This window comes from Pelecanus crispus, chromosome 2 (genome assembly GCF_030463565.1).
Source record: "Pelecanus crispus isolate bPelCri1 chromosome 2, bPelCri1.pri, whole genome shotgun sequence".
In the NCBI taxonomy this organism is placed as follows: domain Eukaryota; kingdom Metazoa; phylum Chordata; class Aves; order Pelecaniformes; family Pelecanidae; genus Pelecanus; species Pelecanus crispus.
Genome location: NC_134644.1, coordinates 117650312 through 117794490, shown reverse-complemented (window position 1 = coordinate 117794490; position 144179 = coordinate 117650312). Strand labels below are relative to the sequence as shown.

The following is a 144179-nucleotide window of genomic DNA, read 5'->3' as shown; positions in this document are numbered from 1 at the left end:
GGGTTGTTTAGCCTGGAGAAGAGGAGGCTGAGGGGAGACCTTATCGTTCTCTACAACTACCTGAAAGGAGGTTGTAGTGAGGTGGGTGTTGGTCTCTTCTCCCAAGTAGTTAGCGATAGGACAAGAGGAAATGGGCTCAAGCTGCGCCAGGGGAGATTTAGGTTGGATATTCGGAAAAATTTCTTCACGGAAAGAGTAGTCAAGCATTGGAACAGGCTGCCCAGAGAGATGGTGGAGTCACCATCCCTGGAAGCATTCAAAAAATGGGTAGACGTGGCACTCTGGGACATGGTTTAGTCTAGTCTACCCATGATTGGTTTAGTGTGGACTTGGTAGTGTAGGTTAATGGTTGGACTGGATGATCTTAAAGGTCTTTTCCAACCTAAACGATTCTATGATTCTAATGCTAACCACTTGCTTAGGATTTGCCAGATCTCATGCTAATCATCTTGAGCGAACTTTACTCTGTTTTGTTCGTTATGGAAATCCATCTACTTAGATTGAAAAAGTTGTAGGTTTATATAAGGCTCTAGTTAAACATGATTTCTGAAGCTGGAATCTAATGTATCTGCAGGGCGGGAGATAATTCTCTGGTTTTGTGAGGCAGGTAGACTTTGAACATTTATGTCCCACGTTGCTTTGATACTTTAAGGATTGGTGTGCTCTGCAGCTGTAGCTGTCTAAAACTGTGTCTGTGAAACTACCCAAAACAATATCCAGATGTACGTGAGGAAAATGGATTCGTCTGTGTCTTGCCAGGTGACTTCTAATAGTGTTTTATGGCTTCTGAGTTTAAATACCTATGCAGATACAACTTTTCTTTTTAATCTTGGTTGTTTCAGTGTTCGGGTTAAATCAAGACACCCTTCAGTTTCATTGCTAGTAATAAATGTTAGTGTTTAAATGGTTAATGAAAAACTGGCACCTGCATTGCACCTCCAAAAAAACCCCATTTTGTAGGAAGCAGCAAAGAGAAAAAATTACAAGGTTTCAAAAAAGGTGCCACAAAAGACTTTGAAAATAAGGAAGAGGTAACCTGGAAATAAGCATTTTGCCTGTAGTGACCCCTCCAACTAAGTAGCAAAACAAGGTTCATCTCAGCTGTCTCTAAGCAGATAAAGTAATTCAGACTCTTGCTCCCTCCTGATAGTGATCTTTGCATCTCTGGCAGACGACTAAAAAGATGTAGTGCACTGCAGCAGCGGATGAGATTGAATACTTGAATTGTGATCAAAAGTTTCATGTACCTCAGGACTTGTCAAGATACTATCTTGGTTCAGTTGTAAGCTTTCATTCCAGATTTATGCTAGTGTCGATTATACTGTGCTTTGTCTCTTTTCCCAGGGGAAACACACCTTCCATTGAACTCTTCATATTCTAAACTGTAATGATAGCATGAAAAGGGAAGCAAAGTGCTGTTTAGATGAGGTTTTTCTTTTCACTTGGGTCTCACAAGTCACAGGTGTGTTTTGTGGAAGTCTGCAGAGATCTGAAACCTGCTGTTGCGGAAAGCTCGTCCTGCTGTATTTGGTGGCATTTCTGCTGTTGAGCTCAGAGTGAGATATATATGAAAGGGCTCTGTTCTACTGAGCAAAAAAAGGTGGTTTTAATTTTCTAAGTATTCCTGCCTGTTTCAAGGAGGAGAGTTTAGGGAGTTTCATGTAACTGTTTCATTCCTCTGCAGGTATGTGCAATCCTCGCAATTACAGTGACACCCCTCCAACATCCAAGAGCACTGTTGAGGAATTGCATGAACCCATTCCTTCCCTTTTCCGGGCACTGACAGAAGGGGATACTCAGCTGAACTGGAATATCGTTTCCTTCCCTGTGGCAGAAGAACTGTCGCACCATGAGAACCTCGTTTCCTTTTTAGAAACAGTGAACCAGCCACAGCATCAGAACGTCTCTGTTCCAAGCAACAATGTCCACGCACCTTACTCTAGTGACAAAGGTAATGAGTATAGTGTCTAATTTCCTAGTGTTTCCTCTCGTCTCTTCCAGGAGCCTTCTCGGTGCATCTTCTGTGCTTGTCTGTGCTCGCTTCTTCTTTTCCCATAAAAAAGTCTGAAAAGTTCAGTCTAATTTTGAGCATGACATAACAAAAGGACGTGGAAGATGGTGTTAAAGCGTCTGATGATCTTAGGAGATGCTGAACCACACGAGTTTGTTATCTCTATAATTCCTTCTGTGGCATGAGGCAGTTTCTTCACATTATTTCATGTGCATTGGCACGGTATGTTCTTTGGCTTTGAAGCAGTTAGCTGTAGCTTAGGAGACAGGACAGACCAAAAACTGAATCCAAATTATGTATCAGTGCAGAGGTAGGCAACTGAAACACATAGCTTCAGAGGTTTGAGAAAGCCACATGCCATAAACCATTGTACCTGAAGCAGATGTTTATTTCTTTCGTCTGAGCTGGCATAACTTGAACTCTTTAGAAGGCTGGTTTGTAGGAAATCCAGGATTAATAGTAAACCTGAGTAAGATTAGCAAGATCATTCTTTATGTTGAGGAGGAATATGTGACAGACAATCTTAAAAATAAGCAATTTGGGGGTGGGGGTTCAACTTACAGACTTGTTCCTGTTATATCAAATTTTTTATATTCTCACCTTCAGTTTTAGAGGACAGACCTCAGAATATTGTTTGCTGGGGGTGGGGGAAGATGAGAAGTTTGAGGCAGTGACAACAGTGGCATAAGAAAAATACTCTCTGCTTCTTGGTTTCCGTATTAAACCGGAAATACTTTTCCCTGCAAATCATTACATCAGACTTAAAAGAATCTCATAAACAGTTCATAGTGAAGTTGCTGCTTAACAGGAAAAAAAGAGCATCTGATTTGTTTTATTAGTGTAATTAATGCTTTGCTTCCTTCCCAACACACACTTTAAATATTCATAACCCCATATGTTGCTGTTGTGATGTCTCTTTTATCTTATCAATGGAAGATACCCTAATTGATGGACATGCTGCTTTTCCATACCATTGTGAACCTTTGACCTAGTTATGTTTCTGAGTAGGACTGCTGTTGATTAAATGGGACCGTAATGGCAACTTTTCTAATTTCCTTTGGTTAAGGCATGTTAGAAAAATAAATTAATTCCAGAACTGGGAAACCAGATGGTCAGAAAGCATCTCATTCGTATGTCTTTGACGTTATTAAAACACTTGCTCGCCATTGCGAGAATGATGCAGAAAGCCATGTTAAATGGCAAGCCACAAAAAGCCCTGTGTGCAAACTCTATGGTATTTAAAGATGTAAATTATACTTGGGGAAAAAAAATTAGGTTTGGAACAATCTTGAATATATCCCACTGTACTTGGGTACTGCAGCCCAGATGGCTGTTCCTTGACAGTGCTTTGCTACCATACCAACAGGGTGGGCTAATGATAGTTTTGAATTAAACCTGGAATTTGCATTGCATCTCAAGGGTGTGGAGGGTTTTTGAGTTTAACAACACAGATGAATACATAACACTGCAATTTTTTCTTAGTCTCCTTCATTTAATTTACTAAGAACATAGTAGAGATTAGGTTGAGAGAGCTTTCACTGGAATGATGACAGTCCAAAAACAATAGTTATATTTGGAAATAGTTACCAAATGCCACTGGTTTTCGGACTTTAGTAGACACTTAGAACAGAAATGAATGTCAGAGCTGTTCTTATAATCATTGGCTATGCTTCCTCCATCTTAGTGATCTGGAAAAGAACTGGAAGAGGTAGAAAATGGCTTTCAACATCCTAAACTTTTAAGTATCTAGATATGTAAGCCTGTTGAGGAGTCTGTCATTTCTTGGTCACAATGTAGATAACTTTGCTCTGCTTTTTCAGAAGTCATATTCAAGTTTGCTTATAAAAACACATATGATTCAAGCAATGAGAAGAGGAGAAGGTGGAAAGAAAAGCTGGTTGCTGGCCTTGATCAGCTGATGTTTATTATGGTGGAAGCAAGGACAACTGGGGAAGACAACCAGTTGGGGTGGATGTTGTGTGACCCATGGGGCAGCATTGGTTTTAATACTTTCTTTGATTAATTCATTGGGGATGCAGTAACCAAAAGGTGGAGGGGTAGTAGGTCAAGCGCCAAGGAGCCTAGCGAGCATGAGCACAGAGAGGGAGCCCAGCAAGTTGCTGGAGTCTGATGGCTCCTGCCCTTGCAAAGTTCAGTCGCACATTCGAGTCACTGTGGTTTAACAAGCTAGCATGTGTTAGAAGAACCACTGTAGCAGAGGGTGGGTCTGTGCGTGTGTATGTGTGCATGCTCAGTTGCAGTAAATACAAGCGTAGCCTGCAGTGGAAGAAACTGAAGACCATCTCTTTACCCTTTCCTTCTCCCTAAACGTGCTGCTAGGCTTAAGGACAGATCTTGCAAATGGAGACGTCCTTAGGGTGACTTGCTAAGCAGTTGTCTTCAAAGCCTTGACATTCAGGGATTTGAAAGAATATTCCTGTGAGCAGGAACGCAAATGCTTTCTGTTTTATTTAGAGTGCTGTGCCTCCTCCATTTTGTGGTTCTTCTGTGGCTCCTTGCATGCTTCGCTCCAACACGGTGTGCTGGCAGGAGCCTGTTGCGTTGCCTGCAAAGGGAGAGGGGCTAATGAGAGGTTGATTTTGGTAAGGAGACTAGTGTCTGTGCTGTCTTCTGGGATACGTCCCAAAATTTGGAAAGGCTCTGCCTACAAGTACCCCTTGTCACATCATGTAACGCAGTTCTGATTTTAATTTCAACGCGCATTCATGCAGGGATTGCTGTTAAGCTGGTCCAGGGTGCCAGATTTGCTCGATGCAGTTCTGGGTGAGTGCCAGGAAAAGCAGCACCAGCCACAGGAACCCGCGAGCTTTGTGCCTGAGTGGCGTGAAGCCACCGGCCCCGGGAGGGCCGCTGTAGATCCGGGAGGAGGTGGGGTGCGGTGGGATATAAAGCATTCCTTTCTCGCCCCAGCCTACTGTGAGCCCAGCCGCCAGACCTTGAACTTCCCCGTTATTATCTTAATGAGTGTCTTCCCTTTTGTCCTGTGAATTGACTTTTAACGTTTTAGCTGCCAAAGTATGCGTGCGCTGCTGGAGCTGCTGTAGTTCATATCAGTAGTTTCTGGCATTTGAACCACTACTTCAGAGAGGATTGCAATGATTATTAATCTAGAGCTACATTTATACTTTATTCTTTTTGCTTTACTTTTAGCTGATACCCTCAGAGCTCTGAACTGTGAGTTCAGATGTTTAAATATGCTTAATTGTTTCAGATGATGACAGGATGTTGGCAAGAGAAAGAGGGAAACTAGATAATCTTTTGGCAACTGATGAAACAAAATCTGTGTTGTAGTTAAGGGTTTCTGACTTACACTGCTTGGTGACACAGGGGATGGCATGTGCTCTGCGCTTCTGTTCCCTTCCAGTGCCAGCCAGGTAGAGGAGAGCTAGAAATCCAGTAAAGTGGCATCTACCTCTGTAGGTACTCTAGGAAGATTTTATTTTTATTTAAATGTTTCTTTTTATAAATTCTGATTGGCATAAAATGGTATGGCTGCTGGCTGGACAGTTACCTTTTTAAAGTACTTTCAGAGCTACCTATAAACAGCCCAGCAGACAACAGAACTTACATAGCACCTTTAGCTTCAAAGGTGGCATACGGGGAATTGTCATTAACTGGGAAAGTTTTTCCATCTTGTAGATAGGCATTTTTCCTTAACTTACAAGAACTGAATTGTTTTATCTGCTCTGAGCTGCTAAATTCCTCCATAGTGCACCAATACAGACCTCACTTGCAGCACAGACAGCATCATAGCAAAGCCTGATAGGAATGTGAGTCCATTTCTTCTGGTCATTTTGAATTTAGACTTGATTGTTGTTTCTCCTACACAGCCTTTGTTGAGTATGAATTGGGAGGGTAAAAAGGTGAGAAACTCATGTTCTGGAAAAAAAGAACGCATCCTTCTCCCTCCCCGCACCTGTAGTCTGTAGTCCTTGCTGTGTGAAAATTAGCAAAATGCAAATGAAAGAGCTGTTACTGCTCTAAGTAACATCCTTTTTATCTACACTGAGGGAGCCAAGTGATGACTGTGTAATTAGGTTTGTGAAACAATTTAAATACTCTCCCAGATCCCAGCTGAGCCTGTAGGTATGTATTTTTTTCCCCTGTGTAACTCTGTTTCTGCAGCCTATAAAGATGCATTTAATGCTTGATGTGAGGAACTCTGCTGCTTTCAGTAATTCAGTATCTATACGGGCACACAGACGCTGCTGAGGAGGGGACCAGGAGTGTCCCATGACGAACAAAGTGCTCTCTGGCCAGTCGGACTCATTTAGACCTGGCAAGTGTCTGAGCGAGCGAGACTTCAGAAACAGTTTGGTAGCATATACAATGGAGCGTGTCTTCCAGCTGCTTACAAGAGCTACTGGGAACCAGCCAGGTCTACTGCTGGCTCTGGCCTGCCGTGTACAGTCTGTCCTCTCCCCTTTGCAGCATTTTTGGACTGGTCCGCTAGGACCTAATCCTCTTGGCTTGTGTGCAGGTGTTCTGCACTCTCCAGTCAGTCAAGATGAATGTCCTTGGCTGTTGCTGCCACCTTAATAAGGTTGAGGTCTGGCTTTGGTTCCCATTTTGGTCCTGGGAGAGTGGTTGAGGAGACCAGTCTCTCCAGTTTCACAGGGCCTGACTGCTGTCATCTGGTTCTGCCAGGGTTATGGGCCTGGTGCTGCCCATTTTCCAGCCTCCTTCCCCCTGGAGATAACTTCACTCATGCAAAAGCGCACCTCAGTGTTAGTGCTGAAGAAAGGCTTACATGCTTCCAGCTGGGGCACGATGCACTGCGGGAACATGCCAGGCTGAGTGGGTCCTCACTGGGAGGGAGCCACTCTGGGCATTTCAGTCCTCTGAGGAGATGGTCCTTGAAAAGAGGGCCAAGCAGAAGCTGTCTTTGTAGTGAAGAGCTACATGGTACCTCTGTGTGGGTCAGAACTACCATAGGGACTCTCAGCGGTGCATTAAAAACTGGGTGCTGCTGCTCTGAAAACAAGAGCAACAGCTGGGACTAGCCATCTCCTGCTATGAAGAGGAGTAAAAGGGGAAGGACAGCCTTCAGGTAGACCAAGCCCGGACAGCGAGCCCTGCTGTCGGAGGAATAGCAGAGGCGAGACTGCTGGGAGGGGGTGCCAGTAAGAGCCACCAGCTGCTTTATACATCCTGCTGCTGCAGGAGGACCAGAGCTTGGTTTTCTAGGGATGGTACCGCCCGTTGTGCCCATCTGCTGCCGTACATGTGCTCCGCTCTTTGTGTTACAGCCTGCTTTTCTACAGGCTGGAAAAGGCTGTGCCTGTGTCCTGAGCCACCAACATAGTGTGTATGTTGGTTGGATTCCACTGAGCAGCAGACAGGAACTTCAGGCATAGGTAGTTCAGTGTCACTGATCTTTGCCTCCTAGAAATCACATGCTCTTCTTCCACAAGAGGTTTCTTTCAAGTTTCAGCAGGCGTAAGCTGATGAATTGGGCTTCTGCAGAACTTCTGAACTGGTACTGTCACAGATGAGGCTAACACGAAGGTGAACATAGGTGTTCCCTAACGCAGATGGGACTGGTCATTCTCTGGTGTGAAGACAGACTGCAAATGCTGGGAGCAGCTAACCCACCGCAGAGTGTGCACAACCTTCCTGACAATCTTTGCTGACCTACTGGCTTTCCTTTGCATGTCGCAAGTAGGAGCGCAGTGATCAACATGATAGCAGTGAGCGCTTCTAGCCACCCTTTGGAGAGGACTCTGGTCTCTTTAAAGAGTTGTTCCACTACTATCTAGAGAGAGCCATGAATCGTTTTGCCTTCTCAAGCTGATCCGGAGACTAGGTCAGTCAGGTGGAGATGGCATCTCAAAAGCTGATTTTGCAGCAAGAAATCTTTCTGGATTAGCCAGGATTGCCTGTTTTGGGGCAGAGGCTGTGTGCCTCCAGCTGACACTTTCTAAGACTGACCTTACTTATGGCATTTAAGGTCAAACTTGACAACAAAACTACTAAAAAGGGATCAAAGGAGTGAATTCGGATTAAGCAAGAGGGTATAAAGAGTATGAATACTTCTATGAATACTGTAAGGTTCCTGTGCTTGCACACCAGCACTGAACTGGATGACTGATGGGACACCACTGGTGCTTAGACCTCGTGACGAACACTGCCTGGAGACTCACCTCTACTTTTTCACACACTGCTCTTCCACTGAAAACCTCCTGTTTGAGGTTTGAGGGGGACAGATACCTGGCAATGCCTGGGCTTCCTGAGAATAGAGGCTGTATGCTCCTTCTTTGGACCCAGGCAGTCTTAGTCTTTTGTTGCTGGTGATGAAATGTTGTCAAGTCCTTGTGCGTTCTCTGTAACAAGATGGAGCTGCTGTGTGGCATCTAGGTGGATTATTGCCTACGAGGCTGTGGTAGCTGCATCTCCCTACTGCTTTTCAGCTTTGGCTGAGCACTTCAGGTGTCTACCTAGCTGATCGCTCTTTGCTCGTACTACCATAGCAATGTGCTTCTGTTCTGCTCTTTTCCCCTCTGTGAATAAAGTATCCTTACTGAAGCTGTAGATATGTTGGTTGGTTTTAGGCAGAGGTTTTGTTCTCCCAGAACTCTTCCTCTGGTTGCTGTGCCTCAGGTTTTATTATAAAGGGTCATAGAAATAGAAGTGCCAAGAATGGGACCAGACTTACACCGCGAGAGTGTATTTTGTTGACATTCCCAGCAGTACTTCAGGTACTCCCAAGGTTTCTTGGACAACTGCAGCTTTACTCACATGTTGTGGTTTAACCCCAGCCAGTAACTAAGCACCACGCAGCTGCTTGCTCACTCCCCCTACAGTGGGATGGGAGAGAGAATCGGAAGGCTAAAAGTGTGACGACTCCTGGGTTGAGATAAAGACAGTTTAATAGGTAAAGCAAAAGCCGCGCGTGCAAGCAAAGCAAAAAAAAATAAGGAATTCATTCCCTACTTCCCATCGGCAGGCAGGTGTTCAGCCATCCCCAGGAAAGCAGGGCTCCATCGTGTGTACCAGTTACTTGTGAAGACAAAACGCCATAACTCTGAATGTTCCCCTCCCTTCCTTCTTCTTCCCCCAGCTTTATATGCTGAGCATGACATCATATGGCATGGAATATCCTTTTCCTCAGTTGGGGTCAGCCTGAACAAGGTCATTAATTCTCTCTTGCTTTCAGTGGGCTGGCAGCATGTCCTGTGACCCTCTTGCAGCTGTTTAGTTAGTAGTGTAAAATAGTTTGACAGCGATCAGGGTTCCCTCATACACATTTTGACAAATGATAATTTGTAAAAGGGTAGGCATGGTTTCCAGGTGTCAAGGAGGAGGATGCATTCCACAGAAAAGCTGGCAGGTGCATTGTGCTCTTCTCTGTGTTGTGCTGTTCCTTGCCACATGCCCACAGAGATCATCTATCGTTGGTGCTGGGGAAACTGACTGCGCAGATCTGATGGCCTGTAGGGTGATGGAGACCCTTGCTGGCCTCAACTCATCTTTGGACTTCACCTTAGGAGCCTGCCATGAGATATGCATACTACTGAGGTTGCTAATCTATGGGGCACCAGTGTTGTGAAGGGGAGGTGCTGGTGCACTTCAGCCTTCCAGGACTTACAGATAAGAGACTGAATAAACGCTATGGTTAACAACTACACTGCTCCGAGAGTCCTTTGGTTACCCACCCTTTTCCATATCTCCATTCAAAAAAAACCCCACCGTCTTGATTTACCGTTTACGTTTGGATGACATTTTTCTAATCCACGTTGGAATGTAGGTCAGTATGTTTCTCCTGGATCCACGTGCCATAAGCAGTTAATAGGCTAGAAAGCCCCTTGACATCTCCCGCTCGCAAATCTGTCTGATGTATGCAAGTGAGACATTTATGTTTGCAGACAGCTTTTGGCTGTGCTTTTCCCCAAAGTGTGCCAAGTTACGCTGGGGGTAAATGCGGTGCAATCAAGATCCTTTGGAGGATGAACAAAGTTACGGTGTAATCACGTGGTCAGCACAGAAGAAAGTTGGTAGAATCTGTCAGCTTGGAGAATTGGAAGTAGACTGGGGAGGAATGTTTTTCTTTTATAGTTGTGGTGAATGCCTCAGCTCCAGTTTGAGGTTGCAACACCAAACTTCATGGCATTTCAACTAATTGCATGGATGTTAGCAGAATAAAGTTGATGCTTAGGCGGAAGGGGTTTCTTAATCTTAGTAGCAAAGCTGGTGGTGTTGCTATAAAAAGAAGAAAAAAGTGTGCAGTTTCAAATTGAGGAAAACGGGATTCTCTAGCTCTGTGATTTAATGTAGTTTAAGAATATTGTTGAGTTGGGGGGGAGGAAAAGTTTACACTTATTTAAGTGGGTTTTGGTGTTTTTTAAATAACTTCTCTAAAACTGAACTTTTTAATGATAGCATGTAGTAAGTGCTGGCAACTGTGAAAGCGGTGTCTTGGTGATAAAGATACTACCTTCAGAGGACACATGCTTACTTCTTATTTTGGCGTAGCCCATTCTTACGCTTTAAAAGGTATCCCTTGTAACTGGGACACAAAAACCCCACAACAGAAACATTCTTGCCCATGACTATAGAAATAAATTAATCCAGAGGCAGAACAGACAACAGGGTGAGTTGTAGACACCGAAAACTTGGAGTTGATATATTGCACCTTGGGTCTCTGTCTCTTCTCTCTGCTTTCACTATCACCTCTTTTTTCTTTATGCCTCATAGTCATGATGATTTGCAATCCTACTTCAAAAGCTGCACATTTAATTATTTTTGAACTAACCTTTAAAAATATTTTAAGACATTTTAAACCAAATTTTTTCCCCCTCGGTCTAGAACACATGTGTACTGTGGTGTATTTTGATGACTGCATGTCAATACATCAGTGCAAGATTTCTTGCGAGTCCATGGGAGCATCCAAATACCGATGGTTTCACAACGCCTGCTGTGAGTGTATTGGGCCAGAATGCATCGACTATGGCAGTAAAACTGTAAAATGTATGAACTGCATGTTTTGAAGCAGGAAAATTGTAATATAGTAATACTGAGGCCAAAGTAATCTCTCTCAGTTAAAGAGATGGGGATTGCAAATACTGTGTTTTGGTGGAGTGCCTACTGGCTGCAGTTAAATGTACCTGGTTGAAAAAAGATGTATAAAATCTGAAAACTTTTTTCTTTTTTTTTTTTTGTTTTTAAATCATGTAAACAAGGCTAACTAGTAGAAGTTTCAACACTATGTTTTAAGTTTATTTTTCTTTATTTCTGCTCGAATGGTACAGCCATGCTCATCCTTGCCGTTCTGATTGTTTTCCTTTGATTTGAAAGTATCAACTATACTGGTTTTCAAAATGTAGTACTATATCTTGTAGTTTAGAGTAGGGAAACCTTAAGAATATGGTAATGAGATTCCCATCATCTAAGTTCAACAAATAATTAAATGGCTGCTAGGTTGGAGGGGGGGTGGTTGTTCTTTAGGGGCTGGGTTTTTTTGTTTTAGTTTCTGGTTTTGTTTTATTTTATTTTATTTCCTTCCAGTTTTTGAGCTTAGCCTTCTATTGTGAAAAAGGTATTTGGGGAAAAAGAAAAATGCATGCTTTCTCTTCAAGTTCAATGCATGGGCTGTCATGGATAAAATCCTAACTTCTTAGAAGGACTGCCCAACAAAACACTACACATGGGACACTTTTCTTCCAAGCTTCATTTGCCCTGCTCTCATAAGTACATTGGAGCCTGTGTTGTGTAATTTATATATTAAAAAAAAAAAAAAGTCTTTTCAGTCTTCTCTTAGATACCAAAATAAAGCTGCTAAGTGCAGTTGTATCTCCCTCCTTTTGCACTGTTCTCTAGGGTTGCTTACTCCCTGAATGTTCAGTCCAGTAAAGGAAACATGAAATTTATGATGGATTTAATGACTAAGTGAATAAAGAAGAATGAAATGACATGAACTAGCAAGTGATACAGGGTTGCCAGTTGAGCAGTTGGTAGTAGGCATGTTCCCATTTAGTAGTTTGCTCTGAATATTTATTCCAAAATCTAATTCTTTTTTTTTTCCCCATGAAATGTTGTCACTGAAGAAGGGAAGATGTGTCCGCAAAGGCAAAATGAGGATGTTCTGAGTCTAGAACATTCTGTCCATTTTTCTAAGTAAGAGTTTTAATATGTTGAGTTACATAGCAGTTACTATGACAGTTAGGTCTCCATTGATAATGGTACTAAGTACAAAAATAAGTGTATGAGTAGTTAATGATCAGCTTTTGGTATTTATAATGATGTGGGTTTTAACTCCTTGAATTTTTTTTTAATGCATATATGCATATGCACACACAAAAAAGAATTTGACTATTCATGTTTGTCTCACTAACCTCAGTCTAGAGGGATTAAACTGTTTTCTAGTCGCACCTGTCTATCTGTACCGTGTACAAATGAAAGCAGTCATTTTAAATTTATTTTGTTGAAAAGTTTGCCTGAATGGTTTTTTCATTTTTTTCTCATGATACAGTTCTTTCAATATGATGAAATAATAAAAAAACTACTCTTGTGAAATAACATTACTTTCTTCAGTTTCTTTTTCAGCTACAAAGAAGTACTTGAAAGATTAATGTTTATTGTTTTGAACTAGTGGATAATGGAATACCTTCATACTTTAAACTTGCAATTAAGTGATAAAAAAATCATAGATGTGAATAGAAAAACTTAGCTTATCATGAAGGTGTTGTTCTTCCTATATTTGACAACTGACATTATCTTTTCTTCTGCTTGAGTTTCTTAAAATGAATGGAGAGAAAGAATATGTTAGAGTAGCTGTGAGTGTTTTTAGCTAGAGGGTGATGCATCATCATTCTTGACCAAGACAGGAGACACATAGTAAGCATTGCTACAGGTCATTAGCATGCTTTGGGTTCTTGCAATATTAAATTATTGGAAATGTTATGGTAGTTCAGAATCTTCTTGGGGGGAAAAAACAGGGCTGATGTTTCTGGTCAGGCACCTGCTGCCCCATGGATCTGTGACACTGTCTCCATTTACATCATCAGAATTTCACTGTGAGGTGAAGTCAAGGGAACAGCAAGGGTGGGGAGCGGGAGGGAAGGGGGGACTGGCCTGACAGGTGTCCAGAAAACGCTGTGGGGAACGGCATAGACATGTAAATACAGTTGGCTGTGTAATGGCCTGAGAGTAGGTAGTGAGGACGCACAATTCCCGGAGCTTGCCTTATTTTTTGTAATTCCTGATGCTGTCTGGAGGTTGCTGTAAGCATTGTGTGTATGCAAATGTCATAGGGCAACATCCAGTGTATTTTATTATGATGAGTGTTTTAAGAGGTATTTTAATAAAAAGACATTACTGGTTCATGTGTTTTCTTTCTCGTGATTTTCTCAGGGCAAATGTTACAAGGAAGCATAGTATAAACATTACTGATCTAGACGGATGGAATAATACAGAGAATTATTAAAGCTTCAGCAGTTTTTTCCAAAACTAAAATTGTAGTTGCCTTTTAAGTTTTTTCATTACATAAATCAATAAAATAAAATATTAATAATAGTCAAAATGTTCTTTCTGACAGAGGTCTAATAGTTTTGGAATGTGGTTTATTTAGTCTTACTCCATTTTGCAAGAAAAATAATAATTTATTTTGGGGGCTCTAATTTCACCTAGGTCTGGATACCAGCAAACCATCACCTACCTAAGTGCTTTTGAATGCTTAAGAACATGCCTTGAAAACTTTTCTAGCTAGGAATCTTCTCCATCTCCAACTGGCATCAGCTAGTTTTATCACTGTCCTTTAGGACAGATTTGTAAATCACTGAACTTAAAGGGAATGCATGTAGTAAGGAATTGTACAATTCCCTAGCCTGTTGGGGTTCTGACTGAGAAGGTGTTGAAGGCCTTTTGTTATTCTTTCTCTAAAAATAGAGAAGGTTATTGTTCAGTTGCTTTGTTTCAGGGGTTTGTTTTTTGTGTTTGTTTTTTTGTTTTGTGTTGTTTCTCCCCACAGGCACTTGTTGCTCCTAAATTTCAGAAGCATTGACACTGTGCAGAGAGAGTGAGTACAATAGCCATAACATGTCATTGCTTTCCTGTAATTTCTGAGGATTCCTGCCTTGCTTTTAGGACATTTAATGGATTTCACATCTCGTACTTAGAAAATGAACATAAGAACACCTGCTTGTCTCTCTAATAATGTATCTATGGTCTCTCCAATATCCATCCGAAAATTACGGCTGATTTGACACCCGGCTCCCAAGCCACTCATCCTGCTGGCTGGCTGGTCTGGCTTGATGTTTGCTGGTGATCGCACGCTGACATGCAGACCCACACAACACGCGCGTGCTCCGGTCTCTCCAGCCACAGGCACCCGAGACGCACAGGCCCCTGTGGCTCGTGGTCCCCTCTCCAGTGGCTGGCACTTACACCTCCATGCACAGAGCACAGACACCCCCTCACCCAGGAGAAGAGTTTCATGAGAAGACCGTGGTGATGAGGTACCTGCAGGGCATGGCCACACAAGTGTACTGACCAGCAACCTGTTTGCAGCTGACCGGCCCCTTTTGTCGTCTTACCCCTCTTTTTCCCCTTCTTTGTTCCTCCCCAGACAACCCTGATTCCCCTCCCTTTCCCTGCCTTTGGTCCTTCTGCTACAAATCCTGTAGTAAGCCTTGTGTGATTCCAAAGCGCTCTTCCCCTACGTCCCAGGAGTCCCCTACTCCTGTAGGCAGTAACCCCAGCTTTTTCGGTGCTCTGGAGAGCTTCTCCCATCATGCACAGTGATGGGTGTCACCCCTGGCCCGTGGGCTGATGGCAGTCATGGGACAGCCCTGGGAGGGGCTCATTTCTTTGGGTACCATATTGGGGTTCCCCCACCTGCTGTTGTGCCACTGCGCTCCTTCGTGCTCATGGAGAGGAGCGTTGATCACGTTAACCTAACATTTTTGCTGATTATAATGTCTGTTGGGTTTTGCAAAAGAAACACTTGCACCAAGATTTGCCATGTGCTCTTGCATGACATCTCACCAAGCAGTACATCGTTAAAGTTTATGCTACTCAGATAGCAAAACATACTTAGGTACAAGATGTCGCAAGGAACAAAGCAGATCCCTTTCAAACAAATCTAAGATGTAAAGCTGCCAAAATGCAAGGTTTTAATATACTCTTCATTGATTAAGTATTTTTAAATTTTCTTATTGCAATTAGAATGGTGCGACTCCATAGTGCTCATGGGAGGTGTACAGGCAGAGTTCTGTGTCATACAGCTCTTAGCTCTCTTTTCTCCTACTGTGTGGTGGTACTTACAAAGAACTGCTATTTTTTTCCCAAAAATGCGATCTATTTCTTCTAGCTTTTCCTTTGTATATTCAGGCTGTCATTGTTTCACGTGTGTTTCTGTATGTGGCCAACCAGCTTCTCATAAGCTACACCTCTTTATGACTGCTGTGTATTCCTTTATTGGTAATGAGAATTACGTAGTGTGTCTAAAGCTATCCCAGAGTAGTACAGCCCATGTAGACTCCCATCTCTCCAAGACAAACTCACCCCCAAAACCGGCTTTCTTGAAGTAGCAGTATAACTGAGAGGGAATAGGAAGGAATTATTCATTAACACAGCTCTGCCTTTTTGCTTTTTTTTTTTCTGACAAAATGCTTCGTAAAGCTCCCCTCCATTATTATTTTATTACATTTATGAGGCTCAGGTAAGCAAGACTGAATTTCAAAGCAGAGAGCTTGCCACCTCAGCATCCTTGCTTGACTTTGTAAATGCTTACTGCTTTAAGGACAGAGTGAATGTGGGGCACGAAGAGGGTGTAAAAAAAGTGCCTCAGTCCATGTAAGTGGGCCTCAGACCACAATGAGCTTTGTCAGTCAGAAGTCATCCAAATGTGTTTCACATGGCAGTAAATTGGTATAGCTAGCACTGCACACAATCGCTTGTTTGTCTCCAAAAAATGGGAGAAGATTCATTCTGGGTTCATTAGCTGATGGGCCTATTGTGCGTGAACTTGCGTTGGCAACAGCCTCTGATAATACTTATTCTTCAGAGTTGAGAGCCTCTGGCGACTGTCACTTCAAGTGGAGATCCTCACAGGCAATCCTCTCAAATTACTACGGGATGTTACCGAAGTGACCCTTCTCTCTTCTTTTGCCAGAAGTAACACAGCCTTTGTATAACAAAAAAACATTAGCTGCAACGTGAAGTTAAATAAACCCGTAAGCCCTTGCTGCTAAGCTGTTTCTTCTGGAGGGGAGGAGGTAAATTGGAAGTTGTGTGGTTATGTAATACATTGTGGAGACAATATCTGTGTGCTCCAACACTAATCGGAGTGTTTACAACTCTCCCTTTTGTATTTTCTACTGAATAGCACAAATTCCTGTGGGGGACCTTTTACATTACCGCAGGAGGTTGCACAAAGAGCCCATTTGACAGGGACTAAGCAGCATTGAATCTCAAGTGAATAAATGAAGCAGGTGGCACGCTGCCACAGTATTAGTGTGTCCAATAGCCCAGGGATTATGTTGGAGACTGTGGGAATGAATCGGCCTGCTTCTGACTGAAACAAATTCCCTTGTTGATGAGGAATCCTGAAAAGGATTCAAATTACGCAGGTGCTTAACATAACAGAAACTTGCATTGTAAGAGACAAAGAATACAAAATTCCTTTTAACATCACTGTAAACAGGATGCACGTTGAGATGGGAGATGTGTTTCTTGGCACAGGTCGCCTCGAGTCGCATCCAGAGCGTTTCTCCGTTTTCTGGTATTCCAGAGAGTGGCAGAGGCGGGCGGGTAACGATTCAAGGTCAGATTTCGTTACGCAAGACGAAGCCGAAGCCGACGGCTGCTCCCGTGCGAGCTGCAAACGTCGAAGTCGGGAGCGACGTTATGCGGCGAGCGGGCTGGAAGTGAACGCCTGCAGAGCTCTGGCAGCTCTTGCATGTGGATTAACGCCTTTGTTTTTGACGCTTGCCGCTTTCCCACCGCTACAAATGTTATCTCACGACGGGTGCAGTCGTACGCTGCTAAGGCCTGCGTTTCCTCGGGAATCTGCCCAGAGGAGCCGTCGGGCCGCTGCCCGTCTGCCCTCCGCGGCTTGAGCGGACTTTACAAAGTTACGCTACCGGGTTTTCCCCGCCGGGAGGTCGCTCACGGAGGCAGGAGGGGCGCAGGCCGCCCTACGCCGCGGTCCCCTCAGGCAACCCCTCGCCGCCCAGCTCTCCTCACACCCTGCCTCCCGCACCGACCGACCTCCGCCCGGCGCCGCCCGCCGCCGGCATGGGGGCTTTAAAAACCGGGGGACTAAGGAACCAGCGGGCGACGGCTCCGGCCGTCCCCCTCGGGGCGCGCCCGTCGCTGGGAGTTGTAGTCCGGCGGCCGGAAGCCGGCCCGCCCCCCAGCCGGCGGGCCTTCCCGCGGGAACTACAGCTCCCGTCATGCCCTGCGCGGGGGTGCGCCCTCCTCCCCGCCCTCGCGGCATTGCGCATGCCCAGAGCCCCTCTGCCGGCGGGGGCGGTGCCGCGGAGCGAGGCGGCGGCGCCTGCGCGGTGGCCGGCTCGCGCCGCTCCCCGGCCGTCCTTGCCAGGCGGGCGGCGGAGGCGGTAATGGGGCGCGAGGCGGGGCCCCGCGCCTGAGGAGGCCGAGGCGGAGGCCGAAGGCGGAGCCGCTGCGCCGGTCGAGCGGGACCCCGACGGTTAGTGCCCGCCGGCGGGGGGCTGCGGCCCGGCCCCCCCTGCCGTGACCGGCCAGGGGCGCGGAAGCCGTGTCCGGGCTGGCGGGGAGGGGGGGGGGGTGAGGTGCCCCCGCCCCCCGGGCGCAGCTGCCGGGTGGGGGAGGGGCCGGCCCGGGCTGCCCGGAGGCTGGGGGAGGGGAGGGGCCGTCGGGGGCTCCGCCCCGCTTTTCCCCCGCACCCGGCCCGGGGCCGCTGGCGGCGCCGGCTCCGCAGGCCCGGGGCGCTGCTGGGGGCCGCGCCGGGGACGGGCCCTGCGTCCCAGCGGCGGCTTCTGCGGCGGGCCCGGACCGTCTGCTTTACTTCCCGGCAGCCATGCCCCCCCTCTCCTTAAGGGAACGGGCGCCCTGTGCGCCCGGTTTTCTTAAGCGTTTATGCGCTTGGAACCGTGCGGGGCTCGCTGCAGCTCCGGCTCGGGTGAGAGGGCTGTGGGCTGGCTTTCTGTGAGGTTGTTTTGGGGTTGTTTTTTCGGGGAGAGGTCGCGGTTTTTTTACTCACCTTCGCCTAGAAGTCCTATCTTAAAACGCAGAAAACTTGCCGTTGTTGTCATTTTTCTGCGTCTAGTATGTTTAACAGGTTCTAAAGGTGCTGTGTTTTCTACCTAATAATGTTGTTTAGAAAGCGTGTGTTACCATACATCATATGTCAGTGTGTGATGCGTGAGTAAAAGAGCATATCTTGCTTTTAAGTGCTTATGTATGTTAAAACAAGCCACAAAGAAGATGCTAGCAATCCACACTGAAAGTATCTGTTCACGAGAACGGTGTGGTATGGATTCCCTCCCCCGCCACCGGTGTCCCCGAGGTTATTGGTCATCCTTAATGAGGAATAATAAACATAATAGGCTAAGGCCTTTTTACCAGTTGAATAAAACAGATGGATTTATGCAAGTCCTTTGTTCCAGCACTGCAAAACAGCCATAATTGCATTCTTATACCTATTTCTCATCTGGAAAGCACTTGAAGCACTTACCGTGCATGTTCAGCATTGCTATAATGCACCCGTTCAAGGGTGATGGTAAGGCTCTTTTGGATAGGATGCAGGATTGTAATGGATGTGAATTTATTAGTGAGCTTAAAGAAGAATGGGAGAGAGATCCCTTAGATTTGGATTTTGATGTCATTTGAGGTGTTGCAGACAGCTGCTGATGAATAGAATGTTCTGTTGCATACAGCTTCTGATGAAGCCATATGGCTTCTTCAGTTCATTTTAGTACAGTCCATATATAGTTTAATTATGCAGTCAGCGTGACACATGCTCTTGAGGGGCTCTTTTCTACAGAGAAGTAAAATAGAAATGAAAAAAGCTTCCAAACTGTTGCGGTTGTGAGTGTTTACTATTTCTGAGTGTTTGAAATTTGCTAAACCCCCTGCTGTAATGTTCTAGGGAGCTAGGTCAAAAATAGGGTGTTTAGTACAGAGCAGCAGGGAACTTTTAAGTTCCCTGTTCTAGGGATCTCATTTCCAACTTTGAGAAAAGAAGTTGTGTTCTTCAGTCTTCCCACATCTGAAACAGAAGGTAGGAATAGCTGCCTCAAAATTTTAATACTCCAGGTGCAACTCTGTCATTATTCTGTCTCAGTTAAGCTGTATTCAAGCGTTCGTGCTTCAGAGCTGCCTGGCTTAATTCTGTAGATGTAGTTAAAGCAAAACTGATGTGCATATGCACTGTGTCTAACACTTCGGGGTTCTGATCTCAGCTGTACCCTTTAGGCACTTCCTAATACGTTTTAGCTGTATTTTCTTACAGAAAAGGTTTGCATATTTTCTGAGTAAACACTGCTGTTTCTTACAAGCTGTTTTTAGGCTAATACAGAGGATGCTGCTGTTTAGCAATAAATACCAACAAATGCAAATCTGCTTTCCTTCTGTAAATCTTGGTGTCATGTAGCTGGCCTCAAAATGCCAAAATATAGTAGGACATTTATCTTCAGTTTATTGTATGTCTAATATAATCTATTAAGCTTTTCTCTGAACTAATGCGTCTGATTATTATGAATCAGTGAATGATTCACTACCCTTAAAACTAGTCATAGTTTGCCATGTGCCCGCTTCAGATTTTCACCTAAAGGATTCATCAGCTCTTTCTGCTGTTCACCTGAGCCTCATGGACCATAGGTTTCAAATTGTTGCTCAAAAAAAAAAAAAAAAAAAAATCAAATGAGCCCATCGTCAGGCTGGAAGTAGCCTGTGGGAGGCTTGCACATAGGCTGCATCCCCAGACATGGTGTTGTTGAGAGGAGGGGTGATTGCTGTCCAAATGACAATTATGTCTTCTGCCTGCCATGGCTGAAACTGGAAAGGTAAGGATGCCGGTTGATTATAGAAGGGTGTGACTCCTTTCCTGTCCCTGCTTATCCTTCCCATCCCAGCCATCCCTCACCTTTTGCGCTTGACATTGGCAAATACAAACTGGGTTGAAGCTGTGAAGGTATAGGAGAGCGAAAGAGCCTTTGATGTTGGCAGCAGCAACAGCAAGCCTTCGTCTCTGAAGCTGAGTAACTGCAGGGATCCCATGCCCCCTGCTTCCAGTTTTCTTCAGGCTGCGGTAGAAAATGGGGGACGACTGCGTACTTGGGGCAGCTGCTGGAAGTGGGATGGGGAGGGATATATATATATAATTACCCAAGTAAGGAGTGGTGATCCAGTAAATAGGTTCACACACAACACTCAGCTCAAATATATCCAAAGAGATTATAGTTTATTCTGCCCTGTTACTAGAAGATAGCGTACTAGGAGAAATTATTTTATTTAGATCTCATCAATAAAGTGCTGCGACAGTTTTGAACTAGTAGGGAAGAATTTGTGAAAAAGATAAATACAAAGTACAGTGGCTTCAGTGGATAAAGTAATTTATTAAGAAGGTAAAAACCAAAGTTAATATCTAAATAAAATATGTCTGACCAAAAATAGTTGGGAAATATAACTAGGGTTCTTAGTGTTGTTTATTACTAGTTGTGCATCAAAAAAGCAGAGGGCATCTTTTTTTCTTGTCTAATCCATGAATTCCAAGTATGCGTGGGAAACTGAGATCTACCAATTCAAAAACATGAGATCACAGTGTTTAGGAGTGATCAGTTCACTACCTACAAGTAGTATTCCTTTGGTAAGTAAATGAGATGTATTTAAGCAGAGAACATGGCTTGGTATTTTTTTCTTCTGTAGCTTCTGTAATACTAAGTGAGCCAAAGTACAGATAATGAACGTTTCCCAGTTTCTTCCAGAAGCAGCTTGGCATAACATCCTGACTAAAAAAACAGCAACAGATTATTTAATAAACACAGAATTTTTTAGTAATAAAGAAATAAATAAAGTGCTCACCAGTTGCTAAAACAATACTGATGTAAATCTGAATAAGTCTAGTGGGCCGTTTAATAGCATGAATTAATGTGGTATGTAGCACAGTTTAAAAAAATATTACTAGAGAAAAATGTTTCATTTTAAATAATCAAATTTAGTATTGTCTTCTATGTGCAGAATTAAATCATGCAGTTGTTCTTATATAATAGTTACTGAAGGGGGTGATGCAAGTTACTTCATCCTCATTGGTGTGCCCTTAGTTGTTAATACTTTGTCATCTGTCCATTTGTTTTAATTGCTGGGAAGATATGTAGAAATACAAACCTTAAGTTTGTATGCAACTGTAAAATTTCTTTAGAAGAAGGTGTATGAACCTTGGTGTTACAGATTAATTTACAGTATGACCTTGTAGGCAATCCCTGGCTTGCTTCCATCCAGGCTACTTTCTTTCCTGGAGGAAGCAGGGAATGGTTTAATGATTCTTGCCAGCTACAGCCCAATACGAAGCACGGCACTGGGGAAGACCTTGCATAAATGTGCAGAGATGCACTATTTTAGCTACTGGGGGATACGCTTTTTCACAGGAGTAGGTGCTGCCCTTTACTTCAGTGCAATGGAAGGGGCAGCTTTGCAACTAGTAGGAACAGATTTCTCATTCGCACACTGCCTTCTTTATTCTTCTTGCACACAAGGAACTGAGCTTTTTTAGGCTGGCTATTTTGGTCTCTGGAGGCACACAAGGAAAGAAAGGGATGAGTGATGGCTGCTTGCGTCAGGTGGGAAGGGGCCAGATGGCTGCAGTAGAGGAAGAGTGAGGAGCGAGTGCTTGATGGTAAGGTTTGACGTTCCAAATCAGAATGCAAGTTTGGACCAAACTGAAAATTATTTTAAGGAAAATAAATTTAGCTTCAGGTTGGTTGTTTTGTACCTTTGCTAGCAGTGAATAACTCTTCACTTGAGTCAATTTATATAGTTGAGTATAGATAAAATGTGTTTTTGTTTCATTTTTGTCCTCTGTAGTATGAAAATTTTTCATGTTTCTACGGTCTATCTTCAGTCAGTGCATGAAGTTTAATTCCTGTTTTACAGTTTCAGTAGGATCCCTGGGCTCCTGTATTACGAGTAACTGAGCTTTGTGCTAGAAAACAGACAGCTGGCAGGAAGGAACTCTTGGGACTGAACATGGATCTCTGGTACTACCAGAGCTTGAGCTGGATACATGTTTTTTAAAACCACAGTGTATGATGATAATACTGTTACCTTGACACTCGTGGAAAAAGAGCTATCACAGTGACAAAAATCGCAGCTTCTCTTTTTCACAAGGAATTTAGTAAGAATTCTGCAAGGGTATCACTTCTCTTCAAAACCATACTTTTTAAAATAGGAGTTACACCTAAGAGTTAAAGCTATAATTTTAATTTTTTTCTATAATAACTTTTGTGAAATTTAACATTTAACTTACCCTGGTAATTAGGTTTATTGCTACTTTAACATTTCTAGTCTGTCCATGTGTGTTTTTTAAATGTAAGCATCACCAGTCAAGGTGCAGAATTTTTTTTGATGTTGCAGTGAAAATAAGTTTTCACTAATTTTTATTAGCATGAGTTACATTGAATGCTAAATGTAAATTCTAATGCTAAACATGCCAGCAATGAAACTATCTCATTTCACAGTATTAATAGTGTTTTTCTATCATGTTACTATGGAAGTCCCTAATTCTTGGTTATTGTTTTCCTCTGTCCAATATGCTGCTTTCACATACTTAATATTGAGTGCATTAATTTAATATTGGCTGATGTAAGATAATTAAATTGGCAGATATTTTACTGTATTTGTAATAATGTAACTCAAGTAGATTTTAATATTGTGAACCAAATGCTATATAAAAATACAATGCTGATCTGTACAGAACCTGAAATACCTTTTTTTTTTTTTTTTTTTTTTTAATTGAAGAAAAGTATCTGACACCCTCCTCTTTTAATTTTCAATTGTGGTGGCTTCAAAGGAGATGCTGTTCTTTTAAGACAGCCTGAGGAGCTTTTCATATTTGATGGGCTTTTTTTAATTGAATGGACTAAAAATGTAAGAGCTTGGGAGGAAAAAAAAAAACAAAGCCCAACCGATTGAATAGATTTACCCAGAAACTCCTTGGATTATTTCAGTCTGGTGGTTTTAGCATTTCTTGTTCTTTAGATGTTTTAATCTTTACAAATCCTGTAAGTTTTCTTTGTGCTGGCCACTTGCAAGCTAATCTTAGATGCAGAGGTCTTTCACAGGTCACGCTTCTGAAGTTTTAATCCTGAAATTTGGGGTTGCAGTTCTCCAAAATTTATACAGCTTGTACCACTGGTGATCAGTCATGTTTTGAAAAGGATTTTAAAAGTTGTTGGAGGAAATGAAATGCAGCTTTACAGCTGAAAGAGGAAGGGATGAATATATGGAGTTCTTACTTTGTTGTCTAGATGGTTCAGTAAATTAATGTGACTGACATACCAAGATGTAGATTCAAATCCAAGTTCCTACAATGAAGATAATTAAGAAGAACTAATTTTCTGGCAATGACTATCACAAATGTATCTTGGAATATGCCAAAATGTGTATACTCTACTAAAAAACAGTGGAGGAGTTGCATTGGTTGTTACCTCCAGCACTCCTTTTGTGTGCTACAATTTTATGATATTTTATTTATTTTATGGTAAAACTGACTTACGGTTTTCTATTATGGTTTGGATTCTTTTGGTTGCTAGTTCTTTATAAATCCTTCTTTTGTAAGTAAGTTTTTAATATGCTTTTTCGGTCAGACTGAAGACATCTAAAAGATACACAAACGTACATCACGGAAGTTTGCAGTCAGTGCATATCATTAGAACAGTCAGTTACAGATGGATATTTTTGATGGGTAATTAGATTTGGTGTTTTTTTAGTACTTAAGAGTGGTGAAGTCCTTGCTCTTCAAAGTGCCTTATACCAACAGAGGCAGTTTATTTTCTTTTTGGGGTGGGGGGAGGACAATGGCACTATTTTCTCTTATGTATACTAGGGCTTCCATTAAACTGCCTACACTAATTTTATTTAAAGCAGCATGATTTTTCTTGTGTAGACAAGGCTACACAACAGATTTGGAAATGGCAGTCAGAACTTGTTTGGTCCTGTGCTATCAGATGCTGAACCTTTTTGCCAGCTATGAAGCATACATATTTTTAGTGTCTTTATTATCCAGTTCGTTTTTATTATATTTGGCAAGTAAACTGATAACAGCAATCATTGTGTATTTCATAAGGTATGGGTTTTTATGATATTCTGAAGCCATGGGATTGCTGAAAATTACTGTATTAGGTGCTTCAGACTGAGCTGGAGCTTGTTTTAGAAAATACATGTGAATTTAATTTTAAACTCTATGGGTGTTTATACATTTTTCTAGAAAGCTGGTATTTCATCTAAGTTTTCTTGTAAGGCTGTTTGGCTACGTAAATTGGCATAGAAGACAAATATTGCAAACTTGTGGGTCCTGCTGCTGTTTCAGTAATTGGTAATTTAACTGATCAGTCTTCCCCATAGTTGCCTCTGAAGAAACCTTTGGTGGCTGTGGAGGCAGATTCCTGCTTCCCAGCCATTTGCCACAGAGAGGAACCCTGGAGACCAGCTGCTGCCCCAAGCTGGGTGGTGCCCCACCTTGCCTTGAACGTATTTGTGAATGTTTTTTTCAGTGTTCACATGCATGACATTTTGCAACATCTCAGCCCTGGAGGTGGTGATGTTAATCATAATTAATAATCTACTGAGCTTATAAATATTTAAATTGACTTTCCCCTTGGCTATTGAGTGAATCTGGGGCAGAGGTGGAAAACAGAACTTGTTAATCCCAACTCTAACTAAAAAATTTAGAAATTTACAGAAAGACTAAATACTTCATGTGGTCTTGATGAAGAGTTGTCATTGGCATTGATGGGAATATGTCTAAAAAGAGGAGATGATATAGTCCTCTTCTTGTGTGGAAACTTATATACAGTGGTAAAAAAAAAATTTTTTTTCTTTTACATATAGCATGAGTTTGACAGACATCAGCATCTATTCCAGCAGGTTGCACTGCTATAGACGTAACATGGATCAATAAAACTCTTACTTTGTTGGCATGGCTCAGAACAGATTTCCAAATGAAATAAGCTACCTCAGAACTGCATCTACAATAAGGCTTTGCTAAAAACTGCTGTGCTGGGAGCATGGAAACGCTATACTCCTATCCATTGTAGTTAAGTTGGGAAAACGTTTGCATGTGACCCAATCTCTAGTTGATTTTGCTCACTGTGGGCCTAAAAATGACCGATAAAGGCAGAAGGGGAGACTTTCCTTTTACTTTAGTTTCTAGGTCAATAGCCACTGATGTTAGCTTGATAATATACAGGACTCTTTAAGCTAAAACCAAAGATGCTTCAGATAGACATAGTTATCAAATAATCACTAAAAATAATCAGAGAAACTGTTATATAAACAGTTTTTCTAGATCAAAGTCTTTCTTTCCTTTCCTTTCTCTTTCCTTCCTCCTCTCCTTTACTCCGTTACAGTAGAATGGGTTTTATCTCAACCACCATAGTTCTGTTTTAATTCAGTATTCACTAAAAGCTGGATATGATTTGCCTGTGTTACATCGGAACATGAAGGGTTTTAAACATGAAAAAAAGATCATACATGGAAACTGATCATCTGTGTCGTGTATCACACTATGAAGAGATCCAAGCAAAGCTGTTCTTAGTTTCTCCTTACGTTATGGAGTTGTCAGTTCAAGTGACAGTCTGTAATTTACACATCTCTTCGTCTGTGTTCAATACATGGTGGCAAAAATTCAATGTAAAGCGCAAGAAACTTAATTTTCACAGTTTTAACCCTAAAGGTTTGTGTGTCATTAATATACTTTCAGAAAATGCTTATTTTGGGGAGTGAAAAGGGCTAATATTCTTTGTGTTTGGTAAGGTAAACTAGACTGTTCATACCGACCTCCCAGTTAAAGGATTATGAAGTGACTTCTGTAAAATGAACATAACGCTGTTTGAAAACTCTATGAATAAAACAATGATCACTATTCAGCCGATTCAGTGAAGAAGCATGGTACTTCTGATTTTTCTGCATCTGGTCTAAAAGATAATATCTCAATAATGGATTAAAAAGCAACACTGTCTGGATTCAGTATGCAGTACGTCGTGCAGCATGTGCGCTCTTTGTCGTTTCGTCTGCGTATTAAGCAGGTTTATGCAGTTGACAAAGTGTAGCTAGGCTTCGTCTGCGCTAAACTCACTGTGCTCGTAGGTGGTAGCAAGTGGCTTTTAAAGGACAAACCAGCAGATGCGAGTTAAGCGATGTTTGTAGGGGCGCATACCCGTTCCGGTTTTGTTGTAAGTGGCATGAATAAGAAAGATGATGATAATGCAGCGGCATTGGCGTCTGCCTGTACACGTCAACTGAGTATGTTCCCAAAAGTTCCGCAGAGCTTGAACTCTACCTGCTGGCAGGAGCCTCATGGTGCGTTACTGCATCGCTACCGCTGGTGTTGCTTTTACCAGGTGAACTATTGCCGTTACAGAATGCCAGTGTGTTATATTACACATTTCTGGTGTTGCCAGTCTTAAATCCAAAGCAAAGTGTCTTTAATACTTGCTGTTTACCCTTGTCATTTCTAGTATTTTAGCATGTGTTAGCTAATGCACTCTTAAAAAATTTAACTCCAAAACAAACACAAAAACGAAAAGTAAGCTGTATGTAGCCTTAGAATTCTTTTTTTTTTTTTGATTGGGAAATGGAATTGAGTGTGCAGAGCTCTGGCCTCTCTGGAAAACTAGATTCTGTTCTCTGTTGTGTGATCTGTCACGGTCTGTAGATGCTCTTGAAAGAATAGCAGAAATGCTTCAAACACCAGTAAAATATTTCATGCCAAATCCGTTGACTTCTCTTCTGTTTCGTTGTGGTTTTTTTCGCTCTGATGATTAGCACTCGCTTTTTTAACAGCATTTGTAGTACATTCAGCAAAACTGGTCAGGGTTTTGTGGTGTTTTTTTTAACTGACTCCACTAAATGGACAGCTATTCTCAAGCTGGCTGAGTTCAGATTACTGGAGTGTGACTGAACAGTGCCATAGTTGAAAACTCTGGTATGGGGAATTTGTTATTAAATAAACCCAGCCCAGGAACTGATAAAAGTATAAAAATTAGTCTTAATTTGCTAGATCATCAATTGCTGTATGACTTGCTGCAGACATTTGGTGACTAGGGATTAGACAATTCTTTGAAAGACCTATCAGAAAACATGAATTATATAAAACTTGTATATAGTCCTGAGGTCAAACAAAACCTGAGGTGATACTATGTTTATAGCGATTGTTAAAAAAGTAAACTGCACACCTTTTATTGCATTTTTCTTCCTGCCTCTGTTAAGTGGTAAAAGTAAAACTTTCTTTTCTATTTTACAAGCCTTAGTGCTGGCACAAGTGGGAATTTGGAGAGGTGGACAGGAGAAAAGGGACAGGGTTGTCACACCAGGAATAATTCTGAGGTCAATCTAAGCAACGGTGGGTGTTATATATGATGTACAATGTGGCATTTTTCAGTAGTACAGGAGGGTTTGATACATTTGCAGGACAGTTTGTGTTATTCAATTCAGCTCTCAATAGTTTAGGCCTTATCAAAAGTTACCACGTTTTCATTTGAGCTGAAAATTGGTTGGTTGGGTTTTTTAGGCAGGTATTTAAAAATTTAAACAAAATGCTCTAACCAAATTCTTCCAAACTATTTCTGAGAATTAAGCTAGCAGGAAAGAAAATCTCTTCACTGTAATTAAAAATATTTTGGTAATTAGGCAAACCTTTTTAATGCTATTTGCATTTCAGAGTGGAAACCTAAATTTGGCTGGAGATGACCTCCCAAGTTTCCTTGCTTATGTGTGAACCTTAGTTTTCAGAAGCCTTAATTAGAATTGAATGTGGGAGAAATAGAAGGTGGCAAGGGAGAACCTGGGAAACAGTGAGCAGCCAAAAGGAGAGGTTAGGTGAGGCACTGGGTGTGGAGAAGAGAAATGGTGAAACTGAAGTTGCATGTGTCGAGGTGCTGAACACCTGCATGGTGGTGAGGAGGTTGCGAGAGAGAAGAGGTAGAGTCCTGACAGTGGAGGAATTGGACTGCAGGAGAGGGGAGTGAAGAAACTGATGGAGGGAGACTAAGCCTGGGAAGCGGTGGGACTAGACCACAGAATAAGAAACTAGTGTACTGGGCTTGAGTATAATTAGGGGAGGAATTGGTATTGGGTTACTTTGCGGCGAGAAGACCATGGGAATGAGGAGCAGGATTCACAGGGGGTAAGACTAGAGAATCCTGAACAGTGGACCAACACTTTCCCAAGAAGTTTGAAGAATGAGAAGTTATTCTCTGGGTGGGCAGTAGCAGTTGTGATGCAGGTAGCTGATTAGTCAGGACACGCCTGCAAAAGTCAGGCCTGGTTACATTGCCCATCTGCCTCATGATGCGGAGTCCGGACCTTCTGCTTGTTACTTCAGAAACGTGCAATGTAAAGCAATTAAACAGCAGTCCTTCCAGTTGTTAGCTGGCCAGTTATTTCCAAGAATGCCCCTATGTGGTTGTGATCAGAATATAATGCACCACTTCGAAGCTGCTTCTGTGGCAGTTGATTCAGCTGGGGAAAGATGTGGTGGGGCTGAGGTATTCCTGAAGGATAGGAATGAGCATGGGAGCTGCGTGTGGCATAGTTCATGTAACCTCTGTTATACGGCTTTGGTCGTTATCCTGTAACAAAGATTTATGCCTAGGCTTTTCTCCTAGATTGCCTGCTTTACACTGCTCTGGAATATGCAGCGGGATGTAAACTGTCACAGCGTGCCTCACCAGGGAAGTAAGATGTTATGGCAATACTGGCAGTGTGACAGCATAGCCCCGGTGCAGAAGGACGAGACGTGGGGCAGGGGCTTTTCCTGTGTGGTTATGGTCGGTCTCTTTTCAGGTGTGCTCTCTCTGGAGCAAACCACTTAAGTGTCCCCAGGGGATCCAAGTTTTGTTTTTCCCCAAGATGTTTCTTGGAAACAGCCTGTGAATTGCATCCTGATGAAGCTCTACAGAATTTGTAGACTACAGGCTGTCATACTTTCCCTGAAGTCAAGCATTGGAACAGGCTGCCCAGAGAGGTGGTGGAGTCCCCATCCCTGGAAGCGTTCAAAAAACGGGTAGATGTGGCACTTGGGGACATGGTTTAGTCTAGTCTACCCTTGATTGGCTTAGAGTAGACTTGGTAGTGTAGGTTAATGGTTGGACTGGATGATCTTAAAGGTCTTTTCCAACCTAAACGATTCTATGATTCTAAGTGAACCAAACTGGAAACCATATACTGCCATGTATCTGGAGATTTTATCTTCATGTGATTAGGAGACTTTATCATAATGTTATCAGAAACAAGGTTTCTGATATTTCTAAAATGTCTAGGATATTATTTAATTATTTATTTTAAGGTTGGCTCTCTGCTGAATGGATTAATGAAGAGCTGGAATACCCTCAGTAATAGGGAATAACCTGTGTACTGCTACATATTCAGAATGTGAGCTGCGTCCTGCAACAGTCCACTCAAATATGGATGTGGTCTATAGCGCTCTGATTGTTGACAGCTAAGTAGTTTTGTGTATTTGTATATCGCTACTTCTGAGTTGGTATGGACTCTCAGAGCAGAACTGGAAATAATTTGCATGGTACTGTAATTGCGGCAGACTTTATCCACCTACAGGTAAATGAGAGAACACACGAACCTGTTTATGTTACTTCTAGAGCTGCTCTGATGCTGGCATTATTTTTGAAAAATGTACGGCTTGCTCCTTTGTGACTTGAGTTATGCGATTACACACTTTCCTTTAAAGTAGGTTTTCTAACATTCTCATAGCATCATGTATCCCGTAAAGTCATCTTAGGTTTAGGAGCTGAATGCTGCTATGCAGTTTTTATTTTATTCTCTTTACCCAAAAAATCTTGTGAAGGCCCTTCCTGAGGCTTTAATTATTGCCAGTTAGGGAGAGTGCATGACTCACGAAGGAGTTACTTCATGCTCTGTTTATGTCATTAGTCGTGACTTGTGAAATTTTAAACTTGCTTTACCTGTCTACATGAAGCACTTCCCTTTGCTTTCTCCTTTCATGCCCATGTTGCCATATGAAAGAAAGGGCACCGTTTATGTACCTGAGTACTGCTTGTTAAAATAAAATGGATGGCCTCTGATGTCATTTTGCTATTTGACTGCACAGCAACATTTCAGTCTAAGAAATGTTTGAGTGAAAGCAGTGTTTTGTATTAAGCTTTTCAGTATGTTGTAAAAAATGCATCTTTTTATTTCAAAATACAACTTAAACTGTTTTTTATTGCAGTAATAAAACCTCAGAGCAATTTGAGTAAAACATAAATGGTTTATTAGCTTTAAGCTAGTAAAAACTTTGTTCTTTGCCTAAGCTGTTGCTGTAGCTGACAACCATCAGTTACAAGATGATTAATTTGAGGTGTGCTTAACAATATCCTCTACTCTTGGAAGGACCATAGTTTTAATGACCTCCCACACTTTGCTATAGTCTGAGCAAGATAAGAACTTAGATGTGTTTCAGACATTGTATAGTCTTGGTAAATAATTCTAACTGTGTCTTCTCATCTCCAAGTCATCTTCTTCGACCATCTCAGCAGTTGTATGAATACCACTCATAGTTTCTGAAGTGCTTTGACATGCTTGGACCACAAGTGATAGTTTTTGTTCTTTCCTCTTATGGTTTGTTACTTTCCAAAATGGAGCTATGCTTATTACTAGGATAATTTTTGTCCAAAAGCAGTGTGCCTCATTTCTTTGAGTAATATCAGTTTCTTCACAGAGCTTCCAGATCTTCTGGACTGAAGGCCTACAATGATGAGGCACTGCTGTGTTCTAGGTCTTGCTTTTGGGTAGTTATGATAGAGCAGGTCCTGGTAGCTGAGTGAGTGTACCCACTCTGCCTCTGTCCTTTCATTACTGACTTCTTGGGACTATTTTTGATGTAACACCCAGATTTTCAGAGTATGCCTGTTTGTGGCAAAATGGGATGAACTGTGGACACCCACCATGCTTCAGATGTGGTCTTGCATAATGCTTGTTGCAGAAAAATTCCCTATGTCCTTTATGCCGCCCAAGAGCTTTACAAAATAACATCTGTGCATGCAATCACCTGCTCTAATTTGCTTTTGCTGTTGCAATTGGTTAGAAGGCACAGAGTCACAGTACAGACCCGGTGCAAAATAGAAATAATGGAGCCTTCTGTACTGAATGAAAGAGCTGTGAATTTGGTCTTTCAAACTGTGCCTCTCTTTAATGTGCTCGTGCCAATTTAGATGACGCACTGTAATAAGTGAGATCTATTAAAGTTGGTTGTCATGTCTTTCTGTCTTTACTTTTCTATGGTTTTCCCAAAGCTCAGCTGCTTAATATTAATTTTTACTTACTAGATACGTAGCTCAGGTTGAATTTTTTAGGAAAGAGTTCAGTTATTTTCAAAAATGAGGCTAGGAAAAACATACTATTTTGCCCGTGCAGGCATCTTCCTTCCTCTCCGCAACCCACGTTCTTCTGCTTGGTGTATGGTCTTGAAAGATGGTGGTGACGTGATGGCTAGGAGTTTTTGTGTTAAAGACATACCTTCTGCTTTCCATGTTTAAAATACCTTTTAATTTAGTCTTTCCTTGGGGGGTAGAGGAAAGGTCACAATCATAGAATCATAGAATCGTTTAGGTTGGAAAAGACCTTTAAGATCATCCAGTCCAACCATTAACCTACACTACCAAGTCCACGCTAAACCAATCAAGGGTAGACTAGACTAAACCATATCCCCAAGTGCCAGGTCTACCTGTTTTTTGAACACTTCCAGGGATGGTGACTCCACCATCTCTCTGGGCAGCCTGTTCCAATGCTTGACCACCCTTTCCGTGAAGAAATTTTTCCTAATATCCAATCTAAACCTCCCCTGGCACAGCTTGAGGCCATTTCCTCTCGTCCTATCGCTAGCTACTTGGGAGAAGAGACCAAGACCCACCTCACTACACCCTCCTTTCAGGTAGTTGTAGAGAGCGATAAGGTCTCCCCTCAGCCTCCTCTTCTCCAGACTAAACAACCCCAGTTCCCTCAGCTGCTCCTCATAAGGCCTCTGCTCCAGACCACACATGTTCAGCGAAGGCTGTTTATTTTTCACACTCAGTTATTCTGAAGTTTTGACTCCATGTTGCGCAAGAAGATGGTTCAAGAAACTGCATTTTGGGAGTACTGAAAAGAGTAGGTAGGTCTGAAGAGGTGCTTGAACTGCGAGAAGCTCTCTGACGCTGTCACTTAACAATATTCGTGGCTCTTGTGGAAGAAGAATCAAATGTCAGGTGGAGAAGAACTGGTGGGAGTTCAGGAGCCTGCTGTTGGCAGGGAGGTAAGAAAGAAGATGACTTCTTGTAATACTAGGGAGAGACTGAGAGCCAGTGGGAGAAATGGGGACAAGGTGAGGAGATGAGGTAGATAATCATGAGGAAACAAAAGACTTCAGCAGAGAAGAACATCCAGGAAGAAACAGGAACTGATAATTAATCAGATACGAGAAACAGAGGAAGAAGAGGGAGAACTTTACCTGCAAGGAAGCTGCATGCAGCAAGAAAGTAGGAACCAGCTGAATAAAGAACAAGGGGAGGGGAAAGTGGGAGACTGAGCAAGGAGCTTGGATCACAGAGACCAAAGCAGATGAAGAACGTGTTGTGTGTGATACACTGAGGGTGAAAAAGAGAAATCAGTCAAGACAGGAACTGTGGGAGTACTGGAACTGGGTGGTAAAGAAATCAAAGCCTGAAGTTATGGCAAAAATACTAAGAATGAAGTGAAGTCTGGGGAGATTAAGCTGTGTGTGCAGCATCACAAAACAGAGCTGCCCAAAGAGGGAGGTTGCACTCCTGTCATCATGGTTCTGCCACTCCTCTGCTTTCCATCTTTAGTGCTTGTGGAGCTCTTCCACGAGCCAGCTCAGCAGCAGAAGCCTGTTGGAGCAGCTAGCAAATTGAATGATCTCACAAAGGGGTCTTGGGAGAGCAAACTACTAGAATTGGGGGGGTGTGTTAATGGGGGAGGTAGTATGACCTTCCCCATGTGGCAGTAGTGAGCTGTTAAATCTCCTGACAGATGAGAACTGCATAGGTGAAGAGAAGCAATTTGAAGCAAAGAGCCTGCTACAGAGAACAGGCAGGACTGAAGCAGTGACAGATTGGGAAGAAAGAGATGAAGAAGTTGGCAGAAGAATCAGCCTGTTAGAAATGTTCCTTCTCAGAATGCTGAGAGGATCCATGATTTTTTCAGTCTCACCATTTATTGCTGTCAACAAAAATTTCTGAAAGCCAGAGGAAAGGTGCAGATTTGTATGGCAATAGGCCATTAACATCCATTAGTAGAAGTGGAAGAGGTTTTTGCGATAGGGCTAAAGGCTCTGATTCTGCTGATAAGTCTTGATATAATTTGAGCATGGTGGAATTTCTCCCTTATTTAAAGGCCTAGGAAATTACGCATATAGGAAAGTAATGCTTTCTTAAAGTTGTAAAATAAACTAAAGATATGAAACATAAGTGGAGTCTTAATTTGTTGCATTTACAGATATGCACCATTATCTTTATTTTTAGTGTCTCTACTTCACCCAGAATAAAGAATGAACAGTATTAAAAGGCCTCATGAATATGTTGTTTCTCATCATAATTCTGTCTTACTGTGCCCTATTCAAATCCTGATCTGAGTAACTTAGTTTCCATAAGCAATCGGTGAGTGATTCTCTGTAGCGAACTTTGTTTCATACGTACATTAAATTTTCATTCTGTTCTGCGTATTTTCATTCTGTTCCCGCCCCCCCCCCCCCCACCCAACCCCACTTCGGGCTGGACACATTTACGATTATTCACCTGGCAACACATGATTCCGTATTATGTTTTTCTGTACAAATCTGTAAATAAGACCCTAGGAGTTGAGTAACCAAGTAAAACACTGCTGAAGAATGTTGTGGAACGTATGGGCTAAGTCTGGTGTCATCCCAGGAGCTCTGCCGGGGTCCAGGGGCAAAGCATGTGTGTCCTCGTTTTCCAGCGTCATGTTTATGTGCCTTTGCAATGACATTGTGCTTTCCCTCTGTGCACTTGTCCATCTTGCCCGCTCCAGGTGTGGACTGATTTGTAGGTGTGGTCCATCCTGTTCGCTTAAGAAAATTTGTAAGTAGTATTTCTAATTTTATTCCATGAGTTACTGTTGAAATACTGTCTATTGTTTAACGGCTTTTGGTAGATTTTGTTGGGGTGTTTTGGGTTCTGTTTTTTGGGGTAGGGGTTTTTTGGTAGATGAAATGCAAACAGGTGCTGTGCAGGAATTTTACGGATCACTCTGATACTCTGATGAGATACAATAGTATTGCCAGTCTGTGTCACTGGTAATACTGAAAATGCTTGTATAACTGAAAGTTTTGACCTTTTTTGATATCTGTAAGTCTGAAGCTTTAGATAGCTGGACATTTCTCCTAAAATGTCTTATTGGAGCATTCCGTTTAGTTGTTTAAACACAATATCAAATTGGCATAGCAGTGGAATATTTGATATCCATTAAAAATATAACAAAACCCAACAAGCATGACAAAAAAAACCCCTGGCTGTGCTTCATGTTAATGCTGTTGTCTTTTAAAGAGGCTTTCTGCTTTTGCATAAGAAGTTATAGTCCAGTTTGTATGATGTGAGGAGGCTGAGGGGAGACCTTATCGTTCTCTACAACTACCTGAAAGGAGGTTGTAGTGAGGTGGGTGTTGGTCTCTTCTCCCATGTAGTTAGCGATAGGACAAAAGGAAATGGGCTCAAGCTGCGCCAGGGGAGGTTTAGATTGGATATTAGGAAAAATTTCTTCACGGAAAGAGTAGTCAAGCATTGGAACAGGCTGCCCAGAGAGGTGGTGGAGTCCCCATCCCTGGAAGTGTTCAAAAAACGGGTAGATGTGGCACTTTGGGACATGGTTTAGTCTAGTCTACCCTTGATTGGTTTAGTGTGGACTTGGTAGTGTAGGTTAATGGTTGGACTGGATGATCTTAAAGGTCTTTTCCAACCTAAACGATTCTATGATTCTATGTATCAGGAGTTCCTGCTTGATGGGTATGTATTCTTTATTTCTCTGAATGAGGGTTTTATAAAATACTGGGTATCCATGATTGTTTGCCTAACTTAGCAAAGGGTCAACTACTTTCTTCTTAATTGTATTCTATACATCAGCATTAAATAGCAGGAGTGCCAGAGGTGACTGCAGAGTCCAGAGGCTAGTGCAGAAGCCACAGCTATTATATCTGGATATACTCTTGTCATAACTAAAACATTTATGGAAATAGGCTTGATATGGCTTCTGTGTGTAATCTTGTAACATGTTTTAATTCTGTTTTTTTTGAAGCCATGGCTACAGTCACCTTGATCACTTTAAGTCTGCAGTGCAGGGCATCTTCCCCCAACTCTCTCAGCCTTTCTTGTGCTTGCCATGACACTTGTATGGCTGCATAGAGAGCCAGGCTATGGAACTGATGTTGCTTTAAAAAAAAAAATATTTTTTTCTTCTGTTTGTCTTCCAATAGATCAGTTTCCTTTCAGCAGCAGCACAGATTTAAGTTGGATTAAAGTTAGCATCTAACCGTGACTTGACCTCTCATCCAAGTACACCAGTGGGTGTGGGACATAGCTTTTTATTTTTCTGGGGTTTGCTCTATTTCTGTTTTCCTTTCATCCCTTGAAAGAAGGGCTCATATCTGAGGGTGACCATTTAGATACAAAGGGACAAATTCAGCAAAGGAGACTCCGGAGGTACGGTGTCCCATACAGCATATCTGTTCTGTGGAATTTCTGAAATTTATCTGTGCTAGGAAGAGGTTTTTTGCTTACTAGTTCCATTGCTTGGAATTTATATATTAGCTTCCTTCAGCAATTTTGATCTTAGCTTTTATTTGGCCATAACTCTTAAGCAAACAATGTACCAGCATCTGGGTGCAGATGACCTGATATAGCCTCTTCAAATGTGAAGTTGTTGTATACCAGAAAACCTTAATCATTCTTTTTCTACCTTCTTTAATTTGCATTAGCATAATTAGAAGATGAATTTGACTGTAGGAGTGTGGTTTTTTTTTTTTTTCCCTCCCCTTCCTTATTGCAACAGGCCAGGCAAGTTCTTATTTGCATCTTTAAAGTATGCTTGGGAAAGATAAAAATTATCTTTGCCTTAAGCACAGTGCTCACAAATGCTCTGAGCTTACAGACAGATCTATTTTATTGTAAAAAATTACAGTTAGGTAACAATTTATTAATAAATATTACCAATCAGTATGCAAGCTGCCTATGAATTTTGTAAGAATTATTTCAAATGTTCAAATATTCCAATACTTAATATGTAATGTTTTATATAGGATAAAGTGGAGATGGCTAAAATAGCAGCTCTCTTGTTATGTTAATATGGCTTAGGAGTTAATGGACAGATTCTGCAAACACTGAGCTTAGGACCTGATGTTATATTACTGTGTCTTGACCTAAGTTGGAGCATTCATTGTAGAAGGTATTGCTGTTTGTTGTGTTGTCAGGATAGAGCTCTAAACACGGTGTTCTGAAACCCATTGCTTAAAACTGTGTGGGGTTTCTTTTTGTTTTCCCCTGCTGCAGGTGTGATGGACAGGTAGCAGAAGATTTCACTTTGATATCAGGGAATCAGAATGACCGAGTGCTTCCTGCCTCCCACTAGCAGCCCCAGTGAACACCGTCGGGTAGAACACAGTGGGGGTCTTGCTCGTACTCCCAGCTCTGAAGAAATCAGTCCTACAAAATTCCCTGGATTGTACCGCACCGGTGAGCCTTCACCACCTCATGACAGCTTGCATGAGCCTCCAGATATAGTATCCGATGATGAAAAGGAGCATGGGAAGAAGAAAGGAAAATTTAAGAAGAAAGAAAAAAGAAGTGAGTAGGCAACTTCTCTTATTTCATGCTTATAATTCCTCTTTCTCTGTTTCTTTCTCTCTCAAAATTGCTTAATATTCCCAATGGAACTTGTTTAGGTGTGAAGGAAGTTAACTTGTACAAAGAGGCTTTGTGCAATACCTGTTTCTCTTCCAAAAACCCCCACACCTTAACCAAAAAATGGATTTGTTTTTTGTTGCACAGATACAGCTGCCAAGCATGTGCCCAGAATTACTAACAAACATGTTTATCCAAAACCTTTAACAATGCATTGGTAATTGCCTGGAATGGGGTTCTCCTAATCTCAATATCTGTTCACATTCTAAGTGGAGGTTTCCAAGTGTATTTCCAAATAGATGCTTTTAGCTGAGGTGCTAGCTAAAAAGAACTGGAAGTTTGACCTGAATTTTGTACTTTTAAATTTGAAAGAGTCAGTTTCAACAACTTTGATGCTTCTCCCTTTTGTCTCCCGTATTCAGAGTTTGCTGTTGTGTACCATCTCAAGTTTTCATGTGCACACTGCACCATTATTTCAGGAGCAATAAAATCTGTGTCATTTTTTTTCTCTAGCTTCTCAGTTTAGTCTGATGATGCAGTTTCCTCCAGCAGTACCTAAGTATTATTGCAGAGTTCAAAAATGTGCAAGCCAACATCGGGATCTGAATTTATTAGAATGGACAGAGTAAAGGTTAGAAGAAAGTAAAGCTTTGACTACAGAATCCATTCTTTGTCAGTGTATCAGTGTCCAGAGTGGAAGTTTTCATTTAAAAGCGTACCCCTTCTCCAAAACAACAGAAGAGAAATCTCACTTCCTGCCTTTAGATTTGTGCAGAAAATTTTGGAAATATGAAATAGGTTTTATTCAATAGAGTTTTTCTACATATTCTGAAAGAACAAAGCACTTGGAAATACTAAGCTGATACTGAGCACTCTCAGTACCAGAAAGATCCTTACTGTCCAAGTCTCTGAAACCTAAATATCACAGCCCAAATGTTAGTACTTTTTAAGTGACATTTGTTTTAGCAAAATTTCAAAATAATGTTCATCTTCTACAATGCCTGTATCTCTGATGCCTGGAAGTTCTGGATGCCAGTGTACCCTGCCACTTCTTATATGTGAAATTTGGAAGATCAAAACCGATGAGACAGCACACAATATTCTGGCATGTTAGGATGAATATGGTGACTGTTTGTTATATGCATGCACATATTTAAATAATTACTCTAAGAATTTGCTGCCACTGCACTGCTTTTAAATCAAACCTGTTTCCTGGAATGCAGGATTTGTTTCTACCACAGTTTAGAAGGACTACTGTTATTAACTAAAGACTGTGTGCGTAGAAGATACTGTAACTCAAAAATATATTGTCCTCCAGTTAAAACCAACAGTTTAAATTCCTGCAGGCTTTAAGAAAACTGATTCTTTAGGTTTTTTCCTAATGCAAACAACATTAATACAGAATATTGGATTGGTGATGAAAATTTGGTATTGATTGGATGGGTATAAATTCAAGCTATTAGTAGCTGGCTTTTTTCCTCTTTGCAAATCAGCTTTCTGTTATAACTCTGGATTAGACACCTCTAAATTTGGAATTGTTAGAGGTCAGCATTATACATAGTGTGGGTTTCTTTGTGGTGTAATTCTGCATGTCTCATGGTGATAGTCTAACTGAAGGCTGAAGAGGAAAAAATGCTTCTTCAGCAAATACGTGCAGGCCTGTGCACATTAGCACTGTAACAGCTTTCTTCCACAAGTGGTTACAGCACATTTTATAGCTGATGTAAAGCAATTTTTGTTACTTAAAAGAAGCTTTAAAGGTACGAAAAATCCTCAAAAATGCAAAATGTAGGAAGAATCAAACTCTGTCTTGCAGCTGTAATATAAAAAGCATTCAGCATTTCTTAGCCAAAATACAAGTATGTCATATAATTGCCAGTCAGGTATAAGGGTAAGTTACATACAAAGCTTTCAGTATCTCTCATACAATCCAAAAATGGTCATTATTGTAAATACACCCTGAACAGACAGTTTACTTAAGTAAATGACAAGGGCTCTTTACAGTTGCTTAACATGGTTGATTTTAAGAGTTCCCCTTCCAGCTTTGCCTTTTGTTATTCCTTCCATACTTTTGATTCTTCAGTGTCTTCCACCTTTTAAAATCTATTGCATGTGTTCGGATTGTTTCTTTTCACTTTGCTGGCCAGCTGCTTTGATTTTGGACTATATACAAGCTGCAATGCTCCTGTAATTTGGGGTTTAAACACATATAATTGAACGTTTCAATGAGAAATAGACATGTTGGTATTAAATTATGACAGGGTGAATGTTTCTTCAATATTAGTGAATTAATGACGAGGTCATCCAAACTCCTGAAACTGTAGGACGGTATGTGGACAGGGAGGGATACATGTCCCAAGGTTACTCATTTTAGTTTTTCAGGTAAATCCTTTTTGCTGGAGTAATATACTCTTAGCTTCAGCATTATTACGTATTTCAAAAAAGCATTTTCATATGCCAGCAAGGGATGTCTATAGGGGAGGTCTGTTAGAAATTGTAAGGAGGCCATTGTCATCCTACAAAATAACCAAGTAGGTGCTATTGCAAACAAAACATTATTTTTACTGATCTGATGTGTGGAGAAGCTCTGAATGCAATTTCCAGATCTACAGAATAAGAAGTTTCTACCCGTGGAAAATTCTACTAGAATTTTCTACCTGTGATAAACATTAGAGGCCGTTCATATCAAGGTTTATATTTCTGTGTTGCTACATCCTATTCTACTGACAAATTACTATGTATATCTATATACCACTGTGCATTTATTTAGCAAAGTACCACTTGTAAAGAGTTTAAAAGTCTGCCTTTCAGTGCCAATAATTATTCTAAATCAAAATAAAGTAAGGTAAATTTCGTATTTCAACTTCATTTGCTCTCCTTGCATAGCGCTGCACAGTAATCTTGAATGCAGAATTTGGGAGTACTGTGCTCACATCAGTGAGTTGAATGTATATTAGAAGCAAACTGATCTAACTGAAAGTTGGATAGCAAGTGTTGGTAGTGTCTGTGTTGGTAGTGTCTGTAAGTTTGAAGTTCCTGTTAATAATACATCTTGTGGGTGAGGAGAGGAAATAGAAGTCATCTACCCAAGCTCATTAGGCATCCATGTGTATCTTACTGTTTTATTTAGCAATGGTATATAAGTTGATGGCAATCCCTCTGACAAATTGAAATTATATAACTAGCATTGCACATCGGTCCATATAGTCATATTTGACCTACTAATTCTTCCATATGTAAAAACGATCCATGTTTTCTTTCAGTGAATTAATTACAGATGCATGCAAATTTCCCCAGGGAGCCAAAAGCAGATGTAGAGGTATAAATTACTTATAAAATACTGGTGAAAGGGATACAGTAATTTTATTACCGGAAGTATGGTAAAGAAAATTGGACTACTCTGACAGGCATACAAATCCCCTCTTGGTATGGGTGGGAGGTTCTCTGTGAATCTGTAATTAGTATATATTTCTAAACTTTTGTTGACTTTTGTTACTGATACAAATTAAAATAGGCTGGTGTCCTGGTTTTGGCTGGGATAGAGTTAATTTTCTTCCTAGTAGCTGGCATAGTGCTGTGTTTTAGATTTAGGATGAGAATAATGCTGATAACACACTGATATTTTAGTTGTTGCTAAATAGTGCTTACGCTAGTCAAGGACTTTTTCAGCTCCCCATGCTCTGCCAGATGCACAAGAAACTGGGAGGGGGCACAGCCAGAATAGTTGATCCAAATTGCCCAAAGGGCTATTCCATACCATATGACGTCATGCTCCGTTTATAAACTGAGGGGAGGTGGCCGGGGGGCAGCGATCGCTGCTCGGGAACTGTCTGGGTATCAGTCAGCGGATGGTGAGCAATTGTATTGTGTGCCACTTGTTTTGGTTTTTATTATTATTGTTTTCCTTCCTTTTCTGTCCTATTAAACTGTCTTTATCTCAACTCATGAATTTCACTTTTTTTTTCCCCCGAATCTCTTGCCCATCCCACTGGGAGGGGGAGAGTGAGCGAGTGGCTGTGTGGTGTTTAGCTGCCTGCCGGGTTAAACCACAACAGCTGGTTTTGTATTTAACTTGCTCCTTCATGTCTTCCCATGAAGTCAAGAAATACCAGTTTCAGTGATGTGCTGTTGCTGGTGTTACATTACCACAGATCTAGAAAAGCACCAAGGTTTGCGTTGCAACAGGGAGTGTTGAGACACATAAGGCAGGCGCTCTCTTGGTGACACCGACCTCCAAGCTTGGGTCCCCCGTGCTGACCCAGAGGACGTGCTGATGCTATTCCGAGTGTCTGTGTGTGGGAACCCTACGCTGTTCGACTGGGAGCTATTACAACTACCCAGCAGGAAAGATTGAGGGCAGATTGTTCTGGGCTCTGGTGAAGATTTGGCTTTCTGTTTGGAAATGACATCTGTGAGCCCCATCTTGAAACAGTGCCAGCCCCATTTCATTCTCACAGAACACAGTGGTGATGTGTGGTCCTCCTTTGTCCTGTAGCTGGTGCATCAGCAGTTCTTTGTGTATCAGAGATTTGAATCCTTAGTTTATGCACTGCAGGTTTCCTTACCCATTTCTGGGTTTAGTTTACAAAAAGAGTGAATGATGGTATAGCCAGTAAACTGGGAGGATGAGACCTGGTTGCCGGTTGTCCTCCAGTTAACATTTGCATTTTCATATTAAAATTCAATTGGACAGGAACAGTGCTACAGTCTTTCTCCATCTTCTATGAAAATGCATGTTTGGTAGGCCTAGGGAAGAGTCCAGGATGGGAAGGGTCAGCTGGTCAAACAATTGTAATTATTTTATGGCAGTTCCATGCTTTAATACATTTCTTATATTTATTTGACTATTAAAAGCTACCTTCTACAGAGCAGCCAAGGAGGCTTCAAAACACAGCTCCTTGGAGGTGCTGAAATAATGCTGAGAAACTGCAGCTTAATGTAGTTTAGAACTGGAAGAATAAAAGACTGAATGTCCCCTGGTTCTTTTGCACAAGATCTTTCACCTGTGAAAGTTAAAGCCTATAATCTCATCTGTGATGCGCTCCCTTATAATCTAAGGGGGTAATTTTCCATTGCCCAAAACTATTCACACAGGAAGAGCACTTGGCTGTCGGTGTGCTTCCTCACTCGGGCAGAGGCGCTGCCTGTAGGCAGTGGAAGAGCCTCGAAGGGTCTGTGTAACAGGGGCTTCGCACTGGAGCAAGAGCTTGCTGCCCACTGCCTTGGGGGACCTGGCTGGTGCAAATGGCATGTAAAATGTCATCTTTGTTGGCCAGGTTTCAGGCTTACTTTTCTTATACAGGGCACTGTGTACATAAAATCACAGTTAAGTGACTTGGAAGTTGTGTTGGTTTGTACGTTGTTGGGTTTGGTTGTGGGTTGTTTTTCTGTTGGTTGATTGGTTTTTTGTGGTTTCTTTTTTTTTTGTAATCCACCTTTAAAGATTTCCTTCTTCTTGCCTGAAGGATAGGCAGGGCTAGCTGCAGAGGCGTAGTTAGTAAAAGCACTGGTGCGCGTTTTACACGGCAGTTGGTGTTTTGCTGCTGAAACAGTGTACTCCGCCCATGGACTTGTTTGAAGCTCTCGTGTATGCTTTTTAAGGCAAATACACAACTTCACTGACAGGTATTGTGCTGGTGTTACTGGAATTGTTTTATTCGCCTAGTGGAAAAGTAAGTGTACTCGGGCTTTTTTTTTTCTTTTGGAAACTTTTTGGTATTTGAGGCTGAAACGTTATGAACTTCATGCTTATCTTAAAATGCATAATCTGGAAAGGGATTGGGGACTTAAGTGGCTGAAGTTTAGTTTGTTAGACTTATGTGTATGTAGTAGATGATCCTTAACAGTGACTTTTATACTGTTGATTACAGGAACATAGAGAAGTTGCCAGACAGTTGTTTTTATTTTGCATTTCCCTGAATATTAGATGGGAAACTAGCCCATAAGATGGACATTGCCATTATGAGTAAGTATATAAAGTATTAATTGTTTAGATCGTTCAGGAGCTGTGTGGCTTATCTTCAATGTGATTATGCAACCTTGATTTAATCCTTGTCCACTTAATTGCGTAACTAGAGAAAACCTTCTGAAGAGTCAGGCAGGCGCTATTGTTTAATTCATGTTGCTGCTTCTCTCTCCTCCTTGCATATTACTTCTTGTTCTCTCCCTGTTGTAATATGCTATCTAGAAACTAAACAGACTTACAGCTGTCCTTTTGCCTTCTCCTTTGCCTAATAGCGGAAGGTTATGCTGCATTTCAAGAGGACAGTTCCGGTGATGAAGCTGAAAGTCCTTCAAAGTTGAAGCGGTCCAAGGGAATACATGTCTTCAAGAAACCCAGCTTTTCCAAAAAAAAGGAAAAGGATTTTAAAATAAAAGAGAAACCCAAAGATGAAAAGCACAAGGAAGACAAACACAAGGAAGACAAACATAAAGAGAAGAAGTCAAAAGACTTAACTGCAGCAGATGTTGTAAAACAGTGGAAAGAGAAGAAGAAAAAGAAAAAGCCAATTCAGGAGACAGAGATACCTCAAGTGGATGTTCCAAGTCATAGACCCGTGTTTGGCATTCCTTTGTCTGATGCAGTAGACAGGACCATGATGTATGATGGCATCCGCCTGCCAGCAGTTTTCCGTGAATGTATAGATTACGTAGAGAAGTATGGCATGAAATGTGAAGGCATCTACAGAGTTTCAGGTACTCTGGGCACACTGACATGCAGGTTCCTAAGGTCTTTACTTGCAGTTTTCATATTATTTTACCATTTTCAACACCTAGAGACTCTGTTTATAGTGCATTAACTTTAATTGTCAAAAAGATAATCAGGTAGCTGAAGTTAAGCAAACCTATAGGTCTGAGGTACCAGAAAAGTTGCTAATATGGTGGTACTGCTTAATGGCAGTAAAAATACACTTGTTTTGGCCTTTTGTGTTAGGCTGGTAACAATGAATAAATATGTTAGTGTGGCCAGCTTTTTTTTTTTAACTTCTGCATTAGAAATACAATGCTAGTTGATTGCAAAAGCAAAGATAAGATATAACCATTTTATTACTTAAGCTTCCCACTAAGTTGCTTTGTCTGCTTACTTCCATTGTATGATTTTTTTTTTCTTAAAAACTTCTTTTCTTTGAGCAAATACACTAATAAGCAAAAAACGCAAACTTCACGATTTAAGCTTAGCAACTGCAGGCTAATTAACCATGGTAGTTGCGTAACGCCAGCTTACATAAATGAAACATCAGTTTTAGTCACATTAAACAAAACAGTCCCTTTATTTGTGAACTGCCTCTGCAACGTAACTTGTGTAAGTACTTCTGTGGGTCTGTAAGGGAGCAAGAACAAGTGAGAAAAGGAATTTGACGAAAAGCATTTGAAACAAGTTGCCTAGCACTGTAAAACAGTAATCAGTCGATTTTAAAAGCTTCATTAAGCTGTCTTCATGCTGTCGATCTGCGTGTTATTTGGTAGGCATGCATAAATACCGCAGCAGCTTAAGCAGTTTCTTCATCTTGCCTATTGGAACATTCTGGTTGCTTGTTTTTTCAAGACAACAATGTGTTGGGAATTTTCACAGCAGAAGGTGTGTTTTCCGTAAATCAGTTTTGATGTCTGTACTTTGTAGGTGTTCTCCAGTGCAATAGCACCCTCTTGTGTGTGTAAGATTGTTTAAATTGATTGCTCAGAAAGACAATTGCAGTGGCTTAACAACCTACCAGCCGTTGTGATGACTAACTTACTTGGACGTGAAACTGAGCATATTTTACCTGGCAATTACCATGGGCTGAGTGCACCCAGTTTTGCTTGAGCCAAGCCATAGCAGCGCATTTAAGTCGGTGTAACTCAAGTGGGTGTTTGAGCTATAAGAATGAAATTTCCCTGAGTTTGGGAAGATTGGAATGTCACTGAGGTAGAAAAACAACTTGCGGAAAATCTTGGCTGGGTTGAATAATTATGTGAACGCACTTTTATTCACACAGTGCCTCAAATCAAGAATCCTGTGTGAGATTCCTCCGCTGAGGAGGGCCAGCTGGAAATCTGGAAACTAAAAAGTGTGGGTTTTGTTTTGACAGAAGAAAGCTGTTATAGGTAGAACTTGTTGCACAATATTTGAGTTGATGGCATATTTGCTGCTTGGCTTAGGGCTGTACAGTTGAACAGCCTGAAAGACGCTGAATGCAAACACACAATTGATCTTATGTTCCCCTACCCTTCCTCACCCTATTTTATGTTCCTTGATGCAAGGGAATGCTGGTGCCAGTTCTGATTCGGAGCTTCAGCAGTGCTGTGGTTTTGCTTCATAGTAGTAGTCGGTGCTTTTAGAAGCAGTCGTCAGTGATCACATAATTTTGAGTCATGATTTTAACTTTGTTACACGTAGATAACTTTTAAAAGGTATCCCTCAATTAGCTTACATTCTAAGAAGTGAAATAAATGCATCTAAGTTTAAATATAACTATTACATGTTTACAGTTGAAGATTTCTCTTAATTCTTGATCTAAATATTTTAAGGAATAAAATCAAAAGTTGATGAGCTAAAAGCAGCCTATGATCGAGAAGAATCTCCCAACTTGGAAGAATACGAGCCCAATACAGTAGCCAGCTTGCTGAAACAGTACCTACGAGAACTGCCTGAAAATTTGCTTACCAAAGAGCTAATGCCCCGCTTTGAAGATGCTTGTGGAAAGAGCACAGAAGCTGAGAAAGTCCAGGAGTGCCAGAGGTTGCTGAAAGAGTTGCCAGAGTGTAACCATCTCCTAATTTCTTGGCTGATTGTGCATATGGACCATGTTATTGCGAAGGAACTGGAAACAAAAATGAACATCCAGAATATTTCTATAGTGCTCAGCCCTACTGTCCAGGTACGTGCACCACACAGCAAGCGTTAGGGCAGAACTTCAGCCCAAGAAAGACTCCTTTGCAGGAATTCTTTTGCAGGTGGGAAACAGGTATTGTCTGATACACTTAAGCTAAAGTACAACTTGTCTTTATACCTCGGGAACCTAAAATGGTGGGAAGGGGGAACAAGACTTTCTGAGTGTGAGATGGGTCTAGTATGGGTCTGATATTTGTGTTATTAGGAGAGAATGACAAAGACTGCTGTCGGGGTTTTAATTCTGTTGTGAACAGAAGTAATTTAATGTTGAATTTGCCCAATAATTCATGCAGATACACAATTTCTGTGGGCTTGTGACTCAGTGATAATTTAGCAAAGACTGTATTGTTGCTTCATTCCAATATCAAGCCAACAAACCCTGTCCTGCAAAGAGATCTTCCTGGTGCAGTAATGACTTGGGTATAATGGCTTTGGTGTCTGCAGTCACATTGCTGGGGAAAACAACTGACTTAGTTTTCCAGTAAGATTTTGTGGTTTCTGGATTGATTAATTCCTTAATAAACATCTTGGAAGTATTTAATTTAAATATAGCTCAGAATTATCCTATGCATAATGGAACCATGGCATTATTGGGTGTGGGTCTTCTAGAAGAAAACCCACACTTTAGAAGAGCTTGGGTTTATAATTAAGAGTCTAGGTGGAGGCCCAGTAGCAAGGGCTGCGTAGTATTCTGGCTATTTTGCTGTGCCAGACATTTTTTAGCTAGCAAACGAAGTAACAATTAATGTAAAACAATGCAGGCCCAATCATGTTTTGTTGCTAAGTAGATTTTAGCAATTAAAATGCAGGTAGTGACAGAACTCTAATCTTTCTTTTGGGATAAATATTTTAATTTTAATGAAAGATACAGTATCAAAATAAACACTTGCTTCTGTCTCATGTTAAAACAAGTACTGCACTAGCAGCTCCTTTCAAACTACTTTTTCTACTGTATTAAATCATCTGAGAGAAGTTGTAGAAAATACTTACAGGGTGGGGGGGGTGGAAGAAGGTAGCCAGCGACCAGCCGTAGTGCAGTACGGTTGGTGTTCCCTCTTACCTATTGCTATCACTAACTACCTTTATGTGAGTGAAAAGAAAGATTTAATACATTTCTGTACCTACCAGTGATGGAAATCATTGTGGTAGGTTAAAGCGTGTGAAAACTCTTGAGTTTAGCATGAAAATGCCTCAGATAAACAGGTAAGAGAGACAGTGAAGTGATTCCTTGAGGGCAGCACCAGGTCGTTTAAAGTATCAGTTTTAATCCAGTTTTTAATCTCTTAGGACAAGCTAACATGACTGTGATTCACAGAAAGGCATACTAAGGGCTGATCTGTTTCTGGAGGAAGACACTATGCTTCACAGATAAAGATCATGTGAATAAATCATCTTAACCAGTTATTTTGTCTGTCCTTTCTGTGCAGATCAGCAACCGTGTCCTGTATGTATTTTTTACACATGTCCAGGAGTTCTTTGGGAATGTGACCCTAAAGCAGGTGACAAAACCTCTTCGCTGGTCAAATATGGCAACAATGCCAGCACTTCCAGAAACACAAGAAAGCATCAAAGAAGAAATCAGGCGACAGGTTGGCACGCACTTTAGTGTTTTTCTGTTTATCTTTGCCCTGGCTTTTATACATTCAGCAGTAAATTCTCATAAGCTTGTAACATACTCTTTAATTGTATCACAATTGTCCTGTTGCTGGAGACCACTGGAAGGAGATGGATGATATTCTTGCCCATTTCATGTGTGGAAAGTTTCTATGGTCTTGTGATGACTATAGCCATGTCTTTTGTGGATCGCTTTGCTAAGTAGTTCAATACTTTTATGGTGGGAGGAAGGTTGGGAGAACATGCTGAAGAGCAACATTAAAGAAACCACACGTTTTAACTCGTGCTGAATGTATGTTAACACTTGTTGGTCGACATCTTAAGCTTTGAAAACCAGAACTCCAAGCCTGTTGCCATGAAGCCAAACAGATTTTTCTTTTCAGTCTGCCCTGCTATGATACATTAAAGACACTAATTTCTTTGGCAATATTATTTCTAGGAGTTCCTACTGAACTGTTTACACAGAGACTTGCAGGCAGGGATAAAAGACTTATCCAAAGAAGAGAGACTCTGGGAGGTGCAAAGAATCTTAACAGCTCTTAAGAGGAAACTAAGAGAAGCTAAGAGACAGGTGGGTAACTTTTCTATTTATTGGCCAAATGTGTAAATCATAGGTGAAACTTATGTGGGGTATTTTTAACTGTGGCAGTTCTTCCTAAAGTTTCATGACTGTCCTTTCTTCACTGTTTACCCCTGTTTCTTGGGGAACATCATTCAGCCTTATTGTTTAATCTTATAGCTGAAAATACCATAAATGTGAGGTGGGTCCACAATCACGGACTAGGGGGTTCTTCTAACGTTCAGAGGCCGTGACAGGTGTACAGGGTCAGTATTCTCTGGGTTTATAATTTAGATTTAGACAGGATGGGGGCCACTGAGGAATTTTATTACGAGTTCCTGTCTGTGCATTCGACTTTTCATTCTGCTCTGAGTTTTAGCTTGCAAACCCTAAAGAGAAACATAAAAGATACTTTCTAGAATCAACTTTGCATAATTTCTGCTATTATTTTAAGAAACTCCAGTTACAGAGCTCTGAAAGTACGAGAAGAGAAATGCATTTTTAGGGAAAACTGAGCAATTAATGAGTTCATATAGCTGTGTCAGCTAGAAATCTTGAGTTTTGCTCTTCCATGTATTTCCAAGATACATATAGAGAAAGGGACAGATAGACAGGGTGTATGTATTCAACAGTGCTTTGAATGCTTCTGTGGGTTCAGTAGGAAACGGATCACTTGACCACTACTGTTTTGAAGTATAGGTTTAGTGTGTTACACTTGTACCTAGGATGGTGTTCTCTGGGTGGAGCAGATAATCTTTATTCTTAGTATTCATACAACTTGGAACAAAATATCTGAGCATTCCCTAATTTGTGACAATGCAAAAGACATCCAGTTAGATCAAACCACATTTCAATCTTTTTACTGCAGATTTTTTCATCTTAACTTTAGATGGCTGAGGAGCAGTTGCATTTTCTGGTTAGCTGGCTCCCCCCAGGGACAGCAAGATCTTCACACTCCTTCACAGCTGTTTACAACAACAACAACAACAACAAAATTAAAAACTTAGTGTTTGACTGAGCATGTACTCCTTAAATGCTTAAAACAGTGTGTCCTGGAGTACCAAGAAGAATTACTGGAAGACTCAAGGTTAACAAACTTCAGAAGCGTTTTTTTTAGAACTGTCACATGTCCCAGAGACAGACCTTGGTGAAAACTTTCAAAACAACTGAGACGGTGATTCTAAATTTGGAAAATAATTTGTTTGAAAAATATTTCTTACAGTAAATAGAGTGACTGGGGAAGCTGTCCTTTTAAAAGTTGTTCTCTTTCTCTGGCAGGAGTGTGAAACAAAGATTGCACAAGAAATTGCTAGCCTTTCAAAGGAGGATGTCTCCAAAGAAGAAATGAATGAGAACGAAGAAGTTATAAATATTCTGCTTGCACAGGTAGATGGCAGGCACTTACCCATTTGTCTGCTGGTATTTTCTTGTTCCGTATCTTTCAGAAATATTAAAGATTCTCTTGTCCCTTCTAATGCAATGAGAAATGGAAAGCTTAAAGGGGTCTCTCTGTCAATTAAAATACAAGGCTTTGTTTTAATGGTAAATAAAGTAGGAAAGGAAGGCTGACTGCAGGAGGGAACCCAAAGCTGAGTAGACTCTTGTTAACAGTGGAGACACTGTGCAAACAAAAAAAAAAGGTAGCCTTTGGTGTTAATATACTTAGAAAGCACTTCCAAATCCAACCAGATTTAATACCATTAACTACTTTCCTGCTGATCAAAGAAAGGAAGTAAGGCAGCTATTTTGGCTTTTTTGCCTTCCTTTGCTTCCCTCGGAAGCTTTGATCTTCTCTTCACTGTACTTTCTTCCTTCTATTCATCTTCAAAGACATATTTTAGAATTCAGTTTTTCTAGTTATTTTACTAGTTATCCAGAGCTTTCCGCTGTGATTTAAGGAAATAGGCAGCCAAACATGCCAGAATTTGGTGCGTCATCTCCACAACTATTCAGTACAGCAGTCATCCTGAGGATTCAGAACAGACGTTGTTGGTTTTGAACTTTGCTTTGAGGTCTTGATGAATCAGAGTTCAAAGGAGGCATGCTAACTACTTCTACTGAAAGTATTTTACCAGAGAACAGCATCATCTCGTCACTTCCCAGGGCACACTTACTGCATGGTCCTGTAGGACATAGAGTCAAGGCTTTAAGTGAACTAATTGATCATTGCAGGAGAACGAGATTTTAACAGAACAAGAAGAACTGCTGGCCATGGAGCAGTTTCTGCGGAGACAGATTGCCTCGGAGAAGGAAGAAATAGATCGCCTTCGAGCAGAAATAGCTGAAATACAAAGGTAAAAGGGAGACCGCTTACATCAGATCTCCCACCAGGAGAGCACTCTTTGATTAAAAGTACCTGTATGCCCTTCTGAAACAGTCCTCTGAACTATGCTTAAAAGCTTACCCTGTGAACATCACATTTGAAAGCCACCTGTTTTTACTGAAATCTCAGCAACTTTGGACCTTTCAGAATATTTTCTGTTAGTGTAACGATGGCATTACGATCTAAAGGAAACAGACCCTGTGCACTAAAAAAAAAATCCCTCTAGGAAATCACTGGTTTATTAAATTAAGCCTTGAAGGGAAATGCTGATTTTGTTCTTACAACCGTTGCAGATTATTCAGCGGATGTAAGTTAACTCTTTTATGTTGCTGCAGTTCTGGCAAACTTGAGGAATTGTTTAAATCCGAGTCTGTCATTGCTCTTTCAGTCGCCAGCAGCATGGCCGAAGTGAAACTGAGGAATATTCTTCCGAGAGTGAAAGTGAGAGTGAAGATGAGGAGGAACTGCAGGTCATCCTGGAAGACTTGCAGAGGCAGAATGAGGAACTGGAGGTAAGATTTGAGTCAGTATTAACTGGTACTCTTCTCCTTCGTGGTTACTTGATTTAGTCTGTGCAGAGATGTTTGCACGTGTGCAAACTGGTGGCTTTGCAGCTATTTCGCCTAGGCATGAAACCCACGTGCTCCATTGTTTTTAAATCGCTGTTGCGTGCAAGTCCATGCTGCTGTCTGGGGTAGCCGCAAAGCTTCATTGTGCAGTGCTGAAAGGCCCCCCTCGCTACAGCAGTCTTTTGTCAGAAGGAGCCCTGACACTTGTTTTTCCTTCCTTAAAAGATCAAGAACAATCACCTGAACCAAGCGATTCACGAGGAGCGAGAGGCCATCATAGAACTGCGAGTGCAGCTTCGACTACTGCAGCGAGCTAAATCAGAGCAGCAGGTGCAGGAAGAAGAGGAGCCAGAAAAACGCGGGGGTGTTTCTCAGCAGCAAAGAGACAGTGTCCTGGAGACAAAAGCAGCCAAAGAGCAGCCAAAGGCAAGCAAGGAGCAGCAAGTCAAGCCATCGCCAAGCAAAGACAGGAAAGAAACTCCAATTTGATCCGGCTCCTTGGATATGCATCAAATCAACCGAACTGTGCAAATTACTGTAATTTGAGTCAAACTGCACAAATTATTGCTGGCTGTGTACATTCTGTAAAGAAACTTTTCTTTTAAGCCCTGGAGACTTTTGTCTCTAATACTTGTGGCATCTACTCATCAGACTCAGGTGAGTTTGCAGAGGCCAGAAGAGTTTTCCAGTTAGTATCAGATTATTTCAAGACTGGTTTCCTTCAGGTGATTTAAAATAATTCAGTAACAGTTTTATTTTTAAACCAAAATCATTATTTACATTCATTGGCGCAGAATTGGGAGATCTCATTTTCAGTAAATAAACAAACCCCCACCCACACTTATTATTTGCCTTGTGAACCTATTCATCCTCATTCACCATTATTTCTGCTTACTAACCTAGTCACTTCTTGCTTGTGCCTTTGATACCTTTCTGATGCAGATTATATACAAAGGAGCTTTAAACTTATTCTGGGTTGGCTGAGAAGTTGGGAGACTGCGGGGTATCATGTTTACCTGACATGCCCTTAAGCTTCATTTTTTGTTCCGAGATGTACTGAATAAATGTAAAAACTTGAGAGATGTTATTTATGTCCCTGTACGACGGAAATGTTCATCAAGAGCTGTCCGTGTCTTTTAGCGATGTAGGTAACCCACTCACGCATTTGGAAGCCACCATCCTCATACCCGTTTCAGACGGGCTGCGCTCACACTGCTGCCATACAGCCAGCAGCTTTGTCCTCATCCATTTTAAATGTTTCAGTCCCTCGGAGAAAGCCGCTGGCGGACGCTTTGGGCAGCGACGGGGATGGGCTGCGTCACGTCAGAGCGCTCCGCCTGACCGAGCAATACAGCACTGCCCTCTGCGGAAAGGCAGGGCCTTGCACTTTCCAGATGAGCCTGAAGAGCGAGGGCCCTGGGAGGCACTGGGGGCTCAGCAGTAGCCTCCACATCTGTTGTTCCACCTGGGACTTGCTTTTAGTTTGGCTGTTTCATGGCTTCTAACCCATGGAAGCCTCCAGCCACGCTGGCGTTTAAGGGCCATTTAATGTTTCAGATACACTCATGAGACCCATCCATCCACCGACAGACAGCAAACTCCACCGGGTGCACATAGGCTATCTTATTTTTTTAATCTGGATATTTATTTTCAGCACCTGTTGGATGTGGTTGTATTCTTTATCTATTGCACTGTTGCGAATCATTGGCCATGATTTGATTTTGTACAAATAATGCTTTGATATGTTATAGAAAAACAGCATAGTATTTTTTTAAAATTTGGGAAAAAAAAAATTTATAAACACAGAAAATGTGGTCAGATGACAAATGTAAACTAAAGCATTCTCCCTCGCCTTCGTTACATACATTTTATATTTGCTGGCAATATTTAAACTTTTTTGTTTGTTGAATTCACACTAATTCCTATTGAATCGTCATGGATTTTTCTAATGTTCTTCAGACAAATCTCTTAATATTGGTTAACTTTTATTTTGTTAGGATTGTATTTATCAAGCAAATAAATTCAACAGCCATTTGAAAGTAGTTTCTAATTTATCTATTTCATAATGCAAGTGGGGTAGGCTGCCTGCAGTCGAGAAGTTTATATGAAAAATAAATTCAGGCTTTCTTTAATAGCTCTCCTCTGAAAGAACACTGTCTGCAATTGAATGTCAGAGAAAGCTTCCATAACTCAGCTGAAGATCAAGTTTGAGTTGATAAAATGAAAGATTTTAAAGACTTTGCTTCTCGATTACTCCTAGAGATTTCAGTGGCGAAGGTGAAAACCATCCTCTTTGTCACATCCTTACTTCCAACACACGAACAGCGCTCTTTCTCCTGCAGCCTTACAGTGCGCTTGAAGGGTGGCGCTGCTGAAGTCTTAAATGAGGTGGAATTGCTGCTCCGGCCATAATACAGCAACTGTAACTAGAAATTTAGTTTCAAAACGCCTGAAAGGGGTTTCTTTGAACTTTTCTTTCACGTTCTTTCAAATGATATAGCTAATGACAAACGCAGTTATTGATAAAACCCCTGTAAAGCCTGTGGTTAAAGTCATAGGGGTGAGTCATTGCTGGCCAAATCCAGCACGGGCCGGCAGTGCTCAAGCCCAGCAGCCGCAGGGCAGCCCCAGGGCAGGTGGCTGAGGCAGCCCCAGCCTGCGCACCCCGGGTGCCGCGCGGCGAGGGGGCTGCCCCTCCTGCCCCCAGCCACCGCGACGGGGCCCGGCTGCCCCAAGGCCAGCAGCGTTACCCCGACGCCGGTGCTCGTGGTGAAAAAGCCGCGCTAGCAGCAGCAATTTCAGAGAGCCCATGCAGCAGCTGCAAATCACGAGCTAAAAAAGCCAAAGCTCATTTGAAATACAGCAGAAAGTAACTACCATGCGGTAATCTGAGTGTGGGGCTCAGATCACCTCATAAGCTGCCTTATCAATCCAAAGTGCCTTACGATGAAATCCGTGGGCTGCAGAGCTCATGCGATTGCCTCCCATGGCACCAACACCCGCACAGCTGGCTGCCTTCATGAAGTCCACACATGTCTTGAATAACCAATTGATCTAAATCAAAGTACTTTAAACACATTTAAATTGACTTAAAATAAGACTTTTTCCAACACCATACAGCTTGTATGTGCCGAGCGCAGCAAGAGAACCTCTGTCAGACCCTTTGGACAAAGAGCAGCCTTACTTACCTTGACTGAACTGAAGAAATGGGCCTGCAACGTTAATTCTAGTGTTCTGGACTTAACAGCGCTTCTGTGACAGTTTGATGTGGCCCATCTGCTTTGCTCTTGAAAAATCGAAGTGTTCCCACCACAGAGCAATTACTTCAGCGAAGTGGGGGGATGACGGGACAGCTACATTCCTTACCTGGTTTTACAGTCCCTTTCAACACCAGCCTGGACCAGATTTTGTCAAATCAGTCATTCAGGAGGCCGGAGGAGCAAGAAGCACCGTATAAACAAGTCACTGGGACCACAATGCCAACATGAATTGGGACACAAACCTGGGTTTCGCCAGCAGCAGACTCCTTGCATCTAACCGGACACATGACGGGTTTTATACTCGTAACTTACTGAAATACTCCAACTGTAAAACGAGCCAATGTCAGACATCTTGCATACCAAGTAGGTTTTTTTTCCTCCCAATAAAGTCTTTTTAAAGCCTATTTAAAAATAGCAGCCTGAAGTGAACTGTTGCTTACCTGAACAGGGTGGGAGGGTTTTATTTATTGAAAGGGGGGAAAAAAAAAAAAAAAAAAAAAAAGACACAAAACCACGAGCCATATTCCTCTCAGATCACATCCCTACAAGTCTAAAACCACCAGCTTGTGTCCAGCACCTTGCAGGATTCCAGCCGTCCTTCCAGGCTTCCCGGGCTCTGCGTTGTCCACACTAGGTTTCCAACGCTGGCTCGGCTTCATTCTCACGGAAGCAGAAGCCGCCAGTTCTGGTGCGATTCTGAAAGATTTCCTCTCCAGCGCAGGGAGGTACGCCGAAAGCACTGCTGTGCAGCACGGTTCTACAAGGAACCATCAGGGGTTCCAGAAATTCATCGTCCTTTGTGATGAAAGATAAAGGACCGCTGTACAGGAAGCTTCCACCTCCATTCACTCATTCCAATACTAGCACCAGGGGGATTCATTTTTATCTCAGTGTCTCTTCAGATTAATGAGCTAAGTCTAATTTTTAAAGTCTATGTACTAAAGCCAAGAATTTTACACCTGACCATGTAAAACTGTTCTCTTTGAATTAAAAAAAAAAAAAAAAAACAACCCAAAAACCTAAAGCATCAACCTGAATCTCTGCCAAAAAGAGGTTTGACCAAGCTTAGTCCGTCAAGGTTTTCATTTTTCCGCATCCACCTCCGACTCGCACTGCTTCATCTGCAGAGGGAAAAGTGCCTCATCCAGACCAAACATGGCTTCTACCCAACAGCACAAGTTCCCTACAGCGTTCTTTCAAACAGGCTCCGACAGCAGAAGCCAGCAGCACCGTGCTCCGTACCGGAGAACGGCCGTCAGTCCTCACTGTCCCAGGGAGACGAGGCGCAGCCTCAGCAGCAGGGCCTCGGGCCAAGCTCCCGGCTGCTCCTCCGTCCCGTCACAGGCACGGACGCCCAAAGCGACGCCTGTCAGAACGGACCCCTGGGGCGCTCCGTGCCTCCGGCTCAGCGCTGGCACTTCCACTGCTGACCCGCTCGGACTCAATGGACTGGTACCGAGTTTCATCTGGAGCTTCTTGCGTTGCTGACTCTTAACAACGTGCAGGAAGGTCTGCCAAAGGATTACGTTGCGAAGTGTATGATTTTAACCAGACAGCCCCGCTCCCACGCACTAGAATTCCCCATCTGAACTGCAAAACGCAGGAGTTCTCCGTACAGCGAGGTCAGGGCTCAGGGCAGCCAGAGCAGCCCTTGCTGTCTGCGAGCACGCCCCAAGCCCTGCCCCGGCCGTACCCTCTGACTGCCCGAGAGCCGTAACGGTAGCTGACAGCCCTTCGACTTCTACTGACCGTATCCCAAAGGGGAGCCTGTGGGGAAGAGGAGGGCAGACATCAGGAAAGAGGCCAAGACCAAAGGTTGCTGCATCCTAAAACTTGTAAGGGTGTTCCTCAAGTCATTTTTTCCAAGTCATATTTTGTGTTCAAAAGGGTAGATGTGGCACTTGGGGACATGGTTTAGTCTAGTCTACCCTTGATTGGCTTAGAGTAGACTTGGTAGTGTAGGTTAATGGTTGGACTGGATGATCTTAAAGGTCTTTTCCAACCTAAACGATTCTGTGATTCTATGATTTTGATTTGTCAGCTGACTCCTCCCTAGATGCTCCTCCACATCCTCCCATCAGGGCTGCTCCATCCTCCAAAGCAGGAGCGCACCGAGGCCACTGGAGAGAGACCAACCCACTGCGAACTGGGGCTCATCAGCGTGGGCCTCCCCCTTCCCAAATCCCTCGTCTGCTGGAGTCCCCAGGAGAGCCCCTCTCCAGAAGACTGGGGAGGAACCGCAGCGCCGGCCCCCTCACCCACAGCCTGAGGCTCCCCTTCGGAAGGGGAAGGGAGCCGGCAGCACAGCCGTGCTTAGCTACAGCTCAGCAGGTGACTGGGGACATGGGCAGTCGAGCCATTTTGATCCGACAGATGGGAATGCTGCATCCAAGATTCCTGCACCGAGGAACGCCATTTGCCAATAAGCAAGAGGTCTGCCCGGGAGTCCCAATCGGCTCCTGTTGCCGCACCCTCCCTTACACAGAACCTCACCCCCTTACTCTGAGCCGCTGCCCGTTTCATCACAGTGTGGGGCCTCGAGGTAGATGGGGGTAGCACATCTCTGCTTATGGGAAATAACATGGTCAGGCACAAAAAATCCATAAGGTGACAAAAAAAAAAAAAAAAAAAAAAAGAGAGAGAAAGGAAACCAAAACAAACCACAAAACCCCTATGTCAAGAGACCAGGAGAAACAAGTGTGAAATAAATGACCAATACAAGGGAAATGGCCCAGCCCTCACCTGAGCGTTTGCTGTCACCTTACTCAAACCAAGTTTATCCGGGTTCTTGCTTACACAGGAAACCTGCATTGACTGAAAAATAACTGAAATTTCTTTCGATGTTCAAACAGCGCATCTCTCCTCTCAGTAGCCTTGTTAAAAAGAACACGCAGAGAAGCATGCTCAGTACCTTCCCTTTTCAGTCACCATTCAAACCCACCCGTGGGTAATCCTTTTCAAACATTTCCCATACAGAAACATTACTGCACCTCTGCAGAAATGGGTCACGGTATTTCAAGCAGACCATGATCGGCGGGGCTGTAAGATGTTTAAAATCTGTTTACTTGTCTCTGCTCAGTCACAGTGTATTTTAATTGGGTAGATGTAGTCCAACCTCAACAGCAACTGAGCCCTAAAGCATTCCTGTTACCTTGGTCTCTTCATTTATTTATCTGATCTAAGTAAAAAGTAAAGTAAAAGTTAAGTAAAACTAAAAGGCAGAGTCTGAAAGGACTTGGGAGTGAGGAGGGAGGAGATAATGATGCACATTTTAGATTAACTTTCCTGTCACGGCCTTATATTTTTAAGGCAGTCTATCAGTATGTCCTAACTCTGTATATAAAGAAAAGATTAATCACTTTAAATGTGCTCTGGGACATTCAAAGCAGCAAAATCTGATTTCCAAGCGCCAGTCATGTTTTGGTTAAATACAAACTGCCCTCTAGAGGGTTCCAGACATTTGCCAGTTTTATTGGCATGAAATCTGCAAGAAAGCGTGGTGAGGAAATAGCCCTACCAAATCCTCATGGGTCTCTGGGGAGGAACAACCGAAGACAGAGAACCTGCTGTGAAAACCTGCCAGCGTAAGGCAGACAGTGCTATAACCAGGACATGGGAAAAAAAGGGATTTCCCATGAAAAAGCTCCAAGATGAGTAAGCCAAGAGATTAAATGGAAAACAACAAAAATTGCTTGTGAAGGACTGATTTTGTATTCTACCGAGAAGGTGGGGGTAGAGCTATGATGCTGCTTTTGGGAAACCATGGACAAACAGATGACAATTCGGGAGCCACCTCACTTTCTGCTCAAGAAATCCTGACCAAAAGATAAATGAATTGAGATACAAAGCTCGTATCTTTCTTCAGGGGAGACACACATGGAATTCACCAGGATCCTGGGCAGCGTTCCTAGACAATGCCCCACAGAAAAACCTGCTCCTTTTTTCACCACTCAGAACAGCGATGCGCATTTCCCCAAACCCTGTATCCTTATCCTAGGGACAAGCTGAAGCTTGAATTACTAACATTGCTGGCATGAGAAAATTCCCTATCAGAGTTAAGCAATAGAGACCGCATCCCTCAGGCTGTAGATCAAACGCTCTCGGGGCGGTGCTGAGAATAAAGCAAGTCTTTCCTTCCCTTTCACTTCTTGGGAATCACCAAATGAAGCAGAAAAGAGGCAGACAGATCCATGCCAGGTTGGGTGAAGAAAAAAGAAGGAAGACAGCTATTTCTCCTCCTCCCTGAAGATGATCTTTATCTGTTACATGTCAGGGGAATTCAGGCACTCTGCAACTGAAAACACTCAGTCTTTCTTAGGAAAAGCCTCAAACTCTCCCTCAAATTCCCAGGCCTGCACCAGTATTGAACTACAGAACAGAGAGAAATAAAGCATCCAGAAGATCTGTCTCATTTTTCACCATAAAGGTGTCTTACCCTTAAATAACTAGAAAATTCCTAAAGGGATCAAATATAATGCTTCCTTTTACTGGACTAGCGGAACAGTGCATTAGTACAGCAATGGAATTAGGTTGGGACACGTTCATTACGGACTCCAAACACTAGGATTTCTTTTAAGTCTCAGTGCTCCTCCAGTGAATACTGCACTTCATTCACAGGCAGAAGATGACCTGACGCATGCTCTGGCCTGAACAAAGAGCTGATCCCATTCACCTCAGAAATTGCACACGTGACCTAACAATTCAACTGTCACTACACCGAGGTAAAAAACAGACAAAGGGATTTACGTACCCTGAACAAAACGCAGAAATCGACTGGACTTCAATGCGTGTTGCTACAGTGGGAATCACCTGGCCCGGGAGAGGACTGGTTACTTTCCGCTGTTCTCCGTAAGGCAGCAGGGAGAGCTCAGAAACCCTCCTGCCTGAAGAGCTCACTGCTTTCCGACAATCTGCTGTCACCCAGACACGGTGCTGTCACACTGCCTAGCCCTCTGGGGGTTTGCACAGGATTTCTGACCAATTCTGACTAATTATTGGAGAACACGAGGAACAGAAAACCTGATGAGAATATTACCTATACTACAGGAACTTCTGACCTGGGCATATAGTTGCCTTTTCAAATTTTGAGCTGATTTTGAAAAGGGACAAGTAAAGGAAAAACCTAAAAAACCCAAACCAAACCCAAACAACAACAAAAAAACCCCAACAAAAACCAAACACCCCCCCCCCCAAAACAAGCCTAAAAAAATAATAAAAATCAAACAACCCCAAAAAACGCCCAAACCCACCAAGCTTCAAGGCAGACAGAGATGAGACTGTACCTTACCCACCTCCATGACTATGCTCAGGAGTAGAAAAGCAGGCCTTTGGGGAGTAAATAGCAACTTTCCATTTACTAGAGAAGAAACCGCTGAACAATCTGTTTTCCCAAGAAAACAGGGGAGGGCAGAGATACACCTGCCTGAGGCTGAACTGCCAGGGTATGAGGCACCTGACTGATAAATGAAAATGTTCTGCTAAAATACATCAAAGATAAGCTGCCATAACTATTTCTACTTCCTCAGGAAAAGAAGCTTCACACGCTTCAGGTTCGGCAGGCTGGAGGAAAGGTGATTTAAGCAAGTTGCCCCTGGAAGACATAGAAGGAGATGCTGTATCAGTCATTTTAAATGAGAGGAAACAAAAGCAGTCAATGGATGAAGGGCAGTCTGAGCTCAGTTTCCTGTAAATCTGGACTGAGGTGGATATTCAGACTCACTTCGGCAAAGATGCCATTTCACGCTGGAGTGACAGGCTCCCAAGCACAACAAGGATGCTTGAAAGAGAATCTAGCAAAACCTCAATTACACGGCCAGAGTACCTCTGTGCTATAGTATATTCCATCTCAAAATGCAAAATTCTTCACAATCATTAAGCAAACCCCTTCCCCCGTAACAGCCGTCAAAGTGTAAAGAACCAGAAAAAAAAAGGCCACTTAAATTTCAAACTTATTCTTTTAATGTCTTAAAAAGGTCACAAGATTGCTTTCAATCTTATTAATAAATTTTATTTGGACAAGTAGAGAACAACTTGTATCACAACAGCTTTAAACAACATGATTAAAGACTGCAGCACTCCAAGGAGGCTCACAGATATGTACAGTATATGAAGAAAAAAGTTGCACCTCAGAGCCGATCATGATCAAGTTAAAAATACCTGACTTAAAGTACATGTGCTAATAAATTTCCTTTAGGTCATGACCAGCATGAAAATAATTAGGACACAGGTACTCAGTAAAGTTTTCTGCTAATGGGTACAGCAATATGCTGCATTTAAGGATTAAAATCAAATTCTAGTTTAGTGTTAGCACTGAGCCCTTAAGAGAAATCCAAATTTCTACTTTTCCCCACTTACAAACATCAAAGCTATTCCCACTTAAGGGTGTGCCCAGCTGCTCACAAATCAAGTCCTTGAACGATAAAAACTTTTAGCGCTAATACTGGAGGTCTTACATCCCGGTATAAATTTGCCTTCCTGGCCATTTCATCTACCAGTTGCTACGGAAAATACTTGCTAAGTTAACTCCTCAGGAGAAACAATGCAGGTCTCTGGAAATCACATCCCTTCTACAATGAAAATCATCTGCCAATTCAAGTTTCATTTGTTCAGGAAGACAGAAGATTTAAGGCTTCGGTGGCAAGAATAATCCTCTGAGCAGTGTTTTTCTAAAGTCAAGCTGACACAGGTATGTTTACTTTTCCTTGACTTAAAATCCCTGGTATCAGGTTTAGATAACATCCACCTGTTAAGTCTGGCAAGAAACCTCTCCTTCCAAAGAGGTTGTCCTAGATCAACCATTTTAGAAGCATTTGAGGATAGTTTGTTTAAAATTTTTTTAATTATAGCAACATTCAGAACTTTTTAATAGGTTGATGAAGCAGTGCTCATGGCATCATCTGCAATTTTGGTACTGGCAGGGTGTATGCTTGCAAAATATTTGACATCATTGTCATCATCCATTTGAAGAGCCATAATTGTTTGCTCCACAGCTTCTTGATGAGAGTTGGCAGAATTTAGAAAATATTCTGTAAGAGAAAATGCACAAGATTTATAGGAGGAAAAGACTGCAGATACTTCAACGCAAACCTCAGCATACTATCATGAGGTTCAAAATCTCCAGAGACAGTGCACACACATAGTCAAACTGGAATATCTGAGCAGGCATGCAATATGCTTCTGAATAAACCTGTGAATTCACCTTAAAAAAAAAAACAAAACAAACAAAATCATTCCATGTTTCAGAGCACAGTAGCTCTAACAGTGCTGTTAGACTACAGGATTTCTATGGTCCTTCAGTATAAATGTGTGACAGACTCCATGACCAAAGAGGAAGAAAAAACCTGCAAGAGACTCAGGAGTGTGCTTATATTTGTGATGGAGGGAAGGTATCACAAACCTATGGCCATGCCACTCCATTCCACTGTCAGGCTTGCCAAATAATTATCAAACAATAAAACTAAGATAACATGAAGTAAGACTGGAAGAAGTTCCAACATCTGACAGTTTTCATGAACTACACAATACAAATTGCATAACAGCAGCATAACTACAGACAGCTCACAGGAAGGGCAATTTAGATCTGAGGTTTAAACACTTCTGACCTTATTTTTCAAATGTGCCTTTCATAATCTATCCACCATCCCTAATCATACACACATCATCTTTGAGGCTGGGACTACCTGTATTATAAGCTTACACAGTGGCAATGCGGAATGGAGGTGTACCATCCAGGTGGGGAACACAAAAATAATGAGGATAACAACAAAAATACCAATACTACATGGTAACAGGAGGAACAGAGACAGCCTTGGCACAGTTGAGGAGCAATTACTGCACATCAGCTGATCCATCTTAACTGTCTATATATGCCTACTCAAGAGTCTCCAGCATGCACAAGAGAGCTAGCAATAGCCTAGTTCTCACTGTGTTGGCATCCTTTGTGTTGTCCAGTGTTTTGAACATTTTGCATTTTTCTTCACACTTGCTATGCTAGAAACAGCAGTGCTCAAGCCAGTGTATGGTTTCGAGGAAGAAAGTGACCAGAACTGGATGAATTATTCCAAGTGTGGACACTCTGCTGGTTTACAAAATAGCGTAATATTTCTAATGCTATTTTCCTTTACAGTGCTTTGGAATCTGAGCACTGATGACTATGCATCTTCTATGCATTGGGAATGCTCTCCTAAGCAAGGTCTGCAATTTAAAAGTTGCATGTCTAATTTCCCTGAAGAGATTCCAGAGAAACTTTCTCCCCACTGCTACCATAAAATATAAAAAACAAACAGCAGCCATCTCTTCTCTCCCAGTGAGAAAACAGATGGTGGATTTGTATGGATTTTTCTTTTTTATCCTTATTACACAGAACATGAACGGCATTTTTTTTAACCAAATAAAAGGCACTGCTCAACAACTTCACAGTTGCTAGTTGTTCATTCGTGCTTTCTGTGCCCTGATGACACCTCTACAAACTAGCTCATTCAGGGAAAATGGTACAAAAATAACAGGCTGGCATATGAGCAAGAACTCTTATTTCTCCAGCGTTACACAACAGTGGCTCTGATACCACAACAAGGTTCGTGGTTTTATCTCAGCCAAGGTAACATTCTACACCAAGGAGACTGTAAAAGCAAGAGCAACCCACATCTAATGTTGCTTCTTCTTTCCCAGCCGACTATAGGAGAGTGGAGGGACAAAAAGATATGCAGTCAGCCCATTGCAACTCTTTCTGACCACTAACCTTTCTCTAAAAGAGTTTGCTTTAACGTTTTTGCAAGCAGGACTCGAACATTTGGAACCCTGTCAGATGCCAAGTGTAATAAGTGTGGCAACAGATGCACAGCAAACTGGTCCATGGGCAGGCAGTCATCTTCACTGATAGTCTGGCAAGAAGACAGAAGCAATTTCATTAGATTTCAGCACAGTGAGGATAAAATCCCGACACATAATCAGAGCTGACAGATCTTATTACCTTCATAGCACAAACACAGTAGGTAGTATCCACAAAGTTTTAAAATACAGTACAGTACTTTCTAGCACAAAGTCATACACAATGAAGCAAGTTAGAGTTGAGGAAATTCAGGTTCAATTAGAAGCTCACTTTATTTTGTCTGAAGTCTGGCAACTTCCTTATTTTTATTGTGTTTTTTTTTTTTTTTTTAAATCACTCTATCAGTTGAAAACGGGGAAGAAAAGTAAAAGACCTTCCCAACCCTTTTTAAGATTAATTTAGTCTTTGTTTTAACTAGGTACTATACTAAGACAAGAATGGTCCATTTCAATAAACATCCGCTGTTCCCAAACAAGTTTAAATAAGCTCAAAGCTCACATTTCTCCAAATACTTCAAAGAACTGTCCCTTTGGGCAGCAGTCATGTTGGCTCCCAGTCTGCACCTCCGCTACAGCCTCCAAATTTGACCATTTCCTTGGGACCCCTGCTAGTTGCAACTCTTCTGCTTATTTTGCTGAGAATACGTTGGTTTTGACCAAGCCGCACTAGCTGGCTAAGGAGTTATAGGCAACTCCTAGCACTTAATTTCTAAATGGTAACCCAAAGAAGTGGCAGACTGCTGCAGCATACTAGAAAAATCTCACTTCATGCTGAGTAACAAAGCAGCTTCCCAACTCAGGGATTCTTTGCTATGCGTTTGTTTCATATTCAACATCAGATTTGACAACCTGATGTTAATATGCTAAGCTAAAGATGCATTCAAGCTCATCTATGGAGCAACACTGAAGAAAGCAGCCATGAAACCTATTCTCTTGGAAACAAAGTTCTCAAATGTTCATTAAAATAGTGTCAATAGACAGCTAAAGAGTTCCAGCTGCTTATCCCCCCTTCATTCTTACCACCCCCAACCCCCCTGCCAAAACCAAAAAGATGAACAAAAAGACGTTTTACCTGGCAAATAAAGACAAAAGTTTGCCGACCAGACCATTTGCGGCATCTACAGAACTTTTCAACAAGTTCATTCATGAGGTCTACCACGAAGGTTGATGTTGAAGCCATGTACAGCTTTTTTACCATTTCACTAACCTTGAAGAAATGAGAAGAAAAAAAAAATAAAACAACACCCAAAAATTACTTCTGAACACCAACCCTCAGAAGTTTGAGGGTTGCTTTGCCTGAATTTACTTAGATTGCTTTACCAGCTTGTAAGAAATCCAACGGACAGAAGACACTTTGTCTGCACAGAGGCTGAAAGCAATAGGTCGCAAGTAGTCATAAATGTCTCTGGCACTGTACAGATCTAGAAGCAAGATCAGTTGCCTACAAGATGGAAGAAGAACCAAACAGAGTACGTTATAATAAGAAGAAAGGTAGCTTTAACTGTGAATATGGTCATTTATATGACAACACTTGCTAAATATGCAATATGGCCATAAAGTTACTGAAAAGTAAAATCTTCTATTTTTCAATGCTATCAGTTTGACTATGGGTCACCGCTTATTCACAATAATGGCAAAATGCTGCATGAGCTCAAAGAATGAAAAACTAGGGGAGAGGCAAGGGAGCCAAGGCTGCATTTACAAGGCAGGGATCCTAATACCAGCTACAATGTATGTGCAGCACAGCGATCCAGATGTGAATGACACTGCACTGTGCACATGCATCTGAACACCTGGTAAAGACATCTCACACATATAACACATGTACAGCTACAAAGCAACTACTCTGACTTAGCTTGATAAGTATCCTTGGTCACTTAAGAACACTGATTTACCAAATCAATTAACTTCTACTTCAGAGTTTACTGGACAACTAGAGAAATTATCAGTCGTCTTCAATTTGTAATGAGTTGGATTAAGATTTCAGCAGGTTGCAGACACAAGTATGTGTCACGAACGGTAGAAAGCACATCAAAAGTGGCATGACATGTTAGAAACAGCCGATGGAACATCTCCATACCAGCAATAACAGGTAAGTGATTTGTAGTTACTAAATCAAAACAACGCTTAAACATAGCAAAAACACAACATCACAAACAGATGTTAAACTAGGTCTCTTAACATTTAATTCAAAAGATACACTGTAATTGGTCATTACAATATGCTCATTTCATCATTCCCGCTAGAGAAGCCCTGGTCCCACAGTCTCTCCTCACAGGGCACAAGCTGCAGCCTCGATGACCCTGGTGGCCCCCTGCTCAATTTGTGTTTATCAGCACCTTTCCTGTACTGGCATAGATGCATTACTCCAGATGAGATCCAATGAGTGCTGACTAGAGGGGGCTAATCTATTCCCTCAATATACTGACTTTGCTCCTGTTGATACAGACCGGCATTATGCTGCCAGGACACACCGCTGGCTCATGTTCAGCTCGCTGTCCTCCATGATACCCTGGGCCTTTTCAGCAGAGCTGCTCCCAGGGCAGCCAGTCCTCAGTCTGTCTCACTGTCAGAGGCTCTTCCTTCCCATGCACAGGACTTGGCATCTGCCCCTTGTTGAATTTTATAAGGCTCCCGTCAGCCTGTTCCTCCAGCCTGTCTAGGTCCCTTTGGATGGTAGCTCTCCCTTCAAGCACATGGACTGGTCATCCCATTCTGGTGTCACCAGCAACCCTGATGAGAGTGCACTCTCTGTCACCCCTTCCAGGTCACTGATAAAGATGTTAAAGAGGAAAGGTCCCAGAATGCACTCCTGCAGCACTTATAGCTATACTCCGGGTAGAGTCCAACCTATTACCCACAACTTCCTGAACCCAACCATCCAATGACTTCTACTCATCTAGCCTCCACCCATCCAGATCATTATGAACTAACCTGGCTACAAGAATAGTGTGAGATATGGTATTAAAAGCCTTGCTAAAGCGGAGGTAAATTACATTCACCACTCTCTCCACATCCACAGATTCAGTCGTTTAATCACAGAAGGCAGGTTGTCAAGACATGATTTACTCTTGGAAATTCATGCTGTTTTCATGAAGGAGTCCTCCTTCACATGCCCAGAAATGGTTTCCAAGAGGATCTGCTCCATGATTCCCAGGGCCTGATGCAAGGTTGAAAAAATGTTAACTCCCCTGATAGTACCCATCCTCTAAAAGGCCAAAAGCACATCATCTGCCTTTCTCTAGTTCCTGGTAACCTGCCTTCATCTTCACAACATTTCAAAGGTGATGGCTAATGGCCTCACTATGACATGGGCCAGCTCTGTCAGAACCCTCAGCTGCAGCCTGTCTGGTCTGATGGATATACATGGGTTGAGTTCTCAAGTAATCCCTCGGTTGATCCTCAGCCACCACTGAAACCTACTCTAACCATGGAGGCCTGGGAAATCTTGTCAGTACCTCAGCCTTCTTTGTCACCACCAACACTAAACCATCCACCCCATGCAGCAATGGTTCCATATTTTATTTTAATATGTTTATTCTTTTTTTTTTGCTATTTGTAAATATCCACAACAATATAAACAAGCATAAAAACAAGCACCCAGAAAACTACGTACTCAGCCAGCTCTGCACGGAAACGCCAGTTCCTGCTGTTATCAGTCACTAGGAATTCCTGGAGCTGATAAAGATACTCTCGTCTTTTGTCAAGATGAAGAAGCTGTAACAGTAAATATAAACTTACATAAAGAAATGTAGGCTACAATCAGCAGATAGAACAACAGCTGTAAAATACAACTAATAAAACACTTGCTTTTATTTTAAAAAAAAAATCTTTAGCAAGTGTTACTTTTTTGGGCTTAAGTCTATAGAATCACATGGGGCACTACTGAACACAAAATCTGATCTAGTCTCTGCTTTCATTCTAGGAAACAAGAAGGGTAAGCAGTAAAGACAGTATTGATTTTTAAAGGTTTTATGATTTGTGTCTTTCAGCTCAAAAAATGAGGCAGTTACAGAAACACTCCTAATAAAATTTGAGAAGTTGCACAGAGAGGTTAGAGCCATCAAAAATCTTAATACCATCCACCGGCACCTATATATTGAATAAACATGCTACAAAACAGGCTCTTCAGAGAAAATAAAGTATCAGCAACACAGATGTTTGTCGAAATATACTCTAGTATTCAACAGGCATCTGGATTCTGTCCAGATTTGTATGGATTCCCACAAAGAGTTATACCAGTGTTATGTTAAAAAGCAAGTGCATACAAAGAAATGAAGCAAAATACATAATTTCACTTGACCAGAGCTGAACACAGACATACCTTCAGGAAGTCATGCAAGTGTTTAAGCACACCTATCCTGACTTCATCTAGATCTTTTAAAAAGCCATTGAAGACAGGAACTAAATCTCCAGCTGTAAGCTGGTCTCCAAGGATGACAGCAAGTTCATGTATAGAAAATGCTAACGTCCGCCGAACCTTCCACTGTAAAATAAATGAATAAGTTTTATTGATGTATCATCCAAAGTGCTCTATTGTAACTTGAGGGTCAGTATCCAAGCTGGACTCCCAGTGAGCTACAGTACTTACAAATACATTCAACAGCGTCTCGTGTAACAATTGAAAATTGAATTGGAAATATTTTTTTTTTAAAAAAAAAAGGAAAATAATTTCTTCCTCCTGAATATCAAGGAACTAGGCAAATGGAAGTAATGACAATATGTTAATTCTCCAGGTGTTGGGAAGGAAAATAGTATTCCTGACATCCAGTACTCTTCCACATATTACTCTGCTTTAAATTCTTTTGGCTAAATTAGTCCCATAATACTACTCTCTCACTCATTTCATTTATAAAACAAAATAAGATATATATCCCACAATATTTCAGCTGGTGTATTTTAGCTTCCATAATTGGTAAAGTTTCACTCACACTGAGTGCCCAGCAGTCCAAGAACCAGTAGAGCTTTTACTCACCCTAAATTGAGGGGGCACTGTTTTAGTGGAGTAATTATTTCAAGTAAGTCTTTTAAAAAATAAAATGGCATCTATTCTTTAGCCAGTACTTTTCACTTAGCATGGGTATTGTTCTGTTGCCCTGGTTTGGCAATTCAATCTTAATTCAGATTAGACTGGTGATAAACTCTGGATGGTTTTGAACACAGGGGTATTTGTTTTTACTTACGTTTTAAATTTATTAGCTGGTTGTTTTTAATGGCTGCAAAGGAGTTTGGAAAATATGAGCAACAGCCATGTATAAAATTACTCACTATATATCACCGAGAACTGCTGCTCTGACATAGCAAGCAGCAAGTTCAAGAGAGGTGAAGTAGTCTGAGAATGTTTAAAAAAAAGAAAAAGAGCATCTCCGAAAAAGAAAACAAGTGAGGACTGGGAAACATCTGTAAACCAACAGTAAAATGCACAAAGCCACCGCCTTACCACCTGACAACAAAGAAAATGCTGCCATTTCCAGTATTTGTTTTTAAAACAGCAATGCTGCATGGTGACAGTGATGTTATCCCCTTATGACTAACTGGATGCAGCACCAAAAGGCTACCAACAGGCCTGGCGTGAGGCTGACTCACTGAGCTCCAGACATGCCTGCAGGGGCACATGTCTGCTCACGCACGGCAGCACAACCCAAATTCTCATACCTACGAGAATCCCAAGCACTGCCATAAGACCTCAAGCGAGCAGAGGAAATCGGAGACTTCTCCTCACATTCCCACTGGAGATCCACCTCCCACTCAAACTGCCCCATTTCCTTACTACCTGAGCACCACACGCACCCAGCTTCCTCTGAGACAACAGCTACACTTGCATTCATTACACGAGTAACTAATATCAGCAACGGAAAGCTCCATGTAAAAAGCAGAGCAACCCCACACCCTGTAAACAGCAGAAATCATCATAAAAGTTCAGATTATTCATTATCACGTCATAAAAGTTCAGATCATTCATTGACAGAGCTTCTTGAGCTTACCTGCATGTCAGATGCCAGTGTCTCGTAGGTGTCTTTCAAACAGTGCCAATTCTGTCTGCCTAATGTAAGTGCCACACCTGGCAGGCTGTAGGCACAGTGTTTGGCAATCTCGGTATCAACTGTTTGTGCGCGAGATGGATCAGTCATTGATAAATACTGATCCAGCAAGGCTTGAGGTACAACATCCTACAGCAAGAAAAGGGTAGAGTGTTTACACTATTTTCAATAAATCCTCATAAAACTTACTAAAATTCCAGGGCACACTGTCACAAGAACATTTTTCCCCCACAACTATAGAGTATTATTTCATTACAATCTCTTAATAAGGATGCAAAGATTTTGTATTTCTTAAGTTCCACCAAAAAGTTCCAAAGAAATGATGACATGACTACGGGCTATTTGAAAATACGCAGACCAACGCAACAGATGAGTGGGTGTAACACTGTCTACTTAAGCAGACCAGGAAATTGAAAGACTACATTCTACCTTTCTACAAATATTCAGGCTCGCAAGCTTTACAAATCAGCCATTTTAATTCATCCATAAAAATAGGCAGAACAGCAAATGATGAGACTTGCTTAAAAATCTTTTTCCTATTCCTCTCAAAATCTTGGGGAGGTGGGGAGAACAAAACTAAATTAAAATGCCTTGGGGGAGGCAGAGTATAGAGTGTTTGATATTGCTTCCAAACCCCCTAAAGAGTCAGCAGGAAGGAAAAGAATTCTTCAGAGACAGGGATCTCTGGTGAAGACCAGCCCTTCTCTCCACTGAGAAATTAAAGCACCTGAACTAAAATTCTGTGACAACCTCTGTGTTGACTTCAACACTGTCTTTGCTTCAGCTGTTGTCAGTTTATCTCAGGCAGACTCTACCCAAGGGGGTGCACAAGAGCACTTCCCTAACACACAGCTGCCAAAGAGCTCAGCTCATGAAAGCAACAAGAGGGACTGAGATTCCCACTCAAGAAATCATGCTGGTGCAGGGCGGCAAACATAACACTCAACTATGTAACAACAAACATTCTATTCCTTTTGGGAAAAAAAATAACAAAGAGACAGTTCAAGCTTAATGAAACTCTTTCACACCTTTTCTTCAAAAAGCTGTCATGGGGTGCAGGCGGTTCCACTCAAAACATTTAACAAAAAAATCCAGTTTCCTCAATAGTCTCATTTCCATTACAGGACAGTTTCCATAGAAAATGAAATCAAATGAAACCAGAGCCTGGAAGTCTACAACAACTGTTCTTATGTCAAAACATACTGTCATCTCTTATACATAATTAAAACAGAAGCAACTGCTGAATTAAGCCATTATCTCTTGAAACACAGAATATTTTAAAATTACTTATTAAGAGGTTTGCCATATTTTATAGAAACTGCATTACATCAGAAATGACTGAATGAAATGCATAAAAGAAATCCCCATATACATAAAAATATTCCACTTATCTGATACAGAAGCCACTGTCATTTACCTGTACTTTGGACTTTCTTTCTTCTTCAGGGCTGAAACTACTGTTGGTGCTCAAATCTGAATCGTTATGAATATAGTGAAGTGTAGAATCCATATTCTATGGAAAAAGGAAAAAACAAAAAGGTCACACAAAATACACTCAAGGATTAAACACAAAACAAATGTCAACATCAAGAAGTGCTGTCCTCACCTGAGGGCCTTTTTCTTAGATTAAAGGAATATATGTTTTAATATCAAATACAATCTTGCTACAGCCCAAAATCAAAAGGCCTGTAAGATAAATCTTTCTGCTTTAAATTTCAAACACAGGCTCCACTTACTCTGCTCCATTTTGGTTCTTACAGAATGAAAATCACAGGAGAGGAATACCTTTGAGACTACATTAAGGAAAATGTAACTAACATATGGGTCACATTGCTTCTGCCCTGAAGGGAAAATGAGAAAACATCTGTAGCGGATTTTGTTGGATTTGTTGCTTTGGATTTGTGCTAAAAGAGGTCAAAACAAAGCCACCCTCACACTTAAGAATAGAAACTGATGAGATTTATGCTGTTGCTCCTTTCCTAGAGGTGACTATTCTATCATCTTCTCTACAGATGAGCTTCACTTCATACTACAGAGTCCTCACGCCTCTCAGCAGTTCTATTAAAATAAGTTTTAGCAATCATTCAAGCATCCTGGTTACATATCTGGGCCTTGAAGATAAGGACTGAGACTCTGTTTCAGAACTCTACCGAGCAGCAGAGGTTTGATATGCTATGATAAACTGTTCTGCTGAGGGGATGCACTGTGACTTTCTATCATTGGAGTTCCCCAAATACAATGGACTTTGCATAATCAACCATGAATTTCAAGAAGTATGCGATGAATATTTGGAAAGCAGATCAGGCTGCTGCCTCGTAGAACAGGACAAAGGCGTTTTTGCTAGATATGAGCCAAGGTATCTATGCACAGACACTGTGGGGTGAGCTCTCAGGGTCAACACAAGCACCGAGAATATGCCTACTCTACCAGCTGTTCAGATCAGTTTGACAATGAGAATTTTTAAGCAAACTATAAACTTCTTCAAAAAAGCCTCCAGGATACCATCTGTCTTCCTTGGTTTGACATCAGACAGTTGCTTTTTCCTCTTTCATGACCTGCTTTCATCTAAGCATTGGGTTGTAATTTAGTCACTGAGGTATAATTACAGGTGATAAATAAAGAACAGACAGAGCTGTGAGGCAATTGCATATCGCTGGCACAGCAGCCCAAATCACCTGTCAGGCTTATCAAGCAGCAGCAAGGTGTCAAGGAGCCAAGGAAAGAACAGATCTGCAAGTAACTCCACAACTAAATGCATCCAGCAGCATATAACTCCAACTATAAAACCACCAATAAAACCTCCAGAGGCTCTTAAAACCATCTCTGTAGGATTTTAGTTTGCCAGTCAATTCTTCACTCCTTTTTAGCCTTCCCCTGCCCCGAAAGAGAGATCATTTTCAGCATTGCCAGAAAGTCACCGGCTTTCAAGTCAAGAAATTATGAGGCAGCCAGCACAACAGAGCCATAGCACTTTCCATGAGCTGCCGAGGTGCATGAGACTGGAGTCTAGTCATCCATTCTGCTACAATAAAAAATGAAAAGACCCCATCTCGCAATCTCTGCTACCCCAGCTCTAAAAGGTTTTTAAAAAAACAAAACAAACAAACAAAAAAACCCCTTTATTGATTAACTAAGTTGAATGACTAAATATACTGAAGGGTATCACAGATGGGAACATTTTTACCCACCCACTTTTAAAGTCAAATATGCATTCCAGAAAGAAGGAGCTTCAGCACAAAAGAACCACAGCATCAGTCAGTATTTAAGTCAATGCAGTATCTCTATTCCTGCAGATGATGTTCCATCTGTACTTTTTCCATGTAACATGCACACACTGAAATGAGCATTGCAGAGAGCCAGGACATAAAATTCAGCAGCGTTTAGCCTGAAAGCTTCTTGCGTACCAAGCTGGTGAACCACCACCTACAAGATGCAAAATCTGTCGTGGCCTTACAAATCTCTTATGTGAGGTTTTCTTTAGCTGCAGTGTAAGAGCAGTTCTGTGGTTGTGCTCCATAGACCCCCTGCTCTGCAATATGGGTTGCACACAAAGCTCTCAGCACCAGGACAAGTGGTGCTGGTGTTTCCTGACAGGGCAGGCGGCCCAAACACAGAGAGATGAGGCCAGTCTCAGGGGTCCAGTCTCCTCCTGGCATCCACCCTCTTCTTAAAGAGAGGTACTTGTGCCAGACAGGGATGGGCTGATTTCAGTCCAGTTTCCTTTCTCTTTCTTTTCCTTCCCTTCTCCCTCTACCTCCAACCAAAAAAAAAAGAGGACTCCCACACCCACCCACTGGGAATATCACTTGGGGGATTTCCTGAGGCTTACATTCATTTATCAAACCTTATAGAGAGCATACAACCTAAAGAAAATTAAAATGGTGACTCTTGAGGAAAAATAAAACAGCTACCCTTGTCCTCAACAAACAAGCTTCATCTGTGTCCCAAAACATTACCCATTCACTTTATTACAACATTTATTTTTATTTGAATACAGAATCTCTCTAACATGCAGCATTACCTCCTTCAGGAACCTATACAGCTGCAGAAAGACAAGCAAAGTGTGATTTTGCTTTGTGGTATGTGTGCAGAACTGTGAAGGCTGCTTTCTAATATAAAATGTTGTAGCTTGATTTTTCTGAAGTGTCCAGTACCCTATTCACACTTTGCTATGCTGAGACTTAAAAAATAAAAAACAAACCACAAACAAACAAAAAACCCACAAAAAACCCACCTGTGAAAATCAGAGCTCTCTTTGCTGCTAGGGGCAACAGTTCACTTGTTCAACAGATCACAGCTTGATTCCCAAATTCTAGGTCACCTCTATAATATCCTTTCACTTTTAAAATGAGGACTTGATTCAGTGCCAGTAACAAACAAGGAACTGACAGATTAAGAGCATCCTTTTAAAGAGTAAAACCGAAACATGCAAAACCAACATATACCAGCAATGTGACAGGTTCTTAAACTTTCTGTCAGCATCATACTCTGCATAGAAATAAAATACAGGAGAGGTCCCTCTCAAACACCACCCTCATCACCTCCAGAAATTAGAGTGACAGAAGATACATTTACATTGTCATTTTACAGGCTAGCATTAGAAAGAAGTGACTACAACAGATCCTATGATAAAGAAATATGTTGAGCCTGACATCAGGAACTGGGGGCAGGTTGTTTTGGTTTTTTTTTTTAAAACACACACACCAAATACATTGGTAGTGTTAAATTATGATTGTGTATAAACAGGAATATCCAAGTAAATGTCACATTCCTCCATTCCCCAAATGTTTTTGGGCTACATGGTAGTCCAACAGCTTAGGTGAAAAGTTAATTAAATGTCATCTGCTCTGATTAAAGAAGGTTGAAAGTGTCTGCACTGGACTGATGTCAACTCCTAGACTTTTCAAAGACATTTAACAAAATTTCATCTGAAAATACCATTTAGGCAATATGATTCAAAAAATCACTTGCTGTAATTTTATAGAGCATATTTTGGAACCATTGCTTTCTACATAGCTATAGCTTTTAATACCACCAAAGCTTGTGGCACTATATGCCGTGAACATAGCAGGTTTGGCCTAATACACAATACAGAACAGAAAACGGTATCAAATGCCAGAGACTTCAGTCAGGCAGGGGGCAGTGATGGGGTGCTGAAGAAATAAGTGCGAAAAACTTTAAAATGTTACTGCTTGCTAGAATCCCCTTTCTCTTTCAGCAGTCCTCACAACATCCTAGATTGCAGATCCTTGAACTTCTCTTATGCAGGCCAGCAAACTACTACAAAACATTTTGACAGGGAGCACAGGGAACAAAGTACCTCCTTCTCCAGACTGAGGGGGAGCAGCAAGGCAGGGAGGGCACTGGAGAAGAGGATTAACTTACTATCAGTAGGGCTCTGTTTTAAGTAAGGCAATTTCACAGTAATAAACCACAGCAGCATTAAAACATCTTAAAATGTGATAGTCACAACAGAGATTTTGACGGAAACAATTTCAAGAATTTACATGGACAAGCACAGAACTGGCAAAAACAAAGGCACCCACCATGACCCATTTTATTTTAGTAGCTAGCACTTCAATACCAGCCAACAAAACTGAATGTCACACTAGCCAAAAGTAGGAAGCATTTGGCTGCAATTACTGGACAAACACAAAATACAGCTCTATTATTGGAGCCCTGGAAGTCCTAATGGCGGGGGAATAGAGTACAAAACTCAATTCTTACCTCAACAGTGTCACCAATTAAAGGCACAATATCACCCAGTATAGGTTTAAAATTTTGTTGGTCATTGATGGTTAGTTCAGTCTGTGAGTCTGTTTCCTTGCCAACACTGGCCATTGTCTCTTCTTGAGGATCCAAACTGGATGCTCTGAGTGCAGCAGACAACACCTCCACTTGTGCTGCAGCATATGAAAGAGAAATACATGAGAGACTGAACTGCAATAAACTTTTAGCAAGTCCACAAATCAACTTTAGACAGTGACTAATTAACTGAAGGATGGCAGAAGAACTATGAGGCAGGTACAAATTTAAGATTATTGACTGTTAGTAAATCCCGAACTGGGGACAACTAGCATAAAATGTAAGGCAGATTAACATTCCACTCTTTTCCTAGGGTGCTCAACCACACTACAGTTCAGTGAAATCTGTCTGTAAAGTAAAAAAAACCAGGAGTAAGAGACTGCTATTATAGCAGGATCCATTCTTTAAGAATCTCGGTACATATTAATGATGCAAATAGTATTCATGTGCTGTTCTGTCCTAAAGACTAACTTACTGACTGGGTCTTTTGTGGGAGATGGTAATGAGAGAAAGAAGGGAAAGGTAATCCAAATAAAGGCTGAGAACAAGTTTATTCATACAAAAAGAATTTCAGTTCTGAGGGGCTGTCTCTCTCTCTCTATATATATACACACACACGGCCATTAAATTCTTAAGTTTTTATAGCAACTCTAAAGCGAGATCTCTACAGGAAGATCCCAGACCCCAGTAACTCTTTTCTGCACAGGATACTTTAGACTCCTTGCATCCTTCCAACAAATATTGAAGGTTGCACTGTGTGATGTCCTCTTATTCAACAAAAGAAAGCATTAGCACTTCACACCACCATCCACTCTTTTGAAAAAGATCCAGCAGTTCTGAGACTGCTCTGCTTTCCAACCCTCTGCTTACTGCTAATTAAAAAAAGCTTTCTTGAGCAACGTTCCTTGGATATAGCCTGACCTAAGCAGATCAGCTATCAGAAGCAATCTTAGCTGCAAGCGACACAGAGCTCAGTGCAGACTGATCTACCCTGCCTCTCTCCTTCTCCACTTCTTTCCAGGAAGGTAAGGAGGAATAATCTCCTGACTCATTAAATTTACCCAGCCATCCAGAAGCTCTGCTCTGCACAGACTTTGGCTTTTCCAAGGTTTCCTAAATGTTCATCGTGAAATTCAACACAAAACCATATGCTTGTTTTTAATCCCATGATGTCATACTAAGTTACAGAATCTGAATTTCTCTCTCTAGCTTTTTGATAGGGTTATTAACAAGAATTAGACAAAGAAAGTTGGACTCATTTGTAGAAAGAAGAAACAGATATGCAATACATCTGTTACAAGAAGCAAAATTATAACTCAGCACAATCTTAGCTAGCAAAAAAAAAATTGGAAAACACACTATAGATTCACTGGTTTCTAGATGGAGTCCAATGAGCAGGAGTAAAGATAATTCTTTTCAATATGCAATGCTAGCTCTGTAACTGCATCAAACTTCTGAGAATAACCATAAAAAATTCTTGCTGTATGACTGTAATTGCTGTAATTCACCTCAACAGGAAAAACCAGCAAGTTAGAAACTTAAAAACAAAACCAACATCATACTAATACTTCCACTAAAAAACACGTTATGTTAGACAATATCGTTTCAATATATAACTATAATATATAAATACATAAAATTTAGGAATTTTACAGTACAATTCGTAAGAGTAACAAAAGCTTGCTATGACTTCACTATTCAAGTGTTACTTCACTGACAATAAACCTCTGTACTTTAAGGTCCACGAGAATAAACAAGATCAAGGCTAGTAAATTCCTCCAAAACTTAAAAGTTAAATAAACCCCCCCAAAACCATGCAAAATAGGTGGTACCTGCTCAGGCAAGAAATGCCTGTCAGATTTCCACTTTATTCTCATTTAGAGAAATCAAACAAGAAAATTAAAAGGAATTATATCCTGCTGCACATGAAGGAGACATTTTTCATGAAGACTTCTTTCATGAAGGACAACTTCATGCAAAATGTACACTCCTCTCATTTTCACTTAAGAGTCAAGAAAGCTTACCCTGACTAGGTAACACATACTGCTTCAACACTGAATACGTATTTACTGAAAAATCCACACAGAGCTCTAAAGATTACTTCTAGTAACAAAAGCGAAGGTATCTATCTACAGCAGTCATTGGGTAATTTTCCAAGACATATTTCCCACCCACACCCCACTGTCAGCCTGCACACCTGGACCACCCTTGCTTAGGGGCTTAACGGGATGGAGACCACATGTATCCTGATTTCCTCTGCTGCTCCAGAGCAGGTATGACACAAACATGCATCTCCTCAGCTTCTTGTCAATTCTACAGTCCCAAGACATGCGGATGAAGGACAGGAGAGGCCAAACTCCCAAGGATTATCATTGACTGGCAAGTGCCTTCTTTCTTCTTTGAGTGCTTCTCCATAGGTCCTGTCACCAAGGGTGACTCCAGTGCTGTCATTCACTGAAAGGTCCATAAACATCTTAAGGTCCTAGCCAAAAAAGAGCCAAACACATGGAAGGCTCCAGAATGGTGGAGTGCTTAGTAAAGGAGGAAGAGAAAGTGAGTGCATGTGTGAGTATGTGCATATATGTGCACAGCTCTAGGTGGCTGCCTTGAAGATACTTGAGACAGCATCCTAATGAGCTGTCTTCACCACCCCAGGCTCAGGTGCCAGGGCACATCCCCTTGTAATCCTATTACACACTGACACAGTCCAAGATCTGTGCTGACACCCTCCTGACAGAGGTGGCTGCTGCTACTCCTCATTTCCCACAAAGATCTTTCTTACAGCCATAAGACAGGCAACGTTTTCCAGAAAACCACTGAAAGTACAAGCAAAGGATAAGGCTCCCCTCTCATGCATGACACAGAGAAATGCATCAGAGCTCTTGGGAAGCAAGGTTTTGGGAGGAAGACTGGAAGAAAATCTGCTAGCTAACTAGCTTTCACAACTGCCTTCTGTAAAAATTGCAGTGCAAAGGTCAGTTTTGTGACCAGTCAGGCTTTCTCTCTTCCCCCAAATAATAATAAGAAAAGCTGATACTACATGATTTAGCACTTTCTATGCAGAACATAAGGAGATAAATAAAGCTGAAGAAAGTGTCCGGGGGCGGGGGGGAGGTGGAAGGAAGAATAAAAACATCTGGGGAAAGAAAAGCAACGTCTGAAGTAAGAGAAGACAGCAGCAGCCTCAGGGAACTGGAAAAAGGTGACCTGAATAAAGACCCTGTGATAATTTTAAAAGAGCTGGCATACTTAAGAAGAATGTGCAGGTTTCCACCTCCCAGTGAGACCCTCAGGATGTCTGGCCAGTGGACTGGAAAGGTTCTATTAACAGGGATTACATACCACTGCTTAACTTGCACAGCCTGTGTAGCTCTACTAGCCAGTAGAGTTCGTCTGTGAGAAGACAGGCTGTCTTGGTTGCTGACTGCTCAACTACCTATTACTCAGATTTATCACTTTGGCAACAAGCTAGTTCTGGAAACAAAGCCTCCAGGTAAAGATTTTTGGGAGCGAGATTCAGTTCACCCCTTTCTGAGAATAAGATTACAGAAAAAAGTATGTTCTATGGTAGTTGTTGGTCACTGTTAATTAGTATTTGCTAGAGACCTCATGAGTCTCCATGCCTTGGAGCAAGGATTTGAAGTTTGAAATGGAAACTGCTCTGATGATAGGGAGGTGCACTACAGAAACATAGAAAACACAGTCAAGTTACAAACCTAAAAAAACCCCAAAACAAACAAACAAAAACACCCAAAACACCCACACAACCACAAACAGTTTGTTCTGCGTATCTAAACAGTAACCCAACAGTACTTGGCAGCCAAGACATCTGGAAGATTGGGGTATGCACTGAACATACTGTACTCTGGGCTGCATGAGCTAGCAATGTCTTTCCTTTCAACTGATCCTTTCTCTTGTCATGGTATGCTGAGGTACGCCTTAGATAAAAACAGAGTAATTCTCTTCTCAATACTTATGCTATAATGATGCAAGCAGGTGAGGGAAGAAGCACCTCACACAACATACAAGGGTGAAGCAAGACGTGTAGTAGCGGAATGCAGAATCCAGAAAGGAAAACAAAAAAGGCAATATGTGGGGAAATACATATGAAGGGAGGGGATAGGGGTTACAGAGGTATAGTAGGTGCTATGGATGTATATATACTGTAAAGCGGGGGTGAGGGGGAGGAGGTAAAAAAACTGTACTCCTCTGACTCAGAAAGAATCACTGCCAGTTGAACTTCAGTACCAAATCTTCACACCTACCTCAGCTGTCAGGGACTGGCTCTGAAACCAACTAGCAAAATGGAAATTATCAACCTCCACTGATTGTACCACGAAGGACATGACCTTACTACCATCACCAGTTATTCTGCAGAGTCAAATAATAAAAATTCAGTGTGATCTTGAGAACCTTCAAAAACCCTGTGCCAATGACCCTGGCCAAAATGGTTCCACACAACAGGTATTAATTTTCTTCTCTTTTTAAGTTTTGTTTTGGAGAATATTTTCTAAACATTTTAAGAGAATTATGCTGAAGTTGCACAGTCAAGCACTGAGAGGCTAGGTACAGCCAGAGTTAAGGTCATCTGAACAACTTAACCTTATTGACACATGCATAACATCATACACTACAGTCTCATTCCCAAACTACACTTCTGCTAACTCATCCCTACTTCATCTTGTGATAGCTCTAGGATGCTTGCCCTATTTGCTATAGAAACCAGAAGATGTGTACCTATGGGAGCTCTGCAGTATGGCAGGCCCCCCGCTTACCCACCAGAGAGCACACACCACCTTCCGCTCCCATTCCTTGGCTGGGACTGCAGCAATAAAGACAGGAAGGAACATAGCATGGAAGCAGAAATCCAGGACTTGGGTGACAGCAAACCAATGAAGAAAGTAAGTGCAAGAAAAAGGTCACAGGGATTTAAAAAGAGAAAGGGGGGCAGGGGGAATTCCTAGCTTGCTCAGTCTTTGCTGTCAAGAACCAGCCCGCTCACAGTGCAATGCTTACAAAACCATAATGGCCATCTTGTGGTGGGAGGCAGGGAAAGACCCTAAAGCACCACTTGGGACGAGGGCTGTTTGGCAAACACTTGTAAGCCACGTATACTGGAGACAAAATTATCTGTGAAATTAAGAAATTTCCTAAAATTTCTATAAAAATAACAAATTAAGACAACCTTTGGACTGAGTATTTATACCATAAGTTTGCAACAACAGTTTTAGGTGGTAAAGATGGAAGCATTATTCATGGTGTTGCCATGAGCAAAGAGACAGTCAGGGCTCTCATCTTCTGGATCACCCCCAAAGTGAGTTTACCTCCCTTCTGTCACAATTTATGGACTGTAAGGTCCAAAACATAGGCATTAACTCAGCTACTCAGAGACTAAAGTCTGGATACCTACCACTTCTACATGCACTTCAGTGTTTGAGACAAGCATGCAAAATGAATACCATCCTATCAGTTTTGGTCTCAATTTCCTTATGCCTCAATGCACCGTGCAAAATTAAAATAGCAATATTACCAAATCAAAACAGGCATATTGTTAAATTCCAGCTTCTGAAGTATTTCGACCAAATAACGAGAGTACAGGCAAGAGGAAAAAAGAATACAGGGTTTAGAGGTGTGTTTCGTGGGGCTTCACTACACAGCCCTGACCAAGTCAGAGGTACTGAATGGAATAAAAAGATGACTGAGTAATTAAAACCACCCACTCCCACCACACATTAGAATAAATGGCACTGGTAACCCTAATTCAAATCTTTCCTAACTTGTGAACACTGGGAACCCATGGTGTTGGCAACCTTGTAACAGTTTTCTTCTACTGAAATACCCAAGTGCCAGCGAACAACTGCACTGAAAACCTCCTGAGACGCAGTCAAGAGAGCTACAACCCCACCCCCCACCCCTGGCTCTGAAACAAGACACGAACGCACACAACAGAAACAACCCCATAACACAGGACAATTCTGGATGTACAAATATGTGCCTACATAAATCTTCATTAAAAATGTTTAAGGTATGTTCTGTAACTGGACAGAACAAGGTCTCATAAAACAAACCTGAACAGCAGTGCAAGTTTTAACAGTGGGCTTCAGAGATGTGTTATTTGAAGACTGAGATCATTAGCAAGGCTGAAATTTTTTTCTTCTCTCTTTCCTTAGAGAGAGAGCACCCAAAGCAGTCTTAAAGCAACAAAGTTTCATCTGCTGACTTCACAACAGATTAAATAGAAACAGCCCAAAATGGATTTAAGAAAAGTTATTAGAATACTAACCTACTGACAACAAAAAGAAGTTGAAAGCAGTATCAGTTTATTCTAAAATGTTTCTCCCACTCCCAACTTGTCCCTCTTTTTTCTTCCTACTTTTTCTGGTATAGAGGCATGCTTTCCCCTAGGGATTCTGCAGCTCCAGAATAACATGGCTTCTTCCTTAGTGGTACGTCTAGACTTTCTGACTTGTGACACTCAGGCTTGATGTGCCTTAGAATTTATTCAGCAAACGAATACCAAGAGAAACTTATCTCCAGTACATATATGAGAAATAGCCAAGTCATTTTAGCCCAGGAGGTATCTCTGAGGTGCTACTCCAGCAGCTGGTCATACTTACGAAACCCTTCTCCACCCTTCAAGAACTTTTAAAATGGGGGATGTGTGTTCACTTCAAGAACTCAGTTGGATCAATTCTCAGTTTGACCCAAACTTGGCACACTTAAGTCAACAACATGAAACTGCAATAATAAAGACCTTGCAGAAAAATGGAGAAGACGAATTCATTAAAAATAAAATGGATAATGCATAAAATGAAAGCCATTTATCACACTTTGATATTAAAAAAAAATCTTAATCTGCCTTCTTATTTTGCGTGTATGCTAATTACAAATTATTTTCCTAATCAACAGCTTATGCCATTGAACCATCTATTTGATTATACTGTCAAAACAGGCAGTCAGAAGTTTATACTGCTAACTGTATGTGTATTCAGTTATTCAGTTTATGGAAGGAATCATACTACCTTTAAACATATTTACACAAATGCAAGTTCCCTTTTAGGTCATCATCAATTTTCACAATTAAATCAAAATAGATACAAACTCTTTGAGGACAAGGAGGAAGTAGTACTTCTGACTTTTAAAACAACAGAGAGGTTAAAGCCCAAACTGCGAAAGCAACATATGCATAACTCCAAACAAAACTGCTAAAGCAACACATGCAGATCTCCAAACACTAAAAATGCTTCAGTATCTTTACTATACCTTTAACATCTGGATCATCTATATGGGGTTCCAAATTTTCTATCATTTCTTCCAATTCTTTCCTTGTTGCCATAGGAATGTTTGGAGACACTGGCATAGTGAGTTCCTGAATTTCTCTATCAAGTATTATCTCAGAAGTCTGCTGAAGCTCGAAGTCAATATCTATTTCAGGAAGTGGAGTCCTCCAGAAATGGAAAGAGTTGTATAATTCCTGCTCTGAAAGAGGGGTTTCCTGTGAATTCAGCCCAGCCTCCTGCAGACCTGCTGTACAGCAATGAGAACTTCGCTCATTCTCGTCAGCCATTTCCCCACAAGATTCTGAAGACAAAGTGCAATGGAAGGATGACTCAGTCTGGAAATCACTTTCCCTCTGGGAGTTATTTGACACTGTATTTTGATCTTCCATGGCGTTTTCAAGTTTTGTTGCAAAATCGTTATTAGCGACATGTGAAGACAGATCCTCTGTCCTGTTGTGCTCATGCTCTGTTGTGACATCTTCTGTAGTCCTGACTTGTTCGCTGTTGAGTGCCAAAGCAAATGAACATTTAAAAAACAAAATACACTTGTTGCAAGCAGATGCTCTTGAAAATTCACACACATACTATCAGCTTGCTATTTATCAAACTACATTTACTTACAGCATAGCAAAATAAACAGAGTAAAATAGCAAAATTCTGTGATTCTGTAATCACAGAATGGTTGAGGTTGGAAGGGACCTCTGGAGGTCATCTGGGCCAACCCCCCTGCTCAAGCAGAGACACCCAGAAACAGTTGCCCAGGACTGTGTCCACATGGCTTTTGAGTATTTCAGAGGATGGAGACTCCACAGCCTCCCTGGACAACCCATGCCAATGCTCGGTCATCCTCACAGTAAAAAAAAACCTGTTTCCTGATGTTCAGAGGGAACCTCCTGTGTTTCAGGTTGTGCCCATTGCCTCTGGTCCCGTCACTGGGCACCACTGAAAAGAGCCTGGCTCCGTCCTCTTTCCACCCTCCCTTCAGGTACTTGTACATGTTGGTAAGATCCCCCCCAAGCCTTCACTTCTCCAGGCTGAGCAGCCCCAGCTCTCCCAGCCTCTCCTCATAGGAGAGATGCTCCAGTCCCTTCATCATCTCTGTGGACATTCCTGGACTCTCTCCACTATGTCCATGTCTCTCTCGTAGTGGGCAGCCCAGAACTGGACCTAGCACTCCAGCTGTGGCCTCACCAGTGCCGAGCAGAGGGGAAAGATCACCTCCCTCGACCTGCTGGCAACACTCCTCCTAACACATGCTGGCAACACTCCTCCTAACACAGCCCACGATACCATTGGCCACCTTTGCGGCAAGGGCACATTGCTGGCTCATGGTCAGCCTGGTGTTCACCAGGACCCTTAGGGCCTTTTCTGCAAAGCCGCCCTCTCTCCGGTCAGACCCCAGCCTGTACTGGCACATGGGGGGTTGCTCCTCCCCAGCTGCAGGACTTCACACTTCCACTTGTTGAACTTTACAAGGTTCCTGCGAGCCCATTTCTCCAGCTTATTGAGGACCCTCTGGATGGCAGCCTGACCCTCTGGCACATCAGCTACTCCTCCCAGTTTAGTGTCGTCAACAAACTTGCTGAGGGTACACTGTGCTCCACTCTCCAGATCATTAATGAAGACGTTAAACACGACTGGACCTAATATTGACCTCTGAGGTACACGACTAGTTATTGGCCTCCAACTATGTGTCACTGATCAGCACCCTCTGGGCCCAGCCATTCAGGCAGCTGTCAATCCACCTCACTGTCTACTTGTTCAGCCCATACTTCATCAGCTTCTCTATGAGGATCTTATGGGAGACCATGTCAAAAGCCTTACTGAAGTCTAGGTAGACTTGGTAATGTTAGGTTAATGGTTGGACTGGATGATCTTAAAGGTCTTTTCCAACCTAAATGATTCTATGATTCTATATCCACTGCTCTCCCTTGTCTATCAAGTCAGTCATTTCATCACAGAACGTATATCCTAAGGTATCCTAAGTTACTGAACAGTCATGTATTTTTAGTAAATAACTGAAAATGCTGGTAGTCTATTAAGTAAAATGAGAAGTTCCAGATCTTTCCATTTACCAAGAGAAATACTCAATTTATACAGGAAAGTTAATTTTCTTAATTTGTAGTTCATACAGAAGAAAAACAAGGAGGAAAAAATAATTTGTAGATTTAGCAAATTCTTTACCTGTTTTCCTGTGCAGAACCACAATCTTCTGGGGTTTTACCATCTTCTTCTTTAAAGTACTGGCCACTGCTGGATGGATTAGCAAAAGTTGATATGAAAGGCCCCAGAGACTGAAAAGCAGCTTGGCGGACCTAGTGGAAAGGGTCCAAGGTGAAAAAAAAAAAATTGTTTTTATATATATAAAGCTTGTTGTCCTATAAAACATAAATGCCTGCTACTAGGAATTGGAAGGGTCATAAGCCTACTGAGGAAAGCAACAGCAGAGGCTCTTGTCTGGAAGGAGTCAGCCAGCTGTACACATAAAGTGCCAAGTAAAAAAAAAGTTAAGGAAAACGCAGGGTAAAAACAGTTAGATCACAAGTAAGTAAGTTGACAGGCCTATTCCCCATAACCAAAGAAATCACAATTATTTAGATAGAAGGGGAGTTGAGAATTTTAACATCTTGAAAGGAAAAAACAATGTACTGCAAACAGACATTTTGCTACCTTGTTTGACTGATGATAAGCTCTGCATTTTTCCCCCTTTCCTATTTGGCTATTTTGTTCATTTGCTCCTCCTTTCTCCTACTATTTATTCTCCCCTTCTCAACAATTATCTAACTCAATGTTTTATTATTTGATTAATTCTGCTGGGCTACAACTTGCACAACTTTCCAAGATCCAAGAGCTTGTGCATCTGCACAGAAGATCTACTTTTGGCTCTTGGAAGTAGGTTGCTCAATAACAAACTTAACAAGGTTTGAATAGTAGGTCTTGAAGACAAAAAGAAACCCCAAAAAACAAAACCCACCAAAAAAAACCCCACACCACACCAAAACCCACACACCACCAAAGAACCCAGAAAAAAAAAACCCACAACACAAAAAACCCCACCCAAACCAAACCCAAACAAACCCAAAACCAACAACAAACACTACCACCACCACCACCCCCCCCCAAAAGGTGGTGGTGGTAGGCAACCTGAAAAAATACAAGTAAGTCACAACTCATTTTCCAGTTTTGTTAATGATTTTAAGCAATGTTAAGTCACAGGCAGGTCGGTAGCTAAGAAAAGCTATTCCACTGACACAGTTTTTCTTACATGCTGCAGTGAAAATGTGAGGGACTCTCTACACCTATTGATAAACTAAGTAGTCTAAGAAGAATTTTGCTTGAGGTGTGTGAAACTAGTCATGTTATCCACACCTATGGGGAGAAGTTCTATATGGAATCTCACAGTAAAATCCTTCAAATATGACAGCTATTCAAGAAATAAAAAGCAATTCTTACCCATCGTGAAGGATCACTAATCAAATTAATAAAAAGGGTTGACAATTTTGTCCTCCGGACTTCCTGTGATGTTGCACAAGAAACTGCCATGAAGCATTCAGCACAGGCTTTCCTAACTCCCCACACATTATCAGAGCAGAGCTGGAAAAACCTCGGCAGCTGTTAGGAACATAGTGAGTAAGTATGCAAGTCTTAACAGGCAGTACTTGTTTCAAAGCAAGTTCTTTTTCACATTAATTTCCTTCATCTCGTTCTCTGCCCTCATACTCAGATGCATTAGTTTAACATTTGCAAGACAAAGAACATACGTTCTGCAGCACCACCCTTCTAATCAGTTGCTCTCATGTTACTTACGGATACAGATAAGGAAAATTCACCTGTCTGAAGAATAGCAAGAAAGTACTAACTTTCTAACCTGATTTATATCAAAAAAAAAAAAAAATCCCCAAAAAGCCAACTCCAAAAATATCCCCAAGCCCAGAAAACCTATCCTAAGACAAAACCTCATCTCCACACCATTCTTTTAAAGCTGATAATACTGAAAGGAACAAAAACATAAATAATACTGGTGCACTAATGTTTGACCTATCAGAGACCACTTCAGATTTTTTTTAAGATTCTCACTGGAATGCAAAGGAAGAGCATCTTCAGGAAGAAAGAAAACCTTTCTCTTCCACCTAAACTTCTTGTTGTTAGATTTACCAATCTCTGTCACCACCTACCCTATAAAGCAGGACCTGAACTGCACAGGGGAATGAGAGAAACACCGCGTTTGGTGCAAGAGAAAACAGGTTTGAACAGCGCAGTGGTTTTACTAATAAAACCGAAGCATTTTGAAGTTGCCCAAGTGGTCAGGTTTTTGCAAACAGTAATGGTAAGGATGAAATAAGGACAGAGGGCAGATGAGGCAGTCAAAGACATGCAGATCATCACATGGCTGCCTTGGCTTGCAACAGGCAGACTGGTAAGATATAAGTAATACAATGTTGCTACAGCTCTGTTCTCAGTTATTGATGGTTCAGCTGTTCCTACTTTCTGCAGCAAAGCTTTCTGGACTTTGCTTCTGATTAAAAAAAAGCATTTATGTTACTAAATTAAGTTTTATCTAAAGCCATTCCGCTTTTTACTTTTTTTTTTTTAAATAATCCAAAAAGAGCAGAAAATGGTGTTTTCTGTTATATAAAGAGATCCTCAACCGTCCAGCCACATTATTTCTTTCACATAAAATGACCACCACTTTTTTATTTCATAGTCTAATTGCACTGTCTACAAAGTTTTAATCCAAATTCATGACATGTATCACTAAGAGGGCATTTGTGCGAGAGAAATCAATTTACATCCCCAATCAAGAAACGTATGGGATGTAAATCTGTGCAATGATACTTCATTATCAAATGGCTTGAATCACACAGTACCTAGGGAAAAACGCAGCAAATGCTGTAAGAACGTAAGAAATGTCCTGCGGGTCACACTAGGCATACCTGTCCCAATACCACATCTGCAAAAGGCTGCAGAGCTTCATGTTGAAGTCATTACACTCTTTCCATACAAGTCCCTTGCTAATTCATGGCACTGACTCATCAACCTCCTCTGGCCCTTAACAAGCTCACTGTCCACATCCCCAAAAGGAGAAAGCTTGAAGAAGGATCCCAGAGACTGTCAGGCTGATTTCTGCTCCCTAGTCCCCATCATGTCTCCAAGTCTAGCAACATCCACCAGCTCCTTGGACCTGCCAGGGGAATGGAGGGCATTGATAAGGATCCTCTGCTCACTGCTCCATCCAGTTCCCTGCTTTTCCATTTTGACTTTGTATCTCTTTACTTCATTTGTTATTGCCCAGATTAGTTTATTCTCTCTGCCTTTCTCTCTTTTGCTCCTTCCCAGGAGGGCTGTGAGGCTTTGTTAGAGTCAGGAAAACTGACTTTAAGAGATTAAATCAATGAACAGCAGCATTAAGTGATGCCGTTTAAAGAGACCACATAAGCCTTGCCAATTCTAGCAGTCTATACCCCCCATGCTCTTCCTTTATCTGCAATCTCTCATTGCATTTATGGACATTAGAAGACATATTCCTGCCTACTTTTTGCCTAATGTATTTCTGAACTTGCAAATACTCTCTGCCTCCACAGCCCAAGGTATTTTCTTCAGTCTGGTTTAAACCCTTCTCCCAGCTCTACAACTCAGTATCCCTTAGCTCTAGACTGTGTGACTTGGCAAGTAAAAGCTCTGTATTCATAGTAACTTGTCTTCAAGATTTTGTAAACGTCAATCATAACCTCACATCAGCAAAACCGAAAAGTCACAGCTTTTTCAGTCTCTCCTTACTAAGGGAATGTAGCAGTTGCCTAAACATTTTAGCTGCCCTTCTCTGTACCTTGTCTAAGTCCACTACCAACCTGCATTAGAAAGAAAAATCCTTTAAGAAATGGCTTACCAGCATTTCTTCAGTGGCTTGCTGCCCAACCACACTGCAGATATCTCCAAAATTGGCTGCGCATACCTTGCAGACAAAATTCAAGAAATAACCACTAAGCCAATAGTTTTAATAAAGCAAACAAAATCAAAGGAAAAATGTAAACAGCTTTTAAAACCACAAGAACAGGTTTTGGTGCAAACTCAGTCTCAGCCACTTCCCCATTCCATCATTTCCCATGGTTTTAAAAAAAAAAAAAAAAAAATTTTTTTTTCTTCATTTCAAGCTTAATGAGCCTTTTTTTAAATCACAGAACCATCCCAAAACTTAAGTGAAAGGGAAGGATAAAACGCATTCAAAGTGCTGTCAAATGAAAGAACACAAGCAGTTATCAAGGAAAATAAGCTATGCAATGGCAGGTTGAAACCAAAAGACAGCCTCAGCACCTAAATACTGTGATGGAGTACTCATTTATTTCATCTTAATGAGCATGTTTAATTCCATCTATGCACAAAGATATGAGCTCAGGTGGCTGATGCTGTATCAGTTACAGTTGGTTCACATTTTCATGGCTACCTGCATGATCGTAAGGAACAAGCAGATTCTTTCTTTGTTTCTGATAATAGAGGTAGGGACTCTGGAAAAAACTCAGTGTCAAATAAAAAAAATCTGTGGAAATGCGAGCTACAAAAGAAACCACATAGCTTTCACTTATACATGTCACAGATGAACTCTAGCAGGAAAGAGTCATTTAGACAAATGCAAGTTCCAAGTTGATGACACTCCTTTCACAGATAATCCAGATCAGATGCTGATAATTCATACCTTACGAACATGAAACATTCTGCAGTCACAGCACATCTCGCAAAACCTAGGAAGAACAAGTCTTTCCGTGATGTCCTTTCCCACCATGGAAGCCATTTTGCACATTATCTAATGGCAAGACAAAACACTAATCAGGGATGCTTGCACAAGACACAATTCCATGTCAGTTAAGCAGAGGCTTTTCACCTTTACTTTTCATTGTGATACACATAATTTTATTGAAAATTGTGAAAAAAAGTGAAAAAAAAATCCATATTTTGAATTGAAAAAAAACTTTGGCCACTTCTGCAAAAAGCATTTTGTTTTTCTTTTTATCCTCCCCCGTCACGATGTAACACATCTGTAGAAGACATTGGTCTTTCACCAAACTAAATCAAATTCCTAACCAATGGAGCTAACTGAACTCTCAGAAATTACTCTCATAACTTACCAAACAAGACTTACAAAAATAAAAAAAAACCCCACCCACAAGTACAAGATTCTTTCACTATTCCAATACTTAACAAATATATATATTTACAATTAACAGAAAATCATTGACAATTAATATGCTTAAGCAACTTCTACAACTTCTGTACGATTTAAAGATTAAAATACTCCATATTGCGCATATGCAACTCCCTAACATAAAACTACTGAAAAAGCATATTGTACCAAAGAAAGTGACAGCTTTTTCCTCTAACTGCTCTTTCACTCTGGTTTTTAGTACAACTTTTAAAAGAAGGTGGTAATCCAGAAGAATTTTATGTTCAACTTTCCTGATCACATCGGTAGAACTACTTAAATTCACTTTCCTATAATAACAAATTATTGGTTTTCTAACCTCTAGGGGCTCGATGAGCTACAGAAACCTATCTCAAGTTTCAGTATCTTCAAAACAATAAAGATTGGTAAAACAATTCTGCTTTAAACTTTATTCTGTTATGTATTTGTAAGCTTCTTCAAGAAAGTACTAGAAATTTGGTGCCAAATACAATAATGCCCAGCCTGCTTATTGTTTACGAGTCCAGCCACATTATGAAAGTAAAATATTAATGAGGTCTCTCTCAACCAAAAAGAATTTAAAAAAAAAAAAAAGTCACCCAGCAAAAAGCATCAACATAAATTGCAAAAATTCAAGGGAAACATAAGGACATACATCATCTGCCATTTCTCCTTTATAAATTATTGATTTGCTTACTATTTTAATTCAACACACAATAACTTTTAATTATTAAGGTTGTGTCTAATGCAAGAAAACCCCCACCAACCAACCATGAGTTAATCAAGTCAGATACGTATTATTTCGTGCAATAAACCAAAACAAAATCAATAGAGAACATACATACAGCAAACACCAACAGAATTCAAGCGTTAGAGATTTTCCACTAACAAAAATTTTCTACATATGCAATTTAAACTTCCATAAAACAAACCAGCCTGAAAAAACTGAAAAGCCAACAATAGCAGATGCTTTAGGAGTCAATAAAATGAATCCCCTGCACTGTCTTGTCCAGCTGGGTTTTTCTTTACAGCATCTATAAGCTACTGAATTTAAATCTAACCTTGACTCAAGTGTCAGCAATGTAAAAAGTTACAGATTAGTTATGGATAGCAATATAATTTTTTCTCTTTAATACCACACGGATGTGCATCTTGGAAACACACTACCGTCACTGCAACATCAAGCATTCAAGCAAACTTTATACTGCATGATTTAGTATTGCTGTTACTTACAGCTACGGCTTCCGTCTTCACATCATCATTGCTGTCTGGAGCTGTCAGATCTATCAGAACAGGGCATACTTTCGTCTCCACATCGTATCTCTCTATGAGTTCTTGCTCCAACAGAACTAACAGTGCTGCCTGGCTTGTTTTTCTTACCTATTGTAAAAAGACAAAAATTGAACCAAAGAATTCAAAGACAGATTTTTAGTTTTTTGTTTAAATACACGTCCTGTATTTTGGAAGTTGTACCTATATACTGCCACACACCTATACCAATTACGCTCAGCAAGAGCACAAGTGCTCCAAAACCCCTTTTGCAAACACTTCATGTTTGAAACAAACTATGTTTGAACCCAAGAACACCTGCATATTGTAAACTAAGGCAATACTGTTAAAACAAGTGTCCACCTACATACTTCCCAAAACACAGGACAGCAATATCAAAAAAAGTAGTCATGGCAAAGCTCATGCAAGAAAAGCAGCACAACTAATGGGGAGCAACAAAGTTCTAAGGAATGTAAATGTTATTAAACAAATTGTCTTTTTTTCTGAGATTAATAAGTTTGGCTGACAATCAGTAACTGTGTTTATTTCAAATGTATTTTAGATTGAGAGACATTTTTGCTTAGTCCCATCTAACAAAAAAAGAGACTGTACAAAAATAAGATAACCATTAATAATTGACTTCATATGTGGCTAAACCCTGCCTCTCAAAAAGTAACTTCATCAGAAGAGAAAACATTACATAAAACAAGAGACTATATACCGCAACGCAGCAATTTTGAAAACACCTTCGAGAATTTTGTTTCAGAGCAAACCAGCCAAATGAACTATGGAGTATCAACAGACGTTAAGACAATGAACAGAATCGCTGATCTGCTACCAAGAGAGTATCAAGCAGAAGTATGGTTGCTGTATTATACATGAATTAGCAAACCAACTATTAAAAAAAGTAGGTTTTGGTACCTATTTTTAATTATGGAAAATCTGAAAAGGGCAAAAAAAGTGACAAATTCAAGAGGCCTAAAATACTTAATGTTTCACGTAGGATTAGTCTTGTCTGAGATGACATGGAGAAGCCTAGAGAAAGCTTTAGGCAAACTAACTCATACATGCAGAGAAACGAACCACACAAGTTCAATCCAAAAGCTTTATTGGATCAATATACAAATAACTGGTTATAAAGGTACCTAATGGTGTTAAAAAATTGAATTATACCAAGGAGCCAGTTTTTCATAACTACTGTTCCTTTTTGCCAGAATTTAAATTATGTAAGCTTATCAAAATGACTGTTTGATTTTGTCCATAAGAATACAATAGCAGAAAAAAAGGCCCCAAATCAGAACAGATCACTTAAATGAAAAAAAGTTGGAAATTTTCTTTAAAGTTCAGGGTGCCATGTATTTCATGTCATTCAAAACTTTTTTTACCCCAAAATATTATACACTTGTATGATGCTAAACTATTTAAATTTAAAAACCTCACACCAGGTATATGCAAATAGCTAATAAACTATTTGTAAAAGACACTTACCTGGTTATTCTGGTCTGCGAGGTATCGTACCACAATAGGCAGTAAGTATTTGGAAAAAGCGTATGGGATTGAAGGTCTGTTTTCTTGACAGAACATAGCAATATGAGGCACCTGTTCCATCAATTCTGCCCGTACTGTTGGCTCTGTCAGGGTCAAAATAGAACCAGACAAGGCACAATAAATGTTTACAAGCATACTGCCAGAATAAGCTTTTTACAGTCCTGTACATACAAACTATGTTCTCAAGTGTTCATGTCAAGCTTCATTTTGAGAAGCACCATCTTTTTGCAAAATCAGGTACAACTACACTCTGTACTAGTATACTAAAAAACTACTGAACTACTAAAAAGAACAGATCATAGCACACAAAGTAATCAAATGCCTATGGGCTCCATTTCTTTGGCTATAGACTTACTTTTCCTACAGAAAAACATACCAAAATCCTCTGTAAAGTTTATGAATTGTTGACAAAGTTTCAGAATACAAAATGAAATCCCAGATAAATCAATACTGAACAAGTTTGCTGTTCATGACAATAAACAAAAAACAGTCTTCCCATCTGCTGTTTCTCTTCCCAAAACACTAACAGGAACACACAGGACAAAAGCCTTTTTATTTAAACTTCAGATGTTCTGAAACATGCGCGGGTTGAACTCCATAGGCAATACACGCATTATGAAGTTTGTAGTGAAGAAGTCACATCCTGCAGACTACTCAAACCATGTGCAAGTTTTAGCAGACTTGAATTAACGAAAATGAACAGATAACGAAAGGCTAAATTCTAGTTTGGTAAACACTATGTTTGTAGCACTAAACATGACAGTTGACCAAAATAAGCACTTGTAAATAGGACAAACATACTAGTTAATGACATCATTAATTCTGAAAGCTAAATTCTACATATCATATTATGCAAAGAAAGGAAATACTACTACTTGCAGTTTTTCTAAAAAACGTAGTCAGAGAATAAAAGCTTCTAATTTCAGTCTAACTTTCTATTGGGAGCTTGCAGCACCTCCTACTATTAAGGTTGCCTCATACTTCCTATCATAGTAACTCATCATTCGCTTCCTTATAAGAATTTGCCAGAGCAGTCCTTAGAACACAAGATAGCATAAGCTGCAATGCTTCATTAGGATGGTATTCTTGGGGGGGGGGGAAGAATGGGTGTCATCAACCAAAGTAGGCCAGCTGTTTTCAAGACTAAAGTTGGCAAAACCATCTATTTTCTTCCTACATTGAATTCTGGTCATCTTATCTGACAAGGCCTAGCTTCTTCGCTTCTGGAAGAGGGGCCTGAAGTGTGCCAGAGAAAGGAGTCCTTTTACATCTCAGCATGTCTTTTCCATCTGTGTGAAAACCTGACCAAAGGTGGCTGAGCTAAGAGGCCTTGAAAACACCATCCATTTGCACCTGCCCAGTAGCTGACAGAGAGCACAGCAACTATGAATTTTAGAGTCCTTTCTTGCTGAGCAGGCTAGAGAAAGCCATCATCACTGCAAACAGACTGTATGCAGCCCCTCTCCCAAGACCAACTCTTTTGAAAAGCCTGCAGATGGATAACAGCAGAATGAAGAACCACCAGGCTGGGTGAGGAAGGATGGAGGGCTGAGAGGTGAGTGACAAGGAGATAAAACTAGCAACTAAAGGGAAGGGAGACTGAAACTTGCTGGACAAGAAACTGGAACCAGGGCCCAATGCCAGCACTGGAGGGACTCGCTCCCACCTTTCCCATCAGGCTGCTATTTCAAAACACGCCCAGGACACGATCTAAGGGTACAAGAGGCTTGTGTAACAACACTTATCACTAAGGTCTCGTTCTCACTTCTTAGGACCCCTGCCTCATTCCTTGCAGCAGACAGAAAGTGACTGACATGGGGAAGGCAGAGGGAAGGGGGAGAGAGGAAGAGAAATTTGTCTGAGGGTGCATGTTTGGCAGCAGTGCTTCTTAAATTGTTTCCAAATTTGCTTCAGGCAGTTCCCACCCTCCCAAACCCAAAACTTGCTGCTGGCCTTTCCATTACGCCAATGTAACAATGTAACAGACTACAAACCATATCAAAGAGCTGATCTGGCTGATGCAGCTTTTGCCTCACCACAGCCGCATGATTAAACAGCAAGGACTGGCACTTAGATTAGTCTCCCTGTGCAATCACACTTTTCCCTCAAGTAGCAGAACTATCTGATGATGGCAGCAAGCAAGTGATGGTAAGAGGGCGCAGGAACTGCTTACTGTGATACTGCCATCAAAACAGAGTGAAAGAAGTAGAATGCTGAGAAACCTGATTCGTTCCTTTGCCTAGTGTGAAGCTGTGCAAAATGCTCAAGCCAAACTCTTCACAGAGGAATTGCACACTACTCATTTGATTGCAGTCTGAACTCTGTGTCTTCACTGCTGAAGAAATACCACCACTGCAATCAAAGGTAACAAGAGCTCTGTATTAAGCATATCACAAGCTATGTATAAAGCTTCGGACACTAGGCACTCAAAATGGGCAGACTGTTTTGATTTTGATACCTCTACAGCTTGCCCACCCAGTGGTAAAGTAATGGCAACACTCCTTTCCCCCAAATTGACTAGGTTTGCTGTGAAATTGAATCAATAAGTTTCTTTATGAAGCACTCCAGTAAGACAGCAATGAGTACCAAAAACATAAGATCCTTTTTGCTTCAGAACAGGGTTCATCTATTATGCAGCACTTAAGAGTGGCTACACCACCTGACAATACTGAACAGCTGCTCACATAAAGTCAGCCCCCTTCTTCCTGAGCTAGTAAGCAAGCTCTGGCTTTGCAAGGATCACAGACAGATGAGATGATGCAATTATAGATTTGAAAAATTCATACTCAAAAATGAATTAGAACTGTAAAGTCACCTTAGTTCTTACATTCCCTAACTTTTAAGTACATGGCTCTCTGATCTTAGTAAGGTCAATTCAAACCAACAAACAAACCAGCACTGTGTATGTAACTGGCTCTGTAACGCAACACCGTAATTCACTATCAAAAAGGCATTTGTGCTGTTCTGGGGAATTACTGAACCTGAACTTTAAGCTTACCAATTTAGATAAGAGCTCAATTCTTCCAAATGCTGAAGTGTATACTGAACAGAGCCTAATCTTGCAGTCTTGATGGGGTTACAGTAGAGCTTTTTTCTTTTTTTGCATTATGTTTCCTAAAGACCCAAGCAACAATGCCAAAAAATTGCACTAAAGATACAGCACTTTCTCATTCCCTTCATCCATTCCTCAGCTTTGTCTTTAGCTTAGATAGGTGGCGGCTCCAAATACAGATTCCAGCAGGCTTCAATACTTGACAGTCTCGGCCATTTCAGTTTAAACTTTTCTGTTGTTTATAATGGAATTTATGGTTTGGTCATCACAGTGAAAAAAGCATAGCAGTATCAGTTAAAATTATCACACACAGCTTCTTAAAGCATAAGCTCGTCCAGCTGGGGAACACATCTGCATTATATATTTTTTGCACTGTACAATACGGTCAGGACCAGGCTTTCACACAGTATAAACAAGATCCGGGTGGAGAATTTTGCTTCACATCAAATCTGAAAGTTTCTATTTTAGGCACTCTGGAAAGTCACTGTGTACAATTAGGTTCTCCATGTCATTTGCTTGGAACAGTATTTTTCCGTTTGGCAGAGGAAATATTTTTAAATGCTACTCTCTTCAAACTATCTCCTGAAGGTACAAGCCTTAAAGTAGCAGGCTACTAGAAAAAAGAGCTGCAACTTGTCAAAACAAAAAAAATTTCAAAAGAAATACTAATACAAAAAATTAGATCTCAGAAGCGAACTCGTACTTGTTTTTCTCATTCATTAGCATTTTATTTCATTCTGCCAGGGCTTGTGTATTCTCTAGATACAGAATTATATACTGAATTGAGTTTTAGAAATCAAGCAAAACTAAAAGACAGAAGAAAGTGAAAATAGACTTCCATTACTTCTGTTTGTGAAATAACTTTGAAAAGAAGTTGCCAGAATAAAAATGATACAGTTCTACCTCTCTCCATTTCCAGACCACATGAAAAGCAATATATTCCAACCAACATCTCCAGAACCTGGGCAAACTTTGATCTGCACACACCAACCTTCAGTTTTAGCTATTTCACAAATCACCATTTAAATCAACATCCCAAACTGACCCCAAAATCATAGAAGTAATTAAATGTTCCTTCCCTACCCATGAAAAAAACATTTAAATTTCCCCTAGAATTTGACACCCTCTCTCATGTAAGCAAAGCGCCAACATACTCATCTAGCTACTCCTAGCACACACACTTAGCTTTCCTATGTAAATGCATAATGTTTATTTCACCCCTGCTGAGACTTCAGTTCACTCTGTATTCCACTTCAGCTATGAGGAAGTAAAGTACCACAGTTAGCTGTATACTGGAAATTAAAAGGGGATTATTGCAGAGCTGCACAGTGTAATACCAACTAATTGCTCCAGAACAGTTATTTGTAAATGAAGTAATTATTCCAGAGCCAGCTAACAACTAGATTTATATCACAATAGCTTATTCTGCAACAACGTACAGTATTTAGAAGAAATTCTGCAAAGCTTTCATCATCCCAAAACGACCATTCTGGAATACAAGCAGCAGTCAATTTTCCCTATATTTGTGAGGGGCTGTAAGGTTTTTGTGTTGTAAAAGTGTATATAAAGAACAATTACTGGTGATGCTAATGCTGCTTTAACTGATGATTTTGATAAATGTTTTAAGTATATCTTAATATTAGTAATGTTACTATCTGTTCTTATTAAGCGTTGTGAGTAAGAAGTAAAGGTGGAAGTGCACAGCTTTGCATTTACACTTTCATTCTTTTAAATAAAACATCTTGGTGAAAGGCAAATGGAAATATCAATTTATACGTGCTAGAAAGAAACAAGCAGCACAGAAAACACCTTCATGCCCTTTCCACTGTATAGATCCCCATTTCTGTATTCAGCCTGAGTATAAGGTCCACAACATGCTAAGATGCCAATCTGCCAACGGCATGGCAATAGTACTGGATTTGTATACATGTTTATTCTCAAACTGAATGTCAGAAGCATGATCAAAGACAAAGTTTAAATAAATTCTACAGTTTATCAACTCAAACTTTATCTATCCCCTTCTTTCCCAACTATAGCTTTCCCTTCCCCTCTTTTTTTCCTTCTAGTGTTATCCGTATTTTCCCTTTTGATTTCTCTCATTTCCCATTTCATCTGTCCCTACAATTTTCCTACCTTTTTTTGAAGGCAAAAGAAAATCTGGACAAGTGAAAATACACTGTAACCAGAACCCACCCCTTTTAGCTTATGAGTCCATCAGAAAGACTGATGTGTCTGATGTGTGTGCTGCTTCAGTAGTCAGGTTCTTTTCTCTTACTAACCAGAAATGGACTTCATTACTGACTGGCAGAGCGAGGAGTGAAGTACAGACTAATGAGAGAGGGTAAAGTCAGTGTTAGTCATCCATCAGATGCGTGGAGAGACAAAAGAGGATCACATCAAGCAAAGGGGAAAAAAAAAAAATCTTAGTGTAGCAGGAGATGGGAGAAGAGGTATAGAAAATCCAGAAACATGAAGGTGAAGGAAGGGAGAAAAAACAGGCGGAGCTATTGACAGCTGGGAAAGGCACATATTAGCACTCCCATTAATATTGCTTACATACGAAGATTTTGTTAAATGAAATGCTGTAATATGTGCTATTCAACAGCTATTGTTGGCATCTCTCACTATACCAACAGCAGTAATTGAAATGGTCTTACTAACATAGATTAAGCACACTATTAAGTAATTAAGGTTGTGAGGCCATCCACATTAAGCCTGATTATACAGCTTCAAAACTTAATGATCAATTAGTCTAATAATTGTTTTTTAAAATCAAGTTTGTTTTGCAAACTGCATTCACAACTGATTCTATGCAGTAAAGAGACTACTTTTCATTCAGGAGAAAAAAAAAAAAATCTAGTTGGTTATAATCAAGCAAGTAAGTACCAGTCCTCCAGGAGGTCACTTTCTTTTTCCCCATCATTTCTTTAGAAAGATACCTATATGCATCTATTTCACAGTATACTACATACATTTTAGAAATGAAGATACAGACCCTCCCTCTAAAAGAGCCCTCCAAAAATAAAATTTAAAGCTTCTAGCACCCAGTTTTGCAAGCACACTGAGCAAAACACCAATAATGCAATAATTCTGGCTGAGGCTAACTTTCAAAGTCAGTTAATCGTACTTGTGTGCACAGCGATGAAGTCTTGTATCAGATAAGCCATTCACAAGCTGGTACCAAAAAAAAAAGTTTGGCTAATACTAATTTACTCAAGTGAAAAAGACAGACATAATGGCCTTGTTCAAGCTCACATAAGTCTGAGGCTAGTCTACATTTGAGAATGAAGAAGGCCCAGCTGTTTTAACACAAAGATAAGCACTCGATCACTAACAAGGATTTATGGGGGATAAATTAACATTTTCCAAGCACTGAGCTCCTAAGCCAAGCTGCTTCTTGGCTTCTACAGGTTCAAAGACACCATAAAAACATCTAAGTGGGAAGTCATAACCAACATCCCTAAAGAAACAGAGAAATTACAAAGTGATTAAAGAACAACACAAGGTAGCACCTTTCTTACCAGACCTGTAACTATTCTACAGAACTCACTACCAAAGACAATAGGGAAGTCCAGAGTTCAGAAGGTCTGAAAAACACCCAAATCCCACAGCAAAAAGTCACAGACTTAGCAGTAACACCCAACTACAGCAATGAAGACAAACACTGAAGAAAACAGGCCTTCCAAGCAACTGAGATTCAGAGAAAAAGTTTCTTTGGCAAGTAAGGGGGTTGGAGGCAGTAGATTATTCCCCAACTGCCACTGATGGGCTTCCTCCACTGGAACAGCTATTCTGTGCTGCCATTTACATACAGCAGAACATGATACCAGGGCACAGCAATTCCTGTGTTCCATCAGCACGGGTAGCAGCTCATTTCCAACATCACTGGAAATGGATATTCTTTCCCAGTGGTGATCTTAAGGCTACAAAACCACATATAACCTAGAACTAATTCATTAGAAAGAGTCCAAACTGCCTTGTCAGGAGAAGACACACTTTATATTACCTATATGTGCAGTTACACAGTGGTAGTCAGAACTCTCTCTTTCACTACAACTCGCTGTCTGTCTACCCACAACCCACACACTGGCTGTTGACAGAGACGTTAAAACATCACTTAGCATTCTTTAGCAATACTTAATTCTTCCCCCCCAAAGAAACTTCCATAAATTAGTGATATTAATAAGACATTACACAAAGAGTCCAAATGAGTTCCCACCAAAAGATCTTTCTTTGAGAATTTTTTGTCAAGTTTTCTAAAAATAGTTTTAGAGCTGATATTTGCCTTTGCCATGATGCCTCAAAAAATTTATGTCATGGCTAGCCAGTTGGTATGTCAAGATCTGTGTCAATCATACCAAACCATAGTCTCATGTTTTTTTGTGCCTTCCATCGTACAATCATATATTTTGACCCAGATCTTTTTCTAGTAAAGATTAATTTATTTCACATTAATGCAGTGTTTAGCATAATACAGATGACATTTAGCTTCTTAAAGTATAATCACAGTACATGAAGAATAAAAAGTTATTGTTTTGAAAGTGTCTTGCTCTCAAACACAGAACTGGCTGTCTCATTGTAGCCCCATCTTATTTAAAAAAAAAAAAAAAAAAGGAAAAAAATCCCACCCACCCCCCCCCCCCCAAGCCCCAAACAAGCTAACAAAAAAACCCCTAAACAAGTTTCTTTTTCAAGCAAAGACCGTATCTGAAAAACATCAGCCCACCTACAGGACTTCTGAAGTTGCAAGGTATTAACAGGACAGAGGACTGCTTAGGCAACTTTAGGACGGTTGGTATTTCTAGTTCACTGCTGTACCCAAAATTTTAGATAACGGTAGCAGTAGCACAAAGAGAGCATGGATATTGTGTACCCCAGGAACATTCTTCAGTTCAAACCTCATTATACCAACTACTGCCAAAGAAGAAAAGTACCTCGCTTTCTGTGACTTGATTTGACAAGAAAGAGAAATACCTCCAAATGTTAAAAAACAGGCATAAGACTAATGAGCATCACCTACTAGAAACAAGAAAACTTGTACATAGTTTAGTGTGACTTCCCAACAGTTTGGTTTTATTTTTATTTATGCATTTAAACATGAAGGCTTGACTCCAGGATGGCTCTGAACCATACAGATATATGGCTCTAACCAAGCAAATCAAAACGCACAGATACTTTAATAATGCTTTCTTATTCCAAATTCAGTTGGGTTTTTTTGTTTTATAGAACAAGTTGGAAAAATATCATAAATGGAAAAAAGCTTCAGATAAGAGAAAAATGAAAAACAAGTCTAGTAACAGTAACCTTAACAAAAAAAACCCCAAAACACCAAACCCAAACCAAAAAATGGACAAAAACCACTGTGCTGCAGTTTGAGTAACAGTCAAGCACATATATTAAGAAGATACAAAGCAGATCTAGTTCCCTAATGGATTTTCACATGGTTTAAGACACAAGGATATTCTAATAACCTGTCTTACAGAAACAGGCTAAGTCCAATACTGCAACTGCTCGAGGCACAAAAATCACAATTAAGTTTGCAGAAATTTAATTTGTGGGGCAGCTGCAGAATCCAGTGCTACTAGTTTGGCAGATCTGAGACAACTTCTACAACACAGGAAAAGCCTGAAATGCTGCTTTTACTGACGCTGAGAAAATATCAACCCTGACTAAAAACATACACCACCCTTGTTAAAGGAAACAAATTGATTTGAGCTGAACTCTTGGCTTCCATTACATTTCTACCTAAACAAACTTCAATTGGACACACCTCGTTGGTCACCAATGAAAAGCCTAAGGCTACAAAGCTGCTGCACAAGGCCATTTTCCCCTGGACATATCTGTCATATTTTCCAAACTTGAAATGAGAGCATCAGAAACTTTCTGAAGCTAAAACTGTTAACATGATCACACAAACAAGCACTGTATATACAGATTTCAGAAGCAGAGCTTTGCTAGGAAAGCACTCTGGAAACAGGAGCATACCACTATTCTCAATTAAAGACACATTTAATCTTAAATGAATAGTGAATTTTTTTTCTTCTTAAAGAAACCTTGGAGAGGTACTCATTACAACTAGGTAATGCTTACAACAGGCTATTTTTCCTGGCTAAACAAGGACATACCCTCAGAAAAATAAAAATGTGCATTTTAAATGAAGACAGTAATGACAGAATAACAGAAATTAGCAGAATACCTTTTTACCCTTGGAAAGCATTATGTTCTGTAATTCCGGAAGAAGGAAGTAAAACTAACAGACATTAAACAGAAGAAACATTTTCTTCTCATACAGAATTTAATACAAGTTTCTCTCCATAGCACTCCTACAATGACAAAAGAACGAACTTCAGATCTTCTGTGATGTTTTGCTGCTAAAGCCTTCCTCCTTCTTTCTGGTGCTTCAACTGTATCAGCTATGTTGAAATCAAGCCCTTAATTCTTTCTAGAGCATCTTCAACCTGTAATTTCGTTGCAGGTCTGTCCACACCATTTTTCCCTTCGTCCACTCTCCCACCACTTTTTAAGCACTCCTTTTCTTTCACCTTTGTTTTTCATTATTCTCCTGCTTTTGCCTTTTATTCCAAACACCCAGTAGTCTCAATGTATTCACAAGCAAAAGCCCCTCTATATCTACAGAGCCTTCCTACTTAGTACTTACATCTGCACCTTGCTTACCAATTCCTGCTGCCTCTCTTATCTTTGCAACTGGTTGCTGACAAGGGACCAAGGCAACAACTTCAGCATTTAAATTCTGTCAAAACTAATGTGAGTTTTGCACAGATGTTTTGCAAGATAAGAATCAAGGCAGGAAATTAATCTTTATCCTCAAACCTAAAATAATCATGTAGATCTGCTGAGTAGCTGAAGTACATAATAAAAGTTATTAAAAAAAAGGTACTGACGGAAAGTGGTAATCCTACATTTTGAAAGGGCTTAATTCTGTTGAGGAAAATAGTAAGGAAAAAATCGTCTTTGGGGGGATGATTTAGCGAAATGAAATTTTACAGAATTTTATTGCATTTGCAGAAGCCTAGTTTGAATATTGAAGACAAGAAAGAACATATTGTGGTCCTGTGCTGAACACAGGTTCAGCAATTCTGACTTTCCCTCATTAACCCAGTAAAATGTTTAATGCTACCTACCTGAATCATCAGCTAATCTGCTGATTCTCTCCAACACAGCAATACAATCTCTCTCATCATCACTGACTTCCTTCAAAGTGTCCAGCAAACTTCGAGCCACCATTTGCCTAGTTCACAAGAAAGATTAAAAAATAGCATTATTTGTGTCCAGAAATACAGCCAAATCAAAAAGTTGTGCAACCATACAATTTTCTTAAACCAAACAGTAAAATTTGACATAGATTCACTTCTGACTCAATAAATTTAGTTAGTCCTGCTTTGGGAATTTTTAATTCTGATACCTGGCATAATCCTAAAGAACTGTTAACTTTAAATGTAACATTAAAAGTATCCCTTTGGTTTACAAGGAAAAGGAAAACCAGCCACAAAGATAAAAAATAGTAATCATCTGCCAAGTGGGCAAACAGGAGCTGAATGTTAGGAAGTCAGCATCAGCCTTCCATCCTCACCTCTGAATTCCCTGACTTGTTCCATACAAAGCAAGACAACACCACTATTGTCAGAACAGTTTTAAACAGAATTACAAACTTACTTCACAAACAGAAGCATGAACACTCAAGCTGAAGATTTCCATGCTGACAGTGACATTTAGAAGCTAAACTTCATTCAAATGCTATATAGAGCAATGGGTATATACTGTGAAAATAAAGTGTACTAGCCCATGTGTGCCTGGGACATACATTAAGCAAAGTAGAAAATGAAATATTAAGAAAATATGAAACAAGTCAGAATCAAGTCAGTTACCACTTCTAACGCATGAGACATTTTTCTAAGGATTAGCTTGTCAGTGACAAGATATAGTCAAATTTGGGTTTTTGTCCTCTAAAGTTCTGTTGCAGCCTATGTTACAAAGTCATACCCATCAGCTATCTAGAGAGCCCTAAACATTAAGTTTTTAAACAATGCAGCTGGCAATGTGTGGCAATCAACCTTTCTCCTCCACAACAGCCTGCAAAGGCATAACTTTTTTTTTTTCCCCACCCTTTTGGACAAGGTGGGTTGATCATCAATTCAGAGAGCTAGCAGGAATATCCCAACAGTGGAATGGGCCAAGGAACAGTGTCCAACATGCTGCTGGCTCTTGTACTGTCCCGCAGCAATTTATCAAAATGCTGAAGCAGCAAGGGTCAAGTGCTAGGTATTTCCAGAACTGACTGACAGAAAAACTGTTAGGATGTAGCCTAGATATAAGCACTGTTGACAAGCAGCAGTGCTGTAGACAAGAGCAGAAGCATAGCTAAACTTGATCATGTTCACTACAAACAGTGGATGTGAACGATGGTCACAAACTGGTAAGCAGCAGATGGTTACGTTCCTAGTGTATGGGGGAAGCTTGAGAACTTTACAATTCCATGCAATTGGAGAAATGCAGTAGGTTTTCATGAATTTCGAAAGCTAAGCAGACATTTCCATTTTCTCAAACTGAAGATCAGTAATTTAAATGTTTTACATTGGCCACTTGCAAAACTATCTTAAACTAAACTGTTTTGACATACAGATGAACAAAATCCTCTGAAAAACAAACTACAAAAAACTGTTTGCTTTTAACAAATTTCCTCTCCCTCACTCTTTTCAACTTGGTAAAAGTGCAACATCTCTCAGCAGAGGTCTTGGTATGCGGTTGGAAGTTCAGCTATCAAAATCCTAATGAAGGGAAACAGACTACGTGACACACTAACCTAGAAGCAGAGTTGACTTGGTCTTTTAAAGGGCTGGACACCTCTGAAAAGAGAAGAGGAACAGATGAAGTATATTTCATAAACCAGCCTGCCTGGATGCATGTCTCCTACATACTAAACGTAATCTTGGAAAGCGAGAGACAAGTCAACTGACCCACTAAGTTGGTCTCAGCAAGTAAGGCACCACAATAAACAGCGCTACATCCCATCTGGCTCCTGGGGACTAGGGAATGGCCCCCTACCATGCTGAGCGTTTTGAGAAGACTCTCATCTCCTCATAGAGCTTTGTTAGCAGTATCCTTAACTGTGGTGGCTGGACCCCACAGTAAGTCTTTGCTAGTTCCTGTGAGCTGGACTGATGGCTATACAGACATAGCCACCCCGCAAGCTGAAGGCCACAAACCTTCTGCTCAAGAGGAGGAGATGAAAACACAAATCCTAACCCGAAGTAAATATGACTTATTTATTAAATCCACTCAAAGCTGAGAAGGGACATTCCAACTTCTTCCCTGGACTAAAGGTAGAAGATGGCCCTTACCTGCATCCAGGTGGTATTTCTCTCTTTGGATTGTAAAGGAATAATGGATCTAGTTTTACATTTAGCAGATTCTGGTAAAAAGCATTACAACAAAGGGCAACAGGGCAAGCTAAGCTCACTTTAGAAAACCTAACTGGGTACGCAGCCAGTAATGACTGGGTAATTTCTTAACTCCATCCATCCAGTGTTCTGGGAGATCATGTCCACTCGTGCCCTCCAAACATTACGGGCTCTGCCACTGTCCCCAACAATCTGCCAAAATTATTCTTGTGCCTCCAAGGCACAAACATAGGACACAGAGCTAAACCTACCTCGCATCTGCCACAGGCTGACAGCTAGCATGTAGGCAACTAACGCAGAATGACTTGAGCCCTGCGAGCTCGCACCTTAACATGCTCCGCTTACTGAAGAGTAGAGAGTAAGCAAGCGTTCCTGGTGCCGCACTGTCTAGCAGTCTGATCTTCCTTCTCATGCAAGCATTGGCGGTCAAGCTACAAGCAGCCTACAACAGAGGACTGCAATGAACTATCAATGCATAGCAGTGTAACATAAGGCAAGCAGTAGCCTGCCCAGCAACTTGCCAGGTGAGTACCAGGTGAGCATTTGTGAAATTTTAACAGAGCTCTGAAGGATGACCTGTCTGCTCTAGACACAAACAAAACAACAAAAATAGGTGAACATGCTTCATGCTCAAGAGGCAAGGAGATAACCTCCTGTGACAGGGAAAAAGAGGAGCAGCAGGTTTCCTCTAGGGATAATGACTACATGTCCCCATAAACTGCATTCTAACAGGGAATCAGACTCCTTCAAGTACATATGTGACAGAAATGACTCCACCAACATTAATGATGACAATGTAAGTGATTTCAATGGCATACGTTGTTAACTATACATTACTCCTGGTTATCAGGGCATGATTTGGGACTAGGATTAATGGTTTCTTGCTATTTCCCTCCTGCCACTAGCTTAGGTTTGTGCAGTGCTTGCCTCTAATGAGATACCGAGCTCCACTAAGAACTTCTACCTTTAGACATTCTCAGTGCCAGCAGAGTTGTCTTCACTGCAACAACTAATAGAATTGCATCTTCCTGCCCATCAGTCAGATCTCGTACCTGATTCCTCCAGGTCCAAAGAGACTTTTACTAGCTGCTCTGGCAAGTGAAACTTCAAACCAGTAACGCTACAGCTGTGAACTCTCAGAGAAAATTATTGATTCACCATACATGTCTTTGGTATCCAACTGTCACCTAAGCAGCAATGCATCTATTTATCCATTAAATAGCTTACAGGCCAAAGAAAGGGAAGATGTCAGAGGCTGGAAAGCAGCATGCTGTACAAGCACTTCAGCTATTATATGCAGAAGTGGAGGATAGTTAGCAAAGTTCAAGTTTTCATGAGCATGCACGTGGAGAGCTTGTCCAATGGCAGAAAAACTGGTAGTTAGGGTATCTTGTAGGCACACTTCACTGCAACTAGCAGCAGGATAAAACGGGGATAGATTATAAACACCCTGCTTTTATGTCCACATGCAGTGGACAGATCTTTTGAAGACTCTGCACGCACAGACATAATTAGGATTTGTGACGATATACTCCAAGAAGAGCTATAAATATCTTTGCTTGGCTCATTCAAACTCCTTTTATACAGTCCTTTGACCTTATTTGGAATCAATACTGGGAGTTCTAAGTGGCATAATTACCATGTACCAATCACCATCATTAGCCCTCTAATAAATTTCTACTATAGAATTTAAATTAGTTCATCTGCACAAGAAGTGCATTTAGCTAGTAAGCATACATTAAAAGAAAAAAGAGAGAAAGAAAAGGAAAGACAATAATTTTTTCTTCACCCATTTTTGCAGAACTTCTAAATCAAGATTTGATGGCACTTCATGTTTAAGTGAATATTGGTAGTAGTAACTTAGCTTGGCACTGTTTTCCCCAAACAATCTCAGAAGATATTCTGAATAAACTCCCAATTTTGAAATCAACATCTTTGTACCTTTCTTAAGAAGAAAGGCTAAATACGCAGAGGTACATTCAGTATTGTTGAAGTAATTAAGACTTCTCTTAGGGCTTTGGGAAAATTCTGTCCTTTGATAGTTCAGCTTGTATCATTTTAATGCACACTTACAAGGTAAACTTTCTCAATCTATATTGTGAAAGTTAAACTTAAGTAATTTATTTGGTAAGCATGTATCTGCAAATTTGTGCACAAAAAAAAATGTGGTTTGAGGTTTGTTTCATTTTCACTACATTTTATTCTTTGATGTACAGTGGGCTCAAAGACTGAAACATGAAAACAGAGGAGAGTCAGAAATTAGAAGAAATAACCTAATTTATCCCAAAATGATGAGAAATGTCCTAGTCAGAATGAATGCCACTATAGTTTCACCTGCATGGCTTTGGTATGAGTTTGGCATTTCCTTATTGTCAGTACTCAACAAATACCACAAAAAGACAAAGTTTACACTGGGCTAGGCTGCACAGACAGAAGGAAAGTGAGTGGGGAGAAAAAAAAACCTGCAGCTGTCTATAACCAAATTCTCAATTCACTTGTTGGTTATAATCTGATCATACCTAAATGAAACCAAGGCAAGGTAATTTCCTACACTTAAGGAAGGTCTTGATAAGATTCTCAATATCCCACCAAACATACTGTCTTAGACAGGTTTTTGATACACGTTACAGCACAGAGGAATGACCACAGCATTCTTCTGCTTTAGTGGGGGTACCTTCTGCACACAACTCCCAGTTTTTAAATACACAGTAAAATGACATTCTTGACTGCACAACAAGGAGTGGAGAACTGGAAAGGCTTATGGTATAGCCCCAATACATCTAAAAATTTCTCGTTACCCTTAATTCCTTGGAAAGAAATTCATTTCTCAGTTCCTGAAACAGAGCACATGTTCTAAAAACTTCTAGACTATTTTCCAGAAACACAGACATGTAAAACCAAGGCTTATATTGTGACTGTAGGAGTCAGGAATCAGATAACCACATAAAAATAATTCATTGCCACATGTAGTACAGCCTCCTTTCTGACAGCAATCTCTCTTCCATCTGGAGTCTAGAAAGCAAGAATGTTACCTTCTACTGACCATATCAGAAACCACATCTGTGCCATGAAGTCAGATGAGTGTATCTTTTAGCCAAAAAAGACAAGTTACCCAGAATGCTTTACGCCAAATCTTCACCTACACTGTAGACAGCCAGTGCTACTGATTAGCTGTACGTGAGTACAAACACCTACACTTAACCCCTCTTTGAGACCCAATATATCCTCAGTTACCGTTGAGTGCAGCTCTACAAGTATTTTGCAGTTAAACTATTTTTAAAAAGCTATTTCAGAAGATATGAGGTATTCTCCAAAGGGAAATGCAAAGAAGTACTTCAGAACACAAAGAAGCATGCAAGAGGATAGCTTAAAAATATCTACACTGATATGTAGATATAGTCTTGATAGACAAGACTGATCATACTGATAAGAGTCTGCTGCCAAGATCTGCTTTGGTTTGAAGAGAAAGGGCAACTACAATTCCTCAAAAAGTAGGCTGATCAAAAGGAAGGGTCTGTTGTTCAGGAACTGCCTCACTACTTGAACAGATCTATTGTTGAGTGCTGTATACTTCTGAGCCTTCTTAATGAGGAATGGAAGCAAGTTAATGGCAACAAAGCTTAGGAAAAACCACAAAGAATTTTTAAAATGAGAAGACACAAAAGCCATGCTCAAATCTGCACCAGCAATTAGTTTTTAAAGCAAATAGCAAAAGGGAATCCTCATCCACACATACATGCATGCACACATACCAGTGCTACCAGACAGAAGGAGACCTTGTGTTTCAGGGTGATGGTCTTGGCTTTCTTGCTGCATTACAATATTGGATTATTAAGGCATATGCTAGAGATGCTTCTCAAATCTGGTCTGGAGACCTCCTCTTCATTAATAAAACCATAACCGGGATCCCACTTGCCTTGGTTTTCAGATACAAGAGTGGTCATTTATTGTAATATTTGTCAGGTTCCCCTCCATTCTCATAGACTAAGGCAACATCCGCGGTGCCCATCAGCAACACTTAGAACACCGAGGATGTAGACCATAAAATGCCAAAAATTGTCAAACAGCAACTCCCTCCACCATTTGGGAAGCTGTTAAAGGATTTCCTACCTCACTCTCTTTTTTTCAGTTCATCCTGTCAAAAATCATACATATTTAAATGAAGAAGCAATTCCTGTTTGCAAGTTCCCAGTCCAATCTGCTAAAATTTCTTAGGATGCAGACATAGATCCATTTCCACCTCAGAGCAACTGGCTTTGGCCTTCAGACACCAGCTGAGAAATCACGAGCGCTCCAGGAATCCACTCAAAGGAGACTAGGCTTTTGTGGTAAATGTTAAAAAACATTTCACTTTAATCTTTCAATATAATCACACACTGCAAATATGATACATATGTAGATGACTAACCAGACAGAAAATGATAAGAAACGCAAATGCAAAGACAAATAATACTTAAAATGAAATTTAAAGATTTTTTTTTTTAAAAAAACCCACATTAAAAGCAAATTCATCCATTTAAAGAAAAAAAAAAAAAATTTTTTTTTAAATCTTACCCTAATTTACCCAGGCTCAATGATTATGTTTCAAGGGTTTGGGGGTCTATAATTTGAAGCTTCCACACAAATGCAGGTTCAAGGTCACAGAAACAACTAAAACATTAACTCAATCATAATATAAAATAATGTCAAACTACACATAAGTAATTGGATGTGATTATATCATAGCAAGGGACATAAATTAAATTACATTTACGTTATTTATTCTTATCTTTTCCCTATGAAAAGCTACAGTTCATCTGTCTTGCAAAAATCTAGCAAAAATTACTCCTGAGACTGACTAATGCTGAATCATCATAAAATGCCTGCAATAGTTACTATCACTTATAGTGATATAACTGCTGCTCACAGTTATATCACTAATGGCTATCATATGCTATTTCCTGTATTTTCTTATGCTACGTAATACAGTAGGCCTACAAAGAGAGCCAGGATTAAACAACATGTTTATACCAGCAAAAAAACCCCAAACAAGCAAACACAAAAAAACCCCAGGGAAAACTATAGTTACTCCACCCATCTTCCCCTGCAGAAAAGCACAGGCAAGCACAGGATGCATAAAGCTGGACAGCGTCATCAAAAAGATTTCAAGCTTATGCATGCCCCACACCCCATGCAATCCATACTGAGAGACTCAGAGAGACAGTTTTTTCTTGAACAGGCAAGTAAAATATTATGACCACTATTCTTGTTTAAAATTCAAGTCAAACAGATTGACTTTCTGTGTTGTTCTCCTCCCTACTGGCTTTTATTATGTAACTGTCACCTATAGCCCTAAAGGCTCCTCTTCTCTCCCTCCCCATGAGAAGTCAAACACACAAAAACTCTCTCCTGGTTGGCAAATTGCTGATTTCATGTCAAATTGTAAAATAACACAAACTTAGGATCTCGGGAAAACAGAAATCTTTGAAGTCAGGCATTTCAGAACAAATTTATGCATATAGATTTATGCAGGTTATAATAAGGGAAGCCATTCTATAATTGTTAGCTTCAGTTCAACGAGAATGAAAACCTTCCAAATGGGGGATGTTCATACATGTAGTATGGAATTTTAAGTATACTTCACGTGACTAAAGTTAAGTACAGGGCTAAATCCTTACAGAACTCATGCCACAAACAACAAAATAGAGGCTAACCTACAGGGTGGCTGATCACAGACTTATCCTCCACATACCACTGAATCAAGAATTCAAACACAAAAGCAAACATGCTTTATTAAAGATTTACTTGGAGCCCAAACTAAACTACGTTGAAATATAACACCAGAAAACCTCAACCTTAACATATTTTACAAATTTCCGTGATCTTGTAACTGTTTGCAGTTACAATGAAAATATATGCTGGTTTTGAATCTTTTTATTCCACTGCAGGGTGTCTGTGTGCAGGGGATGGGGGGAAGGGGTGTCTGTCTGAAACATGCTACAATACTTGTGCTTTTAAATGAAACAACTAGCTCAGTGGCATTACAGAAATAAAAAGGGGAAAATGCAGGCCACAGTATTAACTGGGTAAGAAAAGACTCTCTTTTCAGCAGTTCTTCATTTTCAAAAACCAGAAGCAGCAATACTCAAGCTGTAACCTATGGATGAGGATGATCCTGCAGAACACTTCTGGGGTTCCTCTGGCAATCTACAGTGCTGTTCATTATCCTCTCCTGACCTTTCATGAAGTATTTTCCTACAGTCACTTTCCACAGAGTTATGGATACACTGTTCCATAGTTCACTATTATCTTCTAGTCCTGTGTCAACAGGAATGTTAGTATCCACAAAAAACCCTAAAAGGATGTTTATACATGAAACAGTTAATGAAACAGTTCAAGAAGTTCTGAACTACAGTTGCTTAAAAGGTAAGCAATTTTTTTCTATTATCATTAATATTTTGCCCTCTGTAAGTAGGAGTATCAGCAAACAGAAAGAGGAGTGGAAACTGAAGAATTTTCTAAAGTTGTTGTTTTTTTAAAATTATTTGTATTTCATGCAAATTAACTTCAGTGAGATTTGAATCAGATGAATAGTTTGCATACCGTTAGCCAGACAGGACATTTAAAAAGCATACCTGTTAAATATGTTCTCACTTGCAGCGTACTTGTCCAGTCTTCCCAAAGGCGTCAACATTTCATCTTGTGAGACAAAGTCCAGGGCTGAAGGTATAATAATCACATCAGACTCTGAGCTGTAGTCATCCACACCAACTATCAGAGACATCAGAAATATTCCTTATAATCACAGTAGTTTAACACTAAAATGATGTCTGTTGTTGGTCTGAAATACAGAAGTCTAGGCAAGGTCCCACTGACAACATATTTACTAACTGCACTACATCATTCCCCCTAGCTTTCCCCATCCTGCATAAAGCCTTTTCTACACAAGAGCGATTGATTACATATAAATTGGACTAAATGGATTTTGAATCATTTTCTCTAAATTCCCAAATATGGTGTTTCACTAAACATCCAAGCTTCATGATATTTTTATCTGACAAACAGTATTTTTATACCTTATATTTTTATTAAGCAAATTACTTTTAGCTAATTTTAAAGTCAGCTTTTTGAAGACACATAGACCAAAATCATAGCAGCAATTAGCCCAGGGATAAAGAGTTAATACAACATCATCTAATAGAAAAAGGTTTTTTTAAAAAAGAAAAATCTAAATTAAGCATGTTTAAAAGTTCAGATGTGTGTTGCTATACCCAACTACCAACTAAAATAGGCACAATTCACCTATTGTATAATTATTAACCAGCACATCAATAGGGAACTTCATATAAACAGACACCTTTATCAACACGGAACCACAGTGAAAAGGGGTCCATCCCTGCTCTGCAGATCTGCTTGAAGAATTTTTTGAACTACCACCTTTTCTGGCTTCCACAGGCCCTCTAAACTGCTCGAAAACTCAGTCCCGTAACAAACACCTTTTCCTGCAAACGCTATCACTTATTTGCTAGTATTGCAAATGCATTCATTTATTCGCAAGAACTATCCCAGCTCACCTGCTTTACTCCTGAAAATACAAACACTACAGTATATTACAACTATTCTTCAGTCTAGCCAAGTTTCTCTGAAAAGCCTTTTGAAAACCGGCAAATAGAGACAGATAGAAGACAAAGACAGATCTAGAAGTCCAACAATGATTTTTTTAAAAGTGAACTCTATAGAGGAAAGAACAAAAGATTTTTGTCCTCTTACCTTCCATACAATTATACTATGTTACGTAAATTGGTTATCAGACATTGTATCATTATCTTCAACATTCAGAATACACAGCTACCACTTTCTGAACATCTTCCTTAACATATTTCAAAAGTCAAAAGCTTTAACACCGAACTCTCCGTAAGAGTAATATTTTTAGACCTAAACTGAGTTAATAGCATCCCTTTACCAACAAAATAATTCTCCCATTTTCTAGGCAGAGAATCAATGGACATTGTTTAGTTGGTGATAAATAAATCCCATCCCTGGAGGAGGGTCTAAATTCTGCAGTTGCTGATAGGACATGAAATCCTTGCCAGAAATCAAATAAAGAAGTGATGGGAAAAGAGCAAGGACAACAAGAAGAATCTGGCAGATAGGGGCAAGGAATAAAGTGTGCTAGGAGCTGCAAGACAAAGTAGATGGAAGAGCAATTTGTGGAGACAAACTAGTGCTCTTGGATACACCTAAGGCAGAAGATAACAAACTGCAGGGGGAAGAAGGGAAGGCTCAAAAAAAAAAAAAAAAAAAATTCAGCTGCAGAAAGCTATTGCACAAAGGGAAAACACTCAGCAACCCCAGGTTTACTCAACTGTTTGAAACAGTGTTTGGTTTGGGTTTGTGGGTTTGGGTTTGGTTGGTTTGTTTTTTTTTTTCTTTGGGGTTTTTTTGCAAGAATCGATTTTCACAGGAAAGGTGGGAGAAGGTAAAAATGCACTTACAATGTAAGTTAGGATTTTTTGCCAGGTTAAGTTAACAAGGAAGGACCAGGCTAAATCCCCTTTGACAGGCTCATAGGCTTTTAATTCCACCCATCGATCCAAGTAAAACCAGAGGTTTTCCTGTGTTTGTAGTTACGCCATGCACCTTTCTCACACAGACTAGTCTTTTTAGAACAGAATGTTTCAGTTGAAAGGACCTACAATGATCATCTAGTCCAACTGGCAGACCACTTCAGGGCTGACCAAAAGTTAAAGCATGTTGTTAAGGGTATTGTCCAAATGCCTCTTAAACACCGACAGGCTTGGGGCATCGACCACCTCCCTAGGAAGCCTGTTCCAGTGTTTGACCACCCTCTCAGTAAAGAAACATTTGCTGATGTCCAATTTGAACCTCCCCTGGTGCAGCTTTGCACCATTCCCACACATCCTATCACTGGATACCAGGGAGAAGAGCTCAGCACCTCCTTCTACACGTCCCCTCCTCAGGAAGCTCTAGAGAGCAATGAGGTCATGCCTCAGCCTCCTCCTCTCCAAATTAGACAAGCCCGAAGTCCTCAGCTGCTCCTCATAGATATTTTATGGTATGTGAGCAACTACTGTTGGAGGGCTGACTCAACATAATTTGAAGCAACAAACACATTCTGCAGCATCCACACATGAAATAAGTTAGACAGGTACAGTTAAGTTGTGACATAATCAATAGGGGAGAAAAAAATCATCACTCTACTATTCCGTGCAATTAAGTCTATGACAGGGTCCTGTTTTCCTATTTTAAAGTCTGTTGATCATACTATAAATCTAAAAATTTTATTAAATGCATGAATAATAAGATAAATAAATAAATGCTGACCATTATATCAACCACCACTAGTTTTGCTTCCTCCATGTCTCTCCTCTCAACCTCAACTTTGTTTCGTGTTCCTCTTTCCCCTCTACATTTGTTCTCCCCTAATACTCCTACAGTGAGTGGTCCAATGTAGATGCCATCCTAGACAGTGCAGAACATGGCAAACACTCACTTTGTGTGTCTTAACACATAAACATGCACCAAAGTTGACTAGATGTCTGATGCCTTTGATTTAGTGAACTGAATGGTCACTAAATAGAATAACTGGTTTCACAAGGCAAAAATTAAGTCAACCGAACTGCTAAATCCACTCTATATCAGATGTAAATATCAAAGATAAAAATGTGAGCAGCTGCTTACAATTTATGTTTGATGTGTCCTACCAGTTCAAACAGAAAGTGAGGTGTATGGATTTGACTCTGCCGTGTTTGTGCATTGTAAAATTTAGTGCCTCATTGGGCTTGATGTATCTCTGCTACTGATGCTGAAAACATTCATTATTTAATTAATTCCAGCATCTCAGCTCAGTCACAAAAGGATCATTCAAATGGCAGCATCCATATAAATGCAACACTAATGCCAACAGGGAAGAGAGGGGTGACAAAAATAAATCAATCAGTACATGAACAGTTTATAGTTCTTTTAAAGTACTGTTACGAGTTATCTTGCATATTCATTTTCACTTTCAACATCAAGACACCAATCCAAGTGAAAACAGCCATCAGCCCAGTAGAATTCCCATTCTAACAAAGCCCCTCAAGTGGATGCCTGTCTTTAACTTGCCCCAAATACGATTACTAATCACGCCTCATCTAAAATGCATATACAGCATACTTTGCATTATTCAATAAACCAAATCACTTTGACATTCCCTACACTTGGAAGGTTATTCAAAAAAAGCTATCAAAAAGGCTGTTAACTGAATACTGCCTCTTCAGCCCTCCTCTGCTTCCCATCCAACTTTGAGCACTTGCCCAAGTACCATAAGACCTTTTGTAAATTTTACTAATGCAAAACACACCCTTGAACACAAGTGTACTGGTTTTGGCTGGGATAGAGTTAAAATTCTTCATAGTAGCTTGTATGGGGCCATTTTGTGCACCTCCAACCTACTCACTAGCAGGGCAGTGTGAGGAGTAGAAAAGGTCTTGACACTGTGCAAGCACTCTTCAGCAGTAACTAAAACATCCCTGTGTTATCCACACTAGTTTCAGCACAAATCCAAAACATAGCCCCCCATATTAGCTACTACAAAGAAATTTAACTCTATCCCAGCCAAAACCAGTACATCAAGTCTTGGCTAGTTCAAATGCACAACGTCCAGATTCATTCCCACTTCAGAATGTAGACCAGGCAACAAGGCCACATGCTGCTTTCCTGCTGTAGAAAAACCATAGGTCACTTTTCTTATTTTCTCCACTTTTTCAAAGCAGTACAAATAAGTCGGGACCAAATGCTCAGAAGGCATCTAAGCTACACTAATGCAAGTTCAGAGGTCAAGTATCTTTTAGTCTGGTCTTACATGTTCACACCAACACGCAAAAGAAGCAAAACTAAGAAATTAGGAGTTCCTATAAAAACACCCTATCCCAGCAGTTTAAAGTCACTAGTGGTGATGGGGGGAGGAACAACAATTGGACAACAGTGTGAAAAACAATCACAATGCCTCTATTTTCTGTCCACATAAGCACCAAAGCAGAGCAAAATGAGTAAGTGCATTAATTTATCTAGAGCAAGTAGTTTACAAACTTCTCTTCAAAATTCTACACTACTACCACCAAACACAAGGCAGCGTTGCATAACAAGATAAGCACTGGATTTTGTTTCAGTATCTGACTATCACTGACCTGTTGTATGACACAAGCCAAGTAACTCCTCCTCTCTCTGTACCTTCATTTTCCTGTCCAATCATTTGTTTGACTGTTTTTTGTAGAAGTTGTTCAGGCTTGTCTATCTGTATTGCATCTGGTCCATACTGTACCAAGAATATATTAGTACCCCCAGCTTTAAGTTCTCCTGTTTCCCTTAAGTTCTCCTCTGCTTTATGGCAACGATACAACAATTACTTGCCACAATTATTAACTAACATGAACTATACAGGAATCTTGCTGAGACAGACTATGTTTAGAGGTGCTTAGTCAACCACTGACAAGCTTGCTTGAGCATACAGCAACAAAACAGAAGTCCATTTAAAGCTCAGTCCCCTATAAAACTAGTCTATAGGCCAACTTTCAAGTGAGCTGATTTTCCTACTACGTATCTTCATACTATCTTTCACAAAGATCTTGATCATATTGTGTCTTTTACAGACAGGTGCACAAGGTCATGTCTGAAAAAATAATAACAATTTTTCTTTTATTTAATAATGCATGAACTCTTTGCCATAGACTGTTCAGTAGCAAGGTCTACATGTATTCTTTTTGTTCTTCTGTATCTGCTATGGGCTCTATAAAAGAAACATATCCTCCCTCATTTTTGGCATGGAAAGTCAGTAACAAGATGACAGATATTCTAAAAATAAGCAATTTTCATTTGTCAAAGCTGAGCAACAAACAATTTTAAAGATTCAAGATTTCCAACTAATAGTACAGTTCCCTCATTTTGTCTTCTGCATTCCCAAAGCGTTCTCAAGATTATTAAGAAGCCTCTGTGGCACTTGCTACAGATATATCTAGTAAAATGGACTAATTTTTATTCAGCTGTAGTACAGGCTATTTGCTACGGTTTACATCAATTGTTACCATATTCAGGTTAATATAGCACTTACATGCAGAAAGGACTTAGTTCTGTTCTGCTGTTCAAGCAAGGAATTTTTCCGTTTAATTGTAAAGCAAAAATAGTAGTCCTAGAAGCCCAAACTTTTCATACTCACAAAATAACAGCAGCAAGTTTTCTTTTAAGTCACCATCCTCTATGCTATGAAAGAATAAATTCACCTTACGTTCAGATTTCTACAAAACACAATTAGTGTTCTCAGCCCTTCAATATTGTAAATACATTCCTTTCCATCTCATTTTCTAGAACTAGTATCATTTTGCATCTTGACATTCTGCAAAGAGAAATCCACCTCAGCATGAGCATGGAAGCTAAACACCTGTTATTTGTCCAAGATTAGGAACTCATTACTCTCACCCTTTCATAGCGTGCTATATTCCAGCTCCGGTTCTGCAGTGACATCACAGACCAAAGCATCAGTCACGCTATTTCAGCTTCATTTGCCACCACAAATTTACCGCACTGCTTCAGTAACATTAACCAAGAGCTATTGCGATGACAGTTACACAAACATTACAAAATGCGTTTGTAATGCTGAGTTCCACCATCTTGCCTGCCAGGTCCAGGTATCACTCACTGGTGATCATAGATCCCACTGTCAGAAAGTGGGAGCCGATTTTTCCAAGAGACACTTAAAATATATCATCTCTGTTCTTCTGCAGTAGTCTGAAAATGCAAATGAGATGCCACCAGTTTACCCTGATATTGCAAATGTTTTCCGAGAAAAATGCAAGTTAGTACACAAAACAACTGAAGAAAAGTATAAAAGGGGTCTGCAAGTGACAATCTTAGATTCCTGTAGGTCCACCATATTAGCAGAAATAAGAACCACACTTCCCTTTCTCTGTCTCTCCCCCAAATTTCCCCTTCAAACATGGAGCACTACCCACCTTGAGCCTCTTACGAATGCGGTGAAGTCACCAAACCTGAATGCATAGACTTTGTTGTCTGCACTCCAAGTTTGGTGGGATTGGGTTTAGGGGTGGGGGGAAAAGGAGGAGAGAGGTAGAAGCAAGGAAGAAGAAGGGGGAAATGCAAAGCAGCTCTGATGTAAAGCTGCTGTGCTAACAGCAAGGCTTACTGCATTAGCCCCTGCACTTTCATGGCAGAGCTTGCTAACAGCTTGAAGCAGACAGAGCAAACCCTTGAAAATAAAGCTTCAGTACAGGCTTGGTGGGGGGACCATTTAGCAGATGAAAGAAAGATGCAGGAATCAAAATCAGAAGCTGTTTACATACAGAACTTATGCAAGTATGGCATAGCAAATTTGAAAGACCCACTAGACTGAACATAACACACTAAGAGAATATTTTCTTTTAGCAAAGGCCTTCAAAAAAAAAAGATACAGTTATCAAGCATGCCAAAGGAGTTGCATTTCTCATCAAGCATCAGAGGAAACAAGGGGTGATACAAAATTCTTTACACAAGAAAAGGTGCAGCTACAGCCAAGTTTGTCTCTTCAAGGCATACACAAGCAGCACTGAAAATCCTGATTTGCTCTGAAACACAGGAATAGTTCTATCTCCTATTTCTCACTAGCCATTTATTTGCACAACAGCAGGATGTATCTTCTACCGCTTAACAGTTTGACCTGCAACAAAAGCTGGTCCAGAGGAAATTGAAACAAAGAGAAGGACATCCAAGCTACCAGTTAAAACAATCAACGGTTTATATTTTGTCCACCAATTTCCTGTTGGGAGCACGTCACACCCATCACCATGGTACTCAAGTCCCCTGCTATTTAAGCTTCTATCTTTTACCTTTCCAAACAACTGCATACAATTAAGAATCGTGGAATGAGGCTGGAGTGAAGCAAAAGTCAGCTAATGCGAGCAGGAAGTTCCTCTAAGGTACTTTTTTTCTCCTCTACAAGTTCCTTACAGTCAAAGAAAGGTATCCACCCTCTGCAGAGCACTGCTGCTTGCGGGGTTTTTGATTGCTCCATGACTGACCAAGAATTTTATAGCACTGCAAAGAGAATGCCACTTCCATCTTCAACCAAGATGTTCTCTCTGGTCCTACCATGACAGGACACACGCATGCATTCACTGTGCTTGGGGCTGTGCTCAAGTTCTGCCCCTAACTGGGTATCTGGTACACACAAAACCCTCAAGTTCAAACTACCAATGCTTTAACCTTGGACTAACTGGAAGGGAGAGCATTATGAAAGCAAGCAGTTGAAGCTCAAATGCTCCAAAGGCTTGTTCTAGCTTTGCAATGCTGATGTGACACCATGAGTTATAACACATCAGCTAATAACCCAACTACTCCACTTGAATCAAGTGTTGGTCCACTGTGCAGTTACATTGACTGGTTCAATCACAGTAACTGAAATACACTTGGGCTAAACGCTGCAGAAAATTCAAGTTCTATGACTAGTACGTCCATAATCAATAAAAAATGGCTTTGCAATATAAATCACTTTGAAATTCCTAACTGTACTTCTCCTCACTCCACTTAAACCCCAGACAACGCTCTTGAGACATTGTTTGACAGCATACAAAACTCTTGGTGGGATAAGCCTCCATGTTTCCTGAGTCTTCAGAGGTAGAAATTCTTTCTGCAACTCATCACACTTTTCTTCCTTCTGCAACTCTCCACACTTTTCCTGTCCATGCTCAGTGTAAAGTATAAAACTAGTCTATGGGAGAAGATTGAGCAGTACAGAATGCAGTGGATTCACTCTTAGAAAAAGTAAAAAGTCATGGGTGTTAATTTCAGTGTTATTTAAAACAGCTTCCTCTAATAAAGCATACATACAAGCAAACTTGCACAATCAAGTATCCCTGCAGACTAATCAAGCTATTACTCCTGCAGCCTAGGGAGGAAGGAAAAGGTGGTCTCTCTTCCATTCAAATATTTGGGCACTGTTCGGGCACTATGGCAACAAGACCAAAAAATACCTAAGCAGACTTGTTTACCAGAGGAAAACTCTCCAACAGTCTACATTATTGCTCATATAGAATGTCCCTTTTATACATTAGTATATTTAGCTTTTATGGAAATCGTATCTCAGAATAATGCATATTTATTGTACTATTTGCCTTTCATCTTTCTTTACCTTAAAAAAAGTAAAAAAAAACCCCACCAAACCAGTACTCTCAACTCTCAGTGCAGCTGTCCTGCTGTCATGAATGAACACCCTTCACAAACATATATTGACGCTTCGTTCAACCCATACATTGGACAGGATTAACACCCTATTGCCAGAAAGAACCACAGCATCTCACCCAAACCAAGAAAAAGCCATATTAATTTTTCTTATGCTATACCTTCTAAAGCAGACACAGAAGCCCTGATGTTCTGCTCTCCTTGAGGGGCAGCTGTCCCTGCCTCGCTCTTCCAAAGACAGCACTGTTACTCCAAATCTCAAAGCAGAAGCTATCCTTTCATCTAGTTCTGTTACTGTTACAAATCATCTCTTGCAGCTACTACTCTTAGAGTGAAAACTTCCTGCCCACACAGAGGTAAAGTCTTAGCAGCAAAAGACACACACAGGAAAGACAGGTATTTCATCTTCAACGCGCTGTGGTATGCCACCTCCACAATAGGTCAGCAGTCAGAAACAACTGCACGAACACCAAGGTTTCACTCTATCTTAAGCCTAAGATTTTGAAAATTTCCAGCCTTTCCTGACTCATTCACACCTTCCCCTTTTTGATTTTTTTTTTTCTCCAAGTGGGAGAGAAAGGGAGAAGAATACCTGAAGCCCTAGGAGATAAATTAGGAGACAAAATTTAAAAAAAAAAAAAAAAAAAAGAAGAGCTGGCAACCTTATTTGAGGATTCCTGCCAGAGACAGGAACATAAAAGGTGGCTGGTGAAAAGCACATTTCCACATCAGAAATGATGCTACCGGCCTTCGGAAGCTGAAAGCCTAGAAAATTACCTCTTCTTCAATCCTCTGCTAGGTGTAATGGAGAAAACATGCAGCTGCACGAGGAAGGTTCATTAGGCTATATCAAATCAAGCACAACCATTTCTTCACATCATCTCCTTCTCTCTAGGATCCTAAGAGGCTGCTCAAGAAAAAGACACTAACCATTACCCACCTGGGACCACTAAAATCAGAATTCCATGGGGACACAGCCATCCACCTGAGTCTCCCAGTTTCTACAAGGGTCAATCACCATATTAGAAGACAAAGAAATGAACTGAAGAGTCAGGAGAATTAAAACCTGATCTCCAGGGGAAACAACAGATTTAACAAGTATGCTTCATTAGCATTAAAAACCAGTTATTAGATTCCCAATGGAACAGAGTCTCAGTCACACCAGAGAACTGAGAAGTGTACCATTAATTTCTGTTATTATTTTTTGCAACAGAGACATTAAAGACTGCAGACTACTGAAATGCTAACCCAGTAACTCAAACTATCTCAGCACTCTTTCACCAGAGCTAAGTCTCTGATTGGACCAAAAGGTCAGTACTATAACATAGCATTTGAACATTATGTTGGAAATTTAGTTATACTCAAAGCTGGAATTAAGTCTAAGAAGTGACATGACTTGCAGACTATACATAACAACTAACAGCATAACAAAATTTGCTAATTCTTGTTCTGTGGTAAAGGAACAAAGTAACCACAATACAAAAGCTTCTGATATCACTATGTACAGCTGCTGGAAAGGTAAGGTGAATTTTAGCATACTGAATGCATGTCATCCCAGCATAATTCACTGCAAGGGAGTAAGAACTACAACACAGCATCAAGCTGTGACTGTGATTTGACACTACATGGCAATACAGACCAATTTTTATTTTAAAAAACAAACCAAACCTTTTGACTTTAAGTATTATTAAAAAAAAGAAAAAAAAATGAAATTAGCTTCTATTTGGGAAGAGACTTGTGTGCTACCCAAAGTCTAATAATTTAATTAAAAGCATTCAACCAACACAAGCTCACTGCCAATACAAGATGACTTGCTGATCACCTGGAACAAGAACATATGATCAAAGATAAACCAGCTTTTGACACCTGCAGATGCACAAAGAGTATTTTCTTCAGCTCAGCTAAATAACTGGTTCACGCACAGCTGAGAAGCCTGCTGGGAGGAGAGGCCAGAAAGACCTGTCCTCCCTTTCCAATCAATGAAAATGACCTCAATACTAAAACCAGAGATATATTACGATTACAGCTACTGTATTTTCTCTGATTTTTAGAGCTGTTTAATCCACTAGTAAAATCCAACCAAACACTAGATTTGCTAATTGTAAAAACTATCTTACCATTAAATTTTAAATCTGTCTTACTGTTAAACTCCTATGCTAAGGTAAAAAAGTTTACACATAGGGGTGTATGTATGTATATCTCACTACAAAAACTCATCTAACAGTTCTAAACTAGAACTGTCTAAACTATGCTTAGATATGAAAATACCATTTTCTGCATTTTTAGTTAAAACATCAGACCACTAAGTATACAGAAAAAGGTACCTATCACTTACCATTTTTCAGCATGGTAAAAGGTAAAGCTTCAGAATCTGAATAAGCTACATAATGACCAAAGCATGTATATAGTACTTGCAACTATCAAAAATCCAAGTTGTATGTAAATGCAGCTGCCAGTTATCAATAATAAACATTTTTTAAAAAAACACAAATGCAAAACAGTATTAAAACCAGTTTTTAGATCAAAATTTCTTTTCTCTCCTGATTTAAATCACAATTAAAATCCCAAGTTAAATAAAGCTATCCTCTTTCACAATCTGAATTCTAATTACAGATGGCTCCATTTTTCAGAATACACATCCTGCATACATCAATGGACAGACTGAAAGAAGTCAGCATCATGGTACATTTGATTGCATCTATCTGTACTTATCAGTTCAATCTTCAGAAACATCTGGGGGGAGGGGGTGTGGAACACAAACTATCTAGGAAGAGTCAAAGAACATTTTATTTCTCATCAGAAATATATAATTCTACAACCTCCCATGGTTGCTTTTCAACCATATTTTTCTTTTAAGTTTCTATTTTCTTTTCTGTTCTATACTTAGCTTATACAGTTACGTTATTCTATTTTCATTTGTACGCACAAAACAAAGATTTGAACAGAAGCCCAATTTTCCCTGACTTCTTTTCATATACTGTGCAAGATTTTGGACAAAAGATCAAGGAAGGCAATAGTCCAAGTAGCTTTATGGGTAACTGTCCAGCTGACACTGAACCGCTACCTTAATTTTGCAACTTTACAGCAGCCAGATAGGATGGGGAGTCTTCTTCAGGCTTCCACTTTGAATTTTCACCCTATTGCCTTTAGGGTGGGGTTTATTTTTGCCTGAAGGTATATCATGCAAGGATTCTTGTTAGGTTCACCTTCCCACAGATGAAATGCAATGATAATGTTACTTATTTGGGGGCTTAGAGTCAATAACAAAGTTGCCTTTCACAATAAGTACTTACATTTAGGAATGAAATTATTTTTATAACCTTCTATATGTTCAACCAGGATATATTCACTGATCTTCCTTTTTTTTTTAAACTTCAAGCTACCAAACAAGGAAAAGCCGCTGGCTGAATATGGGAGAATCAGAATCTCTTTAATTATTATCATAGCCTCCGACATCAGGAGCTACCTCTACAGAAGCAAAATATTAACTAAAACTAAAGTACTGAAATACCAAGTGCCAAGCTATGCAACTACTTAAAGCAATCATCTGTGTAATATACCATCAGGTGTAAAGTATGCATTCACCTGGAAAAAAAAAAAAAAAAAAAAAAAATCAGAGCTTTCCAGTGGTTACCAAGCAACCAAGAGCAGAAAATAATATGAAGCTTTCAAAATAGAAATGCAAACCAAAGCTGAAATTAATTATTTAAAAGTCAATCCAGCTGGTTTATCAACCACTCTCTAAAAGCCTTTCTTATAAAAGCTCCTGTTTAATCTCTGACCTCTTAAACAAATAAACAAAAGGCAGTTTTTAAATAGATGCCTTCCACAGCATATATTCTGAAGGCTTCCCACTAGTCCAAAAGCAGAGTTATTACTCTCTGTTGAAATCTAGGAATGTTTCATTTAACCTAAGTATTTATCAAGTTCTCTTGGGAAAAGGTAAACTTCCTTTTACAAGCAACTATTAAAACAGTACTCCAAAGATATAATAATTTACTGATTTATATTTCAGGTTAATTAGCATCCAATGAGTTGGCACAATAAATGAGGGGAGGCACAAATTGTACAGTTGTACAAGTTGTTGATTAAACTCCAAGTTTCCAGAGAAATACTTAATTCCAGAGACCTTAAAGATAACGATCATAAAACAGTTGTTCTTAACTCTGTGCATCTAAAAAGATATACAGATGCTTGGTTCATTACTTTTAGCAACAACTGTGCACTGTTGTTTGCTCAACTGCAGGACTTTCTCCTACTGCTTTAGAACATGACCAGTAAAAGGTATCTATTAGTCACCTTAATGATTCTTTCATTTTCTTTTGTACTGTTATTGCATTAGAAAATGGTGAATCACATTGTCAATTATCATTATTAAAAAAAAAAAAAATTGTGATTTAGAATCAAACCTAGACTCACTGATGAGCTACAAAGGAAGGCCTAATCTAGTAAAACGTCCTAAGCCATATGCCTAAGCAGAGACCAAGCTTCAGGTGTTTAATCCAGATCTGTACACATGCACCTAGTCTTAATCACTCCTGGTTTCCTCACAGATGTTTTGCTATTGCTTGATACCAGACCAATTAAAAGCCCAAAGATTTACTGAAAACTACATAGCTCACTTTTCAAAATAGCCGAACAATTGATCCCATCTCAGTTTCTTCTTATAATTCATATTATTTTACATTTACCTAATTTCTCCTCCTAAATTACACCACCAGGACTACAGGTATGCCCACACGTCTTTTTCCTTGCTTGTCCGTAACTATAGCTTAGCACATTTAATAGCAAGACCGAGGCTGGCAGAATCACACGCGCATAAAAGCTGCCAGCACTTCCAGTTTTCAAACAATTGCATTACTACTTCAGGTATATACCTCTAAACCAGTGTCTAACTCTACTGCTCAGAAGAGCTGTAAATATTTGAAGTATTTACAATAGAGAGGTACTGCAGGGTGGGGTTCAGGCTTGGCACAGCCAGGCAAAAATTGTGGCTTTTTGTCTTCTTTTGACATTGTCTGTTTCATATGTGCCACCATAAAATGTAATCCCAAACAACGCATCAATTAGGAACACTTTCATAAATTGCATAAGACCTGTTGTACGTGGCTACAAAGCATGGTTATTTCAAAGAAATACCACTGCACAAGAAGCAGTGCTTTTTCTTAGATATGTACAGTCTCCCTGGTCTGTATTATTTTACTTTAGCTCAAACCCACCTCACAAGAACAAAACCACATAAAATTTAGAACCATAAAAGACATCATGTGACTGAACTATGTCCAGACAGCACACATTGAATCATACAGATTCCTGTTTTTTTCTCTTAAAATAATATGCATAAGTATTGAGCTATTCACTTCCATCAAAACCTCAGTAATTTTTAATGAGGTTTCAAATTCTTAGATTTTTATGGTTCCTGCCTTCAGGATGCTCTCATCTGGATTGAGTCATATGCCCATGCATATATTATGTTTCTAAAGACAAGACCATAACATTCAAACCATCACCAGAAACCCACGAGTTCAGAATCATCTCTCCAATGACCACACTCATATCTTACTTCAACTCCTGTCAAGAAAAATCATAATCGAAGTGGAAATTTAAGACCACACTTTTTTTTTTTTTAAAAAAAAAGGCATCACTTCTGAGAAAGTCCTCTTGTAATCACACAAAGTTTTCAAACAGCTATAGTATCAATCTGAATTTTAAGCAGGCAGAATTGAGGGGAAGAAAAATAATTAAAGCCTTAGAGAAAGGCTCCCTCTTTGTGCAAGGCAACACATGATAAAACCCTTTTAAACGTCAGTTCACAAAACTGAAAAAGATCTAAAACGTTTAGAGTTAAATTCTGAAAAGTTAACACTCCCCTAAAAATGCAAGACATAAAATGAAAGCTTTTTCTCCTGCAATCTAGTCCTGGTGAGTGGATCGCCATGCAGACCGCACGTCAGACAAAATACCTTCAGACAGCGACAAGGGTCCGCACGCCCACGGCAGACTGCGAGGCAGACGCCTGCCTTACCAGCTGCCTCTGCCTCCATTTTTCACTTTCTGCCCAAAATTCATCCTCCTCTGGCTTCCAAGAAGCTCCCCCGGTCCTGACATTACCAACAGACGCCTTCTCACCTGAGTAACATTTTACAGTCTGCCCAGCCAGGCTTCATACCCCTGAGTTAGTAATTGTGCACCAGAGCCACATTCTGCAATGGGCACCCTTACATTTAACTCTTTTCCCACACATCTCTCCAGCAGGGTCAGGAAGGGGGGACACACACACACATATAGAAGAAAAATATAAAAAAATATAGAGATATAAAAGGAAGGAGCAACCCACAGGCTGCAGCCTCCGACCCGGCAGGTTCCTCCTCCCCGCAGGCGTCCCCCCGCGCCCGGGCCATGAGGGAAGGGCGGCCCTGGGCGGCCCGCAGGCTGCCGCACCTCCCGGCGGGGCGGCCTCCCGCCCTCGGCGGCCGTTTAACGGCGCCCCCCGCCCCGCGCGCGCTTCCCGCCGCCCAACGCACCCCGCCGCGCGCCGCCGCCGCCGCCGCTCCCCCGCGGGAAGGCCCGGCGGAGCCCGGCCTGCCCCACGCGCGCCCGGGTGCGTGTCATGTACACAGGGAAGCGCGGAGCATGGCCTCCCTCCTCCTCCTCCTCCCGCCTCCCACAATGCACCGTGGGCGAGCCCCTCTGAAGCCACTTCCTCGCCCAAAAGCCGCCCCGCGCCGCCGCCGCCGCCCCCCCGGCCCCACTCACATCCGTCGATCTCCTCCTGCAGGTCCTCCTGGAGCAGCGACAGATCTGCGGGAGACACACCATGTGCCAACGCGCCCGGCCCGCTGCCCGCCCGCCCCCCCTCCTCGCCGCCGCCAAACCCCCGCCACGCCTGGCCCGGCCCGTGGGGCCGCCCCCCGCCGCCGCTGTAGCGGGCTGAGCCCCGCTGCCCGCCCCCCCCCCGCCCCGACCCCAGCCCGCGCCGCAGCCCCCCGCGCTTGGAGCCGGACAGCGGCGGGAAGCGCTTCCGAAGCCGGGGCGGGGGAGAGGAAGGGGGGGAAGAGGAGGGCTGGCGCCTCACCCGGGGGGGGGCGGCGTGTGCGGAAAGGGGGTGGGGGGCGCTACCTACCCGCCATCTTGCTGCAGCCCCCGCCAGGCGCCGGGCTACATTTAACCCGCGGCCGAGCGAGGAAGGGGGCGGCGGTGCGGGCGGCGGGAGGGGGCAGGCCCGGCGCGGTCCAGGCCCCGGGCCCGGCGGCGTCTCCCCGCGTCCCCGGGAGAGTCGCGCAGGGAGGAGGGAGCGGGCGGGCGGGCGGAGGATAGGCGGGAGGAGGGGTCTGGGCCGGACACGCTGCCCCCGCCTCCACCCGCCGGAGCTGCGCTCCCTCGCAGAGGCGGCCGCGCCTCCCCGCCCCTCGCTCTGACTCACGCCCGGAGCCGCCCGGCCCGGCCCGGCCCTGCCCGCGGGGGGGCGAGGGCGGCGAGCGGCAGGGCCAGGCCGCACGCCCCGGCCCGCTCACCTGGCCTCGCCGCTCCCCCCCCCCGCCGCCATCTCGGGGCTTGGGCTCCTCCTGCCGCCCGCTGCTGAGGGGCGGGGAGGGCAGCGGGGCTGAGGCAAGGCCCCTGGGGCCTTGCCTCAGCCCCGCTGCCCTCCCCGCCCCTGGAAGGCCGCGGTTTGGGGGGGGTCACCCGGAGGGAAAGGCCCCCGCAGGCTCCTCCTGGCCTTGGGCTGCCTGCGGTCGCTTCCAGAGGAAAGGGGACCGCAGGAGTCCCTGCTTCGGGCTGTCCTCCTCTTCGCTCCTGTGCCTTCTGACTTTTGTTTTCATTTACTTGTACGTACACGCAAAGGTACCCATCGTTTTCTGCTTTTGTTGGCTGGACCTTATGGTCGGTGCTGATGGTTGTTGTCTGCTTTAACTGTTTTGGTAGATTTTCTCCGCTGTAAGTTGGAAGACTAAAAGCGTTGGATACAGCAAATGCTCTAATTAGAGAGCACTTGATGAAGGGAAGGACCATTACTGGTACTGGTGCTTCCCGGGAGTCTTGCCTGAGTCTTCCACAGTCTTATTTTTGTCTTGGTAATAATGGATGAAGTTGTTAATACATAGAAAAGCAAAATAAGCTGGTTTTGCTCAGTTTTTCAAACAAGGATGCAATTTCAGTAGCTCAGTTTTTAACTGAATATTTGACAGCGTATCTTGTAAGCTGCTTTTTAACGTCGTACGGTTGTTTTTATTTTTTAAGACGGAGAAGGATTAAATCTCTATCGTAATCAATTCTCTTTGCCATAGTGGCTGAAAATGTGTAACCTTCTTTTAAAATGTGTACATCCCTTTCCTTGCAATCCTGTTGAACAACCTCTGCCCTGTTTCACACCTGCTCAATCTTTAGACGAGTCACTAGGGCCTACTGGATGCTGATTATCCAACGCTTGCTTTTATTCAGATAGATAACCTCAAAGTCGGAGTAAATCAAGTAAATTCACCATGACTAAGTTATATGAACCATGCTATTCTCTGCTAGTGTAATTTAAGAGGAGATTCAGGGGAAATATTTGACATCACAAATCACTGGTAATGCTGGATGTAATAGCAATAGACCCAGAGCAGAAAAATAAAGTGTACTTGAAAATCCCATTTTTATTATCTCTATTACCGCAAGTTTTTTCCAGAAAGTTTTCTCTCATCTCCTCTTTGCATCCTTCACCGCAACCAAGGCCCAGTTTTGCTTCCTCTGAATTCAATAGCAACAGCCTAAAAAGTGATGTGCTTCGTTGTACTGAAAGAGTCGAGGGGTTTGGTTCATTTTTCCAACTCTTTACGAAGAGGCACTACTGTACACTAACCATAGATTACTGTGGTCTGAGAACATCAAAGATACCTTGGCCGTTATTATTATCATCAGAATGAGAAATGGAACTTAATGAGACACATCTATGACAACTGGGTTTATAATTTGGAATGCACCAGAATTACTGCTCCTAAAACTGTATTAATAATGTTAATTATCATAAATTAATTATTGCCCCATATGTAATGGTCTCTAGGGTATGCAGGATTTTTTTATTTCTATGTACATATTTGTTTAAAGAGAGGAAGTACAGTTTATGCAATAAAGCAAGGTAAAATGATGATTGCAAGAGATCATACTTAACATAAATTCATATAAATGAATTCTGGATCTTCCTATGTGCATGCGATCTTCCTAAGTGGTGGTTAGTTCTTTCTATGTATGCAGGACTATGTGGTATTTAAATAGCACAGATAACAAGGATCAGTGGGATTTAGCCTTGCAAGACAAAGTATAATTGTTCAGGAATTGCAATTTTTTTTGCTACATGTTACCTGTAGAACATCAGACTGCGTTCCTCAGGTGCAGTTGGTCCCAGCACCATCGCTAGCAGCCATCAGGAAAGGTTTCTTCCTCTGTGAGTAGAAACTCTGTGGCAAAACCTTTGACTCACACAGCAACACGCACATGGAGGGGAAAAAATAATTTAAAAAAAAAAATTATTTGGCTTCATGCCAACACACAAGGGAAAATCACACTTAATTAATAAGTAAGCAGATATTTCTAAACTTCTCAGCCTCAGTAAATACCGAGGTACTCTTTAAGGGCCTGATCCAAATGATCAAGTTCATAGTAAGATCCCCTGCCACTGGTCACAAGCAAGGCAGACAGACACCCTGTAAGTGTAGGACAGATGCTGACTCTTTCAGACAGCGTGATGAACTGCAATTCTAAAATAACATGCCTGATTATAAAAGAAAATTTTCGTAACAGACTTGTTTTATTATGTGAGATGTGTTAAGGAGCAAGCAGTATAGCACCTGCCAAAATGTTCTAGCAGATTTTGTGCTGGAGTTCTCATAGTCAGTTTGAGTACCCTTACAGGCACTGGGAAGTAAAAAACTTAAGAAATAGATAAATTCACATTCATTTGCACACTCTATCTCATGGAGAAACACACTACACAGGGTGGAAGCCAAGGCTATGGATGGAAGGATACAAATGGAATCTCCTTGGCAAGATACTTTGCATGTGATAGAAGACACCTGTATTGCTATCTACATGATGTATCTTGAAAAAGTCCATAGCAATCAGCAAGATGTTATGTTTACATAAAGTACTGCATAAATCCTTTCAAACCTACACAAATGACCAAGTTAGACACGAGATACCCAACATCCATCTGGACATTATTTGCAACGTGTTATTCTGTAGTTGGATTAGTGGCATTTTTTCAGTCAAAACTGCTCCAGGCATAAGGACCTCTGTCTTAAAAACCCTGCAGCCCCAAGAACTCACCCATACTATCTTACTGTATTAGTATCTAGCATATTATTACGTATTTTCTCTCATTTGCTGTGAACAAATGAGTCTGATCGGACAACAATGCCAGCTTTCAGTATCCACATATTAACTAGCTTTGCATTTCTCCCAGGCTACCCTTTGTGTGTGGGAAGAGCTTCCCATAAATATCTGTGCAGCCATCTCGCTATCCTCCTTTAGATTCCTCTGCAAAACTCTCTTTTCCTGTAAAGCCTACCAAAAAATGTGTCGGGGTTAGACTGCTGGTGCACCAAGGCAGCTGCTTATCCTCTTGAGTAATACTGACTCATAGTTTTCTTGTCCACCCCCAGGATTCTGTCTGCACGCATAGGTGGTGCTTTATGGTTAAACTATACACTCTTTACTTTTCAGACCATCTTTTTGTTCTTTCTAGAGTAACCAAAATTGGCCCATGACTAAATATATGAATTAAGTTACATATACACGTGTAAACACAGGGGTACCTGTAATATGGATGGATACACATGAAACCTGATGGCTGAAGCCTGGGACGCAGTCGATTTGCATTTGAAAACATAGTAAAGCATTTCTGCTAAAAATAAGTGTTTGTCATAAAACCTTTCCTTTCTTCACCTTTTCCTTTTCCTTCCTTCCCTTCCCCTTCCCCAGTCCTGTTCTTTTTTCCCCTCTCCAATAAAAATACTGGACTTTTTTTTGATACATCCCTTGTGGTTGTGAAAGTTTTTGACTGTGCATCACTCAGTTTTATTTAATTTTCCCTCTTTCCTGGGTAAGAGCTTGAGCTGGTGACTACCTGTGAACCTTAACATCAGAGTCCAGCTGCTGCTGCTCCCAGCGAAGGCCTTGCAGACGAATTATAAACACATTAGTATGCCAACCATGAATAAATTAACACCTAAATTTGCTGACAAAGAGCTTGGTTAATACAAAGTCAAGTCTGCCCTGTGGGTTTCCCATGTCATTCCAGGACAGCAAGAAATTCAGTGGCAAGTTCAAGTGACGCTCAAACCTCTGAAAACTAGGAAATACCCGCCTGAGGTACATCCTGGTGCAACATTAAGGCTGCACCTGGAGCTCATAATGGCTCTCGGCATTAATTTGCAAGCAAAGCTATTGCACCAATGGCATGAAGATGGTAGCTGTGTGGGCAAAAGGAAATCAGGAGACAAGCCTTGATGCCTCATTTTGCAATTACGACCACTACCAGCGGTGATGTCTTGAACTCCTTTGGCTATAGACACTGCGCAAGGGTGCTCTGTGATGTTTGTAGCGAGCAAGTAAAGTCTATGTCTGTATCTGATCCTATAGGTGCTCAAGCTCACTGTGAAAGAGGGCAAAGGATTAATGTATCAGAGGCTGGTTCACGGAGCTGGGTCTCAGCATTTGAGTGCAGCGCATGTACAGGATTCCTCGTTTAGTAGCACTTGCCTGGACACAGGTTTTCCTTTAAGAGAGCTGTGCTACAGCTCCGACATACTCTGCTTCAGGAATCGTGTGTCATGCATATGTATGCTACAGGAAGACTGAATCACTGATCAAACAAGGCAGAGTTCAGGTTGTACTGATATACCTTAGCTCTGGATTTCCTGGTTCTCAGAGGTTTGTGTCTTACTGACATACTGGAATGAAACAAGACTGGGCAACCAGAAACTGAATCTTTTTCTCACTGTTGAATTTTTTTCTTTCTTTTTTTTTCTTTTTTGAGCAGAGAGAAAAAAAATCCTAATCTTGGGTATTTCAAGAAATTACAGCAAACACACATATGTGCAGCTGGGATACTATTGCAGTAGATACCAATATCCCCCAACCCTTCATCCTAGATCTCCAAATAATTTTGAAAGGAAATAAATGTCATTATTCTCATCTTACAGGTAAAGAAACAGAGAACAAAAGCAGCAAAGTGATGTACCTGATACTGCTTGAGGCCTGAGATGGAAAATAGTGAATAAAATAAAACACACCCAAAAAAATCTTCTGTTATTTTTCATTATCTGATGCCATGACATATATGACAGGTAGCAGCCTAATGAATGGTTCCTAATGTGCCAGCTCTGGATTGTATGCCAGGCCAGACCCTGCCTCCCTGTTAGACTTGCCCTTGAGTCAGCGAGGCTTTCCAGCCTTTCCTCAGCCCACGCAATCTCCCTTCCCCACCCAACCAGTCCCTACCTGGCAATACCTAACCTGATTTTCAGATTAATATATTTGCATTTATTCACTCCCTCATTTCCTGGTCTACTAAGTTTAAATTTGCATCTCTCTAGGTCTGCTTAGGTATTGGCACATACAATCAGCTCACACTCCTTCTGAATCGGAGATGAGTTATTCAGATCCCAGCACACACCTCAGAGGGACAAATGGGGCTGAATTACCACTACCACCAAACCTGCATTTCCTTTTGACGGCTATCCTCCAACATCAGTTTCACATCCTTCCAACTGGTCCCTTCCTATGATCCTTTCTCTTCTTACTACAGCACCAGCTCTCCCCACCCTCTTGCTTCTCCATCCCAAACTCGTCTCAGCAAGCTGGTGTGTACAGCACTTTCAATTCTGTTTTTGTCAACAGTTTTTGAACCTTCTTACTGTTGTCTTATCCTAACATTGCATTTTTCCAAGGTAAAATAGAAACAAACCCCAAATCCTGGCAGAAGCGGAGTCTGGCAGCCTGTCTGCAGACCTTTTTCAGATTTGAACTGGGCTTAGGTCAGATTCAAGAGTGACACTGTTTCACAACCCATGTGAACACTAGCTGGCTGGAAGTCTTCTTGGCCACCCTATTCAGCCAACAACAGTGTAATCCATTTAGTCAGGAAGAACTGGGTACATGCCTATGCAGGCAGCTAAGCTCTTTTTTTGCTGATCTGAAGGGTAGTAGGTGCCAGTGGGGTGCATGTCAGGAGAATGTTTGCTTTGGGACATAGCTTGTTATCCTGGTCTGTGCAATTGCTAGGACCTGTCAATCCTAAAAAAATATGAGGGGTGGAGAAGTCAAGGGGTTACATCCTAAGAACTCTTTGTTTAGATAACCCTGGCTCTTGAAGGAAGTACACTGAATTTCAGGGTCAGTTACACACGTGTATTTTAGACCTTTGGAGGAGTCAGTCTTTAGGTCTGTGTATTTGTACAGTCTTTTGAGGACAGATGTGAACTCATTGTGCTTGTGCTCCAACTCAATCAGCAACTGTGTAATTACAGTTCATGTAGCACTGAGCCCAGACAGAGGTATGGACAGACAGTGACACGACATGTGGAAACCAGTCAAATATATGCAAAAGATAGCAGAGGTCCTGAGGAAATAATTGAAATTGAAATCGTTGTTCCTCTAAAAGTGGAGGCTGAGAATATTCTAAAAGACTCAATGTTTATCTTATTTACAGTGTTAGAACATGACCTACAGACTATGAGCAAGGATTGTATAACAGAGGAAACAACCACCGAAAAGCTACCCAAAATAAGGAGGACAACTGAATGATGGTTCTTGACATGTGCCAGTTTCTACACAGAACTTTTCAGCTATTGAACTGGGAGGGAATCCAAAGAATGAAGTGTTTTATCGGAAATAAATGCACACAAAACTAGAGGGGATAGACATAAACATACAAACCCATGTATAATCTCTGAGGAAGATGGTGATACAGTATGAGTTATGAAATCTGAAAATATACAGGGCCAGATGGTTTGTAATAGCGAGTATCAAAAGTTTAAAGAGCTGTCTGGTCCAAAAATAGTTCCTTTGTTTAATTAAATTACCTAAGATGTGAAAGGGCAATTACAGTCCTAAAAGCTCCTGGCTAGGCTCATTGTCTCAATAATTTCCAAATCAACTTTGCTCACTTGATATATAAATGACCATTCTATGATTTCCTTTTATTTTTTTACCATCATATAGGGCATAAACCACTGGGTGCCTGGTTGTGGTACAAATGGAAGCTGTAATATTTTTTAACTGTGGGAACCGTTAAAGGGTGTCAGGTATATTAAGAAGCTTTACATTACTGCATTTCGACGACTTCTTGGATTCGAGCACTGGCAACACTTCAGGTTCAAAGGTTTTTGCTTAAAATTATATTTAATGTATGTAGACTGTAGCATTGCCAGTAATATCTTGAACTGGGTGTGTTTTATTGGGTGATTCATAAAGAAAGTCAGACAAAGTATGCACAGTGGTATTGGAATGTGGGTGGGATCAAAGTAATGATTTAGTGGAATATGTTTGTCAAGTACAGCATACAGGAAATCTTCTTTCTGAATAAAGATGGATTTAGCTCATGAGAACCTCAGTATATTTCCAAGTGTTATTTATTCCAGTGAACCCCAGCGAAAATATCAAAGTAAAACGAGAAAGCTGCAGTCCACCCTCAGACATTCCATTGGCAATGAGACTACAGTCAGACTTGTTGGGAGTAAAGGGCAGGAAAACTAATAAAATTAATAAAAATAACATTGATTTAAAGGGAGACTGTCTGCAGTTCCAACACAGAAGAAAATTCTATCTGTTCTCTAACAGGGTGGCTGCACCATTTTTATTTAAATACAATTTTGCTTTTAATTGAGCATCCATAAGCCTGCTGAGCTGGGCTTGTTGTGATTGTACATTGGCATGCATATACCTCACTCCCTCTGCACTCTTCCTGTTCGCATCTCTTTCTAGGCAGCATTTTGAAAACGACAGCGTTGATTTTGTTTCTGAGCCTAAGGAGCCACTCGTACTAAGAACAAGGAGCTCCAACACTGGGAGGGTTACACTGCTTAGAGGGTTTCATACTGGTATGACTGATAATGTTGTCCTGAGATCAATTATTAAAAAGCAAGCTGTTACGTTTATAAAACATCCATTTAAGTATATTTTGTTTAATTTCTCTTTGGCTCCTGATCAAGAATTATGTCTCTCTTTTTTTATATTGCTTGCTAAACAGTAGGAACAGCGTAGTCTGCCCTTATCCCTGCCTTCTCCACTTTGATGCGCTCGGAGGGCATAACCACCTCGGAAGCCCGGCCGTGCTTTCCCACAGCCCCGCAGGGCTGAGGTACGTCGCGGTCCGATCAGCAGAACACCTCCGCTTTTGTGCATACCCAGAGGATGGCACGGCACGTGCCGTACCACACAGTGTACATGTGCACGTACACGCACATCAGGGAGCCAGAGGAGACGGGCTTTCTTGTTGCTTTAACAGCACCAGTGCCATTTTTCAATGCCTCAGTACGGTTCAGTGGCTAAATGATGTTATTACAGTGGTCCTAACTGCTTCCTTGGCAAAGTCCATGCATTTGTGAGGTAGGGCAGATTATTGGAATAAAAGGAAAACTAGCAAAAGGAAGGCTGTGGATACCCTGTTTCACGAGGAAGAGTTTTATGGAGGAGAAGGAGCTTGCAAGACTCACGTACCCACAAAATGGGGGCAGAATGGGACAAGGTGAACTCTCCTGCTAACGGGAGCTAAAAGAAAGACTCTAGCTCTGGCCCTAGTGCTGGAAAGGATTCAGTATAGGAAACAGTGCAGATACAGTGTTTCCAGAGGGCTTTCTACCTTTGACTTCGAAAGGCAGTCTGCTGTTTTTCAAGACCTGTGTGTAGAGAATTAATATTCCACAGATGCGATTTAGTTCTCAAAATTTCTTTCAACTGTGGTTTTTTAAGGGTATGAATGCTATTAACCCATAGGTTAATGGATCAGCTTTAAATAATATATTACATCCCTTCATTCAAATGTACTTTAAGATTTAAATTAGATTAAATATACAGGGAAGATTTTAGTTTGTAATTTGCCTCAGCAAGAAATAGATGAAATAGAAGGTTCTGCTTGCTGTGGTGTCCTTCACCTACCCATTAAAAGTTAATCTGTACAGTTCTCAAAATTGTCAGGGAACAGAACTTCAGGATATTAGGATGTTAGGAACTTGAGAATAAAGGAAAAGTTCTTTCTCTTGGAAAGCTCTAGTTTATATGCATTAATTATCTCACGATACCTTTTGGTAAGCAAACAGAAAAGCATGCAGTGTACAGCATGCCAGCACAAGTTAGAGGAGAGGCAGTGAAAATTTGGCTCATCTTGAAAAAACAAACTGTTAGAGCAATTTTGTTTCTTTGATCCAGAGACAGAGCTTCCATAAAGAGAGCTGGGAGCCGTATGTCTTGCTTCAAGACAGGCTTTATGTGTTCTTATCCTCAAAAATCTCTGCATCCTTTTTTTTCCACATTTAGCTCCTTAGATGCCACTATGTACATTGTACTGTGTAAGCATATGTACGTGGAGCCTGACTACTTGCCTGTTTTGCTTCTTCCCTTGGGCTAGATAAACAAACCAACCAGCTCTCAGCCTGAGCTTATTTTTTGAGTGACCAGTCCAAGAATAGGTGTAGAATAGGTGTCCTCTCAAAGGGATGCTTATGTCCTCACTCCTGTGTTGGAACAAGTAAGATGTTAGGAACTTGCTATTGCTATGGGATAACACAGCCAGGCAGCTCTGCATTTGGATAGAAGTCTTTGAACTCACACAGCGTCATTTACCTCCCCTTCCTGCAGGATGAAGCCAGCCGAGAGTTCATCTTCTCCCCATCCTCTGTGCAAATCATTTGGGACCCAGCTCCCCAAACCCTCCGTTATATCCAGAAGGTCTGATTTCCTTGCTTTCCAGGTTGCTGTTTGTTCTGCAGCCACAAGCAAGCGCTACGACCTAGGTCACCCAGATGCCCAAGTGCTCCCATTCTCTATGTCGGAACCAAAAGGGATAGTCCCGCCGAGGTGCAGTTCATCTGAGCTTTTTTGGAAGAGGGATTACAGTCAAGACACATGCCCAGAAGTTCAGTGAACGGTAGTAGCTCGAATAAAGTCCAAAATTGTTCACGGGCTAAGCTCCGCCCTTGCTAATGACTGCATGAAAACCTGGACCAGGGGGCTGGGTACCGCATGTCCATTCCAGCCACCTGGCTTACTGAAAGGATGTATTTGGCTTCAGCAGGACTGTCCCGAACTCAGTCTTCAACCAAGAACTGAAAAGTTCAACCGAGAGATTTTTTTTTTTTAGTATGTCCTAGCACCAAAATAAGGCTTTTGATTCTTTCTGGGTTTTGACTGAATGATATTTTGTCTCTGTCAGAGTGTCAGATTTAATTATTTTCTAATCCGTTTTCATCACCCTCCTGATATCATTAGCAAGATTGTGACTGTGGTAGCTTCTCTCTAAGGTTGTCCTGCAGCTAGGTCTTCACTTTGCTGACTCCATTACTGTGCATAACTAGTGCCAGTTCTCTTTAAACTATACCTCCACAACTGACCTTTCCAATTATTGCTCTATTATTTTTATTCTCATCAGTTTTTAAAACTTTTCTAACTGTGAAGGTGAGAGATGTGATTTCCTGATCTGCCTGCTACTTGGTGAAGGTACATCTGCATACTCTTAGAATGCAGGCTTAGTATAGAACTTTGCTTGGCATTTAACTGCCCTGAAAAATAACATTTAGGGCCTCCTAGTGTACTGCAGGATCTTTGGACCTGATGCACCCATCACCATTCAATCACCTTGAAAGAAACCACAAAAAATTACTGAAGGGGAGGGTAAAAACTCTGGACTGATAAAATACACTGCATTGTGCATATTTCCAATTTCTGCTCCTCAAGATAGTCTCTTAGCTATTAGTTATATCAGGGTAATCAGCATCTGTTGGTGCAGTCAAGGCCCTGACAAGTTATTGCTTATTTGAGGAGATTTCAATGTTATTACTCCTCATTAGAAAAATAAAGCTGTTGATCAAGTAGTGCATTCTTTCCCCCCCTTGTAAAATATTTTATTACAAAATATTCAGAAACCTACAAAACAAAACATACAGACTTCTCATTTATTTTTAGGTTTGAACAAACTCAGATTATCTGTGTTGGAGGCAAATTCTGGAGTCCATAAACAGGCAGTACTACCACTGATGTATATGGAAGTTGGAATAAGTATTAAACAAGGACTTGTCCTGAAAAGAAAAATACAGGCATCATAACAGCAATAATTATAATTTGTGCGGTCAAAACTTTGCAAAACTGCTGGTTTCTTTAAGGGTTAATTTGTCCCCATAAAGGACATAGACCCAAAAGGGGATTTGGAGTTTACATTAAACATCCTCCTCATTTCAGGACTGTTTAGACTGGCTGTGGGAAGAAGAGAGGTCACACTCCCAAACCCAGACTTAAACTCATTCAAACACACAAAAATTTTATTCATAGCAGAAACAGGGAAAAAAAAAAAAAAGGAACTCTATCTTTCATGCTGTAGGAGATTTTTTGGGTTGAGAAGAATTTCTTGATCAGGTTTTTCTCCCTCTGAGATTTCTTTCTCAGATTGTTTTCCTATTTACTGTTCGGACTGCAAAGAACCCTCTCACTATTAAATCTAAACAAATGAATCAACTTTAGTCCATAAGATAAGTCTCCTCAGTCACCACCTGGCTTACAACTGAATTTTAATTTCTCCTTTTCAGTTGCCTCATGGCTGGTTGTAATGAACACCCAGTTCCACTGATGCAGACAAAAAGATAGGAGTGACACCACAAGCTGCCTACAGACACCCTACTCACCACCTACACTACTGTAAGGCCAGGATGGATAGATGCATTTTCATTTGAGTCTTGTTTGGAAGATCCCTGTTTGGGTCTTCTGTAACCAGAGGAAGCACCTATCAACATGCGTTCCCTGCCTGAGGATTTAATGAGAAAAATCAATGTGAAGTTCAAACCTTCGCTGCCTGGCAGCACACACACACTGGGCATGTTTTAGACAAACCTGATGCCCACTTGGCAGGACAAATTTCTGCAAGTATAAGAGCCCTGTTATCTCTCCTTGGCAATAAGTGCAATAAGCACAATAGGAGCCTGCTTGCTGGACAATAAAACGTTGGCCTTAATATAATACTCTTTTCATAGTTTACAAGGCTAAGCTTAATTAAAAGGAGAATTGTGGATGCCCTCCTTTCATTTGGTAGTAAACACAGGCTCCTTCACCCCATACAAAGCTAATGGTGGTAAATGGGCAAAGTTAACCACGAGATACTACACTATTCTGTATGAGCCTAGTGTACTGTGGAATATACTGCTGGAAGAAAACAGCATTACTATTCAGTAAATCCAGTTGTAATTTATAATGAGACCCTCACTGGACTGTTCTTGCAGTGAGCTGGAAGGCAAGAAGGTATCGCTGTCCTGCTGCAAAGTCTCCCTGCATTTGGAAAGGCTTTGGGCCAGAAGTAGAGAGATCTCTCCGATTATCGCTCCAATCAGACAATATCTAGTTGGGTGAAGCTCCTTTTCAGGCAGCAACTAGTAGGTATCAGCTATACTGACAGCATGAAAAGAATGGAGCAAACCAATGTTGGCACCACAGAAAGCAAACTGAGACACTTCATGTCACCTCCATGGAGTCACTCATAATAATCACCACACTGTCTTTTCAAACTGTGCTCAAAATTGGCAATCCAAGGAGAGGACCTGCAAAACAAAACATGTTACAATAGCTACAGACACCACCAAATTGCAACCTTGAATGCCCACGGTCAGTGAGCCCCCTGTTTTGAACTGCATCTTGGTACATGAAATCACAACATTGTGTTTGGATTGCTGTTTACATTGCAAACATGTGCACGCTCAGGCATGCTCAGGCAAGTAACAAGCAATAGGACAAGAGGAAATGGCCTCAAGTTGTGCCAGGGGAGGTTTAGATTGGATATGAGGAAAAATTTTTTCACCAAAAGGGTTGTCAAGCATTGGAACAGGCTGCCCAGGGAAATGGTTGAGTCCCCATCCCTGGAGGTATTTAAAAGACATGTAGACGTGGTGCTTAGGGACATGGTTTAGTGGTGGACTTGGCAATGCTAGGTTAATGGTTGGACTTGATGATCTTAAGGGTCTTTTCCAACCTAAACAATTCTCTGATTCTATGATATTTTTGTACGGAATGTAACATGAGAAATGACTCATCCAATCGTGGGCTCTCAAAGGTATTTTCATAAGGTTCATATGGAAAAAGAGATTGACAGTAAGATACAGAGCTTTCATCAGAAATTGATTGTATGAATTCATCCTGTGTAAGTAATATACAGGCTGAAAGTAATATACAGGCTGAAGCAGCTGGATGGGTTTTGCTGGACTAAATGAAATACATTGGTGATTTCAATCTCAGTAGAAAGAGCTCTAACTTAATTAATTTGTGACACATCAGGCCTGATGTCCAACCTCAACAACTGGTGTTGACTGGCAAATTCACTTAGTGGTATAGACAAATAATCTATTGGATCACTGATGACTTGTGTTATTTCAGGTCATCTCAGAAAATTCTTTTTACATAATCGAGCTTTACCTTTCAAGTAGTTTGCTTTATTTGTTGCCCTGAGAGCTACTATTAGAAAAATTTTCCGAAGCCTTGGAAAGCCCTACTCCTAACTTCCAATCCAAAACCATCTAAGGCCAATTTATGCCTCTTTTTTAATTGAGCCAATATTTTGCTTTAGCTAGTTCTTGTCCTCTCTTGGTGCTTAATTGCCTGTAGTATTTGTAGTGTTCTCAAGTTGTACCTCGGCTTTTGTGTTTCAGGTATACATAAAGAGCATTTTTGATTCTTTCCCCATTGAACAGTCTCTGTGGAGAAATGTAGTGCTGTCACCAGCTTGGGGCTATGGCACATCACTTGCAAAGAATGAGAAAACTTGCATTGCTTTTCACTAGCATTCTCCTGCGATAGGAAATTGCCCCGGGGATTAACCACAAACCAGTAAATATGACCCGCTGGACAAACGTGCGTTTATACTGCCAAAAATCTTTCCCAAGCACTTTAGGAACAGCGCATCTCTTTCAAGGTCTATCAAGAAGCATGCCGGTAAGCTTTATACCAACAATCCCCAGGTTTTTTTCAACAGCAATAATGCTGCTTTTCAAAGTACTTGGCAGTGAAGCTGCAAGCAGGATCTTGCAGAGATTTAGTCCTCTCTAACCTTTTCCAGTGGATTTTCTCTTCGGGAGGGAGTGACTGCACCATATAAATAGCACAAACGAGATGTTAAAACATGAAGCAACACTACAATAAAATGAAGTAACAGGCAGCTGCAGATTCTCCTGGCATTAACACTGGAACCAGTGGGCTATAAAGGACCTAATTCACTTTTTGCATGTGAAATGAAGTCAAATAACCCTACTGAAGTTAAAAAATTGCAGTGGCTTAAGACCTATGTGACTGAAATTGGAATCAGGCCCTCAATCTCCACCAGGTCATCCCTGTACTTCTCTAGTTTTCATGTCTCAAGAGTCTCATGAGACCTTCCCAGGGTAGCCCTTTTCTAACCTTCGTGGCGATTAATCATTGAATCATAGAATGGTTTGGGTTGGAAGGGACTTTAAAAATTACTATCATCCCATGGGCAGGGACACCTTCCACTAGATCAGGTTGCTCAAAGCCTCATCCAACCTGGCCTTGAACATTTCCAGGAATGGGGCATCCACAACTGCTCTGGGCAACCTGTTCCAGTGTCTCACCACCCTCACAGTAAAGAATTTCTTCCTAATATCTAATCTAAATCTATCCTCTTTCAGTTTAAAACCATTGCCCCTCATCTTATTGCTACTCTCCCTGATAAAGAGTCCCTCCCCATATTTCCTGTAGGCCCCCTTTAAGTACTGGTAGGCCTCTACAAGGACTCCCTGGAGCCTTCTAAGTAAACAAACAAACAAAGAATAGCATCTTTCAGACTTTTAGCCATTTCGTAACCACCAGATTTTGCATGGGATCTAGGGTCTGAGCTGGAAGCCGCTCTTCCTGCTCAAAGAACTGCTTGCTCAGCAGCAGCTGCTTTCCTTTTAAGGGATTTTGGCAGTTCCTTGGGCAGGCACCGGCGAAATTTCTGTGGTGGTAGTCATTACTGTACCGCACATTCGTGTCATCCATGGGATGCAGAGGCATTTCTCCCCGGGCAGTGTGGAGTTAACTTGCCTCCTGCTCTGTGCCTTGGGAATAAGAGCTGGGATGGCAGCCCATAGTAGGAGGGCCTGGATTGAATTCGCCAGTGAAGAGGAGGGATAACATTTTTGTGTGAGGAAGATGCTTGCCAAGAAATTGAGAAGGAAAGCAACAGTGGGAGAAAGGAAGTAACTCATCAGGTGCTCGGGACAGACAACAGCAGTTTCGGGAGCTGGGTACACACCAGGGTTGTGGAGGGATCTTTCTCTGCGTATGTCACTCACCGGAGAGAAAAAGCAGGAGGAGGAAGGCAGATGCCTTCATAAGCCTGGGAACATTGCCAGCACCTCACAAGCATCCAGTTTCCTACCAATACAGGCTAGATAAATACCACTACACCACTTCTGGAGAGGAATAGACTGAGGATGTAGAAAAATTTTAAACCTAGGACTAGTTTTCTACCTAAACGAGCCACAGAGGGGCAGGAACATGTGGGTGGGGGCAAAAAGGAGGGCGGCAGCAGCTCCAGCTACCATTGCCCCAGGCTGCTGGAGGACCACACGCTGGGACAGAGCGCTGCTGGCTACCCAGCCCCAGCTCTCACAGCAAGGCAGGAGAATAACCCAGTCTTCCTGGCTCCTTTTCTTGTGCCTTTAAACGGGAGGCTGCCTTCCTTTCTCTCCTTGATGCGTCTATTCACGTGAAATCAGTGGTATTACACTGAAAAAACTAGGGTGAGTGACAGAATAGTCCTGCTTTAGCTGTCTAAGAAAAAAAAAAAAAAAACCAACAAAGTGAAGGATGAATCAATCCTGCCCTCCCAAGGCAACTAGTACTACCTTGAATTTCCAGACAGACACAGGCCTGACCAAACTTTCCAACTATCACACGCAGAAACACCTTGAGCCAGATCGCGTCTTGCTGGCTTAAGCCCAGCTCTGAGGACCTAAATCTCTCACACTAAGGAGTAATTAATTTGAGGTCAGTGCAATTCCACTGTTATAAAATTAAAATAAACTGAAGGATGGCCTGGACCCTCTAATTTCTGCAAGCTGAAGGAAATAATTTCTGAGGAGAGGAGGGCTTACTTGAAACTCTAAGGGGAGGCTGCTGAAAAACAAAGCCACTTGGCTTTGTATTTCCCAAAAGCAAAAATACAGTTGGGTAGAAAGAAGTGAGGTAAATCATTGCTTCAAAACTTATAATTATTCATTGAATAAGATGCTACAAAAGGGAAAAAAAGAAAACATTTAGGATGCAAAGACTTGTTTTCCTTTGCTTTTAACCAGCCATTTGAAAAAACCGCAACATGACCAATTCCTCAAAAATGTTTTCCTGACCACAGCGTCTTGCATGCAGACAAACACATGGATTATGCCAGTTCCTGGAAGAACAAACGTCACTAGCTTTTTTTAATAGTGGAGCACATGTCTGCTTATATTGTTATTTTTCTCCTTATCTCCCTAATTTTGGGGGATATTTTTGCCTTTTTTTTTTTTTTTTTTTCTGTTTTCTAGACTCTTTGTTTAAATGAGTACAATGGGTTATTTTTTCCTCTGGTCTTTTTTTGTTTGGCGGCTCAGACTTTTTGCCTGTGCAAGTAAAATTGCCCTTCCTTAACACTCTCTCTCCTGCTGTTTCAGCCTGAACAGCTTCCACTGGGTTATCTTCATGCTACCATTTTAAACAATTTGCTTGTTTGTAAGCAGCTAATTAGTTATTTGCTATCTTCAGAAGTAAGCTTTTGAGGTCCGGGCTTTAACCTTTTTCAGTGAGGGCTCCTGTTTCACCACTGTATATTTGAGAAGAAGTTTCCCTAGATAAGGAGAAAGGTGGGAATCTGATTTGCTTTCCTGGGCAGATTTGTCAGGCACTGTTTTGTATTACAGTGGTACTGAGTCAGGGCAGCAATTAGGCATGTACTTACAGGCCTTTAAAGTCAGTGGGATGTACTACTATCTCAAAAATGGACAGGCTTAAGCAAGTGCTCTCCCAGACTGGAACTTTATTTATTGTACTCTAGTGCATGCCTGCAT

The 144179-nt window shown here is 41.0% G+C and overlaps 3 protein-coding genes across 6 annotated transcripts in view; 2 read left to right on the top strand and 1 right to left on the bottom strand.

Annotated features, from left to right (window-relative positions):
* Positions 1-11044, top strand: part of TWSG1 (twisted gastrulation BMP signaling modulator 1) — a 22478-nt gene extending 11434 nt beyond the window's left edge. The window contains exons 3-4 of the mRNA XM_009492348.2: positions 1685-1951; positions 10838-11044. Of these exons, the coding sequence (XP_009490623.1) occupies positions 1685-1951; positions 10838-11019 (449 nt within the window). The 3' untranslated portion in view covers positions 11020-11044. The remainder of the gene's footprint in view (positions 1-1684; positions 1952-10837) is intronic.
* Positions 11045-17639: 6595 nt separating this feature from the next.
* Positions 17640-53552, top strand: RALBP1 (ralA binding protein 1). Of its 4 annotated transcripts, none has more exons than XR_012830848.1 (11): positions 17640-17681; positions 36742-37035; positions 43330-43788; positions 45601-45950; positions 47392-47553; positions 48018-48149; positions 49416-49523; positions 50310-50431; positions 50849-50972; positions 51255-51686; positions 53165-53552. XR_012830848.1 is itself a non-coding variant. In XM_075705438.1 (10 exons), the coding sequence occupies exons 2-10, from the start codon at positions 36792-36794 to the stop codon at positions 51516-51518; spliced, it is 1965 nt and encodes a 654-aa protein (XP_075561553.1). In that variant the 5' UTR covers positions 17640-17681; positions 36742-36791; the 3' UTR covers positions 51519-52107. The 4 variants fall into 4 exon arrangements, 2 of the variants coding, with proteins under 2 accessions (XP_075561553.1, XP_075561554.1); XR_012830849.1 differs by lacking the exon at positions 53165-53552 and adding an exon at positions 52170-52608; XM_075705438.1 differs by lacking the exon at positions 53165-53552 and having other exon boundaries at positions 51255-52107.
* Positions 53553-60038: 6486 nt separating this feature from the next.
* Positions 60039-126522, bottom strand: PPP4R1 (protein phosphatase 4 regulatory subunit 1). The gene is made up of 19 exons (XM_075705442.1): positions 126435-126522; positions 111318-111453; positions 102427-102533; positions 92173-92315; positions 90649-90795; positions 88933-89040; positions 88129-88194; positions 85695-85853; positions 84426-84556; positions 82225-82742; positions 74884-75059; positions 70574-70669; positions 69100-69285; positions 67440-67601; positions 66732-66832; positions 64436-64556; positions 64188-64322; positions 63027-63168; positions 60039-61314 (listed from the first exon to the last, which is right to left on the bottom strand). The coding sequence occupies exons 1-19, from the start codon at positions 126520-126522 to the stop codon at positions 61151-61153; spliced, it is 2886 nt and encodes a 961-aa protein (XP_075561557.1). The 3' UTR covers positions 60039-61150.
* Positions 126523-144179: the final 17657 nt, after the last annotated feature.

What these genes read in the sequence shown, in the direction of transcription:
- RALBP1 (XM_075705438.1), top strand. Translation starts at nt 36,792, where the DNA reads ATGACCGAGTGCTTCCTGCCTCCCACTAGCAGCCCCAGTGAACACCGT. An exon ending in GAAATAGCTGAAATACAAAG is followed by an intron (nt 50,432 to 50,848) that starts GTAAAAGGGAGA and finishes TTGCTCTTTCAG; the next exon opens with TCGCCAGCAGCATGGCCGAA. An exon ending in GGCAGAATGAGGAACTGGAG is followed by an intron (nt 50,973 to 51,254) that starts GTAAGATTTGAG and finishes CTTCCTTAAAAG; the next exon opens with ATCAAGAACAATCACCTGAA.
- PPP4R1 (XM_075705442.1), bottom strand. Translation starts at nt 126,522, where the DNA reads ATGACACGCACCCGGGCGCGCGTGGGGCAGGCCGGGCTCCGCCGGGCC. An exon ending in CAGATTAGCTGATGATTCAG is followed by an intron (nt 92,316 to 102,426) that starts GTAGGTAGCATT and finishes TGACCCTGACAG; the next exon opens with AGCCAACAGTACGGGCAGAA. An exon ending in TGAAGACGGAAGCCGTAGCT is followed by an intron (nt 89,041 to 90,648) that starts GTAAGTAACAGC and finishes TCTTGCCATTAG; the next exon opens with ATAATGTGCAAAATGGCTTC.